We start from the raw sequence: 138,171 nt of genomic DNA on the forward strand, positions 1-138,171 counted from the left end.
CCTGCTGGCATGAATCCACTGAGGTTGTCCGTCTGTGAGGATGCTGGTTCTTCGTCACTGCCAGTACAGTCTGGGGGCTGGAACACGCGCGGCCTCCCAGAGAGTCCTTGGTTTTAGTGGCTTCTCCAACATGCGTCTCCTTGTCTCCACTGGTGGAACTGTGGAGGGGAAAGGCTGAGAGAGACAAACTTTCTGATAGTTATTATTCAGTTTTTCTACCAGGTTGTGAACATCAGTGGACAATGCAATATACATCACCTTCTACTAGCGGTGCCCCTTTGGAAGCTGACCATGGTGTTGGAAATAATCTTATTTCAAATGGAAATAATTTGGTTACTGCAGATTGAGTCATTCTAATCTCACACAGGACTTGAGTAAGTAATTTGACCCAGGTCATTAAAGTTTTAGCACACTTTTGAATTACTTCTGATGTAAATGAAGGTCCTCTATCACTGTTAATCTGGTGAGGTATTCCGAATCTGGGTATTATTTCATTGCTCAACTTTTGATAGACTACTTCTGCAGTTTCTTTTGAGGTTGGATAAGCTTCTACTCATTTACTAAATTGATCCACTATTACCAGTAAGTACTTGATGCTTCCTTGCGCTGGCATATGTGTGAAATCAATTTGTAATGTATGAAATGGAAAATCTGGTTGTGGTAAATGCTGATGTTTTGCTTTTGAGCTACCTACATTAGTTCGCGCACATGTTAGACAGGTTGCTAATATGCTTTTTACTGCATGTGATGTTTTCTCAATTACAAATCTTGATTTTATTGCCCCTATTACCCCTCTTTGTCCGACATGACTCACACAGTGAAAATGTCGGGCAAGGACTGGCATCAGGGAATATGGGAGGGCAATCAAACCCTTAAGATTTTGTATAGGCCATCTCTGTCATCTAAGGTACAGTCATTATTCTCCCAATAGGTGTAATCACATGCAGAGGCTTGCTCTTGTATCAATTTTAAATCAACATTTGTTTCGAAATAGTCTGGGAGTGTAACAAGTGGCAGCTGTAGGGGCACAGATAATACTTCCTGCGGCGGTGGGAGCTGTGATGCAGCTGCAGCCTTGGCTGTCACGTCTGCTAAAGCATTACCTGTTGCTTCGTCTGTGCCAGCTGTACTGTGTCCATTCGTTTTTACAACTGCAACGGCCGATGGCAGCTGTATAGCCTGAAAAAGTCTTTGAACAAAATCAGAATTTGGCAATTTATTTTCCATCAGCAGATCTAAATCCTCTCTGTCTCCACAATGTGCCAAAGTCATGCACAACGCCAAATGCATAGCGGCTGTCTGCGTAAATTGTCACATGCTTATCCAAATGTAGCTCACAGGCGCGTATTAAAGCCATGAGCTCTGCTTTTTGTGCTGAGTGAAATGGTAATGAGTGAGCCTCTAGTATGATGTCAGGCACTGTTACCACTGAATAGCCACAAAGAAATGAGTTGTCATTCGGCCTTGAACAGGACCCGTCCACATAAACCGTGGCTGAGTCTGAGATAGGTGTTTGCTCTAAATCTGGACGTGGTGCTGTGGATTCCTGTATACGTGTCATGCAGTCATGAACGTCAAGCCTGTCTGAGCCATCCTGTCGGTCAGAAGAACACAGCATAGGATCAATAAATGTGCTGGCGAATCAGGTGTGCTGCTCGCTTTTATAGTGAGATTTGCATATGTTGTTTAGTTATGTTTGCTACAATGGTCGTGACCTGGTGATTGGTGTGTAGAATAGTGTCATGTGAGAGTGTGAGCTTCTCGCAGTCCCTTATCATGATAGAGCAAGCTGCTACTGCCCTCAGGCAGGCCGGCATTCCCTGAACAATTCAGGCAGCACCTTTGAGTGGCGGAGGTCAGCACTCCCTGTAATGCATTGAAAGAGGCAGTCATTTCTGTGGACCACAGTATTCGAGGAGGCTTGTCTTTTTTACAACAGTCACGCAGAATGTGGTCATGAAAAGAACAGTCTGGTATCCACTGTCTGCAATAGTTCACCATGCCTAGGAAGGACAACATTTCCTTCTGTGTAGTGGGACGAGGGACAGAGGTCACAGCTTTGACCCTGTCTGCAGTCATGGAACGTTTTCCGTGAGACAGTGTGAATCCCAAATATTGAACAGAAGTCTGACAGTACTGCATTTTCTTTGCTGATGCTTTGTGGCCAGTCTTTTGGAGGTGCTGGAGAAGCATGTGTGTAGCAGTTTGACATAGTTTTTCACTTTCAGCACAGAGGAGGAGGTCATCCACATGTGGATCAGGGTGCAGCCCTGGAGGAGTGAAGCACCATTGAGAAAGCAGCAGAGCTGTCTATCATGCCTTGGGGCAAACGAGTCCAAGTGTACTGCTGATTTCTATGTGTGAATGCAAATAACGGCTGTGTGTCTTCATGAGAAAAAGGAGCGGAGCATAAATCCACCACGGTAAAATGTGTATGCAATGCATGTCAATATGCTGTGAACATCTAAAACGAGAGGTGGCAGAGGAATGTTGACTGCATTAATTTGCCTTAAGTCTTGTATGAAACGCCATACGCCAGGTTTGTTAGGCTTTGGCACAGGATTGACAGGAGTGTGGGCTTTATTGCTCCTGTAGTCAATAAATCTCCTATGATGACATCTAGGGCTGCGGCTTTTTCCGTGGAAATGGGATGCTGCTTGACATATACTGCTTGTTGTGTTTTAATAGGTGTACGTGATAAAGTGTACCGTCAATAAATCCTATATCATTCTCACTTTTTGACCATAATGTCATATTCTGGTATTCAGCTGGCAACATAAGTGCAGAAATAGTACAGTGGATAGGATAGGTTAGATCTATGTGACGACATATTTCGTAACCTATGTCTGAGTTATGTAACAAAATCACTGTTTGACCTTCACTTGTGTGAGCAGTTATCATGTTGTTGAACAGTGTGAGAGAAACAAAAGTGTGGCTCCCAGTCATGGGATTACCTGTTAGTGGCGTCTGTACACGTTTTTTTTTTTTTTGGCACAGTGTGTGACATAGAGTACCGGACAAAAAGGATGTTGAGTTCATTCTCTGCTGAGGGTCCAGCTGACACAGAGGATGTTCCTTCTCCATCATGTCGGTACATAGGGCAGAGAAAACATAAGCTGTTATCAGTGTCAGCAAACATTTCACCCTTTATGTTAAATGAAATACACAAATTCATTTTTGCTTTGGGTGTCTGCGGCTGCTGGAAAACTGAGCTAAATTTGCACCTCTAGCTTGTCCAACAGTGCATAAAGCGTTTTATGAATACTAGGATAGATTCATCAGGCTTCTGTTTACACATAGTTACTGCATTTAAGTCAATTTTGTCTCTGGACATTGTTAGCAGGAATTTCTTTAGATTCTTAAAGAAATTGGTGATTTTGTCATTATTTACCCTCCTTTCGTCCATAGCGGTAACATTTGATGCATCACGTCGCGGCATTCTATCATATATTTTCTACAGGACTTTTTAAGCAGACTACTTTTCTTATCACAAATGATATTCAACATTTCTACTGACCTGTTTTCTGGCGATAATCGTTCGGGATAAGGCTCCGAAAAGAAATTAGAATGCATTGAACTTCTTAAGTTGTAAACAAAGTCAGTCACATAAGCACTCCCGCATGTTCTGGATACGTGATCATGGACGTCTTCACCGATTCGCGGACGTAGGTTACACGTAACCGGAAATGGGAGTTATACTGAGCCGTTATTTGAGACTTTATTTTGTATTTTATTAATTTTTGGTTTTACAGGTACTTTAGATTTTTTATCGGACCTGTCTGTGGTCTTTGAATTATTCTGACCCATGTTCAGTGATTTCCAGAGGGGTTTACACGCTAGGAGGATTTAGGTTAGTATTTTCGCTGCGGCACAGCTGAGGTCACTTTAAATTTATTGCTAGCAATTTTTTGTTTGTGTGAGCAACTCTCACTTAGCGAGCAACTTCTCGCTTAACGAGCAACTTCTCGTAAAACAACAGGCAACTTCCTGTGTTCTTTCTGCTTTTAATTTACTGCTTTTAACCCTTGTATGGTAATCGGGTCTGTGAGACCCGTTTTCAGTTTTCTTTCGTTTTTTTTTTTTAACAAAATTAAATTTAATTATTTACTAGCTTTCTGTGAGTGAGCAACTTCTCACTTTTTGACGTACGTTTCAAGATAACAGGCAACTCCCTGTGTCACTCTTTGGTGAGCAACTTCTCACTTAACGAGAAGTATTTAAGACAACAGGCAACTTTCTGTGTCACTTTTCTAAGTGAGCAACTTCTCACTTTTTAACGTACGTTTAATTAAACAATTAATTATTATTATTTCTTAAACAAAATTAAAATATTCAAGACAACAGGCAACTTCCTGTGTCCACCAACACCACACAAGGGTTAATTTACTTTATTCGGGGACTGAGGAAGTCGTCAGTGTATCTCTCTGGATCACTAAGTGAAACTTCGTCAGCATATCCCGTTTCTTTATGGATCAATCACTGAGAGAGGTATAATAGGTCTTTATATAAATATGAAAGACGCATATTTACCTTCTGTCAGGAATCCCACTTCTGACACCAAAATTGAAGGAAATTGCCATCCCGGGTTTCCTCCGTGGCGTGAGCGATAAGCAGAGTTTTGTCCTTTCCTTCTAAGATTCCTAATTATTTAAAGTAACACTCAGGTATGCCGTTCAGCTGGGTTAGTTACAGCACCGGGAGCAGCTTGGGAGAACAAGAAAACAGAGACTGCTTTAGGTTGCCTTCCCAATCGACTCAAAGGTTTATTTGATACACAGCAGTTTATATAGATGAAAAAAAAGGTTCGTGTGTCAGCTTTCCCAGTTCAAACCGGTACAGACTAAATAAGGAAACGTCTTCCTGCCTTCTGAGCAAAGTATCCCTTGTGTAGTTTATCAGTTCAGCTATAATTTATGATCATCCCAGCAAAATACACTCCTAGACATAAAATACAGAGTTCTTTCATTAGTGAATTCTGAAACAAACCACCTAGCCTTTAACGAGCCTTTTCCAGGAGATAAAGAAAAAGGGAGGATGGGAGTAAGGAAGTGGTCTCATCTCTGTGGTGTTTTCGACCTTGGGGTACCAGCTTGTGAGTCCTACATATTAATTCTTGGGTCACAGAGAAAGAGAAAAACAACTAGTAGATCGGCCTTATTGAGTAACAGTTTTCCTGTATAAAACAATATCCTGTAAATGCTTACCATGGTACTAAAATACCTAACACGTGGCATGTTTGGAGGGTATAGCCAGTGTGTCTTGTGTAGTTAGTGTGTTTTTGTTTTGTGTGTCAAAACAATGAGGCCACTACTGAATGTCACTGTTGCTCCTCCATCTTGTGGTGGACAAACTATTATGTGAAGTGGCACAGATTTTTTGAGTGGTATTTTCATGTCTCACCTGACTGTTACTATAATTTTAGTCACAGTTTTAAATAGTTCTACGAAAAAGGCCTGAGGCATTGGCTCAGATTCTGCTTTATCTAAAACATATCAGTGGGATTAAGGTAGGTCCTCGAAGTATTGCTTTCACTGCCTGCCTATATCCTCATTTGAAGTCAGCCGCACCCCATCTGCACTGTACATCGTGTAAGAAGTTTATGGTTTCCCAGAATTCCTTTGATATTAGTCCCAAAGTCTTTTTCCATTGCCTCACTGAACTCCTCCCATACCCAAGTGTTTGCTTCAGCCAATGCCCAAGCCCCACTTCATTCAGTTCCCCAGTACCTATCAGCTGCTTCTGAATTCCCACAAGCTAACCAAGCCCAGTAGAAGTCCTTCAGCTGCCCACATAGCAGACAGGTCTGGCCCGGATCTGGTGTCAGGCGAGTGCTGCTGGCTGACTTCTGGCATGGTAAGTTTTACCTGCTCACCCTTACTAGTCTTCCTTCTGTGATTCTCTAATGTTATTTTTCATCGAGAAAATTCACAAAATACACCAAGACCTGGTTTCCGATGTTCCATTTAGCTCTTCCTTTGTAATTCATCTCCCATCACACTGTTTTTCTGCTTTCCAGTTCCCCTCGGTTCAGATCTCATCTGTAAGTCAAAACCTTCTACTTGTCAGCTAGACCCCATTCCTACAGCTTTGGTTAAGGCATGTCTACCTTCTTTGCTTCCCCTCATATCTGCTATCATCTATTCTTCACTTACCACTGGAACTGTTCCTGCTTCCCTGAAAGTTGCTGCCATCACCCCAATATTGAAAAAAAAAAAAAAAAACCTGGTCTAGATCCCAATAATTTTGAGAATTTTTGGCCTATTTCCAATCTACCATTCCTTTCAAAAATTCTTGAGAAAATAGTTGCCCTACAATGCCATACAGCCATTCATACAGATTAATAATAATCTGTATGAACAGTTCCAGTCTGGTTTTTGCCCCTCCACTGAAACAGCACTTATAAAAATAACCAATGATCTTTTTATGGCAGCTGACTCCAGTTTACTTTCCATTCCTATTCTCCTCGATCTGAGTGCTGCTTTCGACACTATTTCTCACTCTGTTCTTCTCAGTAGGCTAGCCTCCATCGGTCTCTCCCATACTCCACTAGCCTGGTTTAAATCATACCTGTCTGATCGCACTCAGTTTATTCAACTCAAATCCTTTACTTCTCAGCCCTTCCTCTGACCACTGGCGTGCTCCAGGGATCTGTCCTGGAGCCCCTTCTTTTCATCATCTACCTTCTTCCACTTGGACACATTTTCCATGGTTGCTGTTTCTAAAAATATTATTCCACAATTTCCTAATTATTTTGACAGCAAAAAATTCAAATGCTGTGAGAATCACATATTCATTTAGAAATGTTTGTAAAGGCAGAATGCATGACTAGTTGTTTGCTGAAAACACTTGAATTTAAAAATTAAGTGGCGTGACCTGATACTTGTGTTCAAATCGTACTCTTTGGCGCTGCTGTACTGGGCCCTGGTCCGGATGGGCTTGGGCCCCCTTTCCCTAGCGGGTTGCAGAGTATGGGGGTGCCTACTGGGGTCAGCGGGGGAGCTGGCCCCAGGGAGGGGTCACTTGCCCCTCCCTTCCTTCCCTCCCCATCTCCAGCTGACTCCCTCTTCCCGCTCAACCACAATCACCCACACATGCAGGGCCTTGGGGTAAGGTTGTGTCACCAGGGTGCAGGGGAGGCATCCCCCCCTCTGTCCCCTTCTGGCTGCTTGTGCCTCAATTTTATCTCACAACTTAGACATTCACATTACTCACACTCTCATAACACATACATATAGGATCAGGGGGGTGGGCATGCTACACGCACTCCAAAAGACCATCAGGGTGTACAACCTCACCCCTGGCGTTGTTGCCCACCTCCCAATTTTAAATACACGTAGACATTGAGGGCTAGCAGGAGGGGCTATGTGCTTACCTGCTGCTCTCTGGCAGGTAGCTCCATGCCCTCCTGGGTTTTAAAGGCACCTTAGAACACACATGCATCAACACTACATATGAGCGGGCGGAGGGAGGTTTGGAGTCTTCTCTCACCCCCGTTCTCTGCGACCTGCTGGAGCGGGGGGCCAGGAGGAGGAGTTGGCCGTCCGACTGGGGTCTGGAATGTGGGGCCTCCCTGCTGCTGCGGAGTCGGGGCGGTCTGCTTCTCCCCACCCCAGGAAAAAGGGTAACACCACCTGGGTCTGGGTGCAGTTTCCCCCTCCAGGGGCAAGGGTACCTAGACCCGGGGCTTAGAGTACGCCTGGGGAGTGTGATCGTGTGTACAGTGTTTCTCTATGTCTGTCTCCACGTTGGGTGAGTTTTGAGTAATTGCATATGAGAGCATGAGGGGGGAATGGATGTTTGTATCTGTGTGTGCCTGTATGTCTGCTGAGTGAGCCCTCATCTGGGACTCTCCTGAGCTCTTTCTGGGACAGTGGCGCGGCTGCCCCTCTGTTGGTCTTCCTTGGTCTCTTGTGTTCTGGGGGCCTCTGGATGTCTGGAGTCTTGATCTCCTCCATACCTGCTTCATGCCCTGGAGGACGGGGCTGTGGCCCCCCCACACCCTCTAGCAGATCATTACATGAAGGAACCTTTTAAAAACAAGCGCGTTCATGCTCACAGGTGTACACACGGGTGCTCACACACACAAACAACACCCTTTTTGGCTCCTACCTCAAAGCACACTGTGCGCTGTCGATCTTACGTGCTGCACAATAATGTTTAATATTTAGTATTTACAGTCATAATGTTGTTTATTCTATTGCTCTCGTTTTCTTCTGCTTCTTTTAAAAATTAAAAAAAGTATCTACTGTTATCTATTATTAGCTAGTTTATTGTGATGGAGTTGTTTTTATTATGTTGCTCTTTGTTGTCTGTTTTCTCATCTCCATACAGGTGATCCAGGTGTTTTGTTTGTTTTTCCTCTTTTTTTCTTCCCCCCTTTCTCACCATCTCTTCTCTGCTCAATTTTTGTTTTTCTCCCTCTCTTTCTTTCATTCTTCATTCATCCCCCAGTCATGTCTGTCCCGTCTTTAAAAAACGAAAATAAAATAAATACATAATCATAATAAAGGTCAATCAAATGGACCAATATGGCAAGGCCATGATGATCCACTTGGTAAAGTAAATCCAGTTGGCAGTTGTGCAGACAGGTTGTGATATTTTACAACAAGGCATGTCAATACTAAATGTGTGTTTTGTCTAACCAAATCACATTCAAATGACTTACATTCTTAAGTATGCTTCAGTGGTTATGTAAATGTTTTATCTCATGACCAAGAACAGCAGTATTTATGACTGACAAAACTGACAATAACATCTGTGGGGGGAAAAAAAGTTAAGTTGGATATTTGTTTCATTGAGCACTTTTTCATAAGAGCACATGTATTCCTGACCATGTAGCAGTTTTCAGTGTTGTAAACAGGATGGTAGCAAGGTGTTTAGCAATGTTATAAGTGGCTGAGTTTATGCTACTGACTATGGGTCTGAGTGGGACAGCTTCCTTGTGGATTTTAGGAAGTCCGTAAATGCAGGGTATGGCATCCCCTGGGTAAAGGCGGTGATATGTAAGGCAGTCAATAATTTTGTCCTTTTCAAAGTCTTGAAGGCAAGCTATAACTTTCTTTTTGTAGCTGCTTGTGGGGTCTCGCTTTAAGGCTTCATAGGTATTGTTGTCACTGAGGAGAGTAGTGATCTTTGTATGGTGATCTGTAGTGTTTAGGACCACGGTGCATCTTCCCTTATCAGCTGGTAAAACAGTGATGTTGTGGTCTTTGCTCAGGGAAGCGACGGCCTTCTTTTCCTGTATTGTGAGGTTGGATGGATCCAACCTCCCAATACCTCACAATACAGGAAAAGAAGGCTGTCGCTTCATTCTTTCTCCCTGTCCTATCCCCCAGTCATGTCTGTCCTGTCTTTAAAAAATGAAAATAAAATAAATACATAATCATAATAAAGGTCAATCAAATGGACCAATATGGCAAGGCCATGATGATCCACTTGGTAAAGTAAATCCAGTTGGCAGTTGTGCAGACAGGTTGTGATATTTTACAACAAGGCATGTCAATACTAAATGTGTGTTTTGTCTAACCAAATCACATTCAAATGACTTACATTCTTAAGTATGCTTCAGTGGTTATGTAAATGTTTTATCTCATGACCAAGAACAGCAGTATTTATGACTGACAAAACTGACAATAACATCTGTGGGGGAAAAAAAGTTAAGTTGGATATTTGTTTCATTGAGCACTTTTTCATAAGAGCACATGTATTCCTGACCATGTAGCAGTTTTCAGTGTTGTAAACACTGCAAGATCGATGTGGTTTTTAGTATACTTACCTAAATTATACCTGCCATTCTTTCATTTAGACACTATAGGTAAGTGTAGCAACTGACAATTTTGGGGAGTTGAGCAGAACAGTTAATGAATTTTCTCCCCACTGCTACAAAGTGTTTGCTCATAAGGCGCTGCATGATAATTGAGTATTCTAATATTGCATTGTATACAATTCATATTTTCATTTTTAAAAACCCTAAAAACAACAGTCAAGCCTGCCTTTTAATTGTGGGGTGATCAATTAGATTTTGTCTTAGCACCTGAATATTCAGGATGTTACATATAAGGAGAATTAAATTCTGAATTCAAGCCAATGAAGATAAGTTGATATGAAAGCAACATCATCCTTCACGCTTGTCTCTGTCAATAATCCCACATCCATGTTTTGGTTCAGCCAAAGGTTTTTTAGGGAGCTTTCAGGGGCACCTGATAATGAGCAACTGCAGTAATCCAGCCTAGATGTAACAAACACATGGATTACATTTTAAGTTTTCACTTTGACCTCAAGAGCTGCATAGCCTTTTAAGATGATAAAGTCATGAGACTTTGTTGAACCATCTTATAGGGATGGGTATATCTATAAGGTTACATTTTTAGAAGTAGCACACTCCACTTTATCATGTTGGCTCTCTTCTGAGCTTTAGAAGAAGGCATGTTCAAGTGAAACTTTTGTGTAACCAAATCACATTCAAATGGCGTAGGTTGTTAAGCTCATTTTTTTTCATATAAATTTGCTTTCCGTAAAACCAACAAGATTTACTTCTGGTTAATTAAACAGATACATAGTACACAATTAAATATCCAAAGTAAAGATGCCATAACTCATAACTTTATTACAAATTAATTATTATTTTTTTCTTGTCTTCAGTTTGATTCATAACATTAAAGAAGGCACTACGTATCTTTACATATAGTGCCATGAAAAAAATATTTGCCTCCTTTCTGACAACTTAGTTGTTTGCATATTTGTCATGCTTAAATGTGTTAGATCATCAAAAGAATTTTGATATTATACCCAATATTTATCCATTTATGGCCCAAGGGAAGCCAAACTGATTTGTTGTAGACCTTGAGTTAATGATACAAGTGTATGGATTCCTGTTACCTGCTTTTTTGATTGTAATATCTACGATCTTAGTCAATGCAACAGAACTATGGATAAACTAAAATGTGCTATCTTTCATTCTTATCTTTAAAGGAATCTTTTTAGAAAATAATTAATAATAATAATTAAAAGACAAACTGCCAACTCTTGAGCCACGATCGCCCTTTAATTGAACTGTAGTTACAAGGTTTCGCTTTTGAAGTAGTGTAGAAGGTCTGTTCCCTGACATTTGAAAGAGATCAATTTGTCAGAACTACAAGCACACCAGGAATATTTGAAAGATGACCAGCAGGTGTCACACTCTGTCCTAGTGATGTGCGCATCATGAACAAATTGTTCAGTACTCGAAAATCACTTTACTGAAGCCCAACTGACTCACTGACTCATCCCTGTTGCTAATTTCATTAGTAGAAATATATCTAGCTTATAATTAAAATTAATATTATTTAATTAACTTTATTTTAATAAAGTTTTATTTTATCTAATCTAATCTAATAACTTTAATCTCAGCCAAACCAATTTCCTCACAAACAAACAAAACACTGAAAAAAGCCAAACAATAACATTTTTAGGTTGTCTAAGTGACTTCTATATCACATTTAACCTGAGTAGCGAATGTCCACGGTTATCTGAAAATGATTTGCCGGGAGTTGTGCCGTTCTCTGCGGCTCTAGTGAACCCTCGACCTCTCGGCTAGCTATTGAGCTGGAGGGTAACAGACGTCTCAGAAAACTGTGAATTATGGGATATGGTGGGCCACGAAGGACACACCCAACCCATCCTTCAAATTCGGGGAAAAGGAGGACACATTTGTCGGCTGCAGTCAGAGGAGTCTATGAATTTGGACATTCTTCGGCGCATCACTGTAAATGGCCTGTATTTATATAGCGCTTTACTAGTCCCTAAGGACCCCAAAGCGCTTTACATATCCAGTCATCCACACACACATTCACACACTGGTGATGGCAAGCTACATTGTAGCCACAGCCACCCTGAGGCGCACTGACAGAGGCGAGGCTGCCGGACACTGGCGCCACCGGGCCCTCTGACCACCACCAGTTGGCAACGGGTGAAGTGTCTTGCCCAAGGACACAACGACCGAGACTGTCCAAGCCGGGGGTTGGAACCAGCAACCTTCCGATTACACGGCAAACTCCCAACTCTTGAGCCACGATCGCCCCACTGTGACGTAATCGGTCTACAAATGCGTCCTCAGGATGTAGCCCATGAATTTGGACACCCTCACTCACTCACCCCTCTCTCCTAGTTCACAGCTTCTTCTTCTTCTTCTTGGTTGGCAACGTTAAGGCGCATTACCGCCCCCTGGCTTACAGCTCAATGGACATTTAGATGAGAAAATATATATTTGACACATTTGAGGAAAATACTAATACAATAAAATAAAATAAAAATAAATAAAATAAATGTTCTTTTTTGCTCTATAAAAATAGTTGCTTTTCTTTTTCAATCATTCATCTTAGCAGTAGGATATACATGAAAAGAGAAAATACATTTTTTGCACTTTCTGGTCAACGGACTCAGTGACTCAAATGACTCAAAAAACCCGATTCACTTTGGTGGATGACTCATTCAAACTTGACTCAGTGAAAAGAATTGAATTTACCATCACTACTCTGTCCGCTACCTCATCAATTGTGGTGAGGTGTGAAAACCGGAAGAGAAATGTGAATATGTTGACAGGAACAACAGCTTCAACTGCTGCAACAGCTGCTCATATAGTGACTAATCTCCAACTAAATTTAATGTAATAATAATGTAAATTTTACATAACGTGGCAACATTTTTGCACTAAATGTGTGTATGCGTTGAAACCACTGTACAGGGAGTGCAGAATTATTAGGCAAGTTGTATTTTTGAGGAATAATTTTATTATTGAACAACAACCATGTTCTCAATGAACCCAAAAAAGTCATTAATATCAAAGCTGAATGTTTTTGGAAGTAGTTTTTAGTTTGTTTTTAGTTTTAGCTATTTTAGGGGGATATCTGTGTGTGCAGGTGACTATTACTGTGCATAATTATTAGGCAACTTAACAAAAAACAATTTGGTAGAGTGGATTGGAGCCAGGTGATGTTGTGGTGAGGATCATCCCCGTAAGTATTTTGTAACCTGGGTTGTCGGTGTTGTCTGCCGTGACGCATCAAGGTCCATACACCTATTGTATGTGTCAAGTTAATTTTTTTTAACAAATAATCGTTTTTTTAAGAAAAAGGTTATCAGTTGAATTTCAAATAAAAATAGTTTTTTAAAACTTTTCTGAATTCTATAGTATTTATGCATAAATTTGTTTGTCTGTGCCTTGTTTAAATAATTACAGCTACTTTATTAAGTTGAACAAAAACAACTGATGTCACCGAGTCAATGCGTTTCTCGCCATTATAATGGTGAGAAACGCATGTATACATGCACTTGCAATGGGTTATAAGCAAACTTTCTCGACTAAAGAAAAACACTTCTTCATTTTGTGAATAATTAGAAGCGTTAATTGAGACTAACATAAATCTGCTTCCTCAGTCAAGGTATAAATAAGATAAGATAAGATAAGATAACCTTTATTAGTCCCACACGTGGGAAATTTGTTTTGTCACAGCAGGAAGTGGACAGTGCAAAAGTTATGACGCAAAAATTAGAATACAATAAGAATAAATACAGTACACAGCTGTACAGAATAGAATAAAATAATATACTATATACAGTAGAATAAAATAGAATAAAAATATACAATAAGATAAAAATAGAATACGAATGCTATATACAACTGAGTAAAAATACAACGATGCCAAAAAAGATTATTGCACTTAGTGTTATTGCACATGTGTGGATGTGTGTGTTTGTTCAGTTAAAGTCTTTGTTGTGGAGTCTGACAGCAGTGGGGAGGAAAGACCTGCGAAATCTCTCCGTCCCACACCGTGGGTGCCGCAGTCTCCCACTGAAGGAGCTGCTCAGTGCTGTCACAGTCTGCTGCATGGGGTGGGAGACGTTGTCCAACAGGGATGACAGCTTAGCCGCCATTCTCCTGTCACTCACCACCTCCACTGGGTCCAGAGGGCATCCTAGAACAGAGCTGGCCCTTCGGATCACCCTGTTCAGTCTCTTCCTGTCCCCAGCAGAGATGCTGCCGCCCCAGCAGACCACACCATAAAAGATAGCAGAAGCCACCACAGAGTCATAGAAGGTCTTCAGGAGTGGGCCCTCCACCCCAAACGACCTGAGTCTCCGCAGCAGGTACAGCCTGCTCTGCCCTTTCCTGTAGAGGGCGTCTGAGTTATGAGTCCAGTCCAGTCTGTTGTTCAGATGAACACCAAGGTACCTGTAGCTGTCCACAGCCTCAATGTCCATACCTTGGATGTTCAGTGGTTGCAGTGGAGAATGCTTGTGCCTGCGGAAGTCTACCACCAGCTCCTTGGTTTTACTGGCGTTGATCTGGAGGTAGTTCAGCTGGCACCAGTCCACAAAGTCTTGAGTCAGTCCTCTGTACTCCTTGTCGTCCCCATCAGTGATGAGGCCGACTATTGCAGAGTCATCAGAGAACTTCTGCAGGAAGCACTGGGTGGAATTGTGGGAGAAGTCTGCAGTGTAGATGGTGAAGAGGAACGGAGCCAGAACCGTTCCCTGTGGGGCCCCCGTACTGCAGACGACCCTGTCCGACACACAGCCCTGAGTCCTCACATACTGTGGTCGGTCGGTGAGGTAGTCCAAAATCCAGGTAGTGAGGTGATGGTCCACTCCAGAGTTCTCCAGCTTGTCCTTCAGAACCGAGGGAAGAATAGTGTTGAAGGCACTGGAGAAATCAAAGAACATGATTCTCACAGTGCTTCCAGCGGTCTCCAGGTGAGCGAGGGAACGATGTAGGAGGTGAATGACGGCATCATCCGCTCCAATGCCAGGCTGGTAGGCAAACTGAAGTGGGTCCAGTGATGAGCTTGTTAGGCGCCGAAGCTGAGCCAGGACCAACCGGAAGGAAATTACAAGGAAGGAAATTTTTGTTTACACAATGCTTGTACCCACTTACTCCTAATCAAAGGTGCTATATCCAAGCTTATATATGCACAAGGGGTCTAGTAGAGTGCATGTTTGGTGTTTGAAAGAGTCATTTTCAGTGCCTTTGGAATACACTTTGATTCATGCCAAGAAGATGCCTTCAATTCCAACAAACCACAGACAAGGACTTGAACATGTCATGGTCAAATTACTGCATTCTACTCTGTATTTGTGTCTGGTATATTAAAGAATCTTTCATCAGGTAAATTTTAAAGTTCAGTATTTCAAAGCAGGAGTTATGAAGAATCATACTGGCATTAGGACTGTAACAATATGTACTTACAAACTTAAAGTTTTTTAATTATGCTAGAATACTGGAAGACAATCAACTTTTAGTGTTTTCCCCATATTAATTATTCTGAAATAGAGACGGTGACCCTAACTGTACAGAAGCACTAAACAACTGACAATCTAACAGACATCATTGGCCTGAGCTGTCATGCACAGTGAGTCTGATCCTTTGCTGTGAGAGTATAACAAGCATGTTTCTGGTCAGATTGGAAGAAATAATATCACAGTGTTGATCGTTTTTTCCAATATTCCTTCTCTTTTACAACATGAACTGTGATCAAAGCTACTTATGTTCACAGCATGTAATAATACTGACAGTCCAGGGCATTGTGGTCTGTTGAGCTAGGGTTAGGGTTAGCAATTCAGACATATGTTATCAATATTAAACGTCTCTGACGTGGGCAACTGTCCACAGTGTTGGGAAATCCATACCAGGCTGGAACGAGTCAAGGTAGGTGAGCATCCACGAGAAGACACAGCAGATGCATCCTACTGACAGGACCAGGAGACTCCAGAAACCGAGCATCTTCTCTTCAGTGCCATCCTCTCCGGTCACCCTCTCTGCCCGCAGCTCTTTGAGTATGGGGTGGAGAAGGGCGCAGAGAAACCCTTATTACTAATTTGTATTATAATTCAATTTTCATGGAATATTCATATTCAGTATCGGTCCTTTTATATTATAACCACGTATCCACCCAGGCTCATGGTGGGGCAGGGCTCTGTCCTGGGATGCTTGAGTACAAGGTAATGTAGACCTGGCCAGGTATCCAGTCTGTCAGAATTGTTTTCAATATTTGGTTCAAAAACATGAGTGACAACAAAAATCCAACTAGGATTCTTGCATATGATGAATGAAGTCTGTCTTTGACTGTATTGTCCAGCTGATCATTCATGACATAACATGGCAACAATGTGTGACCCGTGGTCAGTACCTATTTAAAATAGGACAGAGCCGTAGGCGCACAGTCAGTTTAAAAAGTTACATTTTTAATACAAAATAAAAGAAACAGTGTAACAGCAGCACCTAAAAACAATTAAAAACGTTACCTTATTTAAAAAACGATAAGACTATACGATTGCCCGTGAGGCAGGACAAGCGCTGCGGAGAACAGTTTAAAAACAAATCAACATAGCACACAGGTTAAAAATGGACGGCAACTCACACACGACCCCAAATGGGTAAAACACTATAGAAAAAAAAGGCAAATCTTTGGTGCCGTCTTCACTCGGGCCCCCCGCGGTGCATGCAAGAGCGGGGAGACAAAAAGAGATTTGTTTTCCCTGCAGCGCCTTCACCGCCTGCGAATCAATATCTGCGGTGCCTACTGATACAGAAAAAGTAAAACAAAAAAAACCAAAACCATCGACAGCCGCAGCAGTCAGTCTGTCGGCTTACACCAATTTAAAACAAATTAAAACCCACTGATGTGTCGGGTCCTTTGCCCGCAGCCAGAAATCCACCTGGCAAAGCAGCAGTTCGGTACTCTGTGAATAAAAGGCAGGAGATCACTAGCTGGACAATAAAACACAGGAATATTCCTCCACTGAATTGGTTTTGTTACCTGTCCACAAGTTCGTGTCACACCCTAATAAATGTGGGTCAGTGGCGATGAAGTCCACTATACCGTTCTCACGGGAGCAATGTTTCCCACCTACAAGGGTGCAAATAACTGTAAACCTCTGCCAACAGCCAGAGCTCAAGTGGTACATTTTTGTGTAACCTACCGTTCTAACAGAAGTTTAGGGGAGGACGCGTATCAGACTTTCATAGTTAAGAAACACCAACGTGCCCAACTCGGACCACGCACTCACAGCTTCAGGTTTGCAAAGGAATACCCAATTGCCCACACCTGCGCTTATGAAAGGAGCGAAGACCAGCTCCGCCCACCAGGGGCGGTCCCAAGTCTCCAGGTCTCACCTGTCACAAATGTAAAAAATTAAACAGCAACAGTCTAAACGTAAAGTGCATTCTAAACTCCTTATATGCAAAGAGTCATTCAGGACTGTAAAACGTGAACTACAGAACCCATAGTATTCATCATTCATCTCTGGTTGCTTCATTTTTCTATCCTATATCAGATACTTTAAGGTTAGGTTAGGTAAAGTTGCATTCTCATGGTGAGGCAAAGTGCTTTATGTGTGTGTGTGCGCGTGTCATGAACGGCTATAAAAGGCCTATAATTAAAGAACAAAGCGGGGTTTGAGTTCGAGTTGCGGCAGACTGTCACTACTTGTAAATGGAACGCAGCCTTCCTACGGCGGACAGCTAATAACAGGAATCGGACGCGGTCCACCCAAGTCCACAGCAACCACCATAGACCGCCTAGCATGACCTTAAAAACATATTCTGTCTTCATAACTATCAAAAACATGAAATGAGGGGGGTGTGGTTATGGCGCTGAACTAGGCACACGTATTTTTGTGAGCTCCTGGCGATATTTTAGTAAGTTCCTGAAAACTGTCCTTTAACTGCGTGAACAGTGATAACTATTGCTTGTAACGAGTTATTATCATATATAAACATACACTCCAGCTGTAGTCATAAATTGGACACCCCTTGTCAACTTTGAAGTTTTTCAAGAATTACCGTCTTTGGAAAATGGCAGGTAATAACAAAGCAAACTTTTTTAAGGGAGCTACCACAAGGAAGAAGCAAGCTAGCATTAGCCTCGCTCCGGAGCCGCCCGAAAATACACCTGCATCTGATGCCGCCTCTCCAGCAGTAGTTGAGGAAGGCATGGGGAGCGAGAGCAAAAAGGACATTTTTGAGGAAATTAAGAAAATGAATGCTACTCTTCAGGTCGTAGCAAAAGATGTCACCACTATTAAAGAAGCCACTAAAGAACTAAAAGATTCGGTGGAAGATATAAAAGTGAGGTTAGGAGAGGCGGAACAACGTATCTCAGACATGGAAGATGCCAGCGTGCTTACCGAGGCAAAAGTGGGCAAATTCCAGAAAAGGATGGAGGCGTTGTGGTCATGAGTGGAGGACCTTGAAAACCGTAGTAGGAGAAACAATGTACGGATTATTGGACTTAAAGAAGGTGTGGAGACACCTGGGAACGTGGACAAATATGTGACGGAGATTCTGGCCAAAGCACTTGAGCTTTCTGGAAGTGAATTTGAAATTGAACGTGCGCATTGTTCCCCTGTACCAATGCCGGAATCTAACGAGCCTCCCAGGGTGATACATGTCCGCTTTCTACGTTCATCTGCTAGGGAGAAAGTACTACGGGTGGCCAGAGAGAAGCGTGGAGTCGATTGGCAAGGCGCCAAGCTTTCCTTCTTTGAAGATGTTACAAGAGAGCTGGCGGAGAAGAGGAAGGCATTCAACCCGGTGAAGAAGCGACTCCGAGAGCTACAAGTGAAGCATAGGCTGATGTATCCTGCAACACTCATTTTTACGTGGAACGGACAGAAGAAAGCATTCAAAGACGGAAAGGAGGCCGAGAAATTCCTGCAGGAGTCGACTTAGAGGAGTGCGGGACATGATGTAACAGATCGGAGAAGTGTATGTGAATTTTAAAATAAGGTAACAAATAAATAATGGGCACAACGGGGCTGCGGCGGCGGTGCTGCTGTCGGACGATTAGCGTGTCTCAGTTTAGTGTCTCAAGCTAAAGTTAGTTAGGCTTGGGTAGGAGGGGAGGGAGGGGGGGCTTAGCAACGTTGTTTTGGGTTGCTATGCAAAGAAGGGTGTCCGTTTTGTTCAGGTTTGTTTTTGTTTTTTTTTAATGACAGTTACTTACCTTCAGGTATGAAGTATTTAGGAATATTATTAAAACCCAAACTGGAGGATATTATGCTTTCAAATATGGAACCTCTCCTCCTAAAGATAAAAACAAATCTGGATAAATGGGGTAAATTGAATCTTACACTATGGGGTAAAATTAATGTGATTAAAATCATGGTGGCCCCACAGTTCAATTATGTTTCCATGAAGAATTCCTTTACACATATTTAGTCAATTTGAGAAGTTAATTAAGATAAGATAAGATAAGATAGAACTTTATTAATCCCTCGGGTGGGTTCCTCTGGGAAATTCGATTTCCAAAAAAAGCACAGCAACGACCGAAGTTACAGTTACATTATTATTATTAAAGATATTTTAAAATCAGAATCAGAAAGGGTTTTATTGCCAAATGTTGAGCAGGTTTACAACATTAGGAAATTGCTGTGGTGCTTCAGTGCAAACATACTGTCATAAATTACGCTTAAATAGACTTGAAAAAATAAAAATAAGAATAAGAATTAAAGTGCTAAGTAGATAGATATATACATGAGTGCAGGTGGTGATCAGTGCCAAACATGGAATGATGCAGTGAACACAGCGTAGGGTCATGTGTTAGTGGTGGGAACAGTCATACGGTTATTGTTCATGTGTCCAACAGCAGAGGGGAAGAAACTGTTCTTATGGCGAGAAATTCTGGTCCGAATGGACCGGAGCCTCCTGCCTGAGGGGAGCAGGTCAAACAGACTGTGTCCAGGGTGAGAAGGGTCAGCTGAGATCCGAGCTGCACGCCCCAGTGTCCTGGAGGTGTACAGGTCCTGCAGAGATGGGAGTCTGCAGCCAATCACCTTCTCAGCAGAGCGCACAACACGCTGCAGTCTCTGTTTGTGCCTGATAGTGGCTCCAGCATACCACACGGTGATGGAGGAGGTGAGGATGGACTCGATGATTGCAGTGTAGAATTGCATCATCGTCCGTGTTGGCAGGTTGAATTTCTTCAGCTGCCTCAGGAAGTACATCCTCTGCTGGGCTTTCTTAATGACGGAGGTGATGGTGGGCTCCCACTTCAGGTCCTGGGTGATGGTGGTACCCAGGAAGCGGAATGAGTCCACAGAGGTGATGGGGGTGTCAGTCAGAATGATGGGGGGGAGTGGGGCTGTGTGCTTCCTGAAGTCCACAATAATCTCCACTGTCTTCTGGGCATTCAGCACCAGGTTGTTGTGGCTGCACCAGGACACCAGATGTTCAACCTCCCTCCTGTATGTCTGTGAAGGTTCTCAGTCATCCAGGTCATCGTAGTCAAAGGAGCTTGCAAAGAAAAGCGTCTGGACTTCTTTAAGTTGCTTGAAGACGTTTCACCTCTCATCCGAGAAGTTTCTTCAGTTCTAAGGTCAAATGGTGGAGAGTCCCAGATATAAACCTAGTGGGAGTGACCCCCACAGAGGGACAAAAGGACCCCCTGATGATCCTCTAATCACCTGGGCCAAGGTGTGAAATTGGGTGTGGGACCCAATCAGCCAGAGTTTCGGGTGTGTTCATTGTGAAACCTGGCCCCACCTTATCATGCGAATTCCTGAGGTCAGATGGCCCAGGATGTGAGTGGGCGTTAAGGCGTCTGGGAAGGGATCTCAAAAACTGGATTATAGATGGCAGAGAGTTGGTGTGGTAAACCCCCGCCTCTGTTCAAAGATGGTCGCTCACAGTGGACATAGATGTCCACTGTGAGCGACTTTGCAAGCTCCTTTGACTCCCTCCTGTAGGCAGACTCATCCCCGTCCGAGATGAGTCCAATAACGGTGGTGTCATCTGCAAACTTGATTAGCTTGACAGACTGGTGGGTGGAGGTGCAGCAGTTGGTATACAGGGAGAAGAGCAGAGGAGACAGAACACAGCCCTGAGGGGAGCCGGTGCTGATGGTCCGGGAGTCCGAGACATTCTTTCCCAGCCTCACATGCTGCTTCCTGTCCGTCAGGAAGTCAGTGATCCACCGGCAGATGGGATCAGGCACATTCATCTGGGAAAGCTTGCCTTGGAGATGGTCTGGAAGGATGGTGTTGAAGGCAGAGCTGAAGTCCACAAACAGGATCCTGGCGTAGGTTCCTGGGGAGTCCAGATGCTGCAGGATGAAGTGTAGGGCCATGTTGATGGCGTCATCTACAGACCTGTTGGCTCTGTATGCAAACTGCAGGGGGTCCAGGAGGGGGGCCGTGAGGGTCTTGAGATAGGAGAGAACCAGGCGCTCAAATGACTTCATGACCACAGATGTCAGAGCCACAGGTCTGTAGTCATTTAGTCCAGTGATCCTGGGTTTCTTGGGGACAGGGATTGTGGTAGAGGACTTGAAGCAGGCAGGCACATGACATGCCTGCAGTGAGGAGTTGAAAATGCCAGAAAACTCTGGGGCCAGCTCGTTTGCACAGTGTCTGAGGGTGGCAGGAGACACACCGTCTGGGCCGGGAGCTTTTCGAGCATTCAGACTCTTAAACTGCTTCCTCACATCTGCTTCATGAATATGAAGAGTTGTGGTGGGAGGAGGTGGTGTGAAATCCTCTTTTGTGTGGGGTGAGGAGGGGGGTGTTGTAGGTGAACAGTTTGAAGGTGGTGATGGCTCTATGGAGGGGGGAGAGGTGAGGGAATGAGTGTCCAAAGTGCCTCTATTGTTGGGGCCGTTGGAGGTGTGAAGGCTGCCTGATGGCTCGTCAAAACGGCAGTAAAAGTCGTTGAGGGTGTTGGCCAAGAGCAAGTCATCAGTGGAGTGGGGGGTTTTAGGCTTGTAGTTGGTGATATTCCTAAAACCTTTCCACACAGAGGCCGAGTCATTGTCTGAGATCTGCTGCTGCATCTTCTCAGAGTGCTGATGTTTAGCAATGTCCACTTCTTTAGTGAACCTGTACTTGGCCTCTCTGTAGCAGTCCCTGTCTCCGCTTCTGAACGCCTTTCTCTTTTCCAGCCACAGCTTTTTGAGTTTAGGAGTAAACCAGGGTTTGTTGTTGTTATAACTCACCCTGGTGTGTGATGGCACAATGCTGTCCTCACAGAAGTGGATATAGGAGGTGACAGTGTCCGTAAACTCGTCCAAGCTGTTAGAAGCAGCCTTCATTGTGTCCCAGTCTGTAGACTCCAAACACGTGCGAAGCTCCTCCACAGCCTCGTTGCTCCACAGTTTTTTGGTCCTCACGACAGGTTTGGAGAGCTTCAGCCTCTGTCTGTACGCGGGGATTAGGTGGATCATGACGTGGTCAGAAAGTCCGAGTGAAGCGCGGGGCACCGTGCGATAGGCCCCGCTGATCGTGCTGTAACAGTGGTCTAATGTCCTCTCCTCTCTGGTCGGGCATTTAATATACTGCTTGTATTTGGGAAGTTCATGGCTCAGATTGGCTTTGTTAAAGTCCCCAAGAGCAATAACGAGAGAGTCCGGGAATGTCCGCTCCATGTGCAGTATCTGCTCCGCGAGTGCGCACTGAGCTGCCTGCACATCCATGGCGGGATGTAAACAGCGGCCAGGATGAATGAAGCAAACTCCCGCGGAGAATAAAACGGTTTGCAGTGAATAAAAAGGTATTCCAGAGAGGAAGAGCAGTGCTGAGCAATCACTGTTACATCTGTGCACCAGCCACTATTAATGTAGAAGCAGACACCTCCACCTTTGGTCTTACCAGAGAGAGAGGCCTGCCGGTCCGTGCGCAGCAGATGAAAGCCCTCCAGCTTGAGCGCGCAGTCCAGGATGTCCTCACAGAGCCACGACTCGGTAAAACATAAGACACAGGAGGAGGCAAAGTCTCTGTTCATGCTTCTCATCAGGGCCAGCTCGTCTATCTTATTCCTGAGTGAGCGTACATTGGAAAGGAAGATCCCAGGAAGAGCAGTTCGCAGTCCGCGTCTCCTCAGACGCACGAGTGCGCCGGCTCGCTTTCCTCTCTTTCGGCATCTCACTTTCCTGATCAGAGTCTGCAGTAAATCTGCTGCAGATGCGACAAATATTGGAAGTAAATCCACAGGTGTTGTAGTCCTGTAGTTAAGAAGCTCTTCTCTGGTGTAAGAATATCCAGAGGAGTGCCCAGACACAGAAGTTATGCACAAAAACAAAACAGAAGTAACGCACTGAAGCACCAGGGCATCCATACGCGGCGCCATGTTGGATGTGTAATCGGGGAGATGCTACACTCTCTCCTGAAGCTATTCGATCAATTTGGCAGTTTCTCTGGGTTCAAAGTGAACCAAGAAAAATCATCCATTCTGTTTTTAAATATGAACGACAGGTTGAAACCAGTTGTATCCCACCCATTTGTGAATGCCGCAGAGGGATTTAAATATTTAGGCATCAGAGTAACCCCAACGATAAGCAATCTTAGTTCAGCCAATTATGAGCCCTTGGTCAAAGGGTTGTCGGATGAGATCACTAGATTAATATCATTGCCTCTTTCTTTACTGGGAAGAATAAACATAGTAAAAATGACTAAATTCCTAAATACCTAAATTCCTATATATCTTTCAGTCAATTCCGCTGGCCCCTCCTCCTTCTTTTTTTTCCAAGACCAGAAAGCTTCTTTCTAATTTCATCTGGAACAATAGGAAGCCAAGACTCAGACTCTCCCTCTTGTATTTACCATATGATAGGGGAGGACTACAATTTCCAAATTTAAAATGGTACTATTGGGCTGCTCAGCTGAGGACCACTATGTTTTGGTTTTCAAACGATATTTCCCTTCCCTGGTTAGCAACTGAAAGAATGTCCTCAAAGGGTCTGTCGTTAAATAGCTATTTATACTCAGCACCCTTCAAAACTTTAAAGAGAATTACTACTAATCCCTTTGTAAAAAAAACACTGTTGTTGTTTGGCATGAAGTACAAAAATGTTGAATGACTCTCCTGGGTTGTCCTGTTTCTCCCCAATTTGGGGTAATGAACTCTTTGCCCCGGCTAAGAATGACATGGGCTTTAAAGCTTGGCTGAACAAGGGCATTGCGAAACTACAGGACGTATATGAGGAATATTCTCTAATGCCATTCAGTGAATTAAGGGCAAAGTTTGATTTACCGCAGAAACACTTTTTTAAGTATCTACAACTTAGAAGTTTTATTCTGGCACACTTAAACAATGCAGTGCATCAACCCCCACTCTCCATCCTAGAAACTCATGTTACAAAAAACTGTTTTAGTAAAAGACTGGTGTCCCAGTTTTATAGCATGTTAGTTGAAAACCATAAGGACAACTCTGATAGTAAAAGACGGGAGTGGATTAGTGACTTACAAGAAGATATTTCATATACTGAATGGGGTAAAATATGTTCAAAAACACACACTCAAACCATTAACACTCATTTGGGGATGATACAATTTAATTGGATAATGCGAACATACATATCCCCTGTACAATGAAATTAATTTGATCCTAATATAATTGATCTGCACGGTGGCACGGTGGTTAGCACTGTTGCCGCACAGCAAGAAGGTCCTGAGTTCAATTCCAAAATCAGGCTGGGGTCTTTCTGTGTGGAGTTTACATGTTTTGCGTGGGTTCTCTCCGGGTACTCCGGCTTCCTCCCACCGTCCAAAGACATATGCAGCTTGTGGGGATAGGTTAATTGGATAATCCAAATTGCCACTAGCTGTAAATATGTAAGTGCGAATGGTTGTCTGTCCCTGTGTGTTAGCCCTGCGACAGACTGGCGACCTGTCCAGGGTGTACCCCGCCTCTCGCCCTATGACAGCTGGGATAGTCTCCAGCACCCCCCCGCGACCCTGAAAAGGATAAGCGGAAGTGAATGGATGGATGGATAATTGATCTATGCTATAAGTGTAATAGACATCAGGGTACACTATACCACTGCCTGTGGAAATGTGAAGAGATCCAAAAATTTTGGAGCTCTGTGTTAAAATATATCTCTCAGATCACACCTTCTCCTGTACCGCTTTGCCCTAAGTTATGCATTTTAGGCTTGTATCCAGATGACTGCACTCTGGTCGATCTTTGTTTGCTACAGGCCAAACGCTGTATTGCCTTATGCTGGAAGAATGTTGGTTGCCCCTCTTTTAACCACTGGTTAAATAACTTAACATCGAGTTTAGCTCTTGATAAACTGACCTATATTGTTAGAAAGAAGGCTTCTGAATTTTACAACATCTGGAAGATATTTTTGGATCTACCGAGGAATGGGGATGTGTGTGTGTGTGGGGGGGGGGGGGGGGGGGGGGGGGGAGTGAATAATGTCTGACTTGCTGTTGGGAATGTACTGTGTAACCTATATTATGATTTTTTTTTTAAATTGTATTTATTTGTATGGTTTGCTATCTTAATTTATTTAATCATGCATTTATTTGGAATCTTTTAGGATTAACACTTCAATTATCGTTCTTACTATTAATATTATTATTATTATCATTATTATTATTAGTGTTGTTATTATTATTATTTTAATGACTGCCATACGTTCATTTTATGTTGGTGTTGATACTGTTGAAAAAACAAATAAACATACGTTTAAAAAAACAAAAAAACAAAACAAAACATGAAATGATTTGCAAAGTGTGAAAGTGTTACAGCTGCAGAGAGCTATGGCGGTATCTTTGGAAGCTGTTTACATAGCTAATAATATACGATGTAACCATGGAGACAGTCAGTCACGTGAGCTAGCGGTGAGTGTTTACTACGGTAAATAAGGTGATTGCGTGCACAGCGTCCACACACTGCAGAGAGTAAAGACATTACTTCAATATTGTTTTATATTGATATATATTTGCCTTCTGTTGACCATCACCTCAGGTTCACCATCACAGTTTCAGCATACAGATGCACACTGTGTAAATATGAACACATTCAAAAACTCATGTCTCAGAAATAAGCACAGCTGTTCATGTTTGTCATTAGTTTCATTTGTAAGTGATCAAAGTAGAAAACAGAACTGATGTTCAAGAACAAACCGTAGCTGCACTAATATTACAGATCTCCATTGTTGTGGTGAACAGACATGTTGCTTTTAAAAATACATGCAGTGTGTGACTGTTCACTGAGACCATGAACGCCACTTCGCTGAAGCATTCTTATTCTTCTTCTTCTTGCCATTAAATTGGAAGCAGAAGGAGCACGAGCTGATTTGATCTACTGAAAGGAAAAAACAGAACATCTGAGCTGAAACCAGTCAGCTGAAATCATTAAGACAGGAACAAATTCAATGCAGTGTCTCAAGTGGCTTAGCCTGTTACAACTGTTGATACAAGCTAAATACGGTTAACACACAGTGTCAGGGAGCTCCAGTGTGGGAACTAGTGGCTTTAGGTTTGTAGTCATTTAACTTTCATCCATTCATTCATTTAATTCAGGAGGAAGAAATGCCAGGTTGGTGCAGGCATTTGGTCCCATGCTGTCTTTAACTAAATGACTAAATGATTTTATGGCTGGGCTGTATGTGGGGTTATATCATGTTATTTGGGCAGGAGTACCTGTCCCCTGTTAGACTTAGAAAGTTTCTCCATAAGTAGAGCTTCTAACTCTTCTAGCACATCTGTGGCTGACAGCTTTTTGGTGGCTCTTTTTACCCCACACTGGTTGTGAGTGTGTAAATAGCCCCACTAGTTCTTTTGGGTTGCAGTTAACTAGGGAGGAAGAGGTGGGTCTGCCATGACTAGATGAATAACAATTATCTGGGATACATAAATTTCATAATGCATGCATATATCTCTATCAATTAAACCTGGCCTGAGGGCTGCCGTTTTTTACATTCAGTTATTTCTCTTAGAAATGTTGAATCTAAATAATGAATGTGTTACAGTTAAAGTGAAACACTGGTCATTGTAAATGGCTCATTGGGACACAGAAACCTTTAAATTAAACCTGATATCGAGTGTCAAACAATATCAAAGCTGTAAAAGATGTTTACAGTCAGAATTTATAAAACTATGATTGTAAATAAATTCAAACAAGTGAGCTTTTCTCTTTGTGCTGAATATCAACACTGTGATTTCTTAGACTGTAAGCTTTACTTTAGCACAACCAGTTGTAGAAGCCGACACTCCAAATGTCTTTGATAACAAGAAAAAAATACCTTTTCAGTCCACGGCCTGAAGTTCTTCTCCGACATCTTCTGCCATCAGCTTTGTCTGCTGGTTTGAAGACAATAAACCACAAAAAATATGATTTAGTCACTTTGTCTGCGTCATGCAGCTCGAATGTGTCGTGTAACGATGATGTTGAATAGCCGTCGTTATCCCTCTGCTGTGTCAGTAGGATTGTACTGTACAGCATCTCATTGATATGTGAGGAATGCTAATGTAACACGATAACAGACTTACATCATTAAAACATAAAGGACAGTAGATATTTAGATATTTTTATATTTATATTACATTTTATAGCTGGCGGATATTACTAAATAGATAGAATTTACTAAATAGCTGGATGAAGATGAAAAATATGTCTATAATAACAAATGACCATGAGAGCCAGTAGAATTAATTCAACTGGACACTCAAAAGACGTCCTTAAATGCTCTTTAAGTGGCAGAACAGATGAACAAACAGTTAATTGCTTACTTGAGATGAAATCTGCTCAGCTACTTTGAAAACAGCTTCTAACTGGTTCCTCCTTTAACAGGATGACTGCTCAGGGGTAAGGCCATCATGCAATCCAGCAACCTTTATGGTTCTGCTTTGATTCAACAGGAGCTATTAGGGAAACCTTCCAGCGCCTCCTGTGAAAGACACAGGCATAAACACACAAACATTTATTAACATGTTCCACTGTCTCCCAGTTTGATTTTCTCATCCTGTGGACAACAACATACAGGGATGCAGGTTTATTGTTAACTTTTGTAAGGTTTATTTACTGAACATATCCAGCTGCAGCTCCACTGTGATCCTGAACTGGATAAGCACTTAAGAAAATGTGTCAATAAATGGACGTACATCAACTTACTATATTTATCCAAACAGACGGGACCAATAATGCTTCACTGAGTTAGAGACTTTAACGTCTCTTCTATGTAAGAATGTCTCGTGCTGATATACCTGCAAACTTGACAACAAAGGTTTTTCAGACTGCATGTAGCTGTCCTCTATGTCAGCTCACACATTTACATTCATGTCACACTTATTTCTGCTTTCCCATTTTATAATTATTACTTACAATTTGATTAGATACCTTGAGTTTGTAAATGATCAGATTACATAATTGGAATACAATGTATCCAATTCAGGATTGCGGGAGGATGAAGCCTATCCCAGCTGATACAGGACAGAGACAGGCTGCCACTTTATTGCAGGGCTAACACAATATGTGTAACAGAAAATCCACTTAAATGTTTGATATTTCTTATAATAATCATAATTATGACTATTATTTAAAGGTTTCTTTATAAATACATTTTGATTTTTTTATAACACCTAAAATATAAACCTGAGCTGTTTCAGATTCTGACCTCTGACCTCAGTGACCTGGCTCTGTCCTCACTGCAGCTCCCTCTTGGAAGTACGTCTGCTTCTTGTCTTCCCTCAGTGTTGACCGCCTGCCCTTGATATCACGTACTGTAACTGAGGAACAAAAAAGGACAAACACTTGCCTTCATTTAAAAGTACATTCATACAGAGATAATCTATGGACACACACTAGTTCACCCTTTGGGAGAAATCAGTTCCTGTGAAACATTTCTGTAAATGAACATCATGTGGAGAATGAATGAAATGAGTTCTTCAGGTGACTCAACAGTCCCACACTGACAAATGTCACTGTTAGTGATCCTCCATCTGGATGGATGATAACAACCTTCTGAACAATCTAGCAGGAGATGGCCCATATCTATGGGACTGATTTGTGCTAATAACGCCCATTGTATGGACTGATAACAGCCGAAGCGGGTGAATAAAGTCACCCAGTCGCTAGCTGTGCCATTACCCAGCATACATCACTCCCTCCATAAATGCAATAAACGATACAAAAGTATCGTTCTACCTGTTTTTCAGGTAGTTGTTTACATTATATAATTTATTGTGTTCAGTATTGTCACTACAATGTGATTTCGGAAATATATAAATATACAGACAACAGGCTCTACCACGGCAATCTCTTGTCGTCAATAAGCAACGTTTAGGGAGCTCTATAGTATTCAATGAGAGGACCCTGCACATCAATTCTCGACGCGAGGGGGGTACCCTGTGCGTCGATAAGTGAAGCAGAGGGAGCCTGACTATGCGTCACACGTTTGACGAGTTGGGAGTGAGAACGTGTTGGATAAAGCCATAAATATGTGTGTCTGAGTCTTCTATCAAAAGTTACAGCTATTTATATGAAGTTGTACAAAAATGCTTTATTTCGTCAAGACAGTGCGTTTCTCACTAATACATGCATTTGAATGGGGAACTCGCCCGAAACAAAGTATAGGTTTTCATTATGTGAATAACTTGAAAATCTTAGCTCAAACAGCTGCAAAACCGGGGACAACAGGACAACAGGGGACTGTGATGCCAGCTTCTACAATCCACATTACACCAGGGACAGTGCTTCCTGTGAGGCCATCTTCACCACACCAGGGCCTCTGCTGCTTGTTGATGCCATCCACATTACACCAGGGTGTGTGTTGCTGACCAATACCATCCATATTTCGCCAGGGCCAGTGTTGTTAGATGAGGCCATCCACATTACAACAGGGCCTGTGCTACTGGCTGAGACCAACTACATTTCACCAGGGTGCATGTTGCCAGCTGAGGCCATCTACATTTCACCAGGGCCTGTGTTCATGGCTGAGGCCAACAACATTTCGCCAGGGCCTTTGTTGCTGGCTGATCCCATCCACAATACACAAATGCCTGTGCTACTTGCGATGCCATCCACATTACACCAGGGCCAGTGCTCCCTGTGAGGCCATCTTCACCACACCAGGGCCTGTGCTGTTGGCTGAGGCCATCCACATTACACCAGGGCCTTTGCTGCTGTCTGAGGCCATCCACATTACACCAGGGACTGTGATGCTGGCTTCTACCATCCACATCACATGCTGCTCTATAGACAATCCCACTCTCAGCAATCCTGCTCATGCTGGTCACTTTACTTTATCTCACTCAAGGTCACTTTCACTCACATTGTAAACTGTAAAGCTGCTATGTTGGCCATCTGAAACACTTCAAAGCCACTTTAAATCATGATTGTAAATTTTAAAATGTCATTTACCCTTTACCTCAAAGTGTATACAATTCTATTCTTGTTCTTGCTCTTACTGTATTTGTTGTTGTTCTTTTGCACTGAATGTAACTGGAGCCTCGTCATCTTGTCTCTCTATATACTGTACTGTGTATAGCAGGGATGACAATAAAGTTTCCTTTGACTTTGACAATGTCAATGTTTTATTGCACGTGATAAAATTTACTGTGACAGAAAGTTGACAGTTAAAACACTGTTTGCACTTTCAGTGTAACATGTGGTAATGTCCTCCCAACAAAGCAGAGGACCTGCAAAAAACGAGTCATTTGTGTTACATCTCAGTGTCCACTCTCTTCCCGGCAGGACAAAAATACACTGGAGTGACAGCGTTGCAGAAAAGACATTTTCCAGAGGAGGTGACGAAATCTTGACATATTCAGGACCAGAGATGGAAAAAAGTAATCGGATTACAGTAACGCGTTACAAGTAACGCATTACTGTAATCCGATTACTTTTTTCAAGTAACGAGTAAAGTAAGGGATTACTATTGCAAAAACGGTAATTAGATTACCGTTACTTTCCCGTAGGAACGCTGCGTTACTGCGTTACTAAAACCGTGATTTTTTTGCGAGAATGTCTCATGACAGTGACAATAGCAAGTGCGACGTTTGTGACAACAGCTGTGTGCAGATCAACAATGGATCACATATCGAGTGCGGGAGAGAGTATGAGCGTGCAGCGTTTAAAGCGTGGAAGTACTGACCTTACTTTGAGTTTGATTCCATAAAAAGTGACAAAAACATTAGTGTCTGTTGTGCGTGGGAAGAAAACTTCTTTTTACAGCGAAAAAAACCTCCTAAACTTCCAAGCAAGCACCGAGTGCGCTATGACGTAATGGGAAACTCACAGAGAAACTCGCGGATTCTTCCACTGACCGCTGCGGCACACCTGCACCAGGATAATCCTCCGCCTACCCTACTCCCTCTTTACAGGTGAAAATAGAGCAAAAAGACCGCTAGTCTTTGACTTTATTTATTTTCTGCTGTGTTTTACTTGCATCTATTTGAAAGACTGTGTGTAAACACACAAAAAATATATATTTTATGTGCTGGAATGTGCAGAAAATAGGTTTAAATGTTAAACAAATTTCTTCCAGTCAGAGAATGTTGCATATAATTAAATGTTTGCTTGATGCATAAAGTTAAAAGATTAAAAGTAATAAAACAAGTTTTAAAAAGAGACTTTTCATCTGATTACATTTTGTATGATGGATTATGTAGAAAAGGTAGAATTGGGCTGAAAGATCTATCGCTTTATCACCTATTCAGGTTGTAAATCGTGTTTTTAAATAGTAACTAAGTAACTAAGTAATTAATTACTTTTGAAAATAAGTAATCAGTAAAGTAACGGGATTACTTTTTTGGGGAAGCAATCAGTAATTAGTTACTGATTACTTTTTTCAAGTAACTTGACCAACACCAAAGAGAGTGAACATGAAAGCAGCATGCAGCTGTAGCTGGGGTATGGATAGAATTAAACCCAGAATTTTTTTCTTATTCTTATTTTATTAAATTATATTTTTATGTATGTACATGTTTAGAATTAATGTAATTATTTGGTAAAATATGTTTAAATGTTTTGTATTATGAAGTAAAAAAAAGTTTTTTGATTGTGTTTATTTTGTTTTATTTTGATCTTGAACAAACTTGGTGGCTGTAGGGCAAATTTTATTGGATGGTGAAAATGATTGGCTTTTATCAGTTTATTCTTTCCTGTATTCGTGGCTGTTTGGTTTGGAGCTCGGTTTTACTTTGGTGGTTCGGACCGGAAGTGGTTTCTTTTCCTGAGTATTTTGACGCTCGGATGAGTCTGTGAGGGAGGCACAGTTGAAGAACGCTGGCAGTGTCGAGGGTCACAGGAATGTATAGTAAACACAGGCAGAAAAATACTCACACATCCCCGGCACAGTGTGGACGTGTGCTCGCTCTTCTTTGTTTCTTGGTGCTGAACGGCGCAGTGGAAGGAGCCCCCAGACACGGAGAGCGAGGTAAGAGTACCGCCGAAGAAACTTCTTGTGCTTAACAGTTGCTGTTGACCCGCAAAAGCGCCTGCCTCTGTGAGAAGGCTTTAGTTTAAGCAAGAAACATGTCACTTTGACACACAGAAGACCGTATTTTTGGTCTGTGTGATGACGTTTCAGTGAAAAAAGATGTTATCAAAGCTGTTATTAACGGCCAACACATGACCTGCAGACCTTTGCTGGGTGTCCTGTACTCAAGAGTACGCCACTGACTGCAGCAGCAGTGCGATATCTGTTAGATGTGATGTTACTGTGATGTTAATGGGGGAGGGGGCTCTTCTACTGAAATCTACCAAAGACTCGCCATGTTTAGGAAATCAGAGGCCAGATGTGTTCCAGGCGTTATGCTGGGCAGACACTGTGCGATTTTTTTTCAGTCGCGCGATTCAGCTCCTGCTCAAACTGCACGATTGACTCGCAGGAGTTCGTAGATCACGGCACAGGGTCTCACACTATACGACCCGATGCTCTGATGCGACCTGAGTGCTCAAACTGTGCGTCCATAAAATGAAGGTTATAACAGAAATTCTGTCGCTCGCTCTCTCTCTCTGTCTTTCACTCACACAGACACACCACCACCATCAACTTTGTTAAATTGCTAATGAAAAACATTGATCAGGCAGCTGTGATTGAGCAGGAGTGTAGATCCAACTATTTTCATGGTTGTTGTGGTCGTGATAATTTTGTGAGGCCACATCGAAAAGGCTCGGGTGAGCTTGCCATAGTTCTACAAGTTGTGCCTCCATCGCTTGTGTCCAGATCACACGCCGCACTGCCGTGCTGCGCCGTCTTTTTCGCTGACATTTGTGTTTGCGCGTGCGCAGTGTGAGAAGCTGCGACGACACCCTCGCGACCAAGCGATTGATGATCGCACGACTCAAAAATCGGCTCAAATGGGCCAAAAAATCGCACAGTGTAAGCCCAGCATTAACGAGTTATTGTGAGCAGGCCAGATTCTAACTGTGGCATCGTCTGCGTCTCCCCAACACGGCGAGGGAATTTATCCATGACCTCTTTTACAAGTGTGTTAAGTTTGTTACAACTCAGTAATGTCTTTAGGGGAACTCGCATGTGTGAGTTCAGTATGAGGCCGGTCCATCTTCGTGCGCTGCCCATAAAAGGCAGGCTCAGAGAGTCGCTGGAGGATAGGCAGACTGATGCAGCCCAGAGCCAACAGGCTGGCTCCCACACTGGATTTATGTATGATTAAGGATGATATGAGAGAAGAAACGGCTAATTTATTGGTAAATAAATCAATGATGATGATGATATGATGCATCCACTGTTACTACTAATTTTAGAAGTAACAATAGTAACTGAAATAAAATTATTAATGATGATGATAACAATCATGAATGATAAGTTATTAATACAGTGTAGCTGCCACGTTTGTAAAGTGGTATGGGAGTGGTTGAGTTAGTGGTATTTCGTTAAGTAACCGGGTGATTCAGTCTTTGATGTCTGAGTTTTTTCTTTCTTTTTTGTGTGGTGTAAATGTGGCATTTACATTACTGTGGCAAGTTTAGATTCTTCACCTGCAACTGATTATAAGTGATAAAGTGTCAATCTAAAGAACATGTAAAGTCACCGGTCTAAGTGCCTTTAATCAGTTCTTGCGTGCTGCTTACAGCTCTCATCCCTGCATATGTCTTCTGTTTGGAATTCTGTTCTGCAGGACAGTCACCCACTTCCTCTCTAACTCTGGTGCCCTCTCAGACCCTCACTTATTCTCTCATGAATTTTGAATTACTTTTCACAGAGTTAACATCACAGGTACAGAGATATCATATCATATCTGTCATATCACGGATCTGAGAGAAGAAGGGAAGGAGCTATATGAAAATGATTTGTGATGTTGCAGAGCTGGATGACTGCACTTCTGTTCTGTAAGTGCTGATTTATGACTAAAAATCTTAAATCCTGTAACAAATCACTAAAAGCTCACTTAAAAATATCTTAATTGGCTCCCCTGTGGGCTCTGAAAGGGAAACTCCAGCAAATACATATAACCGGTAGGAAAATCCTAACATCTATCAGCATGTCTACAGGTAATACAAATAAAGAAACAAAAAGAACAAAACAACAACATGCAGGTCATAAAGAACTAGATTTCCATACTGGATCAGATTTACTGGATAGAAGAGGAATGAATGTTAACAGAAGCAAGACAGAATACTTATGTTTGTGCATGCAAGGGAAATGGTTGTAAAAGTGAACACCAAAGGAGTGGAGAGAGTGAAGTTAGATGTTCAAATATCTGGGTCAACCATTTAAAGCAACAGAGAGGTGAAAAAGAAAGTGCAGGCAGAGTTGAGTGGGTGGAGACGAGTGCCAGTGTTGATTGGTGAGAGAAGGGTAACAGCAAGAATGAAAGGGATTTAAAAGAACCTACCCACCACTTTAATCACACATTGTTTTAACATATGGTATAGAAACTGAACATTTAGAATAGAATAGAATTGAACTTTATTGTCATTGCACATGTCACAGGTACAAGGCAACAAAATGCAGTTTGCATCCATCCAGAAGTGCTTTAGCCATGATATAGATATATTACAAATATATTAGGGGTGTGTATTGGCAAGAATCTGGCGATACAATATCTGTCATAATACAGGGGAGACGATACGATATATTGCGATACTAAAAGCCAGGCGATATTTGTGTTTAGGACTGAATTTAATTAGGAAAACTCACAGTAAACAGTCCAAACTGTTAAATGCTTGACATGAGCCATCTAAAACAAAAACACTCTCTCTAAGTTCAAAATGAATGGAGAAATTAACATCTGCCTTATGAGAAGTCATGTTAAATAAACAAACAAAAACTACTTTACTGAAATATCAACTATTTCTTTAACATGAAAAAAGGTAAACAATGTAACACTGAGGTCTTACTTACTAAGTACTATGATTGTAAAAAACGAAAACAAAGCACTTTTTATGTGACCTTAACATAAACAAATATAAATCAAAAATGAAACTGCTTGAAGAATCCAAGTAAACATTAACAAACAATGTAAAGTGCTATTAAAATTAAGTGTTAATAAAATAAAGTACAGCTCTGCAATGTCCATCAATGGAACACTTTTAGTAAAAGCTGAAAAGGGGAATTTACTCATTCAAATAAGTGCTTATGAGACTCAACCAAAATACCAAGCATTCTCAAATCTGAGATTTTACATGTTATAGTGTTTTCTCAGTGCTTATTTTTCAATTTCCAGATTTTTGTGCAGGAATACAAGCTGGTCGACATGGTCAGCTCTCAGGACACTTCTCTGTGCATTTACCATGTCTCCTGCAGAGGAGAAAACTCTCTCTGCAGAGACACTTGTTCCAGGAATGCATAGGAAACTCCTTGCTACTTTGGATAGTTGAGGGTATTCCTGTTCATGGTCCTTCCACCAACTGAGAGGATTTCCTGTGAGAGGCAAAGGGGTCTCATCTCTATACCTCTTGATCTCAGCTGCAGCAACATCATGTTCTGATTTTGGTGCAGTATTGTCACAAACATAGCTCCAAGCAAGTCCACCAATGCACATGAGGTCCTCTGTCTCTTTAGAGGTGGCAGAGGGATCGAGTCAAAGCTGTTTTTGTTATGTGGGTGATAATCCTCCTCTGTGGTATTCTCTTCCTCCACTTGTTTGTCAGACTCCTTATTCTTTTGCTCCTTAAAAACATTAAATTAAAATAGTATTAATGTCACAAAGTCAAAATTTAAAACCAAGATTCACCCTGTTCTGCTCTAATATCTGATGACAAATGTCATCAATATACTTTTTTTTTTAAACTTTATTCACTTTCTTATAAATTCAGTTGAATTTTTCCAAGTAAATTCATTCATTTATTTACTTCCTTTTCCCCCCCTTCTTTATCACAGCCACCACAGTGTCCAACAGTCTGGAATAGGTCTCACTGGCCTCTGCTTCAGACAGGAAGGGCAGGTCCTTAAACCGAGGATCAACAGTTGATGCCATCCATAGTGTCTCCCTCTCATTTACATATCTCTTTCCCAGATCTTCTGCTATGGCAGTCTTAATGTCCCTTACTGTCGGTGTATCATCAACACTTTCTTGTGCACCCATCACAAGCTTGGCATGAAGAGGAGCAATGATGGACAGGGTTGGCATGCTCCCCTCTCTCACCAGGGTGGCGTCCTTCATAGGCTTGAGTGCCCTGACAACTTCTTCTGCACATATGATGTCAGACTCACTTAATGTGAAAATTTCTTTTTCACTCTTCCTAACTTCTGCAGAAAGCAGAGCCGCACAGATGGCTGGTTGCTGTTCTAAAAATCGATCTATCATATCATAGGAGCTGTTCCATCTTGTAATTACGTCCGTGATCAATCTGTGAGCTGGTAGCTGAAGGAGGCACTGTTTCTGCTTCAACTGATTGCTGGCTGTGGTGCTGCGCCTAAAAAAGGCTGTTACACGTCGGATCCTCCCGAGAAGTCGCACCACGGATTGTATTTTCATTGCTTTCTGTGAGGTGAGATTCAGACTGTGTGCAAAACATTGTATGTGCGTTATGCCTGCAAGTCTAGCCGTGAGAGCCATGTTTGGTGCATTATCGGTAACAACAACAACAAGGTCCTTTGCGTTCAATCCCCATTCAGCCACAGCGTCAGTTAGTAACGCTGCAATGTGTTCACCTGTGTGACTGTCATGCATGGCTCGGGTTTGTAGTACATGAGACTGAAGGTTCCACTGGTCCGTTATGTGATGAGCTGTAACAGTTACGTACGATTCAGTGGCTCTCGAAGTCCAAGAATCGCATGTCAAAGCAACTGTCTCTGCCGAGCTGAGAGAGTCCAGCACTGTCGCTTTGACTTCTTGGTACAACTTTGGCAGAGCGATGTCCGTGATGTGTTGTCGGGAAGGAACGGTGTAACGGGGCTCCAGCGTTTTAATCCTATTACGAAATCCTTTATTCTCCACAACACTCAGAGGGCGCATGTCTTTGCAAATAAAAACAAGTACTGACTGCGTTATTTTTGTTGCACGAGTTGAAGTTGCTGGTAGTTTCAAAAAGTTAACTTCTTCAATTGTCCGTTGAGCGAGATCACCTCATTTCGTTTTAAAATTAGCATTTGACGCTACATCGCTATGGTGTCTACACACGTGTGTTCGTAAATTTGTGGTGTTACCCGAATATTTGACTCTATTTGTCATAAATCCAAAATAAGTCCACACATCAGCTTTGAAAGCTGCTGGGGCCGGCTGTATCCTCTCCTCTTCGGTCATCAGTTAGCTAGCACAATTGGCCACTCATCCACTGTTCTACTTCGTTGGTTTTTGGCAAACTAGACGCTTCTACAGTTATCGCGAGACCTCATTTTTCCGTAACGTAAAGGCGGTAAAAACGGCAAACAAGTGGCCGGAGTTTGAATTGCAACATACAAAAGAAATACACAGTAAATGCATGTAATTTTTCAATTAAAAAATCGATAACACTGATTTTGAATATCGATTCAGTATCATTACACGAAATATCGCGATATTTTAATGTATCGATATTTTCCTACATCCCTAAAATATATATTAGCAATAATATAGATATGTAAGTATATTACAGAAATGGGTCTATTATGGTATGTTATAATGTACACGGTATGAAGGTATGTTATGAATATGCTATAACTATAAGTATGTACAGGCTGTAGTGAGTACAAGCTATGTACAGGCTATGAACAGGATATAAATATGAAAAACTATACAGAATATGAGATGTACAGCTATACATAAATGTGAACTATGCAAGTAATAAACAGTTGTAGAATTAAAAATTATTGTATTTTACAGAATGATTATTTATACAGAATTATACAGTAGTGCAGTTAAGATAAGTGAGATATGTGGATAATTTCTACAGAGGCTATATAAAGTGCTAGTGGTTGAGATTGGTGGTTCAGACCATGTTATTATTGTGTCCGATACAGTTGTCCGTTGTGTGTGTGTGTGTGTGTGTGTGTGTGTGTGTGTGTGTGTGTCCAGTCCATGTGTTTAATGTGGGTCAGATGTCAGGAGGCAGAGTTCAGGAGTCTGGCAGCTGTGGGGAAGAAGCTGTTCCGGTACCTGGTGGTCTTAGTCCGGAGGCTCCTGTAGCGCCTCCCAGAAGGCAGGAGGGTGAAGAGTCCATGTGTTGGGTGACTGGGGTCTTTGATGATTTAACAGTGTTTCCTGAAAACCTTCTCTTTAAAGCCATAAAGCCTTTGAATGAAAACAAACGCTGTTGTGACAGTGATGTACAGTCTTGTGGTATTATTTCTATACATTTTACGTCAGATAAAAACTTTGGTTGTAAGCTTCAGATAATTATTTAATAAAAGCGAGACATTTTAAATGAGAATAAGAAAGTATTTCCTTGTGCCCACCTCTCCCTGTTAATTCCCTACCTGGCCCCTGGCAAAACTTTGCTAGATCCGCACCTGCACAGTTACCAGCTGTCAGTGTAAAAAAGGATCCTGGTGTTATTTGTCTCTCAGAAACTTCCCTTCAACTCATTCATGTCACCTAAAAGGTAAACCTGTTTCTCCATCACCTGTTCAGCTCTGATGATTCAGTAAGGACATCTCCTGGTTTCATCTTCATGTTTCCCTCTCACCAGATAACCAAATGATATCATGACCAGCAGTTTTACAGCTGTGGCTCCAGCAAACATCAGCTGATACTAGAAATTAATATTAAATAAATTCTAACAACAGCTGATCAAGCTTAAACGTGCTGCTGTTGCTGTTGTCCGGTGATTTCCTCTTTCTGGCGCAAAGTGGGCGATAAACAAACAAGAGAGACAGAACTTGCTCCAGAAAAACCGATCAGCTGATCATTGATCGGTTTCATGATTGAAGTAGCAACAGGAGAGGAGGGGGACAGAATGAGAGAAGAAGAGGCAGCTGTGCAGCGTAAAGACAGAATAACTCCAGCTTTGTGTCTTTTTCCATTCTAGCTGAAGTCCGGGACAAACTGTTCCTTTTCACCTCAATACGAAGCGCGTAATATTTTCTCTGAATGCGGGACGATTCCGTCTTTTTACAGGACGGTTGGCAACTCTACTAACTAACCTTATGAATAAAATAAAGTTCGCTCCAACAATTCTGATGAAAACTCCGTCATGCTAGCTAGTACGCAGTACGAGTTATTGTAACTGACTGTAAAAAGTCAGCACAACGAAAATAAACTCCACCTAAACTTGGTTTATATCTGACCCAGATAGACTGCAGGTCATAACTTCTTACCTGAAGTTCAATTCACCTGACACTCGGACCCGTGCTGCCTCGGGTCTCTCCTCCTCCTGCCTCCCCTCTCCCTCATCCACCTGCTGGCCTCCACCACTTGCTAATGTTACTGAATCTGTGGAAGCTCCGCCATAGCCACCACCAAACAAATGAGTTGTTTTTACACACCGGCCAGCATCTGGCCAATCCACCACCTCTCATTGTTTATACCGTTACAAAAAAAGAAAAAAAAAATCGGCCCACCGAGTTTGTCCGATGGCCAGTCCAGCTATGGTCATGCCATCACGCGTGCTTGCTCATAGGGGTCATATGTTTGTTGGGGTTTTCTGTTTCTTTATATTATTGTAGGGTTTTTATCTTACAACAACAGTTACCTTGAGATAGGGCTGCTCAATTAATCGAATTTTAATCACGATTACGATCTGGGCTTTCAACGATCATTAAAAATGACTGAGCCGATTATTAGCCCCTCCCTCATTTATCCGCGACACCTTATAAACCGGTCCTGGCGCAAAAAAGGTTGGAGACCGCTGATTAAGAGGACCCGAGGGAAGCTCGGAAAGCTAAGCAGAAGTTATTTGGAGAGGAGAGTGACTGCCGTTGGTTGAAAAGAGAGGTAAAAAAAACTTCAGTGGTGTTGCACACTATTTTATATTATTTTTTTAAAGTCATTGTTAACCCTTTAAAGCCGTCAAAGCAGCACGCTCCATTTTGTGTAACTATTTTTAAATCCCTGTAGAACCGGAACTGCGTAAGCTAGCGCAATAATTTGTTTTGCATATGAAACCGGAGGAGTTGTACTTACATCTTATGCCATCAGCTTGTCCTCGGTCACGGTTTCCTTCCACATAAAGCTTTGCAAAAATTGCATAAAAAGCGCTTGCAGGAACAAAAACATAATATTCCAGAAAGACGTTTTGCAGATCCGATCAGCTGTTCGTAACACTCCCCACAGTGAAACAGACGTCTGCGGGAACTATTGCATGTCCGCCATTTCCTGGCCGAAACCGGAAGTGACGTCATCTTCGCGGAAAATGTAGTTTTTTTTAACTTGTAGGCCTTAAAAGCCTATACTGGTCATGTTTGACTTTTCTGAATAGTTTCTGTGATGCTTAACTCAAATTGCACTGCTGGAAATAGCTTATTTTGATGCACCTGCTGTTTTTGCATCATAGGATTGTTTTTTGGTTTTTCCTGTAGTATATAAAAATTGGTGTATCTCCAAAATAAAACTATGAAGACACTCAAAATAAATTTCCTGTTGATGTAAACTATTTTTTGCAACTTTTTTGTATTTAAAGTTTTGAGGGATCTTAAATTTCTCCAAGTAGAAATATATGTAAAAAAACCAAAAACGATTTTCAATTTTCTTGTAGTTTATTGCACTTTTTTGCAATTAATGTAGTTACTATGGACTTAATGCATACATATTATTAAAATATGGGCTATAACAGTTGTATAGCAACTTGAAATGCTCCCACAAATGGCACTACAACATGTAAAAAAAATAATATAAGCTCTGGCGGACTTGGTCCTATGGTAGGTCTTAAAGGGTTAAATAAATATCGTCAAATAATCGAGATCTCAATTTCAGTGAAAATAATCGTGATTATCATTTTTGCCATAATCGAGCAGCCCTACCTTGAGATACCTATTGTTCTGATTTGTCGGTAATAAAAATGGAATAAATAATTGAATTCCTGCATCTTTTCCCCATTTTCCTGGCTTTGGTGTTTCATACAGCTTCGTGATTACTTCATTTGGGGGTGCAGTTAAAGGCTGAGCTCAGATTGATAAAAATGCTTGATTATGTTGTTGACAAAGCTTTAAAGGCTGTAACCTTCCAATTCTGGTTATAGTATTCCCGTATTTGGGAAAAGTCCTGTTCCAGATTATCTGTCTCTGTGTTTGGAAACTATCTAGTACTCCCTTTACATAGTTTCAGTTGTAAGGCCTTTTTTAAATTAGGAGGAAATTTTGTGTAATTCACTTTCAATGCGGTTTTGTTTATATAGAACCAAATCACAGCATCAGTCGCCTCAAGGCACTTTACATTGTAAGGTCGACACTACAATAATACCTACAGAGAAAAACCCAACAATCATATGACCCCCAATTAGCAAGCACTTTGTTGACAGTGGGAAGGAAAAACTCCCTTTTAACAGGAAGAGACCTGCAGAAACAGGCTCAGGGAGGATCTGCCATCCGCCACGACCAGTTGGGGTGAGAGAAGGAAGACAGGATAAAAGACATGCTGTGGAAGAGAGACAGATATTAATAACATAAAAAGAATAATATAAAATACATAGTAAAAAAAAAAAATTATACTGGGTTTAAAAGCCAAACCCAAAAGGTAGGTCTTTAGAGCAGATTTAAGAGAGCCAGAGATTAATAACAAGTATGACTCAATGAAGAGAGGTCTATTAACAAACATTCTTTAATAATTACATTTTTTAGTAAGGAATGTGACTTTCTTTAGCTAAGAAACACAATTCCAGAATAACAAATATATTTTTCTGCAACATATCTGAATAACAAAAAAGCTTAACTTAAGAAATGTTAAACATGACATATTTCACGCAGTAAACATTAAAATTTTTACATTTTCAAAGCAATGAGTAACATATTCATACATGATGTATGTGATCATGTCATGTGATTCAACAAAGTGAAGTTAACTCTGAACTTTGGTTAACAAACAGAATTCCTCTGAAACTTCCTCAAACCAATGAGCACCATATTTCCTGCATGCTGTATGCACTCATGTTTTCCAAAACATTTTTTGTACTACTTAGCTGTGTTGTTTTTGAAAAAGTTGTTGTATCTCATTAATGTAAGTCTCTCAAAGCATTCACTTGACAGTCTGTTCCTTCTGGGTGTAAGCACAAGATTGCCGAGGCTAAAAAGCCTTTCGGCTGGTGCGCTTGATGGTGTGGCTGTGTTGTACCTCAGTGAAATTGCCTTAATCCTGGGAAATTGGCGAAGAACACCCAGCTCAGACCCAGCAGATTTCAAATATTCCATCACCTCTGTTTCAGCAGAGTAGGTACAGTCGTCCTCCTCAAATGAAAAAAAGTCATCAGTGGAGTTAGCAGGGTTCTTGTGATCTTGAGCAGGTTGTTGGTCTTCAAGAGACAACCCACGGCACTCTGTAGTAAGCATTGCCCTAACCATGTCTTTTTTCTCTTCTTCTCTGATCTAGCGTAGCTTAAATTTAGGCAAAGTGACTGCAGCCAGGAGAGCTTCTTTATTGTCCATCATTGAGGAAAAGCGCACCTTGATCGCCTATGAGAAAAAAATACATCAGACACTTCACATAAGAGCATGATAAATAAAACAAAAATTTATTTTAGGGTAAGGGTATATATAGATTACCTTAACAATGATATCAGGGAGGGATGCTATCAGCTTAAGCTCGTCCTGCAGTGCCAGCATCCTGGACATCCAAAATAGCAGTTCTCTTCTCCTTGCAATATGTCTAGTGCAACAGTGAGTGGCTTCAACACGATACAATACTCCTTTAGGAACAGATACTCCCGATCAGTGAAGCATTTGACTCCAAACTGAGTGCAGACCGTATTTAATTCAGCAAGGGGAATGTCAGTGATCCTGGACAGAGCGTCGTGAAATGAATTCCATCGTGTTGAAACAGGCACTATGAGTTTTTTCTTGAAAAAATTATCTACCAACTCTGAAGCAACAGAAGAACGGTTTGCTTTTGTCCACATTGCAGAACACTTTGAAGCCGAATGTACTTGCTCGATTTCATTGCCGATGACATCATATGTGTGTCTCCCTCGAACTCTTTTACATGCTAGCGCTGCATGTCCTCGTACAAAAGTAGAAGGAGCAATCCAGTGTGCCGTCATTCCGAGAAAACTTTTGTTATGGCTGGTCCAAATGTCAGCAGTCGTGGAAATATATTCCAAACTCTCGAATGTCTCTTTAAGCTCCATTTCCATGTCAGCATAACACTTAAGTAGAAAACGTTTTTCGATCATGCAGTGCTGCTTTTTTGCCACACACAGGTATTGTGTTTAATATGCACCTAAAAGACGGAGACTCTACAGTACGCAGCGGTAGCATCTCTTCCACAATCATTTTCTTAAGCTCACCTTCAGACACTTTCTGTGCTGCTGAAGTGAAATCAAGTTTCGTCTGCTTAGCAGTAGTTGCCGCGGTGTTATCCATGGATGATGAACAAGAATCACTCAGAAGGCTTTATCTGTGCTGCCGTGTCAGGTGCTTCAGCAGATTACTCGTGCTATTGACTGCGGCCGATAATTTTTTCTCCCCAGGACATTACCGTAATGTTCTTGTCTGCTTGTTTTAGAAAAGTGAAGTGACGGGAATATTTCCATTTCATAAAACAGGCCCCCGCTTCAGCCGAGTCCGACATCTTCCGCTGTAGGATACGACTATGCGGCAAACTGGCGTGAAATGACGTACAGCTGCACTACAGTGATGTTAAAGCGGCAGAGTTTATTTTTACCTTTAGAAGATAAATTATTGAAATTAAATAATGATTTTCAGCGAGTTCAGTTATTTTACAATGTAACGCAAGTACATTGCGTTACATTGTAACGCAAACTTCACATTTACCTAATGACTGACACTATCACCACTATTGGGCAGAGAGGTCAGTTTCATGATGATTCATATGCAAATTGTCATGACCATCGATCAGTGGTTATTGATCAATGACCATGAGTACCGTTCACAGAGAGTAATCAGTAATTAGTTACTGATTACTTTTTTCAAGTAACTTGACCAACACTGGTCCTGAGTCTGCTGGCTCAGTGTTTTGTGTTTCTTTATGCTTTTGTTTATTCTGAGTATGTATTCTGTTATGATTTGCCATTTGTTAGGTTTCTGTTCTGTGCCTGCCCTGGCCCCACTTCTGTGTTCTGTCTGTCTATGGTGTCACTCTGTCTGTTTAGTTCACTGCCTTGTCTGGTTCTCTGTGTCTGAGTTTCCTGTTTTATTCTGAAGGTCCCCGTCTCATGTGAGTGTGTTCTGTTTTCGAAGCTTTTCAACACAGTCCTCTCTGGTGACATCTGGTGGCCAAAAATATGAAGAGCAGCTTGAATCCACAAAATAAAACCAACTGCTTCGTTAAGATTGCTCACTCTACAGAGTGGAATTCTGTCTGATATTGGGCCACCGTTGTGTTGCTTTAAACGTGTATTTTTTGGGATGACAAAAATGTTATTTATTTCTTTAATAAATAATTTTGACCAGTAAACTTTCCTTGTTTAAACATGCATCATGGTGTGGTCTTTCTTTGCTTGTGACGTCTTGATGTTGGTAAATACAATCATTGAAAAATACCACGTTACATATAATAATATACAACACATTATGGAGTATGCTTCTGCTGTGAGGTCCCGCCTCCATGTACTTATGCAGTTAATCGCTAGATGGTTATTTTTATAAATAATATTACATTAGGGAAATTTCCCTATAATTTTAATAAATTTCCCTTTTTTGACACGCACCGGAGCGTCAGCTTCAAGCGGGCCATCACTATTATTTAGTTTTCCCAGTTTAGGTTTCTTTAGTCATTTGTCATTCCTCACTGCCTCTTCCATCACCCTATTACTTGTAAATAAACGTCACTTGCATTATCAGTTAACTGCCTGCATTTTGGGTCCTTTTCCCTCCAACACAACACGGCCTCGCCTCGACAGCCGTGACACTGTCACCTGACCTCAAACAATAAAACAGAATACTGAAGTTTGTCTTATTCAACTTTCCTAAATTAGAAAGGAATGATATCTTTTATGCAGTCTGACTGCTATTTTTTTTCTTAGAGATGTAGTGATGCTACACTGTCAGCAAGCTGACCCAGTCTATGTAAGAAATCCCACATTATATTAATCTCCCTAATTCTTTTGTGTCTCCAAGGACTGCAGCAGGGAAGGACCGTGATGGTGGAATGGATTTCTCCAAGTCAAACGAAGAGGCATACAGAACCTGCCACAAAGGTCAGATATATATATATATATATATATATATATATATATATATATATATATATATATATATATATATTACCGTACACCCTGCCCTATATGAGACAACTGTTGTTGTCATTTGACACCATATTAATAAATTTAAAGGGAAAGGGAAAATATCTCATTAACCTTTCACTTACCTTTTATTTATTGTCACTAAGCTCCATGGCAGCTTAAAATGAGGCTAAAAAAGTGGTATAATAATTGGTCTGTTGTCCATGGCCAGTCATTTAACTGTTTATTATTAGGCCAGTTTATGTGGCTGGTAACTACTGTAGAATGAAAGTCCATGTCTTAGTCCAGCCTCATATTGCTAATTATAGATCAGTTTGTAGTTGTACGTGGTAAGTATGTCTGTTGCTGGACTCCGCCACAGGTGGGATCCAATGTATGAAGATGAAACAAAAAGTCCCAAAACATTATCTATACTTATGTCCAAATATATGTACATAATGACTGCACAATTGCTTGGTATCTGTACTTGTACCTGATTTTTGACTTTGAATATTTAAGCATGGCCATGGATGTTAGTGGCAGCAATGTTGTTGTTGTTTTTTTTTTTTTAAACCACCTCTGTCATTAAGGACATCTGTTATCATGATGGGATGCTTTCCTCTGTGGATTCTTTATTCACTTGAAAGCTTTTACTGCCTTCATCGCCAGCCGACACATTGTTTCAACCTCCACAACCTTTACTGTTTCAGATGGACACAAACATACTAAAAGATACACATTCAGGTGGGAGAATGAAGCCACTAAAGTTTTAAACTCATCTGCTCATCTTGTTTGCCTGAAATTGGTAGTTTGGAAACGGTTTTCAGTGACTTGCTGTACTCAATCTCTGTTTGGCCTGATGGTACCTTGATGCCAACCAAGGAGGAAAAAATTATTGTAAAAAAATTGTTAATTTACAGTTTGTCCTACTCTTATTAGCATCAGCTGTATTTAGTCCACACCTCTTAGAAATAAATAGAATAGATCCGTCACTGTTACAAGAACAACAAAACACAGTATGGCATCTCTTCATTAGCTGCGTGTAGATTTTTACATTAAAAATCCTTTAAAATAAACAAACCAAAAAAAGTTATATATATATAAAATAAATAAAATATAAGAAGCAATGTCATCAGTGGTAGTACACATTGAGTAAGAGGTAGGAATGTTGCAAAACTGTAAACGCTGGCAGCAAAACGTGAACACAACTTCAACACAGCTGTCATCTTTACACACAGCAACTCACAATTGAAAACACGTTTCTAATGGTGTGTTCAACCCCTTTGAACGAAACTGCAAGAGTTAAAGATCTACAATATCAGTATGTGCAAGTGTAACCTACACATACTTTCAGCAGCGACTCTTTGAGTACAATTCTATGTCCGTAGGCCTACTGTTTGTATTCTAGATTGTTACAGATGGTACTCTTGCAGTACTGTAGACTATACTGTAATGCACATATATCTGGAGTGCATATACTGTAAATACACTATTTCACAAGTCTCTTTCTGCATCACTTACACACACTTATTTTTATAGAGAGTGTATTACATAGAAAATCTATGGATTACATAGAAAAGCCCCATGAATATATTTTCCATAGATGAAGTAGGGTTCAATCTGGCAAAAAGGAGGTGGAGAGGCAGGAACATAACTGGTCAATGTCCCTGGCCAAATCCCTCACCAACGTACTGGCAATTGTACCCTTTGTGCATTTTACACACCGGCCTGGGGGCGCTGGAGTGCAACACAAGAAAAATAATAAAAAGAAGTAAATCACACAGCGACAGTTTTACAATGACTAGTCGTTTTATTAACTTGACAGGTAGCGAGCGTCAGGGCGGGCATGGCCAAAACAACAAACAAAACACACTGGAAATGAATCAGAACTAACTTACCTATAGTGAATCAACCCCAAAAGAAAATACAAACCTCTAACCCAGGGGTGCCCAATCCCGGTCCTCAAGAGCTACCGTCCTGCAGCTTTTAGATGCATCCTTGTTCCCACACACCTGAATCAAATGAATGGCTTGTTATGAGGCCTTTGCCAAACATGATGGCATGCTGAAGAGATCAAACCATTTGATTCAGCTGTGTTGGAGTAGGGATGCATCTAAAAGCTGCAGGATAGTAGCTCTCGAGGACCGGGATTGGGCACCCCTGCTCTAACCTGTCTCCCTACCCGAAACAGGAGAAAAAGGTTGTAAAAGAAACGGCTTCCCACCCCTACAGCTACCATGTCCAGATACGACTCTCTAAACTGTTTTTACTGCAGCCCAGCTCTGTCACACGCCACGAAGGGCCCCAAACTCACTGGAAACAGGAAGTAGTAGGAGGGGCTGGCGGCCCAGTCAGGTCCCAATTTGTAGCTGGCCTCATTCCCTCTTCCACCAATGGTCAGCCTCCACCTGGAAACTTACATAACAGACATCACAGAGTACAAACAATGCCCCCCGCATGGTGTGGCAAGTAACAGCACCACACGGCAACAATGACCTGGATCATAACATGCAGCTATAGGTAACTGGGGTGGGAAGCATATTGCATTACAAGCATGTTGATTGTGATGTGGATGAGGTGCTCTGGCAGACTGAAAGAGAAGAGAGGATGCAGCAAAGTTGTTTTTTTTTTTGTTTTTTTTTTACTGTAACTCTATGCAGTAGGTTCCTCTGTTGTATATGCAGACCACGGTATGCAGTGATGGGAGTACAAATAACGAGTACAAGTAAGTTACAAGTAATGCCGTTACTTTTTTCACTAACGGGTAATCTAACTAATTACAATTCCTATCGTTACAACGCCGTTACAGTTACTAACAAGAAAATGCGGTCCATTACTAATTTTTAAACAAACAGACGGTTGAAGCTGTGTTCAACTTACCGCATCTTATATCGGTTGTACGGAAGTAGCTGACTACGTAAGTAATCTGGACTCTACAGCTTTAAGCAGCTGCGCACGCTCCCAAGGACGGTAATCATGATCACTGTCTAGCACAACACCTGGAGCTCAGGGGGCAAAACTGAGCTCCAGGTGTTGTGCTAGACAGTGCTGGCATGAGTGCTTCGGCTCGACATCAGTAGCATCAAAGAACTTATGCACACAGGGACTATTCGGCACATCATATGGACATCTACCAAAGAGCAGCCTGACAAAAGTGGGGATATCAGCACTTGGACTGCTAAGAGCCCTGAGAGAAGGGGAATGGCAGCTAGAAAGCTGAAAGGACTAATGACAAAAAATAAAAAATTAACACTCATAAAAATGTTTCTTTTAAACACTAGTTTGGAATGTTAAATTATGTTTATGTTATATTGTTCAAAAAGAAAAAAAAATTGTTCTAATCTGTTTTCCTTTCCTTAAAAGAAAAAGGGAAGATGTTAAGATGTATCTGTCCCACTGCGCAAGTGTCCGGTGAAGGGGGGCATGGCTACACGCAGGCGGGAAGGGGAAGTAGGAGTTTTTGGAGTGTCAGTTTTTTCTTGTGTGAAGGAACGAAAGAAGGCAACCATTAAAGTTGGAGTTAACATACCAGTTGTGTGATTATTGGACTAACACGTTTACTGTCTAGGACAGCGCAGCGAGCACTCTCTGCTTATGAGTAAAAAAAAACAAAACAGGGGAAGTTTTAGGAGTGACGGAGGGAGAGAGCAGAAAAAGAAGGAGAGCAAGTTTTGCGATGTGAGAGATTTGTGACGTTTAGCGTGTTTGAGTGTGTAGTTAATGTGTTGTCTTGTGTAGTTAGTGTGTAGTGTTGTGAATAGTTTTGTGTTGTGTGTCAGAACAATGAGGCGAATGCTGTCTCCAGGTAGAAACAGGAGTGATACACCTGCTGCTGTCAGACCTGCAGGTATCAGGCTGTGATGTCTCCTTTATAGTGGACAGAAATAAATTTTTTGGAGTGGCGCAAATAATTTGTGTGGCATCTTATTGAAGAACAGCTGATTGTTCTGTAAATAGTTTGAAATGGTTATTTAAAAAATCAAGGTAAAAGGTAAATGGATGCAAATAACTTTGTTGTTTGCAAAACTTGTGCATAGGATTTTAAAATTGACAATTTATATTTGCATTTTAAGTTATGAAATATGATTCATTAAACATGTTTGTGGTTGTTACAGTAAAAAATATAACCTTTTCCACTCTGATTTTATGTTTTTTGTCTGATTTTAGATCAATTGCGTTAATACAGTATATCAAAATGAAAACATGACTGTAAATTCAGACACGTGAGGTTGTGCTGAAAAGGATGATACCAAACAAGGCAAAGGAAATAGTTTTTAAAGGTGAAATGTGGAGGAAACATCAAAAGTAGTTAAAAATGGCCAATTATACCCTGGACCCCAGAGGGTTAAACGTTTTCTTCAAAGTAACGCAATAGTTACTTTTTAAGTAATTAATTACTTTTCAAGTAATTAATTACTTTTCAAGTAATTAATTACTTTTAGAATCTTGTAACTCAGTTACTAACTCAGTTACTTTTTTTGAAGAAGTAACTAGTAACTAGAATTAATTACTTTTCAAAGTAACTTGGCCAACACTGATGGTATGCGCAACTTTGTTTTGGTTGGGATGAACACTGTACATTGTTTTTGTGGGAGAATACAGTAAAAATATATTTGGTACCATGTATTTGTGAGTTTTGTATACAAACATTCTGTAATCTTTTACAATGCACTCATGTAGGCCTATGTACTGTCTGTAGTAAGTGTTACACTGAACATAAAAAGGCTTACAGTAAGTCAATATGATGACTTTATTTTGCAGGTGAATTGAAGGGTTTTGCCCATTGTGTGTGTGTTTTTTGATTTGTGTTGAATTCTGACAATATGCTTTTGGAAAATGTGTGTAAACAATTAGGAAAAACTGTAATGCTCATGATTATGCAAAGGGGAAACCCAAGTGAACAATAAAATTATGCATGAAATTATAAGTCAGGCTCACGTAACCAGCATACTAACGAGTGGCCAATGCTAACATAGAAGATGTGGGTACAGGTGAGATCTATGTAAATGACATATTCCAAGACATAGCAGGTCTGTTGCATTTGAAGCAGTTTACTCCTCACATGTGGAGTGATAAAATTCCTAATGACACATTTCCAGTTAAATGTCCTCCACCGCATGTTTTTAGTAGCCACACAAAAGCCTACCAAACTCTTTCTCATCAGTCATACGTCCCTGGTGTGAACCCATCGTCCTTGGAAATCCCCCTTATTAATGTTTGAGCATTAATATTTAAGTTGTTTAGCAAGAGAATATAGTGACACAGGGTCTAGTTTACTCCTGAGTGAGGTGTTCAGATTCCCCTCCCCGACTATAGTTGGAATTTTATCCATCCATCCATTCGCTTCCGCTTATCCTTTTCAGGGTCAGAGGGGGCGCTGGAGCCTATCCCAGCTGTCATAGAGTGAGAGGCGGGGTACCATCCTGGACAGGTCGCCAGCCTGTCGTGGGGCCAACACACAGAGGCTGACAACCATTTGTGCTCGCATTTACTCCCACATTCACACCTGTGGGCAATTTGGATTAATCAATTAACTTATCTAAGTATATTTAGGGCTTTGGAGCGTGATGTCACGGGGGTGGGCGTGGAAAGGATTTTGGCCTGATGTGCCATTTTCCGGGTCCAAAGTGCAAGCGAAAAAAGAGCGAAGGCACACACAACAGCCATGGTTCGTATTTGCTGTATTGGCTGCACAGTTCGATCGCATGACCGGCAAGAGAATAAGCTTGAAAATGGTTTATCTTTTCACTCTTTCCCAACCTGGAAGCAACATGAGGCAGCTCGTGTATCGATGTTACCAAACGAAGGCGTCTAGTCTGGATAGCAGCTGTGAGACGAGTTGATATCCAGTTCTCTTCTATCTCCAAATATCTGGTGGTGTGCTCCAGACATTTTCATTCCGGTAAGTTCTAACTATGTTCATATCACTCTTTATAGCCTATTAGTTTTATTTTCAATGCACTCTGAGGTCACAGCAAATTAGAACAAACATCCTAATGAGTGATTTTGCAGAACTACCCTCTATTTATAGAGTTGCTAATTATTTGGCATTATTGCAGCAAACCAGCCTATGACAAGGATGACATTGTGACTGGGTTCCAGCGCTACACAAGGGACCTGCTTCAAACATACCACCATGCCAATCAGATTACTTCTTCATGTGAGGGTGAAGAGGTGACCCTCCTGGATAAGATGGTGAAGGTTTGCTGCGTTTGGTGAACAGTGTGGTAGTAAAACCAGGGGAAAATGAAACTTGCTCCTGTTAAATATTCTTAAGTCTTTTGCTGTATAAATGGTGGTATTTTTTCAAAAGATACAGTAAATAAAGTGCTGGTAGTGGGTGACATCATGTAAACACTGTCATGATTTTGTGTAAACATTTTGTCATTTGTAAACTATAAATGACATGGATTCTACACTGTTACTGATGTGATGTTCTATAAAGTGGTTTTAATTTTTTTTAAAAAAGAGGCAAAAATTAGTTTGTTTCTTTATTCCACTTTTGAACAGTGGTACTCAGTCGGGACATATTTGGTAAATGCAAATTATTTACACGGCAGTGCACTTCAGGCATAAATCTAGACCCCTAGATAAAACATTATTGGTCATTCCCACGACCCACAGCTTTACCGTGTTCCAGCAAAGTATCCAGTAGCAGTGACAACTCCTCCACAGTAGCAGGTGGGATTTTTCTGTTTTGAGGACGGCTCCTTTTACCTTTCAATATGGATGGTCTGTTTATGTTTTGATCAAGAGCCTTTTTTGGGCAGCTGAAGAGGAGAAGTATTATGGCCAACCTCTGGTCATATTACCCAGCAAAACCCAGTATGCATGTTCATCTGTAACAGTCCTTGTGCCACGGATCCGCACTGTTGCTTCTACATTAAACAGAAGAACAGTGACGTGGGTGCAGGTCTCCGCGACTCCGGCCATACAGCTGCAGTGGGCGGCTTCAACCTTCCCTGTGGTGCTCACAGTGACCCATGACTGCAATGCTGGTTCATTCAGTCTTTGAAAGTTGTCATGTATTTAATATATATTCTTAATGCTTATTTGCTGGTTATATTGTTTTATGTATAGGCCTTTATAAACCAGGCCCAGAGGTGACAAAGAACTAGGTCGCAGGCTGACAGGAAACTGCATGCTTTTGCAGAGCATATGAGGTGCAGACAGAAAGTGAAACTAAGCAGAGTGTTTGATTGAAACTTAAAGTGTGCGTGACGTCTAGAGAAAGTATATAACAATCAAGCTGTCTGCTGCTGCTTTAGACTTGAGCTGGTGTCTCTGTGTGCTTAGTCTCCTTTTCCGGAAATGTAAAATAAAGATCATTTTTTGAGTTAGACCACTTTGAGCCATGAGTTTTTCTTCGCCGCCAAAAGTGGGAGTGCAGGACCTGAAACACACGCAAAGTTCATTTAAAGACAAGAACTATGAGCCAAGGCCGACACAAATGTGTTTTATCTACTTTATCATAACTGTAACAAAGTGTTTAGAAAGTTAGCACATACATGTAATTTTTCATTTCTTTATGTGTCCATCTATAGAACGCTGCATGTTATAGTGTAAATATGCCTGTTATCTCTCAGAAACCTGCCTGCAGAAAATGAACCTAAAGTATGTAATGCAAGGATGTAATCACTTTCAAGATGGCGAAAGCATAAAGTGACAATTATGAATCACTTAATATGATAAGGAGATTCTGCAGGTCATTAATCAATGTATAAAACTAAAATAAAATGTATTTTTGTGACACAGGATACAAACATGGAAGCAAGATGTATAATTAGAATTATTTATAATAAATATGAATAAATCATTGCCATTTCTTTAACCATAAAGAAAAATTAAATCCTCCAGGACAATGTTACATCAATGCACAGAACTCACTATGTTTTCCATCTAACAGAGCCTCCACATGTTCTCACTGTAATTTCCCCCTCATGAGTGAATTTATGCTGCACTAATTTGAATGTTCGGGGGAAAATCAAATGCATTTCACTCGCAGTACTCAAGCTGACTTACCTTTGTTTGAATGACGACTTGTACACGCTGACTCCACAGACAAGGTACGAAATATGTCAGGCTATGCCAATAGCGGTTGGTCTTCAGGGTTTCTACTCCATGGCCGTATTTCATACTGGTCCACATTTTCTGCAAGTACTGCCGCTTCACCTCTGGACGCAATTGGTCTCTATATAGTTGATTCTCTTTTGAGCTGCTTTTAAGTATCTTTCTTGTATTCGTCGTTCCAACACAGTGTGTTTGTTTTGATTGTGGACCCGGAAAATGGCGCCGCGCTCCCACAATGCATTGCGGTGTCAACTCCAAAGGCCTATAGTTCCAAGAAGATGGAGAAAATGCCAGGTCAGCTGAGGAGATATATGGTCTCCTCAGCTGAACTGGAAAAAATGTTCATGCATTTGTGTCATCGCGTTTAGATTATTGTAATGCCCTGTTTACCAGCTTGGACAAATCATCTCTCTCGCCTCCAAGCCATACAAAATGCTTGGAGGCAAGGCTACTAACATGTTCTAGCAATCAGAGATGTTTTTTCATTCATATAGCACTATTGTAATCATACTGACCACTATAAACTTCAGGCACTTTATCTACCTCTAATTCATAGTAGATTTAAAATCACAAGTTAACCCAATAGGCATGGCTTTGAATAGTGAAAAGAAGCCAAAGCACCTGGAGCTAACCCAGTTTTCATCATGACCTTACAGGAGGAATATCCAGTCAGAGGAAAGATCTTGCTCTCGTCCAGTGACCTCCAGCTGGTGCTACAAGTGGAACATAATCAGTAAGTTCTCATGTCAGCCTAATCTCTCATATATCCTTCTGTGCCTCTGATGTTATTGGTACACAGTGCTATCTGGTTGACTGCTGTCCATTTGTTGTCTAGCTGTTTTATTTATTTATTTTTTTGCTTGCCTTTGGTTTATTATCTGAATAATTAGACGGCTAAGATTTAATGGGCCTGTTAGTGGTCTTTTGCTCTGATGACTCTAGATCTTGGTAAACACAAATGAATTCTACTCCAGAGGTCCAGCAATATCAGCTGTCACCAGTGCCTCTAGTTACCTTTACTTCTGGTTGCTCAGGTGTCTTTGACTTAGCCAGAAAGAAGTCAACCTGGAGCCAGCTAGGGTTACCTTTTCTGTGCTCAACACACACTGCCTCACCAGCACTCATTTTTCCTTGTGACTTGCCGTCACTCCATCACACCCTCTGTCAGTCTGGTGCTGATGCACACTAAAATCAAATCAAATCAATTTATTTATATAGCACTTTTCACAGGATAAAAACCACAAAGTGCTTCACAGTAATATAAAACAGAAATACATAAAATACATTAATAATAAAACACACAGCACAAATCTAATTAAAAGTAGTCTTAATACCAAATAATAACTAGAAAAGGTTGCATTTCCTGTGAAAATGCAGTGTGAATGCTGTGTATAAATATTTTTATTTATCAAAAGTACTACAAAATAGCAGAAATACTATTATCTAGCAGAAATACTATAACATAGCAGAAGTACTATGATTTGTCACAAATACTACCATTTAGCACAAATACTATAATTTAAAACAAATACAGTGGAACCCCGACTTAAAAAATTAATTTGTTCCAGAGGGTCTTTTGTAAGTCAAAATTTTCGTAAGTCGAAGCACCTTTTTCCATCGCCTTTTGAGTGAGATGATGCTGGCTGAAGATGAGGTTCTTGGTGGAGGAGGAGTGGCAGTTTTCTATTTTATCTATTTCGTAACGTGGACATTTTGCCATACCACGGGCAGAAATTTCCTACCCTCAAACAAATGTAAGTCATGGCCAAACGGTAATAGGTAAGAAAAAAATTGTTGACTCATGAGCGTCAGGAGTGTCTGAAGATATATTGACACAAGCCTCATGTCTTAACTTCGTTTCGTTAAGGAGACATGACAATTAGAAAATGTGTCTCATTGGAGAATTCCAGCGCTGATTTTGAACAAAGTGTCCATTGAGTTTCTATGGAGAGTTTTCAGACTTTGTGCTGCTCTGAGGAGATTTTCCAAAAATCTCTAACTCCCACAACAATGATAGTGACATTTTCTGAAAGCCATAGAAAATACCTATGTTTTGATGTGAAATTGGTGAGGGTACAGAAAAAAAACATGGCTCAGCCCAGCAAGCAAAGCTGGTGATCACACTGATAATGTTGTCCCATTCAGTAAAATGGGCCAAAAATGACATAAAAAGCTTAATATCTGAAAAAGTATAAAAGTTATGTGCACCAAAAGATACAGCACGCTTCACCTCTTTTTAGCACAATTTTCAGCCTCTTCTGCTCTTTTCAGCACAATTTTCAGGTTCTGTCTGTCTACTCTGTCTTTGCTGCACAGCTGCCTCTTCTCTCATTCTCTCCCTCTCTCTCGCCTGTTGCTACTAAAATCATGAAACTAATCAGTGATCAGCTGATCGGCTTTTCTCTCTTGTTTGTTTATCGCCCACTTTGCGCCAGAAAGAGGAAACCAGCGGATGTCGCGCTAAACAACAGCAGCACGTTTAAGCTTGATCAGCTGTTGTTAGAATTTATTTGATATTCATTTCTAGTATCAGCTGATGTTTGCTGGAGCCACAGCTGTAAAAGCTGTTGAACATTATGTCAGTTTGGATATCCTAGTGAGAGGGAAACGTGAAGATGAAACCAGGAGATGTCCTTACTGAATAATCAGAGCTGAACAGGTGATGGAGAAACAGGTTTACCTTTTAGGTGACATAAATGAGTTGAAGGGAAGTTATGAACTGTTTCTGAGAGACAAATAACACCAGGATCCTTTTTTAGGTAGCTGACAGCTGGTAACTGTGCAGGGGCGGGTCTAGCAAAATCTTTGCCAGGGGCCAGGTAGAGCATTTACAGGACAAGGGGGGCGCAAAGAAATAATTTTCTTTCTTATTCTCATTTAAAATATCTAGCTTTTATTAAATGATTATGTGGATCGGATCTTTCAACCAAAGTTTTTATAATAATGTACGAAATTGACTGTAGATCATTGTCAGTCAATCAGAACGCTGTGTAAAAATAACAAAAAACAAAAAGGTGCATGCAAAACATTTCTTTACTCCCAAGAAAATCAATCTGCTACACTGTTTACTTTAAACCACTCCAAATTTAAATGGTAAATTCTAAATTGTGCCTTGTCTTTATCCCCTGAGACTTAAGCATATATTTATTTTCTTACTTCTTTTATTTCTATTTATTAGTTTTTTGGCTGTGATGTACCTGCAGCCTCGTCCTCTCGTCTCTCTGTATGCTGCGCTGCATATAGGAGAGATCAAAATACAGTTTACTATGATTAGCGCCTTGACCTGAATTTTAAAAATATTTGGCAAAAAGCACTATGCTGCTAAAAAAGGAAAAATAAATATTTGCAAAATATCTGGATAAATATTTATTTTACGTGTTTGATGTGTGTGGCGGGGCGTGGTCTGCAGTGCTGCTGCAGGGGAGGCGGACCCACCTGAGCGGCATCTGCAATCACGCCTCTCCGGCTTAGAGACTCTCAGCTGTTGTGTTGGTGTGTCGGGCTGTGTGGGTCAATAAAGAAATGCTACAAAGCGTGTTCATGCAAACATCGCCATGTCTGCCGTGGTACAATGGGACTTCTGCTCCTGAACCTGTGCGCACAGCATCTGCAAATCGGGGCTGTACGAAGTCACTTCATCTTTACGCAAGACTGTAAGCTGTCATCTGTGAGGAGCGAGCGGTGTTTGTTTTTACCGTAGTTCATGGTGGAGAATAGCTGCTCTGCTGCGTTTTGCTCCCTGTAGCCGTATGAATGGCAAACTGCACTCATTGGCAGCGGCATAGGCACACTTAAAATTTCTTCTGAAATTTTCGCTCTCTAGTTTTTTGTCACATTTCCAACCCACTTCCTTTATCCAGTCTTGTGACCGGCAAAAGTGACCCAAAATGGGCACTCTAGGTGTAGTTACTGTTTGTTTGTGTATTTTTAAGTCGTTTTAAACCTTGTGATCAACAAAAAGTAAGAGTAAAACAAGAACTTACTGCATTGCAGTCAGGGCAGGAGCAGGAGCTTCGCTCATGCACGATTTATTTGCAGTTTGGACCTATAGGTGTGAGCATCTCCTGCTCTGACAGCAGCTCGGGTGGACTTCTGCGTGAGGACTATCTGCCACCTGTGAGCCCAACTGACAGTAAGAGCGATACTTGCTTCCACGTCAAAAAGTCGTCATAAGTCTCCCGATAAGACCAGAAAAAGTCGCCAGATTTGTCGCTAGTCGCTTTTTAGAAAAAAGTTACTAAGGGGGTTTGAAAACTCGCTAAATATAGCGACAAAGTCGCTAAGTTGTCAACACTGCGGCACTGTCTGCCGACTTGCAGTTTTAAGGCTCAGGGAAACGAGCCCGCCAGCACTCTCTAGCGGCTGCGACCACTGGCGATAAGGAAAGGCTGCTTTTCATAGAGGACTCGCTTGGGGAGATGTCTTCTGGTTGACGCCAGCTCCCAGAAGAGCCTCGGGAACTCTCGTGTGATCTTTGGATACCTTCAGAATGGATTATTATTTAAACTGAAAAATTCTGTTAGATTTCCCACTTACCACTACAGGGAGCCCAAGTACCACCAGTGGTACGTGTATCACAGTTTGAGAACCAATGATCTAGACATAAAATTAAAGTCTTGATAACTCTAAAATCTGAACACAGAAAATAATTGGCTAGGACCTGTAGATCTGCCTTAGCAGTGATTGAATGTAATGGATAAGTGGCTGGATATCTGGCTGCTTTACACATTACAATCAATAAATACAGAGAACCAGATTTTAAAGGGGGAAGAGGACCCATACAGTCTATTCTAGATGAGAGTACTCTTAAAAAAGGTGTTTGACTTCACTGAGAATGCTTGTCTAGCACAGCACAGAAAGTCTAAGATCAGGCAACAAAGGAGGTTTGAATTACAGGGTGGGCCATTTATATGAATACACCGTAATAACATGGGAATGGTTGGTGATATTAAAGTCCTGTTTGTGGCACATTAGTATATGTGAGGGGGCAAACTCGTCAAGATGGGTGGTGACCATGGTGGCCATTTAGAAGTCGGCCATCTTGGTTACAACTTTTGTTTTTTAAATAGGAAGAGGGCCATGTGACACATCAAACTTATTGGTAATGTCACAAGAAAAACAATGGTGTGCTTGGTTTCAACGTAACTTTATTCTTATGCACCCTTACAAACTCCAGCTACTGCAGCATCTTAACGAGGATGACCCAGATCGGTGCACAGAATTTGCAGAATGGGCAAAACAAAAATTGGAACAGGACCCTCAGTTCATGCAGAAGATTGTGTTCAGTGATGAGGCAAACTTTTATGTGAATGGTGAAGTTAACAAACAAAACCACCGCTATTGGTCTGACACTAACCCACATTGGATGGATCCCTCCAAGACTGTTGGAACAACAAAAGTGATGGTTTGGTGTGGTATATGGGGTACAACGATAGTGGGCCCATTCTTCATCAATGGAAACCTCAAGGCCACTGGATATTTGAAATTGCTACATGATGATGTGTTTCCCTCTTTGTGCACTGAAGCTTGCACGTTCCCTGAGTTTTTCCAGCAAGATGGTGCACCACCACATTATGGGTGCCAGGTCCGAGCATTCCTAGATGAACAGTTTCCTGGAAAGTCGATTGGTCGTCGTGGACCAGTTGAATGGCCCCCAAGGTCTCCAGATCTGACCCCCTTAGACTTTTATCTTTGGGGTAATCTGAAGGCAATTGTCTATGGTGTGAAGATACGAGATGTGTAGCACCTGAAACTATGGATACTGGATGCCTGTGCTGGCATTTCTCCTGCGGTGTTGCTATCAGTTTGTGAAGAGTGGGAGAAGAGGGTTGCATTGACAATCCAACACAATGGGCAGCACATTGAACACATTTTATAAGTGGTGAGAAACTCACCACCCATCTTGAGGGGTTTGTCCCCTCACATATACTAGTGCCACAAACAGGACTTTAATATCACCAACCATTCCCATTTTATTATGGTGTATCCATATAAATGGCCCACCCTGTACTATGTCTTCTAATGATACTGCCTAGGGGAAGTATGTATAATGTAAACAGAATTGGTCCTAGCACTGAACCCCGTGGAACGCCATAATTGACCTTAGTGTGTGAAGAGGACTCTCTATTTACATGTACAAATTGGAGTCTATTAGATAGATATGATACAAACCACTGCAGCGCACTACCTGTAATACCTACAACATGTTCTAATCGCTCTAATAGGATATTATGGTCGACAGTATCGAACGCTGCACTAAGGTCTAGCAGGACAAGCACAGAGAAGAGTCCACTGTCAGAGGTCATAAGAAGATCATTTGTAACCTTCACTAAAGCTGTTTCTGTGCTGTGATGAGCTCTGAAACCTGACTGAAACTCTTCAAATAAACCATTCCTCTGCAGATGATCTGTTAGCTGTTTGAAACTACTCTTTCAATGATTTTTGATATGAAAGGAAGGTTGGAGATTGGCCTATAATTAGCTAAGACTGCTGGGTCTAGAAATGCTTTTTGAGTAAAGGTTTAACTACAGCCAGCTTGAAGGCCTGTGGTACATAGCCGATTATTAGAGATAGGTTGATCATATTTAAGATCGAAGAATTAATTAATGGCAGGACTTCTTTGAGCAGTTTTGTAGGAATGGGGTCTAAAAGACACGTTGATGGTTTGGAGGAAGTAATTATAGAAGTTAACTCAGAAAGATCAGTTGGAGAAAAAGAGTCTAACTTAACATCAATGGTACTAAGAGTAGCTGTAGATAATATTACATCTGTGGGATGATTATTGGTAATTTTTTCTCTAATGATAAAAATTTTATTTGTGAAGAAGTTCATGAAGTCATTACTAGTTAACGTTAAAGGGATGGTTGGCTCAACAGAGCTCTGACTTTTTGTCAGCCTGGCTACAGTGCTGAAGAGAAACCTGGGGTTGTTCTTATTTTCTTCAATCAGTGATGAATAAGATAAGATAACCTTTATTAGTCCCACACGTGGGAAATTTGTTTTGTCACAGCAGGAAGTGGACAGTGCAAAAGTTATGAAGCAAAAATTAGAATATAATAAGAATAAATACAGTACACAACTGTACAGAATAGAATAAAATACTATATACAGTAGAATAAAATAGAATAAAATATACAATAGGATAAAAATAGAATACAAATGCTGTATACAACTGAGTAAAAATACGATGCCAGAAAAGAGTATTGCACTTAGTGTTATTGGACATGTGTGGATGTGTGTGTTTGATCGGTTGAAGTCTTGAAGTTGGAGTCTGACAGCAGTGGGGAGGAAAGACCTGCAAAATCTCTCTGTCCCACACCGTGGGTGCCGCAGCCACTGAAGGAGCTGCTCATTGCTGTCACATTCTCCTGCATGGGGTGGGAGATGTTGTCCAACAGGGATGACAGCTTAGCCACCATTCTCCTGTCACTCACCACCTCCACTGGGTCCAGAGGGCATCCTAGAACAGAGCTGGCCCTTCTGATCAGCCTGTTCAGTCTCTTCCTATCCCCGGCAGAGATGCTGCCATCCCAGCAGACCACACCGTAAAAGATGGCTGAGGCCACCACAGAGTCATAGAAGGTCTTTAGAATAGTAAGATGTTCTGGCTTTGCAGAGGGCTTTCTTATAAAGCAAAAAAAGGCTAAATGATGATCCTCTAAATTTGTGACACACCATTTCTTCTCCAGCTTACGGGTTATCTGCTTTAGGCTATGCGTTTGAGAATTATACCACGGAGTCAGGTACATCTGTTTTGAGGCCTTAGTTTTCACAGGAGCTACAGTATCCAGAGTCGTACGTAGTGAGGAGGTAAAATTATTAACAAGATAATCGACCTCCGTTGGAGTAGCGTTCAGATAGCTGCTCTGCTCTATGTTGGTACAGGTCATTGAAGATGATAACAGTGAGTGGATTATATTCTTAAACTTAGTTACAGCGCTTTCAGAAAGACATCTACTGTGATAAAGTCTACTCTCCACTGCTGTGTATTCAGTTATTGTAAATGTAAATGTTATCAGGAAATGATCAGACAGGAGAGGGTTTTCAGGAAACACTGTTAATGTTACGTTTCTATTTCATATGTTAACACAGTGGTTAACCTGTAGATCCTATTTTTCTAGGCCCCCCTTTTGTTTTACAAGACAAATGTCCGTCCCCCCGCACACACACGCACACACAAACACGTCCTCCAACCACACACATCCATATTTTTCTCCATTGTGGTTTATTTCACACCTCAAACATTTAGCATTTAGTAGACAATTAAGTAAATACAAGTAAAAAGGAATAAATTACAGGTAGTAAGAAAATAAACTACTAACTTGTTTAGGCTACATTCACACCTACACGGGTATTTTTGAAAACGCAGCTGTTTCGTCCACACGTAAATGAATTGCAGAATGGCAGATAGTCAGATTAACAGTATTTTGTCTCTATCTTCAGGTTTTACACGCTTACATACACACACCCAGTTACTGTCCCTCCATTTAGAAAGGCAGAGGCGTCATGATGTAATTATTTTATGTGTAGTTGTTTTTTTTCCTGTGTAATAATATTCAACATTGCTATCTATACATTTTTCGAAAAATGCCTCTCTGTGGAAATTGGTTTAAAAACACAAAAAACTGTTTGTCCGTGATTTGAATCGAGGGAACAAATCGTGGCAGGATCAGCCTGATATTATTTGTATCCCACTGTAACTTTACTGTATAAAGAGCTAACGTCTCCAAAATGTCAGGAGTAGTTGGTCATTACAACAAGTGTTTGTGAACTAAAAATCAAGAATGTGGGATCCTGTTTGTCCGTGATTTGAAGAGCCCAGCGTGTGATCCCGACGAAGGGAAAAGCAATTCTGCAGGGGAGACCTACCTTGGCACTTGTGCAGGTGAAACCAAAGGGAAGATATGCTTCACCATATTTTCTAGTCTTTGACTTAGAATGAAGTTGGTTTGGAAATATACTCAGCGATGCTTCATCTCCTGCTTTGTGTTTGTGTGGGAGCCCCGTCAAAAACCTGTCAATTATGCTATTATTTACTTGTATGTTATTTAATTTTTTTTCCCCTTTTCATACTGCGCCTCCCCTGCAATGGCTCTGTGCCCCCCCTAGGGGGCGGGCTCCACACTTTGGGAAGGTCAGAGTTAACACAAGATCTAGAGTGTGATTAAAGTGGTGGGTGGGTTCTATTACAGTTTGAGAGAAGCCAATTGAGTCTAATAACAGATTAAATGCCATGTTGAGGCTGTCATTTTTAGCATCTACATGGATTAAAATCACCCATAATAATTATTTTATCTGAGCTTAGCACTAAATCAGATAAAAAGTCTGAGAAATCAGACAGAAACTCTGTGTAAAGCCCAGGTGGACGATAGATGGCATTGGTGGGGACGGATGATTCAACCACCGAACCCTGCCCTGTTTCTTTTTTTCCACCCTTTTTATGTTTTCTTCTTGATAAAAAAAAGAAGAGAAATATACTTGCCTACATATGCTATTCTACAAGCTTTTAAACCATTAAAAATTACAATTAGTAATTTATAGTTGTATATGTGAATTATATAATGTTAAATTACTATTAAACAAATGACTGACTAAGTATTTTAGGCTTTAGTTTACTTCAGCCATATTCCATATAAATCAGATATCATACAAAAGTAAAAATAGCTTCAAATGAAGTCATAACAATAAAAGAATATGACTTTAAGGACTTAACAACATTACTTCAGCTATAGTACACCAACATCTCTGATACATTAGCACTAAGGGAACACTGAATGACCCGGTGGTTTTTGTCCATAAAACTACTCATCTAAGATTACCATAAAGTAAAAGATCTCTCAGCAACATTATGCAACATTTTAGGCACTATTGCCCCTATCAAATCAGTGAGCTGGGATGTTTTCTTCTAAACATGAACTACTGTTACAGCAACAGACATGGACTACTGGTGCCCCACACAACAACTCAATGTCCACTATGTGAAGGAGTCAAAGACATGCCTGCTCCTCTCGTTAATCTGTAGCACCAAAACATCAGTCAGGTACCAGTTACCTTGCCTCTTCACCTCTGTCCGAGCTACAACATGGCAGAGCTGCCTCTGTCACCTGATAAATAACAGTGAGACATTCCACATACATGCAGTCACACATGTGCTTCAGATACAGTAATGAACCAATAGGTCATCATCCAATTTCACGTGTGATCTTGTATCATCATTACTCTCTAAGCTTTGTGCTGGTTCTTCTGTCATCTGACAAATAGGACATACATGACAATAAGAATAAAATGGGTAACTGCTTCAGTGTTTCTGTCAATTTGTGCAGATCTTGCCTCATCTGTAATGTTTGTAGGGTGAGTGCATTTTTAAAACAATTTGTGCAAACTGCACTACAAGGTGGAATATTTGCAAAATCATGCCTACCTCATGATATTTTGTCTCAAAAATTAACCCTATGAATATGTCAGTGCCATTAGGATGAAATTATTGTGTCACCAACATTTTAACATTAGACATATAATTTTAACAGCCTCTGTAAACTGGCTTGCTCAAGGCTGCCGTTTTCTCTGACAGTTTCAATCAAAATTAGAAATGCTACTCTGAGACTGAGATAACTAATAGTGCTGCCTGTGGTGCAGTCAGTTTCCAAAACACGTTATTCATTGTTACAATTTTAGACTGTGGGCCAAAGCCTAGCATAGCCTGTAACGTTATTATGACGGAGACATTTTATGAGTGAACTTGACTTTAAATGACTTAGAGGTTTCTTTGAAAAGTGCTTTCTTATATCCAAGTTCTTCCTTTTTGTGGCATCCTCCTCTCCTCCTTGGAGGGCCTTGCAGCGCAGGCTTGCCGCTGCTAAAACTAAACAGAGCTCCCTGAGAGGCACAGCCAATCACATTGGCCATATTTGTCACATGAGGTAGGACTCCAGTAGCGAACGTAATTTAACTCTTTCTGCACCGCTAGGTGAATGAGATGTTGACAGATCTTTTTTTTTCTTTCTATCGGGTTTGTTTTTCTTTACTCAAAGAGATCAAATTATTGGTGGGGACAATTCAATAATCGTTGGATATTGGTAGGGACATGTCCCTTCCGTCCATGCCAAATCTACGCCCTTGGATGATAACAAATAAGACTGGTTTCTGAGTTTTACAGCTGGGGTGGACAATGTTAAGCATCAGGCTTTCAAATTAATTAAAAGTCTGTCTTGGTCTTTCATTAATTAATAGGCTGGTGTGAAAAATTGCTGCCACACCGCCCTCTCGGCCTGTGCTTCGAGATTTCTGGTAGTTAGAATGACTAGGGGTTTTTTGATTCATTTAAACTGACATACTCATCCTGCTGCAACCAGGTTTCTGTAAGGCAGAGTAAATCGATTTGCTGATCAATTATTAAGTCATGTACTAACAGAGACTTGGAGGAGAGAGACCTAATATTTAATAATACACATTTCACTGTTTTACTCTTTGGTTCAGATGTGGATACTTTATTGTTCTTTCTTTGTGATTTTTTTTATGTTTAAGTTGTTTGTTGCTGGTTTTTAGTTTGTTTTTTGTCTGTTTAGGAGCTGACACAGTCTCAGTGGAGATGGGTTTTTTGGGGGAGTAGCAGGAGGAGAGAAGCTGCAGAAAGGCGTGTAAGACTGCAACTCTGCTTCCTGGTCCCAACTCTGGATAGTCATATTTTGGGGTTTTTAATAAATTTGTCCATATTTCTAGAAATGAGAGCTGCTCCATCCAAAGTGGGATGGATGCCGTCTCTCCTAACAAGACTCGGTTGCCTACAGAAGGTTTGCCAATTATCTATGAAGCCCACATCGTTTTCTGGACACCACTCAGACAGCCAGAAATTTAAGGAGAACATGCTGCTAAACATGTCACTCCTGGTCTGATTGGGGAGGGCACCAGAGAAAACTACAGAGTCCAACATTGTTTTGACAAAGTTACATACGATTCAATATTGATTTTAGTGACCTCCGATTGGCGTAACCGGGTGTCATTACTGCCGACGTGAATTATGATTTTACTGAATTTACGTTTACCCTTAGCCAGCAGTTTTAAATTTCCCTCAATGTCGCCTGCTCTGGCCCCTGGAAGACAATTGACTATGGTTGCCGGTGTCTCTAGCTTCACATGTCTGAGAACAGAATCACCAATTACCAGAGTTTGACCCCCGGCGGGTGTGTCGCCGAGTGGGGAAAAACGGTTAGACACATGAACGGGTTGGTGGTGTACCTGGGGCTTCTGTTTAAGACTATGCTTCCTCCTCACCGTCACCCAGCCACCCTCTTTCCCCAGCTGCTTGGGGTCTGCCGGGGAACAGCTAGCGGGGCCTACACTATCTTCGGCTGCAGCAGCTACAGGGGCCTGGCTAGCTACAGGTGAATGAAGCCGAGTCTCTAATTCAGTAATCCTGGCCTCCAGAGCTGCAAATATGCTACATTTGTTACAGATATCATTACTGCTAAAGGAGGCCGAGGAGTAACTAAACATCTGACACAATGAGCAGGAAAGTGCAGGAGGGACAGGTGAAGTAGCCATGGTGCTAGTGAGTCGGCTACGAGCTAAGCTAAGCTAGCGAAACAGTACAGACACAGCGAGTGAATACGTTGGCTATAAATTAGGTAGTGACTACACAGAAACTGTGCTTCGGATGAAACGTGAAAATTATACTATGAAAAATGAATGTATATAAAAGTTTTTAATTAAATTGCTAAGCAGATAAGCTACTCAAAAACACCACTGTGTTTGAGCAGGAACAGGAAGTGATACTCTACCGCAGAGAGAGCGAACACCAAGTGACAGTGCTACCAAGAGTTAGGAGCGATCCTTTTCAGTTTTTTCTTTCATCATCTCCAACTCTCTTTGCTGTTTAAATCTCTCATGGTTCAGCTGTAATGAAAATTCTTTCTGCTATTCAAATGTTAAGTTTGTGATTGCTGATACAAGTGTGTTTGGTAAAACCTTACCTTTAGTTCAAACCAAAATCCTTGCAGTGTTTTAATAGTTAAAACATTGAAATCCTGCCTCCAAGTATGGTTCCTGCAGGAAGACTGTGTGGATAGGGTCAATTCAGTAAAAATCTTTCACCAACCTTGACTTATCAAAGGATTATTAGCGAGTTCATTTAACTACATGTGTCTCAGATTTTGTGTGTCACTATCATTTTCTGTAGCACAGTTATGTGCTTTGGTCTCCTAAAATCCCCTGCTATATTCCAGTGTCTCATTCACATTCTTTTTGTACACATTGTTTTGTTGGTATAAACAATTATCAATTTTCACATATAAAGAGTGAAAAAAAGTTTATGACAAGAAAGTATTCTGTGTGATCTTGGCTTCAGGTTGTGTTTGATTTGCTGTCTGCCACTGATGCTGACACTTGCATTCAAAAGGGATTTTAAAAAATTAGGTATTTTATAATTACTTACACTTTCCTCTGTTTCTCTTTCTCTCCCCCCCCCCCCCCTCCCCCCCTCTCTCTCAGTGAGCTTTTGGGTCAAGACTTTACAGAGACATACTACACAGAGGATGGGAAACCTGTTACTCTTACTAATCACAATTACTCTGTAAGTATAAAGAAACAAGAAGGGGTAGATGCCTAAGAAAATTTCAGTTATATTATCAATCTATTCAGGCTAACTCATCTTAAAGAATTTCCTGATTGTAACATAAACTCAATTTATGTGCTCTAAACTTGGGTCTCTGTTTGTGAAGTTCATTGTTCCAAAAAGCAGGCAGATCAGTTCCCTCTCTTCATAGAATGATTCTTTTAACCCAGATTTTTGAGATAAAACTATATAAACAAACAGACTCTGGTAATGGTGCTAAAGTACTGAAACTTGTTTACTTCCTAATGCTAGCTGTTTCTATTTGAAGGGCAGTCTGAGATTATAGGAGAGCGAGAGGGTGAGATCACTTTACTTTGGTATGTTTGAATTTGTGTATTTTTAGATTTGACAATGCACGCACTGCTTCCCTTGGACCAGCTGGCGAGCACTGTGAGGGTCATGTTCTTTACTTTTCCAGCGCGTTCAGTACCACCAGGCTGACCCTCCTGGGTGATAAGCTGAGAGTGATGTGGGTGGATGCCTTTCTTGTTTCCTGGATTGTTGATTGTCTGTGATGACACAGTGTACCGGGCTGTGGTTGACTTCTTTGTCACGTGGTGCAAGCAGAATCATCTGCAGGTCAGCGTGACAAAGACCAAAAAAATGATTGTGGACTGTAACCTCTGGTACAATCCAGGGGGTCATTGTGGAGGACTATAAATAGCTCGGAGTACACATAGATAATAAACTGGAGTGGGTTAAAAATACCACTGCATTCTCAAGGAAGGGCCAGAGTCAACTCTATTTTCTGAGGTGGCTGAGAGGGTTCGACTTGGACAAAAAATTGGCCTGGGCATTTTGACTAGAGATTAGCTCACCAGGTATTATAGGAAAAGCCATGAAGCCTAATAAACTTAGACCTACACCATCCTCCCTATTCTGGTATTCTAACCCGTACTTAGTGGAAACCAAAAGACTGCTTTGTTAAGTTAAGCTCCTGAACTATCTATAGGGTGGGCCATTTATATGGATACACCATAATAAAATGGGAATGGTTGGTGATATCAAAGTCCTGTTTGTGGCACATTAGTATATGTGAGGGGGCAAAACCCTCAAGATGGGTGGTGACCATGGTGGCCATTTAGAAGTTGGCCATCTTGGATACAACTTTAGTTTTTTTCAATTGGAAGAGGGCCATGTGACACATCAAACTTATTGGTAATGTCACAAGAAAAACAATGGTGTGCTTTGCTTCCATGTCTGTGTTGTCCTCCCTCTGACTTGTCTGTTTTACAAATGTGTCTGCAGCTGCCTTCACAGTTGCGAAGTACCTGGCGATACTTTTGAGGCTATCTTGTGTGGCGGTCATCATATGATGGGCAGAGAAAATGTCTATCCCATTTGACTGGAGGTACTTCAACAGAAGAGTTGTATGCTCAAACACTCTAAGAAATCTGTGCTGTTAACACAGTTTCATGCTTCAAGAGACACTCTTTAAAGCCTTGTGCTTTGGCATAAACAGCTGGCTTTTCTTTTTCCCTCTTTTTAATCTTCCAGCGTGAGCACTGCATCAACAAAGAGGGCATCATCATCTGGTTTTCCAAAATGTCCACAAAGATTTTTTGGAGGGCATCATGCTTGGCGCACCACCATGTCTCACCTATTGGATTGAAGCATCTGTGTCTTGTCTCTTCTTGGGTTTGTTTCTCCTACAGATTAACCCTGTGATAGGACTCCTTGAACACTGTACTGCTCCGTTAGAGCTGGGCGATAGAACGATAACGATATGTATTGCGAAATAACTTTTTCTCGATAGAAAAGTTAAACTATTGCGATAGGCCTCATCTCTCTTGTCCTCTTAAAAAAAAAAAAAAAGAACAGCCAATCCAAATTAAGTAGCGCAGAGCCGAACCAATCACAGCCGCAGCGTCACGTCACGTGACTTGTTACGTACAGCACAAGTGCCAAGCCGCACATGTCAGGGCTCTGTGTGCGGGCAGGCAGAGATGAGGATCCAAATGCAGGACTCGAACACGGAATTGAAACTCAAAAACCTCAGCTTTATTGCTGGCAGGAAAACAAACATGAAGTGATGATGGAACACTGAGACCAAGGACACACAGGCATAATCTGATGGTACGACGCGACACCGAGCATGGGAAAACACAGGGCTTATATACACAGGGTAGTAACGGGGGAATCGGCAACAGGAGGGAGACACAGCTGGGAGAGATCAGGGCTAACGAGACAGGGGGAACAAAGCTGCACACACTAACATCAGACAGGAACAAGAACCTTCAAAGTAAAACAGGAAACAAAACACACTTTACTAAGACACAGACTAGACAGAGACAGACTTGACACTGACCAAAGGCTACTAAATGATAATCATAATCACAACAGTATCAGATCATAAATCATAATATGGAAAAACACCAAGAACCAGAGAAACAAAGGAAAATCCATGATGCAAAAGCACCAAAACATAATGAACTCAAAATACTGGGTCCAACGGACCCAGAACCGTGACAGCACATGTGTATTTGTTTGGGAAGCATATATATATATATATATATATATTAGGGGTGCAATGATACTCGTATCGATATTGAACCGTTCGATACAGTGCTGTCGGTTCGCTATGCATATGTATCGAACAATACAACATTTTTAATTGATTAACTTTTCTTCTGACGATGCTGTCTGTGTTGAGCGTGGGTGGTGGATCTGCGTTCGACTACTCCGCCTTGGCTGCACTGTCGAGCGCAGATCCATTGAGCGCAGGGCAAGCTAACAAGACAGAAGCTAAGCTCGTTGCAACATGGCAAATTGAACCTCCCCCACCCTCATTCAGATCTGGCCTTTGGGACTATTTTGGTCTTCATGTGAAGCATGACCCTGAAGGTAAGCATCTCAGGGACAAAAGTAAAACAATATGTCGGATGTGCCACGCAATGCTCAATTACATGGGTGGGAACTACTGCGTTAGCGCAGTTTGCTCGTTAACACGCACGAGGCGATACGCCGTAGCTCGTTAACAGAGATTTGCCGTGTTGTGGCGTTAACGTCACGGGTGGGAACAAAATGAATATGACTGCACATTTACGCCGACATCATCCTAGTGTAAAGACAGGTGGAAGCAGACAAAAACAACAAGCACGCATGCTACAAACTTTACCCGAGTCATTTAGACAGCCGTTAGCATGTGATTCTCCTTATGGGGACCTGATATGTTTAATATGCTGCTGAGAATATAGCCCAGAAGAAGTGTATAGTATAGCTTTTATTTTGGAAAGAGACATTTCTCTGTAATAAACTCTCTTTTCCAAAGATGAGTGATGTCTCGATTAGATTGACTTATTATTTTATCCCTTTGTTGTTTCAGCAACATTAAATTTAAAAACTGTACGTTTGAGTTAAAATATATATTTATTATTTTAATAAATGACAAATTAAAAAAGCATGAACATTTTTTTGTATCGAAAACATATCGACTCTGGTGTCACAGTTCGATATTTTTTCGATACAAAAAAAATGCGCTAACGCACTAGTTCCCACCAATATAATTGAGCATTGCGTGGCACATCCGACATAGTGTTTTACTTTTGTCCATGACGCGCTTACCTTCAGGGTCATACGTCACATGAAAACCAAAATAGTTCCAAACGCCAGATCTGAATGGGGGAGGGGGGGGGGGGGGTGTTTCAATTTGCCATGTTGCAAGGAGAGCTTAACTTCGGTCTCCTAGCTTGCCCTGTGCTCAGTGAATCTGCGTTCTACTACTCCGCCTAGGCTGTACTGTCGAGCGCAGATCCACTGAGCGCTCAACACAGACAGCATCGTCAGAAGGAAAGTTGATAAAATTAATTAAAAATTTTGTATTGTTCGATACATATGTGTACCGAACCAAAAGCACTGTATCGAACGGTTCAATATCGATACGAGTATTGTTGCACCCCTAATATATATATATATATATATATATATATATATATATCTGTCATGCTAGCTACTACACAGTACGAGTCATTGTAACTGACTGTAAAACGTAACGTTAGCACAGCGAAAATAAAATACACCTAAGCTTGGTTTATATCTGACCCAGATTGGCTGCAGTTCATAACTTCTTACCTGAAGTTCAGTTCCCCTGCCCCTCTGCCCAGCGACCTTGGGTCTCTCCTCCTCCTGCCTTCCCTTTCCCTCATCTACCTCTTGGCCTCCACCACTTACTAATGTTACTGAATCTGTGGAAGCTCCGCCATAGCCACCACCTGCCTGAAGGGCTTGTTTCTTATTGGCCCTTATTTTTTCCGCACCTCCTTTTCACTTTTTGTTCACCATTTTCTTGTCTTTGTCTGTGATAAGATTGCTTTCAGAGCCGTTGCCCGAGCAAGGGGGGGGGTTGTAATTGTGCCAGCCCAGAGTCGATCATGACCAATTAGCCAATCCACCACCTTTCATTTTTTTAAACCGTTACAACCCCCCCCCCCCCCCCCCCAAAAAAAAACAAAAAAACAAAACAAAACAAAACAAAAAACAAAACAAAAAACATCGGCCCATAACAACAAAAAATCACCAATGGCCCACCAGGAAAATGCCCGATGGCCAGTCCAGCTGTGCTGGGGTCCATTAATATCTATCAGACAATGCTCAGGAGATTTCTTTATGAGTCTGTTGTGGCCAGTGCCATCCTCTATGCTGTTGCATGCTGGGGCGGCAGGTTGACGGTCTCAGATGCCAATAGACTCAGTAAACTAATTCACAAGGCCAAGAATGTTGTTGGGACAGAGCTGGACTCCCTTAAGGTGATGTTGGAGAGGTGGATGTTGTCTAAGACAAGGACAATGCTGGACAAAACCTCCCACCCACTTCATGATATGCAGGACAGTCATAGGAGAACGTTCAGTGAGAGACAAAGGCTACGTTCACACTGCAGGTCTTAATGCTCAATTCAGATTGTTTTGATCAAATCTGACTTTTTTTGTCTGCTTGTTCACACTACAAATAAAATGTGACCGCAAACGCGCTCTAGTGTGAATCCTCAAAGCGGCCCACATGCCCAAAAGAAGACATCACACACAACACGCTCTGTTTAGACCCAGACCAAACAGTATTGTTTGACTGATGGCCCTTAATATAAAGACTTGTTGCGGACTTTACGTTTCCCAATTTTGCTTTAAGTTATAAAGTTATTTTGTTATTTACATATGGCCTACTACTATACTACTACTACTATCCTTATTGCTGTTTTAGAGGAGCGGTGCTGTTGGGTCTAAACTCAGACCCCGCTGTATCCAGGACTTATTCCCATGAAAGAAAAACAAGGCAACAGTGTTCGATCGATTTCTTGCGCAAGGGAGGCCCTTCCATCTGTGACCAGCACGTCGAAATGACCACAATGGTGGCCCTCCTCTCGCTGCCTTTTATTGACAAACTTCAAACAATAGTTTACAAAACACCTCCCCCTGCAACCCCGTTTGGTTACATAGACAAGGACTGTATGTAAATGTTAGAGATGGCACGATACCACTTTTTTATGTCCGATACCGATACCGATATCATAAATTTGGATATCTGCCGATACCGATATGAATCCGATATAGTGTTTTTTAATCAACAAAACTGTTTTTTAAAATATCTTGCTGCATTTTGCAAGTCTGCAAGTTCATACTCAAGTTTAAAACAACAACTACACTAAAGCTATTCTGTTATACCTGTATACAAAAAAATATTTCATAGTTCAGCAATACTGATCAATCTAATAAACTTAGACCTACACCATCCTCCCTATTCTGGTATTTTAAAGAGTACTTAGCGTAAATATTAAGCAACCTAACTAATAGGGTTCCAACTCCCAGCAACAACAAAAAGAAATAAATAAAAAATAAGGAACCACCCCTCACGCTCCACCTCATGATGCTTAATCGACGTAATCAACCTTAATTTGATGCAGTGTGAAAAAAAATGCACAGAAATCAATTATTTTTCAAGAAATATTAAATAGATTCAACATCTTTCTTCAACAAAATTGCAGACTGCACAGATGGTACCTTCCCAAAGTAAAAAGTACTATAGCATACTAGGGTATATATTAGACTTAATAGTCACTATATACAGTAATTGACTTCTATTCATTTTACATCAAATTAAAACTTTGGGTGTCAGATAATTATTTATTAAAAGCTCGACATTTTAAATGAGAATAAGAAAGAAAAGTATGTCTTTGTGCCCCCTTTTCCCTGTTCATGCCCTATCGGCCCCCCTGGCTAAACTTTGCTAGATCCGCCCCTGCACAGTTACCAGCGTCAGCTACGTAGAAAAAGATCCTGGTGTAGAAAGAAATATTAAATAAATTCTAACAACAGCTTATCAAGCTTAAACGTTCTGCTGTTGTTCAGCCGCTGGTTTCCTCTTTCTGGTGCAAAGTGGGCCAAAAACAAACAAGAGACACGGACTCGCGACAGAAAAGCCGATCAGCTGATCATTTAAGCAGTTTCACGATTGAAGTAGCAGCCGGAGAGCGAGAGGCAGTCGCTTGTTAAGCTTAACGTGGGAATGCTTTACAAACATTCAGAGATGGACTTACACACTTGCTTTACTTCTCTCGGGGATAACTTTGTCGGAGATGAAATGCCAGGTTGCTAGCGAATCTCCACATGCTATCCAGACCACCGACAGGTCCGGCATGCCACAGCTGCTCTATCACATGATGCATACTGCTCCGACTGCTAACGTTCTGAGGTGAGTTACGGCGTGTTGCAAGTTTTGCGAGGTGCTTTCGTGATATTTAATGGATCGGATTACATTTTTTATTTTTCTCCGATATCCGATCCAGTAATTTAGGTCAGTATCGGACCGATACCGATACGTAATATCGGATCGGTCCATCTCTAGTAAATGTATACACTGTGTGTGTGTGTGTGTGTGTGTGTGTGTGTGTGTGTGTGTGTGTGTGTGTTAGACCTCCTGCTGACCAAAGGGTCGTAAACCCAGGAAGCTTACATCAAAAGAAACAGATCTTTCAGATAGGATGTACAGTGGGGCAAAAAAGTATTTAGTCAGCCACCGATTGTGCAAGTTCCCCCACTTAAAATGATGACAGAGGTCAGTAATTCGCACCAGAGGTACACTTCAACTGTGAGAGACAGAATGTGAAAAAAAAATCCATGAATTCACATGGTAGGATTTGTAAAGAATTTATTCGTAAATCAGGGTGGAAAATAAGTATTTGGTCACCTCAAACAAGGAAAATCTCTGGCTCTCACAGACCTGTAACGTCTTCTGTAAGAAGCTTTTCTGTCCCCCACTCGTTACCTGTATGAATGGCACCTGTTTGAACTCATCATCTGTATAAAAGACACCTGTCCACAGCCTCAAACAGTCAGACTCCAAACTCCGCCATGGCCAAGACCAAAGAGCTTTCGAAGGACACCAGGAAAAGTATTGTAGACCTGCACCAGACTGGGAAGAGTGAATCTACAATAGGCAAGCAGCTTGGTGTGAAAAAATCAACTGTGGGAGCAATCATCAGAAAATGGAAGACATACAAGACCACTGATAATCTCCCTCGACCTGGGGCTCCACGCAAGATCTCATCCCGTGGGGTCAAAATGATCATGAGAACGGTGAGCAAAGATCCCAGAACCACACGGGGGGACCTGGTGAATGACCTGCAGAGAGCTGGGACCAAAGTAACAAAGGTCACCATCAGTAACACACCACAACGGCAGGGAATCAAATCCTGCAGTGCCAGACGTGTTCCGCTGCTGAAGCCAGTGCATGTCCAGGCCCGTCTGAAGTTTGCCAGAGAGCACATGGATGATACAGCAGAGGATTGGGAGAATGTCATGTGGTCAGATGAAACCAAAGTAGAACTTTTTGGTATAAACTCAACTCGTCGTGTTTGGAGGAAGAAGAATACTGAGTTGCATTCACCTACTGTGAAGCATGGGGGTGGAAACATCATGCTATGGGGCTGTTTTTCTGCCAAGGGGACAGGACGACTGATCCGTGTTAAGGACAGAATGAATGGGGCCATGTATCGTGAGATTTTGAGCCAAAACCTCCTTCCATCAGTGAGAACTTTGAAGATGAAACGAGGCTGGGTCTTCCAACATGACAATGATCCAAAACACACCGCCCGGGCAACAAAGGAGTGGCTCCGTAAGAAGCATTTGAAAGTCCTGGAGTGGCCTAGCCAGTCTCCAGACCTCAACCCCATAGAAAATCTGTGGCAGGAGTTGAAAGTCCGTGTTGCTCGGCGACAGCCCCAAAACATCACTGCTCTCGAGAAGATCTGCATGGAGGAATGGGCCAAAATACCAGCTACTGTGTGTGCAAACCTGGTAAAGACCTATAGTAAACGTTTGACCTCTGTTATTGCCAACAAAGGTTATGTTACAAAGTATTGAGTTGTATTTTTGTTATTGACCAAATACTTATTTTCCACCCTGATTTACGAATAAATTCTTTACAAATCCTACCATGTGGATTCATGGATTTTTTTTTCACATTCTGTCTCTCACAGTTGAAGTGTACCTCTGGTGCAAATTACTGACCTCTGTCATCATTTTAAGTGGGGGAACTTGCACAATCGGTGGCTGACTAAATACTTTTTTGCCCCACTGTATCTACAATAAAACCTCCCCCAGCACAGAGTGGCTGGAGAGGTGGTCAGAATCAAAGAGATGGCTTTGATCCTACTGCTTAAACTAAGACTATACAAATTTAAGAAACACAATGGCAACATTCAACAATTAAACTTAACAGGTGCTTCAAAGGATAGCTGCAGATTTCTGTCAGAATCTGCAGATTATACAGTACAAATAAAATGTTCACGTTTCTCCAGCGCTGTCTTCCCAGCAGTTTCACTAACATCTACACGGGATGGCCAGGAAGCATTCACAATGTCTTCTCGGGCGCTGATAATTGCCGTCTGTCAGTTGTGACATGGCCATTCAAACAGCAGTCGCTTTCTAAAACATCAGATGTGTATCGGATTCAGTACCACATACGAAAGTGACCCAGGTCGGATTTGAAAATATCGGATTTGTGCTGTTCACACTGTCATACCATGATCACTATCATACCATGGGTCACATAGGGTCAAAAAAGTCGGATTTGATGCGCTTTCGCCTGCAGTGTGAACGTAGCCTAAGATCACCCAAATGCACCACTAAATGACACATGAAATCATTCCTGCCTGTGGATATCAATGCTAACTCTAACCCTGTACAACTCCTCCACCTAATGCACAGTGCAGTAGTTACACCCTATTGCATATGCTCTACAGGGAAAATAACAAGCTTATAGTTTAGAGTAAAATGTCAATCATATATTCACCTCTGTAATATTCTTGATATTAATTATTTAGCTATTTATATATATTTGAGCTATTTGTTATATTTTGTAAACTTTGTAATATATTGGTATCATTTATTTTAGTTCAGTCTTTTCCTGATATTGTCTTGGAGCAACTGTAACCACATAATTCACTTGGTGATTAATAAAATATTCTGATTCTGATTACTTGTCCTGATGGAAAACCACTGCCATGTCCTCAAACCAGAGATGCCAGTGTGAAACTAGTCAAGGTTAGGATTGTGAATACAAAGCCAAGGGTCCCCGAGAATTAGAGGTGTCAGCAGGGCTTAGTTTTTAACACTTCTTGGCCCACCCTAAAGCTCTTCTTTGTAGTAATTCCACCAGGCAGGCCATTCTTATGCTGTCAGAAATACAACTGTGCTGTTGAAACACAGGGAAACACTGAAAATCCACTACTAGTCTCTATTAGGACTGGGCGATATGACCCAAAAATCATATCTTGATATTCTTTAACTGGATGGCAACATATGATATATATCTCGATATTTTTTTAAAGCCATAAAGTAAGAATAAAAAGAGGGTTCTTAGTCAAAGCTGTGTCTATAAGATGTTAAACTGTGTGTCTTTTTCATAACAGTGACATGGTTGTATTTTCCTTAACTGAACGAGTCGTCAGTCATTTTTGCACAATGGGAGGAGGTGCTGTCGCGTCGTCCATGTTTTCTACAGTCATTGGTAAAGACAAACGAGGCCCTGGTTGATGTGACTTCCTTGTTACGTGATTTGAATTGTTGAAAAGATGCAGGAAATACAGGAAATGTTTCGCATGATCTGGATCCGAGTTTAATGTAAATTAATAAAACACACCCTCCCAACTTGCCAAATGTCAGTTATGTCCAAGTCAGACAAGGACTTCCTGTAATTTTTGTGGACATATATAAATCAATATGTATTTATTTAAGTGTGTGTGTGTGTGTGTGTGTATTTCAATTGTCTAAGTATATATCTTTCCAAATGTGCTATTGGTATTAAATTCTCACCAGATGTAAGTAAAAAAAACCCATACATCCACACATACAAAAAAACCCCCCAAAAAACCATAGATATCTGTAAAAATGTGTAATAGTAGGAAATGACAGAAAAAGTATTGAACACATTAAAGGGAAATCAACATAAACCAGACATAACCAGAGGGAAAACTGTTCCGGTTGATGGAAAACACTGGGGAAAACTGTGGCGTCACAAGAACAGTTTTTTTACGAGAATGGGAGCAAACACTTGCTCAGGTGAGGAATTGCTACTCTTAATCCACTGCTGTGAGACCTGCCTTCCTGAACAGACAGAAAGAAGGATGGTTGCGGACAGGAGCTGGCTGGCAGTGGTGAGGATGGAAGCTGGTGAAAGGTACCCTTAACTGTACTGGTAATATGTCCATATACAGGACATGGGCGAGGTTGCAATGGAATGGGCGAGGTTGCAAATTTTCTGAGTTAAAGGAAACGAACAAACCTAAAATCAATCATACAGAACAATACAGAAATAGAACAATATGGGAATCAGGAAAAATCATAACCACAAGGAAAACAAATTATATTTATAGAAACTACAAGCATAAATGACTTCTCAAAACTCAAAACAGTGAAGACTTAAAAGACTTCTCTGATGTTGTGCAGCCAGATGCAACCAAGTGAAAGGAGGAGCTGTTCAACTTTGTCTATGGTGACATCCTGAATAACATCCAGAAGTCTCTCTAACAAAAGTAATCTAATCTCCAACAGGTCAATCCATCACACCGAAGAAACAATTCTGTATTTTTGTAGAGCTTTTTTGCTAATGAAAGATGGAGATAATGTTTCTAAATCTTTTCTCTTTCAGGATCATTGCTTTTACCATGGCCATGTAAGAAAACATCCAGATTCCTGGGTTGCACTCCGCACATGCTCAGGATTCAGGTACTGTCCCTACCTCATGATTAATTGTTGTTACACTGTATCAAGTGTTATTAGGTGAACATAAACAAACATTAATCTATCTTTTTTTCATTTATCTGGTGCCACGTCACTGGTGTTATATATGTGTTATACAAGCTATCGCCAGTAGTGGTCACCATGTAATGTGTGTGTATCTTCCTGAGGTATAATGAATAAAAAGAAGAAGCCTGAATGTAAACAGCTAACGTGTTTATCTGTCTGGCTCTGTATAACTCCTGCTTAGTTAATGACACAAACAGGGGAAAACATAACAGCGGGGATAACCTCCACCTTTAGGCGTGCTGGCATACTATCCGCCACCTGATCCAACTCACCACCTGGTTGGGATCAGCTGACAGTTCAGCTCTTTTCTTCATCTGTGTCCAGAACTTATGGGTATAGATCCGATGATACAATTACAAAAGCAATCGTGTATTCCACAAATAGGAATGCACATTGTATTGCCTATTGCTGCACCTGTAAGAGACAGAAAAAGCAAAACAAAACAAATGTACAGCACACAAAAAAATACAGAGATACATAAATCTACAATATTCCTATAGTGTGTGTGTGTGTCTGTGAGAGGGAGAGAGTGAGTGAGTGTGAGAATGCCTGTGTCTTTGTGACAAATGTACTTGATAATGAGGGTGAGAAGCTGCAGCAATGCCCTGCAGAAACCTGGGGCAGACAGAGATAAAACCAGTACAACCACGCTATCCGCAGCTTCCAAGAGTACCAAAGGCCACCACTAGCACCCCAGGGCCACATCTCAAGACCGTCAAGCAGCACCCACCCCAGTCCTCCACCACCACCAACTGAGGTAGATGCACAGGCCAAACAGCAACCGCAGCTCTCCAGCCCTCAGGAAGACCGCCAGTCACCTGCAGCCCAGGAGACCACCACCATCCACCTCCAATTCAAATAGGGAAACGAGACTACAGCAGATCACCCCCACTAAGTAATGGAATTGATCAGTGGGAACCAGAGAGAGATAAATTCATCCAGTTGGTGTTTTGAGGAGACAGACATTTTCTCCAGACCAATGTGGTCAAGAACTAAATCTTTATATTGAACACATAAGCATCAGGCTTTTCTTGGTGATGCATAAGGAAGTAAGGAGTACACATGATGTATTTGCTTCCATATCTAGTTCACTTATGTTAACTATGTTATGTTGCACAGTGAGGTTGAGATATAGCAACTAAACCACGTGGTTAGGTCTTCACATATCTTCTGCAAGAACTGTTGGACAGGCATGCAGAACCATATAGCATGCACATAGCTCTCAACAGAGTTGTCTTTGCAATAGGTGCATATGTTCGATTGTGTAAGACCCATTGGGAACAACCTTTGTCCCGTGTAGTGTGTTCTATAGAGATTATTGTGTAAGTTGTAAGTTGGGGCATTTAGTCATTTTTAAACAATAGCTTATAGCATTTTTGATCACTGTTTGGGCAGGTATTTAAAACATTTTGTTACCCAAGTAGGTATTTCTTGATTCAGTTGACCAGGATTGAATGTTTCTTCTATGATGGATTTCAGTTGATGATATTCAAGAATGTCACATTTGCTCAGTCTATGTTTTGATAGTTCTTCAAATGAAATGAATTTTCCATCTTGTATAACATGTTCTAGATTTTTTAAATCCCTTTCTCATACCATGATAAAAAACTTAGTATACCCTTTTTCTGATAAACAACTGGATTGTTCCAAAAGGGTGTTAGTTTACATGGAATAAGCGAAGACTTAGTTGTTTTTAGGAATTCCCACCAGGCTGTCAGAGAAGTGTTTATGTTGAGGCTTTTAAAGTAGTTATGCTGCTTAATACTGGAGATGAGGAAAGGCAGATTACAGATTTTTGCTTTTGCACAGAATGCTTCTTCTAGGTCCAGTGAATGATTGTCTAATAATTTTATTTTTCAATTTTTCAAATTATTTTATTTATACAGCACCAAATCACAACAACAGTTGCTTTAAGGTACTTTATATTGTAAGGTAGACCCTACAATAACTCATACAGAGAAAAACTGCCTTCTGCGATGACCCGTTGGGGTGAGAGAAGGAAGACAGGATAAAGACATGCTGTGGAAAAGAGCCAGAGCATAACTAAGGGAGGATTCAGGGTCACCTGATCCAGCCCTAATTATATGCTTTAGCAAAAAGGAAAGTTTGAAGCCTAATCTTAAAAGTAGAGAGTGTCTGTCTCCTGAATCCAATGTGGAAGCTGATTCCACAGAAGAGGGGCCTGAAAACTGGAGGCTCTCCCTCCCATTCTACTTTTAAATACTCTAGAAACAACAAGTAACCCTGCAGTGTGAGACCAAAGTGCCCTAATGGGGTGATTTGGTACTATAAGGCAGCTGTTCCCAACCCCCGGGCCAAGGACCGATACCGGTCCATGAGTCGTTTGGTACCAGGCCGCAAAAGTTGAGGCTCGAGTGTGAAATATATGGTTTTCAGGGTTTTTATCGTTAACTTGGTTTCCCTGGGTCTTTCCCATGTTGTAATTGTGTGTCTTATTTTGAAAGAAATATTTGCATGTTACCATAGCAACCAGAGAGCATTAAAGGGCAAGAAGAGGATGTTACTCTCAATGTTGTTGCCGCATTTCAGGAGGACGCTGCTAACGGAGTTACACAATTACACAGTGATTTCGCGGTTATTATTATATTTACAAAATACCACAGTTTTTGTCTTGGTCGTATCATTTTATTTTGTTGTAATTATCCGTGACACCTTAAACGGCGGTCCGTGAAAATATTGTCTGATGTTAAATCTGTCCGTGGCACAAAAAAGGTTGGGGACTGCTGCTATAAGGTCATTAGCCCTTTAAACCCAAACCTGCAGGACACCGGCCCTCGAGGCCTGGAGTTGGACACCCTTGCTAAAAAGGGGTTAGGGTTTAAAGGGTTAAGATAAGATGGGGACTGATTATTCAGGACCTTGTATGTGAGGAGCAGGATTTTGAATTCAGTTCTGGATTTAACAGGGAGCCAATGAAGAGAAGCCAATATAGGAAAAATCTGCTTTTTCTAGCCTCTGTCAGTACTCCTGCTGCAACATTTTGCATCAACTGAAGGCTTTTCAGGGAGTTTTTAGGAAATCCTGATAATAATGAATTACAGTAGTCCAACATAGACTTAATAAATGCATGAACTAGTTTTTAGCGTCACTCTGAGACAGGATATTTCTAATTTTAGAGATTTTGCACAAGTGAAAGAAAGTAGTCCTGCATATTTGTTTAATATGTGCATTGAAGGACATGTCCTGGTCAAAAATGACTCCAAGGTTCCTCACAGTGTTACTGGAGGCCAAGGTAATGCCATCAAGAGTAAGAATCTGGTTAGATACCATAGTTCTAAGATTAATAATAAGCTTAGTTTAATCATTTTGAAACGTATATCAATCTTTTGGATTGGATGTAGTGATAAATGTCTGTATTTTAATGTCTGAGTTGGCTGGAAGTTTCACTCACATGTAACTGCTTCACTTCTTGCATGCATTACCTGGCTACAAGCACAAGTTAACTGAGTAGGCTAGTAGCAGGTCAAATTAGCTTAGCCTTAAGAACGATGATGCATCTCCTTTTGTTTGCTGGTAGTATGGTGATGCTTTAGTCTTTAGTCTTTAGTCTGGGATGTGATATCCTTCTTTTCCTAAATGGCAAGATTGGAGGGAGGTCTGAAGAGAGCCACAGATACTTCATCCTAATTTGTTCTGCTTCATGCCGTACTAGTTTATTAATCCTTATTCCCGTGGCTGTTATATGAGCAGCTGTTGTGAAGATATGGCAAATAAAATCCTTTTGGCTACAACAGGGGTCGGCAACCTTTCTGATGATGAGTGCCATCTAAAATATTCTCAAAAGCAAATGTGCTATGTCAACCGTTGCATAAACAATAAATTTAATAACGCTGCATATCAACAGTTAAACACTACATAGAGCAACTTTATTGAACTATATTTTTTGACACATGTTGGCAAAGTGCAGATCAGCTATTTTCAAAAAACACGTTTTTATACATAACAAGAACACCAAAGGAAGCATACAACAGAAAATGCAAATGCTATTTAAGGTCTCATCACAACAGTGACATGAAAAAATAAACTGGGCCTATATGACATTGGTTAATACAGGGATGTACATGTTAATGTGAATCCTGCCCCTGCTTTGCATTTGCCGGTTGTGTTATCTGGGGATCACATTTTGTAACTCACACAGGTCTTCAGCAGTCAGACTGCTATGGGAGGCAAAACAAGTCTGTATTTTTTGTCTATCTTTGTGCTTCAATTCAAACTGCAACACTTTTTCCCCCTTTTACACAGAGGGCTGATATCACTGAATTCTAGTGACACCTACTACCTGGAGCCAATCAGCAGTGTAGATCCAGTCTACCACTCACTGTTGAGTACCATGAAGCTGCCAATTAAGGGTGGAAGCTGCTACCACACGCGTCACACCACACAGCCCAACCTTTTCTCTAATTTGCTCTCATCATTTCATTCAAGGGTGAGTCTTCCAGAAATCAGTGGTACACCTTTTCTAAACCAAATTGGGTTGATTAAGTCAAAAATTACATTAGGTTTATATAGACAGATCTGGAACAGAGAAAAATAATGAATTACTCCCCCAAAAGGGAGAAAGCACAACCAGAATATGTGTAGCCACCTCAAACAGGATTTAAACCAGAAACCTTCTCTCTGTGAGCGAATTTCTAAACCACTCCACCACCATTCAGTCTATTTTGTAGCTTTCATGTCTGTGTCAAAGCACTTTCTCTAAAGGTACCACTGGCGTCTATGTTCTCTTGCTAAAAGTATTTACTTACCTGCCTTCACACACGAATTACTTGAGTGACATCTCATTCTTAATCCATAGGGTCTAATAAAACGTTGGCCATCCCTTTGCAGCTATAACAGATTCAGTTCTTCTAGGAAAGCTTTTTACGAGGTTTAGGGGTGTGACACTGATGTTAGACAATAAGACCTAATTTATTTCAAAGATGTTTCATTGGACTAAGGCCAGGACTCACTGCAGGCAAGTCAAGTTTGTTTGTTTGTGATGCAACAACAAAGAAAAGAAAAAACACAATCAAACAAAGCATAAGGAAAACAGGAATATTTTAAATGTAATTCTTCCCTCAAATTGTATCCCACATTCCTTTTAGAAAACAGATTTATAATATTGTCAGGAAGGTTGTATATTGCTTAATACATAATTTGTTCAGTGTAAAAATGAACCAGAAACCAAGAAACTCATGATCTTTTTCTATTTCCACACCATCTTTGTGAATCTGTGCTTATGAGTTAATTTGAAAATTCCCAAATAACATGATTTTAGTTTTGCTTAGATTCAATCATATTTTGTTCTTGTCAAACCATGTTGTCTTTTTGTACATTTCTAAAGCTACCATGGAGGTGCTGTGTAGCAGTCAGAGGTAGGACTTAAATACAGGACTCCAATGAAACGGTTCAACTGAGAGAGGCAGCTTTTATTTGCTGTGGAAAACTTTAAATGGAACACGGAGACGAGTCACTAATACGAGAAATGTGGAATGCAGAGACCACACCCCTGCCTCACACCCCCACTGCCCAATAAGGCCGGGGCTCTGGGTCTCTTCCACAGTGTATGTTATGTTTAGCTTTGTCGTCCTCCTGTCAGCCCCAACAGGGCAGTTGGCAGCCTTCAACTGCTTGATCATAGGGGGTTAACTGTTGACTGTTGTTGCTATTTCATATAATATAATATAATATAATATAATATAATATAATATAATATAATCATATAAATACAATTGATTGATTCAATATTTTGTTTTTGTTTACTGCTTTAAAGGATCTCTTTTAGTGCTGAACAGTTATATCTTCATCCAGTGTTTTTCCCCATAGTTCACTGTCTAAATATGTATAATATTTCATGTCAAGTCTGTGACAGCCTTTTTACACCTTTTCTGCACATTCGTCCACTCTAATGGACTGACAAGTATGTGTCTCTTAACATTTTAGGTATTCCCTATCTCCTATCTTTGTTTGAGAGTGTTTTAGCCCATCAGTTTATGTTACTGTATTTATAAACATGTTGCTCCTTCCTTCTTCTCTTTAATGGCAGGTTAAAAGGAATACCTTGGGTACGACTAAGTACATCGAACTGTACATTGTGGCGGATAATACATTGGTAAGATGACTCATCACCTGCCTTATTCATGCCCAAGCCGATTATTCCTGTGCAACTACAGGAATAATCTACTACTACATTTGTCTGCTAAGATCAAACTCACACAGCAGGATGGACACTCAGTTACATACTAAACAATTATGTAATTCAAGATAATATGACTCTTTTATATGGACAATTCTAAGCTTATCTAGTAGTTGTACTGAGGCAAAAGTAAGTGGAGTTAGTATTTGTCTGCTTAATGTGGGGATAGATTTAGGTTGAATTGCCAGGTGGACGGACTTTCAAATGGTTGTTCTGCAGTAATTAAATACTATGTCTCAATTGAAGTACACTTTGGGCTCCTGCCACATTTAAGGCGACTGGAACACAATTCATTAAAAAATACTGACAGTATTCTCGCCAGTATTCTTCTTGATGTTTATTAAAGGGAAAAACACATTTTAGTTGTAAACCACCATCAGCATTACTAAGATCCAGCAGTGTATACAATGTTCAGAGATTCTAAGTTGGGCAAAGTGTTATAAAATATATTTACCAATAAGAAGACTGAAGTCCTCTCCCACTCTAATTGGTATCAGTCGGGATTAATTGTTTCTAAAATGTTTTACATTTTCCCCTCATGGCTAACATTCATTTATGTAATCGTGCAGTTTCAACGGCAGAATCAAGATTATGAAAAGACTAAGGCGAGGATAATGGAAATTGCTAATTATGTGGATAAGGTAAGGATGAGGGCTTCTGCTGTTCACTCCTGTTCTCCAGAGAACAGACAGTTTGATTCAACAAGCTATTGTTGCTGGGTCCACATATATTTCCTTGTCATGTATTAGTTATCTACTTTGAGATAACTTTTATGTTCTAAATCCGTAGTGATTGAAAACACACAAATACAGTACTTAATATGACTTCACCTGTCAGTAGTTTTAATATTGTGACAGTCACTAGTAATAGTTGTTGTTGTTTTTTTTTATTTGCCATTTGGAAAAATGTAGAAAAATAATATCTGTTGTGTCTATGTTCAGTTCTACAGGGCTCTGAACATCCGTGTGCCTCTCATTGGTCTGGAGGTTTGGACTAAAAGAGATCAGTGCATCATCACCGAGGAGCCAAATGCAACCCTTTGGTCCTTCCTCCAATGGAGACAGAAGCTAAAATCACGCAAGAAGCATGACAATGCCCAGTTGCTTACGTAAGAAACATACCACAGCACTGAGCCAACACCAGACATGTAGAAAACAAAATCATGTTGTTTACATCGGGTCTTTCACCTCTGTCTGAAGCATTTTTGTATTTCAAGCAGGAACTTTAAATCATTTTCATACCTGTTGGAATCAAAATAATATTTTTCTTGTCAGTTCACAGCTACCTTTTCAGTGATCAGTTGGAAACAGAGTGGATATGCCGACTGTGGTTTTTCATTAAAAAAATAGTTATACTATACAGTCAAGGGAAAAATAATGTGTCAAGTATACCCAGTGATTTAACAGTGTGTAAAACCAGTAGCAAGTAGTAACTTGCAGTAATCACTTTCTGAATGACTCTCACATCATTGTGAAGAAATGTTTTACAGTTACTCAGGAAGATTGTGACATTTTGTTAACATACCACTGAATGCCAAAAATTCAGCTTCTATCGAGGTGACTACATTTTCTCAAAAATAATTAATGAAATGATTAGCAGCACCTGGCTGTTACTTATCCTTTAAATTCCTGTGTACTCAGTTTTACACATATATGCCTCTGCATAAGGTCCTGTGAAAACATATTTTCATGACTTTAGTATACAAATTCAGTATGGCTTCATTGCTGTCTGCGGAATAAATGCTAAATTTATTTTATGAATCCATTCAAGTGGTTTACATAATAGACATTTGTTCACTTTTTCATATTCTTAGTGACTTTACATGGACTTGCATGACAGAAAATGTGACCTTTTTTTCATTGACAAGAAGTTTAAAAAAAATATTATTTGTTAAAGGTCTATGAAAGAATGTGTGACTTTCTTTTGTCAAATAAGTCAAGAATTGGGGTGGCTGTGAAACTGATTAGGCTCCAACGTTTATCTTTTGTTTATCTGAAACTGGGTCACAGTGTCAGCAGACTAAGTGGAGTATTTCCAGCAAGCCTTTACAGTGTTGTGATACAATACTGCAATGGCAGGAAGTAATATCTCTTATTTCAACCACCTACAAATTATATTTTTAGTATTCTTAGAATTTACTGCTCCTATCACAAGACGACAAAACAAAAAAACAAGAGGAGAAAAACAACATCCAGGACTCAGACTCTGTAGAGGCTCTCTCAGTGAGGCCTGTGATTAAAATCACTGTTATTCTTCATTTTTAATTCAACATATTTATTGTTTATGTATTTTATTTATATTCAACATGCCAGTATTGAGCAATTGAGCCAAGCCAACTTTATTTATAAAGCACTTTAAAAACAGGGAGTACTGACCAAAGTGCTGAACATAATTCAGTTCAATTCAATTTTATTTATACACAACAACAGCAGCCTCAAGGTTCAAGAGAAGTAAGCCAGGATAAAAGAAATGCTGTGGAAGAGAGCCAAAAGATTAATAAAATATAAGTACTATAAATAAAATACATAGTAAAAAAAACCAGTAAAATTATAGAACATCAATATCAAAATGAACATTCTAGACTGGGTTTAAAAGCCAAACCGAAAAGGTCGGTCTTTAGACCAGATTAGAAAACACAAGCAAAACTTTAATCATGATGGAGAGGTGATGGCATCTCTGACCATGTTCAGTCTAATAAATCAGGGAAGTTGAGCAGGTGCAGGTTCAGCAGCATGTCTGAATGTAATACATTTAATTATTACATTTTTGTTGTTAAGCATTTTCACAGCGACTCTAAAGTGGCCTGCCGTCTGTCACTGCCATTTGTGTTTGTGTTTGTGCTGTTTCTGGCACTTGTTACTCAAATTGTAAAATCAATAATATTGGATCACCATTCACGGGGGAAACGCAGTGGTAAGCTGGAAAGTGGACATCTTCGTCTGCTTATGGATTGGCTCATCGCCTCTTTCCTTCCCGGTCTACACCTGGTAGGTACCTGCTGCCGGACCCAAAGAGCTATTCCGGCTGTCACAGCCCCGTTGCTTGGCACCAGAGAAAGCACCAGGTGATCCAGGAGAGAAGGACAATTGCTGCCTAAGCATCATAACATTGGTGTAACCTTGGTGTAACACTCCCACTTTCCCATGTGGTTACTTGGGAAAATGAATTACCCATCCATGCATTATACTGTGAAAGCATCCGATGTAACAGGATTGATCTGTAATTGTTTCACTGAATATCAAGCTCAGGAGAATTGTATTAAATCAGTTGCGCTCAACCTCTGTGATGTTTAGACCTGGGCTGATAATTAGCACAGTGCCATGTGTCTCTGCACTCACCATTGTATGATGAGCCTCTGGCAGTTGGTTAATATATAAACTAATAAATGCTTATAAAACAAACAAAAGATTTTGCTTCCAATAGAGCAAAAAACTCAAAATAGTAGCAGGAGCAGCACAAATGTTAATTAGAAAAATGTAGACTCTGTGATTAGATGTGCTGATACATTAGGATCTGTTTTGTTTTCATTATTCAGTCAGAGCTTGATTCTGTTTTAGCATGCCAAGAGACCAACTGCATTCAGTGCATCCACTGTGGACCCCGAAGTGAACAGGAAGAAGGTTGAGGTTAAGTCATAATTCACTCTGTTTCTCGTGTTTTTTCTCTGTGTGAAAGGGGTGTGACATTCAAGGGGACAACTATCGGCATGGCACCACTGGAGGGGATGTGCAGCCTGGAAAACTCTGGAGGCATCAATGTGGTATGTGGAAATACATTTCTACTTTTCTTTCCTTCTTCCTCCTCTTTTTCTCTGTCTTCACGTCATGTAATTTTTTCCTGCTCGCTTCACTGTCTGTTTTTGGGCATGGAGAGTATCCACTGAAATATCACTGACCATCTTATTTGTATTATCAGATGGTCAATGATCCAGGTTAAAAGCCCACTAATTAACAGGCTTATATAAACAGGTAAATTACAAATCCAGAGGGTTTTTTTTCTAATTTTTAGCTTTTTCATTTTCTTATAATAATTCACAGCTGACATCATTCTGCTTTCTAGCAACAGCTGAATTCAAAAGAAAAACTTGCTGTACTGCTCAGATAGCGAGACAGCCGCTGCTCCTAGAGAAGCCTTTAGTATCTGACTCAAAATAAATGTTGTTGATGTACCCCACATATTATTGGGATCACTGCAGTCTGAAATAATGGAATAAAAATCCCAAAAAAGTTTATTCTGTTCACCTGGACGTAGCGTTTTAAGTGGGAGAAACATTTTGTCACTCATCGAAGTGATGATAAATGAGCCGCTCAGTCTCAGCTGACTGCAGGTTTCCCTAACCTTTTAAACCATACATACTGACTGAAACTAGTACAACTGGCAAAAAATGGGCTATGAGGTCAGTTTCTTCATTAATATGCAAATTGTCATGACCATTTCCGTACCTGGTTGACTGAGCATCCATTTAGACACTAGAAAAATAATTTTATTTTGTTTATCAAGCTATTGTTAATGGGACATGGACATGCCCACGAATTGAGGCATGTGTAAACCGTGTGTAAATCGTATGTGCGTGTTATGCCTGTTGATGTCTACATTATTTTCTGACATGAAATTTTGAGACAGGAGAAAGTACTGGAGATGGTTCTTTGGTATTAACGAACTGTAATATAGAAGTTTTAAAAAAAATCAAGAGCTCTGTGTGTTGCGAGTCTTCTAGGCTTAGCACCCCTCTGGCCATGCTGGAAACACACTCACTCATTTTGTTACTTTAATAAAGATATAATTTAATGTATGTTAAAAGTAACAAATTCATTCTTTAAACATGTCAGTTTGAAAAGTTAACAATCAAAAAAATAATATATCACTGAAAAAGGAACACAAAGTTAGACAATCAGTCAAACAAATACAAATTTATAACCAGGAGTTTTGAGATACAACATACAAATCCACAGTTCAACTTTTAACTTAGATGCACTAAAATCATTTTAATAGACTTAACAATAACCATAATAACCTGGCCCAACCATGAAGTCAGCTTACTTTGACACACCCATATTAAATTAGTTTGAACATATTGTTGATAGACTGCATCACATAAGTGACAGCTCCTTTTGTTATTCCTCTACAGGACCACTCAGAGCTGTCCATTGGTGCTGCAGCCACCATGGCCCACGAGATTGGCCACAACTTTGGGATGAGCCATGACCATGACAGCTGCTGTGTGGAGGCCACTGCCGATCAAGGAGGCTGTGTGATGGCCGCTGCCACCGGGTTAGCCACGAGCTCTGCACAGGACTAAAGAAACATCCTAGTCACCCTCAGATGTTGTTACTAACACCTTGATTTCAACTCAAGTCAATTTTATTTATATAGCACCACAACAGCAATTCCCTCAAGCTTCCTTATAAAGACCCTACAATAATATAGTAAACATGACAAGGACGTGGCAACAACGAAAGGAAAAAACCTTTTAACAGGAAGAAATGTTTTATAGAACGAAGCAGCCATAACACACTGACACATTACATTACTTGACACATGAAAAACAGTTCTAGCTGCTGAAATACTAGCATGGCTGTTTAACAAACTATTCCCTTGATAATTTTTTATTAGATTTTTATATTTTGCCTTTGAATTTGTTTTTCTTGTGTTGTCCTGTAAATAGGTACTACAAATCTGAATGAAGGAAAACAAGTATTTGTGTGAAAGACTTTGTTCCTTGATAAACATGATAAACAACTTAGTTCAATAAAAATTACAATATAACAAACTGACATAATACAATACAATATCAGACAGAAAGCGTAGAATCAAAATATCATGTAAGCTTTTCACGGTTTACAATAAGTAGCAGTGGCTATAGTGGAGCTAAACTGAAACCTAAGGATTGCTTTCCTCCAGCACTGTCTAAGACAGGGGTCTCAAACCCGCGGCCCGGGGACCATTTGCAGCCCACGTCACCCCTACTTGCAGCCCGCATATTGAGGTGAAGAAATATATATATATACACTCAACAAAAATATAAACGCAACACCTTTGTTTTTGCTCCCATTCCCCATGGGATGGACGTAGAGACCTAAAATTCATTCCAGATACACAATATAACCATCCCTCCCAAACAGTGGTCACAAATCAGTCCAAATGTGTGGTAGTGGGCACATCTGCTATATTGAGATAATCCATCCCACCTCACAGGTGTGCCACATCAGGATGCTGATCTGACATCATGAGTAGTGCACAGGTGTACCTCAGACTGCCCACAACAAAAGGCCACCCTGGAATGTGCAGTTTTTTGCGCTATTGGGGGTCTGGGGACCCAGAACCGGTCAGTATCTGGTGTGACCACCATTTGCCTCATGCAGTGCAACACATCGTCGCATGGAGTCTATCAGATTGTCAATTGTGGCCTGTGGAATGTTGGTCCACTCCACTTCAATGGCTGTGCGAGGTTGTTGGATATTCGTGGGAACTGGTACACGCTGTCGTATACGCCGGTCAAGCACATCCCGAACATGCTCAATGGGTGACATGTCCGGTGAGTATGCTGGCCATGCAAGAACTGGGACATTCTCAGCTGCCAACTGCCCTGAACAATGTGAACCATGATTCATCCGTGAAGCGCACACCTCTCCAACGTGCCAGACGCCATCGAATGTGAGCATTTGCCCACACAAGTCTGTTACGGCGACGAGCTGGAGTCAGGTGAAGACCCCGATGAGGACGATGGGCATGCAGTTGAGCGTCCCTGAGACGGTTTCTGACAGTTTGTGCAGAAATTGTTTGGTTGTGCAAACCAATTGTTCCAGCAGCTGTCTGGGTGGCTGGTCTCAGACGATCTTGGAGGTGAACCTGCTGGATGTGGAGGTCCTGGGCTGGTGTGGTTACACGAGGTCTGCGGTTGTGAGGCCGGTTGGATGTGCTGCCATATTCTCTGAAACGCCTGTGGAGACGGCTTATGGTTGAGAAATGAACATTCAATGCACGGGCGACAGATCTGGTTGACATTCCTGCTGTCAGCATGCCAATTGCACGCTCCCTCATTGCTTGTGGCATCTGTGGCATTTTGCTGTGAGACAAAACTGCACATTCCAGGGTGGCCTTTTGTTGTGGGCAGTCTGAGGTACACCTGTGCACTACTCATGATGTCAGATCAGCATCCTGATGTGGCACACCTGTGAGGTGGGATGGATTATCTCAATATAGCAGATGTGCCCACTACCACACATTTGGACTGATTTGTGACCACTGTTTGGGAGGGATGGTTATATTGTGTATCTGGAATGAATTTTAGGTCTCTACGTCCATCCCATGGGGAATGGGAGCAGTAACAAAGGTGTTGCGTTTATATTTTTGTTGAGTGTATATATATATATATATATATATATATATATATATATATATATATATCCAGCAGATCCCGGGAATAACATCGGAGATCTCTGTCCAGAAGAGCGCAGTCCTGGGAACAGCTAAGATACTGCGCAGGACCCTCAAGCTCCCAGGCCTCTGGTAGAGGACCCGAGCTTGAAGGATAAACCGCCCGCAGGGGCGTGCTGGGTGTTTTTTTTATATATATATATATATATTATTTAAAAAAAATGATTTAACATGAAGGCAATATGAGCAGTGTTACAGGCATAGCCCTTTGTGACAGTGTATGGACAGTGTAGTCCGTGCTGCAAGGAGAATGTGTGGGACTGCCCCTCCCTTTGTGTGTGTGTGTGTGAGTGCGAGGCACGGAGGAAAAGGAGAGTTGAAAAGTACAAGTTGCTACTGGTGAGAAACAGAAGATGAAAGCATGTAAATATAATAATAACCACTGCAAGTGTAGAGTGCCTGACGAGCCCAGTTGTAAGTAAACTGTTAAGACTCGTCTATACACGGTTTGTGTTTTCCAATAACGTTCAGTCATAGGTTTTTTTGTCATATTTAAAATAAACAAAAACACTAAATTTTTGGAAATATTTGTGGACTTTCCCTCTGATGAGATGACAGTGCCAGCAGTGGCCCCCAGCTCCTCTGAGTTTGAGATCCCTGGTCTGTCAGCTTATACACGTGACTAGTTTACAAAGGAAGTGGCTTAAAAGTCTAGGCAATAGCTGAGAAGGCCACGGGATTAAGATAAGTGCAGAACTGTTCTAGAGTCAGTGCATCTTCTTTATATATCACCTTGATGATTATGATGACCATGGATTTAGCCTCTAGATGAGCATCTATGTTGAGAAGAGGGAGGTAGCTGAATAGTACTTGGAAGGTGTTTTGCCCATGCACGCTTTTTCCTTCTTTTTTTCTTACACCCATGTCCAAGATTACTGTGGTAGTCGTACATTCAATATTAATGGTTTCTGTGATGGGAGCAGGGATGGTAAAGAGCCATGTTTAAGCCTAACTGCAAAATATATTAAAATACTTCATCATTCACAGCTTCACCTTGGTTTTTTTATCTTTGAAAAAAAAATAGTTCAAGTTATACAAAGCAGTAACACACAGCTCATTCAGAACCTGTGACCTCTGTCTCTCACATGCTCTCTCTCTCCCTCTGCTAATTGCTAATGACTTAAATAGTATATCAGTCAAAATACTTACAGATTGAATAATTGTAAAATGTACAAATGCATGCATAACATTGATATTTTTTTACTTTCTGTTCAATGTTAATAATATGATAATGTCCCTGTCCAGGCACCCATTCCCTCGAGTCTTCAGTTACTGCAGCAAACGCGATTTGGACCGCTATTTCCAGAAGGGAGGGGGCATGTGCTTATATAACATTCCCAACATGAACGATCTGGTGGGGGGCAAGAAGTGTGGCAACGGCTTTGTGGAGGACGGAGAAGAGTGTGATTGTGGAGAACCAGATGTGAGGACAAGTATTCAATTTGAACTTATATTAACTTTCCCTACCAGATAAAAGGATAAATAAAGCAGAGGTGGGAAACTCCAGGCCTCAAGGGCTGGTGTCCTGTAGGTTGCAGATATATCACCCTGGGTCAATACACCTGCATCGAATGATTTGTTCATTACCAGGCCTCTGGAGAACTTCATGACAAGTGGGGAGGTCATTTAGCCATTTGAATCAGCTGTGTTGGACCAAGGACGCATCTAAAACCTGCAGGACACAGGCCTGACCCCTGCAATAAAGTAATGCATTATGTTTAATTCTCGTAAGTTAAAAAACTTTTTTGATGCTCATTTACTTTTTGTAACAGCTTTAAACCTTGGTTATGATTTACTTGTCCTATTATTAAATTATTTTGCAGACAATTGTCAGCTGATTTTCACACAAAACTTAGCTGAAGAGAAAATATCCAACTTTTGACAAAACCATCTCATCATCATGTCCATTCTGTAGTTTTTTCAGCTTTTAAAAACAGATGAAATGCTATGCTATGTTGTTATAGATAATCGGATTTTTAATTGTCATACCACTGTGCAGAGTTCTCATCTTTGTCGAATGTAGGTTTAAATAGAAGAGAAAAGCCAGAGTATTCTTATTATGAAAGTAATGACTTCACATCACTGCATTTCAGATGCATTTATTTACTGTATTGTTTAAAAAAATTAAACAGCACTTTTTTGAGACTGTGATACGACGCCCACTGCGGTGGCTGTACCTCAGGAGGTAGAGCAGATCATCTACTAATCAGAAGGTTGGTGGGTTAGGTTATCCCTAACCCTAAAGTTGGCATGCCTTAGGCATGAGGTTAACCCCAAGTCTGTTTCCGATGCATCCATTGGAGTAAGGAGTAATGTTAGATAGAAAGCACTTCTGCATAGAAATAGTGCTTGTGCCCATTGTGATTCAGCATACAAGCCTTTGTTAGGGAGTATGGATGTACTGCGATCACTGTTGTTTTCTACTGGTGCCAAAAGCGGTGGTCCACTGACAGTCTTGAAAGAAAATAAGGAGACTTCACACACACTTCTATACTTATTCACCACTATGCTAGTACTAATGCAGCTAGTTCATGTTATTTACACCAAATATTGATCCCGTCATCTGAATGTCAAAGTGGAAATCAAGACTCGAGTCCTGATTTCGGTGAGTGGATTAAAAGTGCGTTTTTAAGCCTTCCTTATGTGCAGATAAGATAAGATAAGAAGAACTTTATTTATCCCGAGGGAAATTCTTTTGTCATACACATTGCAGTCACACATTGCTCAACAATTTTGGAGCCGCAACTGCGAAGGCCTGTCCCCTCGAGTATCCATTATGTCTTTAGAACAAGGAAAAGCATTTGGTCTGCTGACCTGAGAGAACGAGGCAGAACAAGGCAGCAGCTCAGACAGATACTCTGAACAGAGAAGTATGTGTGTGTGTGTGCGTGTGTGTGCGCGTGTGTGTGTGTGTGTGTGTGTGTGTAGTTGCTTTTGCTTATTGGTTAAATATAGTTCTTTTTACATAACTGAGCTTACTCTGTAAAAAAGGTGATTAAACATAACCTTCAAATCATTTATGAAGTCCGTTTTATTCGAATCATTAAAGTTAAAGCAGAGGTTATTATTTTATTATTATTGTTTTTCGTTATATACGCTTCAGTGTTTAAACCTTGATATTGTATGTTATTGTATGATTGTCAACAGGAATGTGAAAACGACTGCTGCAATCCCAATAACTGTACCTTGAAGGAGGCGGTCCAGTGTGCCCATGGAATGTGCTGCGAGGGGTGCAAAGTAAGAGAAAGCCGAGAAAGACAAAGCTGATTCTGATGCGTCGGGTCTGTGTTTACATCTTTGTGTGGAATCCGTGTACCTGCTCTCATCTGCTGTTTGGTTGTTGTTGAAATGGTTTTGTGAGCTTTAATCTGAGAATCTGGCGTTTATCAGAATCAGAATCAGAATCAGAATGGGGTTTATTGCCAAATGTTGAGCAGGTTTACAACATTAGGAAATTGCTGCGGTGCTTCAGTGCAAACATGCTGTCATAAATAGCACTTAAATAGACATGGAAAAAAATAAAAGTAGGGATAAGAATTAAAAGTGCTACGTGGAAAGATATGTGCATGAGATATACATGAGATATATACATGAGAATAAGAATTAAGAGTGCTATGTTGAAAGATATATACATGAGTGCAGGTGGTGATCAGTGCCAAACATAGAATGATGCAGTGACACAGCGTAGGGTCATGTGTTAGTGGCGGGTACAGTCATATGGTTATTGTTCATGTGTCCAACAGCAGAGGGGAAGAAACTGTTCTTATGGCGAGAGGTTCTGGTGCGAATGGACCGGAGCCTCCTGCCTGAGGGGAGCAGGTCAAACAGACTGTGTCCAGGGTGAGAAGGGTCAGCTGAGATCCGAGCTGCACGCCGCAATGTCCTGGAGGTGTACAGGTCCTGCAAAGATGGGAGTCTGCAGCCAATCACCTTCTCAGCAGAGCGCACAACACGCTGCAGTCTCTGTTTGTCCCTGATAGTGGCTCCAGCGTACCACACGGTGATGGAGGAGGTGAGGATGGACTCGATGATTGCAGTGTAGAACTGCATCATCGTCCGTGTTGGCAGGTTGAATTTCTTCAGCTGCCTCAGGAAGTACATCCTCTGCTGGGCTTTCTTTCTTGTTTATGGCAAAACACAGTTATATTTAAAAGTTGATTCTGGATTTAATGAATTGATATCGCTTTATTCAAGCTACTCACCTCCCACTTCCACCTGCACTTTCAACTGGACCACGGCCAATCAGAGAGGTCCCGCCCCTGACTATCTCTGATTGGTTTAGTCCACGATAGGGGCATGATGTGTGTCTGTTGTTGACCACAGGGAAGGTTGCAGATTTTTTTTTTTTTTTTTTTTGCTACCTGAACAGTTGGTCGCACAGGTGCAACCAAATATTTCTTTTTTAGTCGCACCACTGAAAAATTTGGTCGCACTCTAGAGCCCTGTATTTGTTGTCTTGTGAGTATAATGGTTAACACACTCGCCTTACAAGTGAAGGATTAGTGTTGCAAGATAATCTCGTGTACTCCAAGTGCAGGTCCCGAGGTTGGATAAATGGTAGGGCTGTGTCAGGGGATGTGGGTTAAAAATCAGGTCCAAATCAGATGTGCTGGTCCATCCATTGTGGCAACAATTTGTTTGTTCTCCTTTATACGTTTGCATTTTAAACCTAATGGTTTTACTTAAAAACTCTTTTAATACTGTTTTTAGTTTTTCTTCTCATTTAGACTAAAGAGTATTTCATATAAACATTGGTTCAAATAACTATTTGTAATGTGTAAGTGTGCTTTTAGATTTAAACCACCTCCAGGATTTTGTTTTTTACATCAACAATGAACACACAAAGATATTTTCTAGAAAAAAGCTTTCATAAACCTTCTGTATATTGCCTACCCCTATGGTGATGGGAGGTAGAGCTGTCATTTGCTTGGGAAAATCTGTTTGCTTTGGGAAAATTCTAGTTAAACGCATCAGAAATCAAATTTGAAGTATTTGTAGGCAGATATTTACACTTTAATCCTTATATGTAGAAGGCTTCAGTGTGCATCATTTTGCTAAGTATCACTAAACTAAAGATGCTTCTCCTTGTCTTGTGCTCCTTTCCTCCTTCCTCACCCTCTGTTCCCTACGCATGTCAGTTGAAGCAGGCGGGTACCATGTGCCGGCGCCCAGCAGGAGCATGTGACCTTCCAGAATACTGCACTGGGGCTTCTCCTTACTGCCCTGCCAACGTTTACCTGCTGGATGGCTCCTCTTGTCAATACGGAATGGCCTACTGCTACAATGGCATGTGCCTCACCCATGAACAGCAGTGCTTGCAGCTCTGGGGCTACGGTAATGAAAATGGTTTTACATGCACTTCATCACCTCCCTCAATATGACATTAATTTACTGCACATGCCTATAAACCACTAAGTCTTTGTTGAAGGTCAGTATTTAATAAAACTACAAATGAAATGTCTATACTGTCAGCTTACCAAGGTTAGTTAGTTGACATTGTATTCCAACTTATGTTTCCTAAAAGTGATGTCTTCAATTTCTTGTAACTCTTCCGTCTAGTCATCCAAACATCTGTGTTCTCTTCTCAGGAAGTTTAGTACATAGTAAATAGCCTGGTACTTGGAAAGGTCTATCCTTACTTTCACAAAGCACTCAAAGCACCAAACATTCACATATCCTTACATTTCTAATGTTACTCAACTTTTGATGTAGTGACTTTTGCCTTTGGGGTATTTTGGGAAAATAGAGTTAATTGGGTATGATATGTTTCCAGGAGCTCAACCGGCCCATGATGTCTGCTTTGAAGATGTCAATGCAGCAGGAAATGATTTTGGAAATTGTGGGAAAGATGAATATGGCACCTATGTGAAGTGTAAGAAAAGGTAAGTGAAGCTTCACATATCAGGTATCACCGCATGTGTTAAATAGCATCAGCTATTTACCGTAGGGTTATCCACACTGATAACAGATACAACTAATATTGGAAATGCTTTTGTTGAACATATCTTTACAGTACTATACTTTGACACATCATGGAGCCACACAGCTTTCAAATGTAGTGTAACAGTTTATTTTTAGTGTGTCAAAGAGTCTGATGGCAGCAGAAGGAACAACCTGCTGTAACGTTTCCTCAGACAGCCTTTCGTCCTGGGAGCTCAGCCACATAGCTTCCTGGTCGGCAACTCGACGCCTTTGGATAGCTTTCCAGCTGTTCCTGCACACACACACACACACACACACACACACACACACACACACACACACACCCTCTCTGGTCCTCAGCATCACTACAAAAAGAGAGAGCGTTCGTTAGTGAAATCCCCTCCACCTGGCCCTCAGCTTCCCTGTTCCCTGCTGCAGCACGCCTCCACTGCAGCAGAGCCAGGGACCACACCCCTGCCACCCACCCCCACCACCTGACTGAGGCTGGGGCTAGATCCTGCCGAACCTACTCCCCCACCGGGAGGAAATCGGCCACGACCATCTGCCTTCCCGACCTGTGGACCACCTTGAACTTAAATGGGTGCAAAGCCAGATATGAGGGTAGAAACAGAGTTATGATGAATATTAAGATAAATATTAAAATAAATAGATGAATATAGCAATATAGGTAAAAACATGTGGGCAAATATGTCATGGTGTACAAAAGTGATGGGGTGCATCAAAGTGTCATTAATACTGTTCCACATGTGTGGATCTGTGGATGAGTTAAAGAGTCTGATGGCAGCAGAAGGAACGAACTCCTGTGATGTTCCTGCGAGACTGCGAGGTTGAAGGAACCTGTTGCCGAAACTGCTCTTCAGATTGTCAGGTGTGTTATCAAGGGGGTGGGAGTCATTGTCCATGACTGCCAGCATTCTGTCACTGATCACCTCCTCCTCATGCCAACAACAGTCGGATAAAACATATAGAGCAGGCTGCTGCATACATTGAAGGAGCTGAACCTTCGTAAAACCCTTTTTGTAGGCAGCTCCGTGTCCAATCCAATAATGGCCGTGTCATCAGAGGCTTTCTGGAGGAGACAAGTTTTTGTGATGTACTTGAAGTTGGCCGAGTAGATGGTGAAGAGGAAAGGGGACAGAACAGTTGATTGGGATGCTCCTATTTTGCTGTTAAGACTCTCTGACACACAGCTCTGCAGTCTCACAAACTGTCGTCTGCCTCTCAGGTAGTCGGTGATCCACTGGACCAGTGGAGCCTCCGCCTGCATGTTCTCCAACTTCTCTCAGCAGCCCTGCCTGGATCGTATTAAAGGCACTAGAGAAGTCGAAGAACATTATCCGAACTGTGGTGTTGGGTCTGTCGGGGGAGGAATACCCTCTCTGCAGCAGATGTATCACTGCATCATCCACCCCTAAGTGGGGCTGGTATGCAAAGTGCAGAGGGTCTTGCTCACAAGGAGTCTGAGGTGTTCCAGGATAAGCTCTCTGTAACTTTCATAACATGAGAGGTTAGTGTTACAGGCCTGTAGTCATTTATTGCCCTGGATGATTTTCTTAGGCACTGGGACCACTCGTGATGTTTTCCATAGCACTGGGACTCTCTGGAGGTGCATACTCAGGTTGTATAGGTGATGAATTATTCCACACAGCTGGCTAGCACAGGCCTTCAGCATATAGTAGTATATAGAGCAGTTACTTTAGACTCTAAGACCAGATTGACCAACCTGTGCGCCTCCTGGATTGATTACAAGAAAGCCTATGACATAATGCCCCACACATGGATACTAGATTGCATTGAACTTTACAAGGTCAACAGGATCCTTGGACTCTTTAAGAAAGCTGCTGATCTCAAACCTGCACAGCATCTGCTTTAAACACTAAATGTAGTTAAAGATCTTCACTTGTATGTTGATCTGTAATTATTAGAGATGGACCGATCCGATATTACGTATGGGTATCGGTCCGATACTGACGTGAATTACTGGATCGGATATCGGAGGGAAATAAAAAATGTAATCCGATCCATTAAATATCAAAAAAGCACCTCACAAAACTTGCGACATGGCGTAACTCGGCTCATAACCGTAGCACGTGGCAGCAGTGTGCCTCACGTGATAGAGCGGCTGTGTGTTTTTGTAGCCTCGTTACCAATGCGGCATTTCATCTCCGAGGAAGTTATCCCAGAGAGAAGTAAAGCAAATGTGTAAGTTCATCTCTGAATGTTTGTAAAGCATTCCGGCGTTAAGCTTAATAACGATATATGGAGCGACTGCCTCTTCTTGCTGCTACTTCAATCATGAAACTGATCAATGATCAGCTGATCGGCTTTTCTGTCGCGAGTCCGTCTCTCTTGTTTGTTTTTGGCCCACTTCGCACCAGAAAGAGGAAACCAGCGGCTGAACAACAGCAGAACGTTTGACCTTGATAAGCTGTTGTTAGAATTTATTTAATATTACTTTCTACACCAGGATCCTTTTCTAGCTGACAGCTGGTAACTGTGCAGGGGCGGATCTAGCAAAGTTTAGCCAGGAGGGCCGATAGGGCATGAACAGGGAAAAGGGGGCACAAAGACATACTTTTCTTTCTTATTCTCATTTAAAATGTCTAGCTTTTAATAAATAATTATCTGAATCTTACACCCAAAGTTTTAATCTGATGTAAAATGTATAGAAGTCCATTACTGTATATAGTAACTATTAAGTCTAATATACCCTAGTAAGCTATAGTACTTTTTCCTTTGGGAAGATACCATCTGTGCAGTCTGCAAATCTGTTGAAGAAAGATGTTGAATCTATTTAATTATTCTTGAAAAATAATTGATTTCTGTGCATTTTTTTCACACTGCATCAAATTAAAGTTGATTACGTCGATTAAGCATCATGAGGTGGAGCGTGAGGGGTGGTTCCCTATTTTGTTTTTTGTTTTTTTGCTGGGAGTTTGCAACCCTATTCGTTAGGTTGCTTACTCTTTAAAATACCAGAATAGGGAGGATGGTGCAGGTTTAAGTTTATTAGATTGATCAGTGTTGCTGAACTATGAAATATTTTGGGTGCAGTGTATTTTTTGCATACAGGTATAACAGAATAGCTTTAGTGTTTTTTTTTTGTTTGTTTGTTTTTACTTGAGTATGAACTTATACAAAAAGCAGCAAGATATTAAAAAACTGTTTTATTGATTAAAACACACTATATCGGATTCATATCGGTATCGGCAGATATCCAAATTTGTGATATCGGTATCGGACATAAAAAAATGGTATCGTGCCATCTCTAGTAATTATTTCACACTATGTTTTGCTAATAGTGTGTTATTTACCACAAGTGTTCAAAGTCATTCTGTGTAATCAGAGAGCATGCATAACTTATTCAATGCCATGTGCTAACAATAGGAGCAATAAGCTACATAGATGATGTTTCCTTTCCATGCTTGGATAACATGTTCTGCCATTTGTTAGATTAGAAAGTAAACAATATTGCACATGGTGGAGCTTATTCTTTGGGTTAACTCGTCTATGAACATTATACACTTTCAATACGTAGATATCCACATCATCATAAATTTACAGTGATGAGCAAGTAAAGTTAATCACAAGTACCACTATATCATTTTTTTTCAATCCCTCGAGGACATATTCATTCATTTATTCATAGGTTGTGTCTTAATCTTTATTCCAAGTTGTCACATTTAGTTTATAACCATGTCCTTTGGTGAAAGACTCTGAGCCTTTCCTCATTTGTTGCTAAAAGAAACTAGTTCTCACCACTACTTCCACTATATTTACTTTTTTATCCAGGGCTAGTTTTAATCCCATGTACAGAGCTATTCGTCCTACCATATGGCATCTCCCCTACCATTATATCTCAAGCAGTGGATAATTGATGTATTTTTGAACCCAACTGCGCTACTGTGGCTGTTCATCAACATTCAGAGGTTATTTGAAATGGTTTCTCAGAGGTTAAATGACTGGCCATTGAAAAATTAAGTCTTATGTGCTTGTATCTTTGTTTAGCGATGCCAAGTGTGGGAAGATTCAGTGCCACAGTGCTGCCACAAAGCCAAAAGGCACCAATGCTGTGTCAATTGACACTACCATCAAGACTGGAGGAACAGAGGTGAAATGTCGTGGCACATACGTCTACAGCACCCAGGATGGCCAGGGTGACCTGCCTGACCCGGGTCTTGTCATGACCGGCACCAAGTGCGGAGAGGGCAAGGTGGGTTCAGACCAAGCTGGAATTTTGTGGTCAGGCAAATGTTGATTGAAAACATGAAAACTTGATACTTACTGCATGTTGAAGTTGCCCTGTGGCTGGGGCCCTATCCAGATCAGTCAAATGTGGCATGCATGGAGCAGACATCAACGGATCACTGGGTCATGGTCTGTGGTGTTGCTATTGAGGTGCCAAGCATGCACCCACTTGTCACCACCTAGAGTACCAGAAGCCCAAAACAATAGCAGGATAAGTTGTTTAGTATAACCACAAAAGATTTGGCAAACCACATACTCACCTCTATTCCTTAATACATAGATGTATTTTCCTTAAGAATATGGCAACATTCAAGAAGAAATAAACAGGCTTTCCAACGGTAGAAGATTCATTGCCAAGAAGCATTGTTAGAACAAGGAAACAAGTGTAAATTGCCATATATTTATCAGTTTTAATATAACCTCCTGCCAAATATAAAGTTAAATGTTTAGAGCCAGTTAGTCTGGCCCCAAGTGGTCTACACGTTGACTAATATGGCTTTAATGTCACTTACATCTCTTTGATGTTGGCTTCTGAATTGAACTGAATTAAATATTTTGTAATTTCGAGATTACACTTTATACCCAGATATAATATAACGGTATTAGGTAATAAATAATTTATTAAATGTTTTAAATGAAATTAACGAGCATTTAAATCATTATTGAAATATTTAATTAATGAATTCCATTTTTTATTAATTAATAAAATTGTAATTAATTAGTAAGTAGCATATTTAATTCATCATTTTGTCATTCCTGGCTCCCTTATAGGCCTAAGTTAACAGACTCATTCAGATGTGGTCTGAATGTAACTGAAACTTCAAGGAAAGTTTGATATCTCTGACTCTTTAAGTATAAGCTGTTTGTGGTTTTTATTTACTGTGTAAAGGAGCATGGTTTATAGTTGTCACCTGTTCCCTTTGTCAAAATTTACTGATCTAATATAATGCACTGATCATTCGATCAATGCATATTATTGATCTAATAAAAAGGGCTACTGGGGGTTAAGGAGGCCTGTTTGTGTATCTTGTTTATTTGGCACTTTGTCGAATGGAATATAAAGTTGTAAGTAAATTCCCCACATACACCCTACAAAATAAGAGCTGAATTATGTGTGAGATACAAATGGATGAAAATGTACCCATCTGCAAATTGTCTTTCTGTATATATTGCTTTCTCTCTATAGTATCCCCACAAGAGTTAGGCCAAGGAGCCCCTTTAAACTCTGCGTGTACCTGCTCTGTAATCGTTATGTAATCTTTGTCCTTCTGTTGCCAAAGGTGTGCAGAGACCGCAGATGCCAAAATGCCTCTTTTACTGAGTTAGAGACTTGCCTTGCACGCTGTCACAACAATGGGGTAAGCATACAGACACACACACCAATATAAATGTATATATACACAATAATCACACAGAGTCACACAACAAAACATGGTGTCAAAACAGATGCTTACTCTGGATGGCATTACCTTGGCCTCCAGTAACACTGTAAGAAGTCTTGGAGTCAATTTTGATTGTCCTTCAGTGTGCATATGAAACACTGTCTTCTTCCATGTGTGGAACATCTTAAAACTAAAAACATCCTGATGCTGAAAAACTAGTTCCTGCACTTCCAATAATTCATTATTATCATGCACTCCTAAAAGCTCCCTGAAAAGCCTTCAGTTTGATTAAAAAATGCTGCAGCGAGAGTACTGACAGGGTCTAGAGAGAGAGACTATATTTCACCCATACTGGCCCCCTGTTAAATTCAGTAAGATTAAAAATTCTTCTCCTGACATACAAGGTCTTGAATTGTCAAGCCCCATCTTATCCTTGAGACCTCAAGTACTATATCACCCCAATACAGTACTTCTCTCAGAGACCACTTGTTTACTTGTTGTTCCTAGGATATTTAAAAGTACAATAGAATGGGAGGCAGCACCTTCAGTCTTTACAGGACGGAGGCAACGGAGCACCAGGGAGGAGGTCTATGGCACAGTCATAGGGCCTGTGCAGAGGAAGAAATAATGTTTTATCTTTATTAAAAACCTCATGTAAGTCATGATGTGCTAGTGGCACAGAGGATAAATCAGGCTTAGGCTCGGGTTCTGTCTGGGGACTATTTAAAGCAGGGGGCAGAGCTGATTTTAAATAGTGAGCCAGGCAAAACAAACTCCAGCTCTTCACTCGCCCTTTTGACCAGTCAGTATGTCTTGCTAACCAAGGAGTCTTGGAAACAGAAAAGGTGACAAAGGTGACAGATTCCCTGTGATTGCCAGAGACTAGGTCCAAGTGGACAGGTTCTGTCTGGTGTGTTATGGTTGCATAATGAAGGTGTTTGATAGATTTTGTTAGCGAGCCTAGAGGTGAATTGAGTCCAGAGGGCAGGCAAATAGGTGACTGCAAGGTAGCTTAGTCCAGACTTGTCAAAAACAAAATCATTTGGAGGCCAAGTTGCCAGTGATTAGCAGACAATCTGGCAGAGAATGGAGGCTGGAGCTGGTATTTGTGTACCCGTGCTTGATTGTAGCTTGGTGTGTCTTGACCAGGGCAAAGTTTTTCCAATGCCCAGTTTTACACATATGTTATGAGAATAACCCTAGTTGGCACAGCCTAGTTTGTGTTTTGAACTGCTCAGCAGCTTTTTCGAAGTGGATCCTGTCTCACCTGACAGAGTCTATTATATCAGGATTGAATTAGTATTTGAAACAATATGAGTAACAAGAAAATGCAAGCATAGAGTCTCCTTTAATCTCTTTCTTCCCCGCTGTCAGTGAAAATATTAGAAATTAGCTGAAGTCAGGAATATTTAAAATATTCAATATGCAGTTTTTTCTCCAGTATGAAAATTTCATAGTGTTGAGATAAATGCGCATATAAATAAATACAAGCACACAATGCCTTAATGCATTGACTAATACACCTCCAGGTAGTCACAAATATCCAAGCATGCACACAATCACACACACAGACATGTATACAAAGGGAGAGAAAGGGGTCAGAGACCAACTTAAGACATTTCTTTTGTGTGTATAATATTCAGGTGTGTAACAGCAATGGGAACTGCCACTGTAATCAAGGCTGGGCACCACCCTTCTGTGAGAAGCCAGGACTTGGTGGCAGTGTGGACAGTGGGCCGGTTCAGTATGGCAGTGAGTATACAACATAAACCTATGCCTTAAAGAAAATGTTTTTTCACCTTCAATATATTTGAACATTTTTGGTGTGCTGGATGGTAAAAAGCATTATCGCCATGATCCTGCAACACTGGGTGTTTCATCTCTGTTTGCTGTTTCCTTTCTTGATGGCTTCCTCTTATGTGCAGGGGTTGAGGGTAGCCTCCTTGAATGTGAATGGGTGCAGGGATGCAAATAAGAAGTAATCAAGCAGAAGAGACTAGATATAGTCTTCAAGAAACACATACTGACAGTACAAATGAAGTAGACGGGTCTGTGGTGGGGTAGCAGTTTTTTAGCCATGGGACAAATTTTAGCACAGGTGTTGCTATTTTATTTTCTCCTTCTCTAAATGCAAATATTACTTTCAGCATGGAGTAAAGCGCAGAGCTGAAATAGACGTTTTTATTTTTACTTTGATTAATGTCTATGCACCAAACTTAGGGTCTGAGCGTAAGGTTTTGTTTTTAAACATTAAAAGAGAAATTAAGAGGTGCTGATCAAGGGGACTGTGTTGTATTGGGTGGGGACTGGAATTGTTGTCTTGATTTTACTTTGGATGGGACTGGGGAGGACCTGCATCTTCAGTCGTCTTCTGATGATTCTGGTGATTTTAATTCCCTTACTCAATAGTGGGAAGTAGGAAAGGCCCAGATTTGTGTGTTTTGCAGCAGCAATATGGTTTTAATTTGACAGCCAATATCAAGAGAACTCTGCAGGAGTTAAAGAAGAGATAAAACATAAAAAGAATGTCTCTGGTTCACAGTTAGATCAGCAGAATAATGACTGTTGTAATGTAATGACTGTTTAAATTCTAAAAGACAAGAGCTTGATCATTTTCAATATGAGAGAGCTAAAGGAGCTTTGGTTCGAGCATGCTTCACCAGACTCCAGGACATGGACGCCTCAACCTTTTCTTTAATTTGGGGAAGTCTGTAGCCCAGAGAAAACAAATGGTGTGTCTTCGTCTTTCGAATGAAAATGTGATCACAGATCCAGCTGAGATGAGAAGGCATGCGGTGGACTTTTACACAGACTTGTTCAGGGCAGATAGCAGCGATGTAGACTCTGCTTCAGAACTTCTGCAGGGGCTTCCTCAACTCGGTCCAGAGGATCGGGACATCTTAAGCATGGATATAACTTTGAATGAGCCGTCTGCTGCCGTATCTCAGATGGCTTCAGGCAAAGCTCCAGGAATAGATGGTTTCCCGTCAGACTTTTTTAAGCACTTCTGGAGTCTTCTGGGTCTGGACCTTCTAGAAGTGTTTAAGGAATGTTTTAAAGAAGGGAAACTTCCAGCTTCCTGTAGGCATGCAGTTATTTCTCTCATACCAAAAAAGGGAGATTGAACCCTTCTTAAAAACTGGAGACGAGTGGCCCTGGTACAGATTATAAGATACTTTCCAAGGTCCTATCAGATAGACTGGTCATTTAACTGTTGACTGGTGTGGATCAATCTTATTGTATTCCAGATAGGTCTATGATAGATAATTTATTTTTAATGAGAGATGTATTTGACATATGTAAACTACACTATACTAGAGTTGGCTTTTGACCGTGTAGACCATGCTTTTCTTTTTTCCACCCAGAAGACCTTTGTTGTTGGGCAGGGGTTCCAGACATGGGTGAAGCTGTGGTATAGCGACACTTGCTGTGTTGTGAAGGTGGGAGGAGGGTTGAGTTGCCCTGTGCCAGTTAGGAGAGAGATTAGGCAGGGTTGCGCTATCTCAGCCAGCTCTATAGCATTGCTATTTAGCCTTTTCTGTGCAGGTTGAGGAACAAGCTGAGGGGTTTCTCTTTGCCAGATCTGCCTCAGAGCCCTCCTGTTATTGTGTCAGCATACGCTGATGATGTTAATGTTTTATATGAAAAAGCTTCTTCAGCCAGGGTTAATTGGGAGAAGAGTGAGGTGTGTTTAGTGGGGCAGTGGAGTTTGGCATGTATTACTAGACTCCCTGGGAATCTTTGATGGGGTTAAAGGGCTATTAAAACTCTTGGGTTTTACTTGGGGAGTGATGACTTTCGCACAGACTCCTGACCCCAGACCTGGGATGTGGCTTTTTGAAGAGCCGCTGTTTTTTAATGACTTTTTTCCAAGTACTGTGTTTTCTACTGCCACTATAAGGAGCAAGTTTGTGGAGACTGGTATTATCAAACTGGGCCATCTCACAAGGATGTCAATGGGAACTCTTGGGTGTGTCACAGGCCTCCAGAGTGCTGGGAAGGATTGTGGAGGAAACTTGGCAATCCCTGTCGGCATCACTGGGAGAGTTTACTGGAAACTGTGTCCTAGCTGATCAATGGGCTGATGACAGCGGATATGTTTTTCTCTCCTTGATGGTCTTTAAGGAGCAGCCTGAGGGGAGCCTACTTCTCTCCCTGAGAACATCAGTGCTAGATAGTTTCAGCTCTTGTGGAAAGAAGCAGCTATATTACAGCTGTGTTACCTGCAGGTGGAGGGTCCATATAAGCCTCCTGTTGAAAAACGGATGGCTGACCTCCAGTGGAGGATTATACATTGAGCAATAGCCACAAACAGACACAGAGCCCACCTGGATCCAAGCACTGGGGAGGGATGTCCTTTCTGTTCACAAAGGGAGACGCTGGAGCACTTAGTGGTTCATACAGTGGAGCACTGTAACAAAAAATAATTTCCCCCAGGGATCAATAAAGTATTCTGATTCTGATTCTGATTCTGATTGTCTGCGGCTAGTGGGTTTATTTTCTTTGTTGCAGGAGTGGGTGGAATCTCTGCAGGAGAAATTCTCTGTACCCTTGTTTGTCTTTGGTCCTAAGTATTCAGTGAAGAAAGGACGGACTCTGGTTCGGATTAATTTTTTGTTTGGTACATCCAAGCTGGCAATATAGAAGACTAGGAAGAACCAGAAGTTAGGTCAGGGTTGGACTGATGCTGTGCATAGTTTAAAGGGATTGTTCAATTTCAACTCAGTTTTATTTATACAGCACCAAATCACAACAAAAGTCGCCTCAAGGCGCTTTATATTGCAAAGTAGATACCCAACAATCATATGACCCCCTATGAGCAAGCACTTTGGCGACAGTGGGAAGGAAAAACTCGCTTTTAACAGGAAGAAACCTCTGGCAGAACCAGGCTCAGGGAGGGGCAGGGCCATCTGCTGCGACTGGTTGGGGTGAGAGAAGGAAAACGGGATAAAAATTGTTGGCATTGCGTCTGACAGTACAGCATGATTTTAACTCTCTGACTAAAGATCGGGACTCCTTTACAACTATGTGGGGGATTGGACAGGTTTTGTGTTCGATAGGAGCAGATGGGACATTTGTCCTTCATTTTTAAGTATGTGTGTGTGAGTTTGGTTGGGGTTAGTAAATGGTTAGTGCATATTGATGTTGCTGATGATGTAGTAGCAACTTTGTGTTAGGTTTGACTTTTTCGTGGTTTTTCTTTTTAATGTGGTGTAAATAAAGTTGTGTTAAAAGTCAAAGTCTCTCTCTCTCCCTTTCTCTTTCTCTGTCATGTCCATTTCTTTTTTCTATTCCTCCTCCTTTTTCTCCTCTTTCACAAGCCTGGGCTTTACCCGCTGCCTGCTACAGCTTAATACTCACTCTGAAAATAAACAAAACATAACTTTATAGTTAACATTGTTTTTCCCTCTGACTCGCTGACAGGCTCAGAATGTTCGATCACTAGAAGTAAACAGAAAATTTTGACATGGATGGCCCTTTTTCCTTGATACTTGCTGATCTAAATTAAAGTGTTTCAATTGCCATATAAATATACTAGTAAACACATTAGTGTGTATGTATATATGTGTTTGTGTATGTCAACAGGTCAGGTGGGGCTGGTGGCTGGACTGTTGTTTGCCTTCTTGGTGGTTTTACCTGCAGTGCTGCTGGTCTTCTACTGCCACAGGATCAAGACGTCTTATTACCATAAGTGGCTTTCCCAAAGAAAAAAGAACACATGCAAGAAGTACTGTCTGTCTTTCACTGTTTGTCTGTTTCTTAACACTACATTTTCTTGATACAACAAAAAGAGGAAAGCCTAGAATTTAAAAAAGTAGCATTTTCATTTTGGGGTCTAGCAAGTAAAACTATATAATATGCACTGATGTATTATGATGCTCAAAACTGAAAAATAATGTACATTTTAGAATGACAGAAAAATGCCTTTTTTCAGGGAACACAAAACGGGTTAACAATTTAAAGCAGTTCTGCAGCAGTGGAGGTTGATTGAGCGTTAAAAGCTGGTACTACTAATTCCTACAGGTGTTCGCAACTTTTCTGGATTACTTCCAACCCCCTCTGTCTGCATAAAAGTAGTGTTGGAACACACTGTGGTTTCTTTCACCATCAAAAGGCACTCAGAAGCAAACTGACAGGAAGAGATCTGCAGACCCAAAACCACAAATGAATCAGAGGACAAGTTTCTGAGAGTTAACAGCTTGCGTAATAGGTTGCTCACAGGAAAACAGCTTCAAGTACACTTTAACAGTGGTCTTCAAGCTGTAGGTTTCACAGGACGAGTTGCGGCAAGAAAGCCATTGCTAAGGCGTCAGAATAAGACAAAGAGGCTTGCCTCAGCCATGAAACACTGCAATTAGACTACTGAAGACCAGAGTATAATGGGCTAATGAATCAAAATTTGTAGTCTTCGATTCATCATACAGGATCTTTGTACACCGTCGAGTAGGGTGATTCCACAGTGTGTGGCATCAACTGTCAAACATGGAGGAGGAAGTGTGATGGTCTGGGCTGTTTTGCTGATCCAGGGTCAATGACTTGTACAGAATGAGAGGCAAAATGGTGCCAGTAAACCATTTTAATATGATTTGTTGATTGGTTCGCCTCTGTCTTTGTAACAGACCATAGTGCTGCCCCCTCCATTGGCGTACTTATCAATCGCTAATGTCTCACTTGTAAGCTGAAGGTTGTCAGTGTGATACAGCATGGGGCATTTTTAAGAATGAGGTTTTTTTTCTCTCTTTTTGTTTCTCAGTACAAACAGTAAAGGTATCACAAACACAAACACAAACAGAAATTCCATAGACTGGTTAGAACAAATTATTTCTAAGATGGTAGCTTAGTCAAAGAACCATCTCACTCAGTTAGACTTGTCTAATCACTGGATGGAAGCATTTGTTTAATTTCATTTCCACTAACATCAGCTGGATAAGAAGCTTCATGTTCCGTTCTAGTTTTCTTATCTCTCAATTTGGGCCATAAAACCAGAATGTCAGAATGAGCGAAGTGATGAAGCTGTACATCTTCCATGCAACAGGCTCTTGTTTATTTTTTTGTCTTTCTGTGCTCAGGATGGAGGGATCAGCAGATAAGCGAAAGAATGGCCATCTTAATCCTGCCTTTCACCTGAAAGTTGTAGGACCAATCAACACAGTTAATGGCCACAAGGGGGTGAGTGATATGTGTGTTTCTAGTGTGTTACAAAATAAAGCAAAAGAAAGGGAAGGAGGAAATGGGAGTAGGGTGATGACTGTTTTTCTGTGAATGAATAACTGAGTGTCCATGAGGTTAACCTTCATATTGAATTAAATATTCAGTTTGTCAAATTATTGTTTAAGCATCCTATGTCTTAATATCAGCCTGAAGTTAACATTTTAATATCTGACTTATAAGATACAAAATGCACACATGTACTGCACACATAACAAATTGGTATCTCAGAGTTTTTACCCCTCAGCCATAAATGGCCGATGGAGTTTTGGCATCACCCTGTCAGGTTGGTGGATGAACAGGCGGCATGAACACCCAAGTTTGTGAATGTGGTAACTTGAGAATGAGGTGGTATAAGAGTTTCAAATAGGAAAGTGGAGAAGGAGACTCCCTTACTGATACAGAGTGAGTAGAAGATTGATGATGAAAGCTTCCACTGCATGGATTTCATTTTTTTATGTTTTATGTTGCTTTTATCTAGCTTTAATTTCTCTTAGGAAATACTAACACAAAAATGTATACAAAAAAATACTTTAAAATGGTGAAATGATAAAATTACATGAGAGATGTGAAGAAGAACGTCAAAGGTGAGTAGATAAAGAGGACAGTGGCATTATTCATCACCGAAAGAGATGGAGCTACAAAGAACATTTCAAAAAGGACTGCTTTAATGAAAAAGAAGCAAGAAAATAAAAATGAAAATAATTATTTTTCAAACGTGTGTTTGGTTTGTTACTAAAATGACTACATTTTTTTTAATGTTGCAAACTTTTCAATTTCTTTCCAATAATACCAGTAGTGACTAAAAACAAAAGGAGTTTTTACCTCTGAAAGGCTAAAAACATTAGCATGGAGTGTATAAATTAAACCAAAGAGTCATAAGCCAAATATCAATTACATATAGGGCACCAGTGAGTGCATAAAACAATATATAAATAAAAATAATATGCAAAAAAAAAGCAGCTAGTAAATTATAAGATTAAAAAACCTCCTGAATCATGGGACAAATTTTGCAGCAGAATGGTAGATATCATTTAGTGATCCAAATTTTAATTTAAGATTATTGGATTTATGTTTCCAGAGTGTTTCTAGGACTACGAATTAACAAGTGGCAGTAGACAGAAATAAAAATATCAATTGAGAATATAAGTCTAAGATTTTGAGAAAAAAAGTTCAACTTTGGTTTTTCTGTGCTTTGCTATTCAGGGCACATCAAAGTACAGACAATGTTAATACAATCAAAATCGCCAAATAAAACTATTTTTGGCTTGTTTTCCCAATAATACATAGAATTAATATTACCTGAGAAAGAAGAAGGTACAGATGCGTGTACTTTCATGGAGAAGTTTATAGCGGACATTTTTAACCCCCCCCCCCCCCCCCCCCCCTGTCCTTGAGAGAGCACAAAGGATAACCACAAGTCAAAGTTCTATTGCAAACCGATCGAGAACTTTCATAATTAAGTGCTTAAGTTACAGAGATCGTGGAAGGCAGAGAAAATGTTGACATGTGAAAATATGCGTCCTATAAGCTTAGTAATAATAAAATTCTCTGTAAAATTCTCTCCAAAAGATTAGAAAATGTTTTTCCAGTTATTATAGGAGATGATCAAAATGGATTTGTTAAATATAAGCAGGGTTTTCATAATGTAAGACGAGTCCTCAACATTCTTCATAATCAAAGTGAACAGGAAGATACAGCCATTCCCTCGCTCAAAGCGGAGAAGGATTTTGATCGAATCGAACAGCCATATCTCTTTGATGTCATTGTTAGATTTGGGTTTGGTAAATCATTTTTGCATTGGATCAAACTACTGCACTGTCATTCTGTTCCTCAGGTTATGACTAATGAGATAATTTCGGAACCATTTGAGATTAAAAGAGGGTGTCTGCAGGGTTCACCATTATCTCCACTTTTATTCCTTTTAGCTATTGAACCTTTGGGAATAGGTGTTAGAACCAGTGGACAAATACAAGGTGTTACGATTGGTAGAAAGGAGCATAGAATCGCTTTATTTGATGATGATGTCATATTATTTTTAAAGCAACTAAAATTTTCTGTGCCTGCAGTAAAGGATTTAATAGACCGGTTTGGGGCCTTCTCAGGGTAGAAAATAAATGTAACAAAATCATCATTAATGGTACTTAAACAAGAATATAGTCAAAACGTAAGTCAGAATATAACTGGCTTTACTGTTAATTCTGAATTCACTTATCTAGGCATTAAAATAGTTCCTTCACTAAAAGATGTGGCCCTACTTAACTATAATACAATTCTACAGAAAGTTTCCAACTATCTGGAGCGTTGTATAAGTTTACCATTATCTATTATTGGAAGGATAAGTGTTCTTAAAATGAATGTATTACCTAAACCAGGTGTCGGCAACCTGCGGCTCTTTAGTCCTTATACTGCGGCTCCGCGTGGTTTGGGAAAATAAGTTAGAAGTATTTAGCTGAAGTGTATTTTCTTTATGTTAGTTCTTTTTAACTTGTAGTTCTAAATTGGAAGATTATTGTGATATTGAAATATAAACATAAAATTATATTCTATTATTTTTTCATAGCTCAAAATTAGTCACACTCATGGAAGCCGGTATACCCGCAGAAACGCCGTGCATTTATCGAGACTTTCAACCACAGAGAGGCCAATTATGGATCTTCGGATCCACATTATGTCAGCAGCTGTTCTCCACCGTGAACTATGTTAAAGACAAACACCGTTCACGCCTGACAGATGACAGCTTACAGTCCTGCGTAAACTGACTTCGTACATTTGCAGACGCTGTCTGCAGAGGATCAGGAGCAGAAGTCCCATTGTAAACATATCACAGCAGACCCGACGATGTTTGCATGAACACGCTTTTCAGCATCTCTATACTGACCACTTTTCACACACGGTTGCTGTACGCATGCAGCCGGCTGTAGCTTTTCAGCTCACAGCTGACATACACCACCAACAACACAACAGCACAGATAGCGCAGACGTAAAGGCAGCAAGGCGTGATTGCCGTTGTGTCGCTCAGGTGCGTCCGCCTCCCCTGCAGCGGCGCCGCAGACCACGCCCCGCCGCACACATTAACCAGGGAAAATACATATTTAGGCAGAATTTTGCAAATATCTATTTTTCATTTTTTAGCAGCATAGTGTCTTTTTTTTCCAATTATTTTTTAAAAGTCAGCTCAAGGCTCCAACAGCCCAAAGGCAATATAAGGGTGGCGGCTCACAACAGTTTTTGTTTGCTACACGGATCATTTTAGTTCAGCTGGGTGTCTTTTTTCTTTTGTTATATTTCTTTAAGAGTTCAAAATGTGTTAATTACATAAATAAAATGTAATTTTCTCTGTAGCACTTCATGGATTTCATAAGCAGCACACCTTAGTTGTTCACACAAAGCATAAAGGTAAAAAACAATATATAAAGTGTTATCTTCATTTTAGATGTTAAAAAGTATTTGCGGCTCCCAGTGTTTTCTTTTGCATGGAAACTGGGTGTAAAAGGTTGCAGACCCCTGACCTAAACTCTTGTATATGTTTCAGACTGAATTGTTTACCAAAGTAGCATGATTAATCAGAGAGTTTATTTGGAACAAGAAGCGTCCCCGCATTCGCTTGTCTTTGTTGTATCTTCCCTTCGATACAGGGGGGTTGAAATGCCCCAATTTTTACTGGTACTATCTGGCTATTCAACTAAGGACAATAATGTGTTATTTTTCATCCCAAAATATCCCTTCTTGGGTGGGGATGGAAGCAAATTCTCTTAAAATTCCATTAAACTTGTACTTATACTCTGCACAGCCAAAACAATTAAAGAAAGAAACAAATAATCCTATAGTCTGAAATATGATTGAAGTTTGATTTACAATAAAAGAAATGGTGAATATTAAGAACAATCTCTCTCAGTTTAGTCCTATTTGGGGAAATGCTTTATTTGTACCAGGAAAATGATCTTTTCTGTGATGGAATAATGGTTTCATTTGAGGATTTAGTCTCAAAATTTCAAATTCCAACAAAACATTTCTTTAAGTATTTACAGATTAGAAGCTTCATTTCTTCCATGCATGTTCCCCAGTTAACTAATTTAGAGGCGTTAATGGTGAAAAAATGTTGTAACAAAGACTTAATTTCAACATTTTATAACTGGATTGTCTCTGCCTCTCCAGAAACATCAGCTTCTCAGTTAGAAATGATCTAAATATTAATATTTCTGAGGAGACATGAAGTCAATTTGCTTAAAATCACAAAATCGGTTAATAGTAACCTAAAGCTATTACAAAACAACTGGATCATGCAGACATATGTAACACTGGTGAAATTGAATAAATATAACAACAAAATTCCAAATACATGCTTTCCACTGTATATGGGAATGCAGAATTGTCCGCGCATTTTGGCAGGAAGTGATAACCAAAATAAACCAAATTTTAACTACAAAGAATGCTTTAGATGCAGAAATGTTGCTACTACATATGTATCCTAAAAATCTTAAACTAAGAGCCCATCAAATTAAGTTTATGGATTATTGTACATTACAGGCAAAACGTATAATTGCATTAAACTGGAAAAAATCAGATCCTCCTGCTATTGGTGCTTGGATAAATTCTTTGGCACAATGTATGGCAATTGAAAGGATAACATATTTTCTTAAATACAAGTTAACATATTTTGATGATATTTGGAAGCCATTTAAAAACTTTATAAAAGAAGCAAATATCAGACAACTCCTGCAGGAGTGTCGATGAGGTGAAAATTGTTTTGTTTGTGCTAGCTATTTCTATTTTGTTTTTTGTTTTTTTCCTTCTTTTTGTTTCCTTCAATTGTATAAATGCCACATATTGTACTAATGTATGTATACTTCATGTGTTTTTATTTGATGTAGGTTTGGGAGAGAGCAGGGATGGGAGGTGAGGGGGTAAAAGTGTTCTTACTACTGCGGCATATTACTGTGAAAACAAATCTTTGTATGCTGTTGCAAAACCAATAAAAATATTGTAAAAAAAAAAGAAAAAAAGAATTAATATTACCATTATCATGAAAGTCATGAATTTAATCTGCACGCTTTACTTGATGATATCTCATTATGTAGCAAATGCCTCTGACAGAAACATGTCCAGGGGCCCATTGGTACACACATACAAGCTCATTCTCTAACCTCTGCTGGCTTTGAAATGGAATTTACATCGATCACTTATCATCATCAAACAAGCAAAAACGTCTCTGTGTTGACTTATTTTGCATAAAAGTGTTTTCACAGATCCTAGTTAATCTCTTAATAGTTTTATTTATAACTGTAGGTCTAAAGAAAAAGCAAAGAACCAAAAAATGTCATGAATTAATGTGAAGTCTATTATCTCACTGTTGTTTTATGAATAAGATTCTCCTATTGGTAAAGTATGCATTCTTTCTCTTCATGACCAAAGTAGGAAATGAATGCCCATATGAGTTCTTCTCTCTGTGAAATGATTTGAAGCTGTTTTTCTGTTAGGTTTGTTAACATTTGTTAACATAAATGCCTTGAAGTGACTGTTGTTGTGATTTGGTGCTATATATATATATATATATATATATATATATATATATATATATATATATATATGGGATTTAACTGAATTTCTTGTAATTGTAGATTTCTCACACCAGCAAAGAGGTCCCATCTCTTAGACCAGGCCCAAATGGCACCCACCCAGTCAACATAGTGCGACCTCTGAGACCTGCCTCATTTGCCAAGGGTGGTCCACGGACTCTTCCAACTGGCAAGCATCCAGTAGCACCACCCAAATCCCCATCAACACCTCAGAGACTGAGCCCGCCACAGAAACCTCTACCCCTTACTCCAGCACGATCTCCCCTGGTAAGGCCCTTTATAGAGTGTAAGGAAAAAGTCAGGGCATATAAACTCAAAATAGTCTACAGAGGACAGGAGCTTTAGACAAGCAAAAATGCAAAATTACCTAGACAAGGGAAGGTATCCTAGACAGATGCCCAAATCACCTCAATTGCCTCCTTTGATATGGAGGAGCAGCAGCTGTTTTCTGTAACCTTCTCAAATGACTGAATTCTTCACCCTCTCTCTAAGGGAGTGTCTAATCAACCTTTGGAGAGAGCTAATTTCTACCGCATGTATCTGCAATCTCAATAAAAACTCCGGCAATGGAAGGAGCGGTGGGCTCTGTGCTTCATGACTGGTGTATTAACAGTAAAATTGTAGACCCTTACTGCTCACTGGACTTAAACGCTTTGTCTATTCAGTACAGGCCTTTTTCTCGACCTCGGAAGCTAACAGTAGCAATAATTACCATTGTTTAGCAGAGAGAGCACCCAGAGGGCATCCATGTTGTTGCTTGCGACTTTAATATGTTTGAAATCTGATAATACCTCCCACCCACTCCACGACGCGCCGGCTAGTCACAGGAGCACATTCAGTGGGACACTGAGATTCCAAAAAAGCACCACTGAACGAAACAGGAAATCATTACATCGTTACACCCTTTATTGCACACGCTCTTTTCTGCTCAGTAATATTCTTGTAAACATTCTTGAATATTTATTTATAATCACCTCCGTCAATTCTTGATTCCTTATTATTGAGTGATTTGTATATGTTGTGCTATTTCTTAAATTTGTAAAGCTGTAACATATTGTATTATATTGTTAAATAGTTTAGTCTGTTACTGTTTTACTATATTGAAGCAACTGTAACCCACATAAAGTAAAAATTCCCCTCTCGCTCCTGCGGGCGGTCTGTCCTTCAAGCTTGGGTCCTCTACCTGAGGCCTGGGAGCTCGATGGTCATACATATGTATGTATATGAGAGAGAGAAGATCTTAGTGCTGTTTTAAGTGCAAGAGCTAATAGTGCTGCATTAAAGCATATTAGAAGAACAAAAATATACTTTATATAATGTTTACCTTTAGTCAGTAATTTTTTTGATTTATAAGTGGATATAAGCTACCAACCTCCAAAAACATTTTGCATGTCACTGTTCAGTAATGTACATAAAGCTAATATCTTTCTTTTAGTTGGTGTCTGAGCTGCAGCCCACACCCAAATTCCCTCCTCAGAGGCCTCTCCCCTTGAGCCCTACCAGAGCAGTCTCCCCCCAAGTGAGTCCAGTCCCGACCTCACTCTCCAAAGCCCCTCCAGGCCTACTGGTCATGATGCCCTCAGCAGCAGGACCGAAACCTGTGGGCAAAGTCTCTGCCATCCCACCTTTGAGAGCTATCAGGTGGGTTAACACAATGATTCTGCAGAGTCACGTACAGTGGGGAAAATAATTATTTGTTCATTTCTGTATATACAGGCCACTTATAAGTGAGCAAACTTACAATCAGTGGCTCAGTCTCTAATTTGTATCCAGTTTTATTTTATTGGAAAGACTGAATGTCAAAAAAAGTCTCTCTCTCGATTCAGAGATGGTCTTTCCCTTTTCACGTAAATGGCCGCTTAACAGCATACACTTAGTTTTACACTTGCGTACACTTGTTAAGTGCAGGAGGATTGCCAGGATTTATACATCGGGGAAACCAAACAACCTCTGGGTAAAACACAGAAGAGCCACCTCGTCAGGCCAGGACTCTGCAGTCTATTTACACCTACAGGCCAGTGGACACTCTTTCAATGATGAGTATGTAACATCCTGGACAGGGAGGAACGCTGGTTTGAGGGCGGAGTCAAGGAGGGCATTTACGTGAAAAGGGAAAGACCATCTCTGAATCCAGGAGGGGGCCTAAGGGTACATCTGTCACCATCTTACATGCTGTGATGGCAGCCATTCCCCAACTCTCTGTAAATGGTACTCATGGCCATTGATCAGTGGGTTTTGGTCAGTGGTTGTTGATCAATGGTCATGAGAATCTGCATGATTAAGATTAAGGAACTGACCTCCCAGCCCATTGTCCCTTCAGTGAGCTGGTTTCAGTCATTATGCAAATGTACTGTTTATAAGGTTTGGGGAAACCTGCAGTCAGCTGAGACTGAAGAAGTCACTTGGATGATGACGAAACGTTTCTCCCACAAAACGCTACGTCCAGATGAACAGAATCAACTTTTGGAGATTTACTTTCCTGGATGATTGAGAATGGATCAAGTAGAAGATAAAGAAATCTTAAATAGAAATGTGACTGCTGACATGTATTTGGGTGTGGGTGGGGTGGTATTACAAATGGGATAAAGTGGCAGGATTGAGCAGCAGTGCAGACTGAGCAGTACACGATTTTAGAGTGGCAGTTAGTACAGTAATGCACGGAGTAAAGGTTTTTATTTTTATTTAAATACTAATAAAAATTAATTTAAAGATCATCAGTTATACCACAATCTTTGTTTTTCTCTGCTCTTTTCAGACCGGTTCCAGGCACCAAATTAAACACAGCTTCACATCCAGCATGAAAATGATCTTCTTCTGGCCTCTCCTCTCTGTTTTGAGGTGGCAGTAGCTGACAGCCTATTTGCACTAAAGAGACTTTGGCTGTTGAACCACAGAGATCTCACAGAAGTTAGAGGAGAACAAAACACAAAACTGAAAATGGAGAGACAGAGGAGCAAACTAACTTAACCACAATGATTAAGTGGTCAAGTGGTTGTGCAAATAGGCCTTGCAGACTAACACAAGTGTAATTGTTGGGGGATGGTCAAATTTACCCAGTTAATTTTTAGGGTTTTGTTTTGTTTTTGCTAATGTTCGTCTATAAAAATGCATTTTGTACTGACTTATGTTTTGTTTACAGTTTGTTTCGTGTCACGTGGTATGATTTATTATATCCACCAAAGAGATCTCGTCATTCCTGAGTAGGGATGGGTACCCGTATCACATAAACGGTAATAACCAGACCGAAAAGCAGCGCACATTTCGGTGCTTTATTTCGGTGCTTTCTTTTCCTGAGATGTCATACACTTTAGATTCTAGCCAATCATTTTACGTTTCCGAGGATAGTAGGCGAGCCCAGGTACGTATGTTCTTTTAGAGCAGAGCTACAGATTAAAAACGCCCAAGGCGAAGCGGTCAAAGTCTGGCTGTACTTCACAGCAAAAGATGCAAACTCAGCAGCCTGCAACAAGTGCTTTAAGGTGATACTGTGCAAAGGAGGTAACACCTCGAATCTGATGAAACACCTGGCAACGCATAGCGTTTTTTTAAAAGCAGAGAAATGCACCGTATTTGATAGCTTGCTGCAAGACCTCACACCGTGCACATCTACTGCGGGTGTGGTGTCTGTTATCGGTCCCGGAGTTAGCAACATCCCCCAAGAACCCGAAGAGTAGAGTCCTGGCCCCTAGCCCTGCCAGTGTAGCAGAAATGATGAGGATGATGATGCAGCAGCAGCCGTTCTTCTCTGCGTGAGTAGCTTATTGTTGTTCGTGTGTAATTTACGTTGAGTAGGCTAACCACGTTATTACATTAATGCATGTAAGGTGAACTAGAAAACACCGTCGTAGTTACATGAGGCTGTCTTCTTGTTTGATGGCAGATACTCCCTTCACCCTGGCCAAAAAGGCTAAAATGACCAAAGAAAAAGTGGAAAACAGTTAAACATGAGAGGTTTTTGGACAAAGTTGGTGTTTTTTTCCCCCCATTGATTAAGCACTGGTTCCAGCCAAGAGTGATAGCATAAATCCCCTATAGCTGCAGAAAAGGCTAACATTGTTATCTTTTTACAAAAAAACAGCTGAACATGAGAAGTTTGTGTTCTTCATTCTTTAAGCACCGGTTTGAGCAACGTTTAAGCACCGGCACCGTTTCAAAACTATCAGTTTGGTACTGGTATTGGATAAAACCTAAACGATACCCATCCCTATTCCTGAGGTGTCCTGAAAGCTTGAAAATAAGTTGAAAAATAGTTTACTATGAGTCACCTCATCTATACTTCTAGGTTTTCTAATTTATTCTATCATAAGAGCAATGTTTGAGGTCTAAATTCAGAAATACTGGCACATGAGTTGATAGAAAAGCTAATGACACAGCAGCTTTTTATCAACACTGTTTACATGCTGGAGGGGTAGATGAGGCCTGCAGGACACACATGGGTGGTTTTTCTTGATTTAAATTTGTTTTCCTATCATAAAATTACATAAAATATTTTTTACAAAACTATCAAGGTTTATTTTTCTCCATTTTTTTTTTACTTTCATGAATCTAAAATAAAGATTTTGTGGAAATATTACAAAGGATTTTTCTCTCTTTTGTCTGCTTGTAAGATCTGTTTCACGAATTCCCATGGCCCTCAAACTTATGCAGAGACAAAATCTACTTCTGTTTCAGCCTAATCCAAATATAGTGTAGATGGCTTTTATACTACCCCTATCTGTATATAATCTGCTCCTATTGCACTTAGTTCTCTTGCACTTCTGATTAGATGCAAATTGTATTTCGTTACCCTGTATTTATACATGTGTAATGACAATAAAGTTGAATCCTAATCCTAAAGATCAGAGCTTAGTAAACAGGAAAGTTGGTTGTTTTCCTATTGTGGTAGACTGTTAACACTGAGGTCTTTTGTCACATCCTGAGATGTGTAACCATGCCAAAGTTCAACAAAAGAAAATACAATGTAGTGTTTCTCATGTTTACACATTTCCCATTGGATCAGGTAATTATTATAAACTGCTGATGGCAGTCAGGTGTCATTTAGGCTTAGCAGCAGAAGAGGACATAGCAAGATGACATATTTATAACCACTGCTGTCAAAGCTTTATTTCAGGAAAAGTTAATAGAATCCCATTGAAAAAGTGTATGAATACAGAGTTTTATATCTTAGGGTAAGGTCTTTGGCTAGTCCATTGAGCTCCAGTCTTTTGAGAAGTATTAGTAGTAGGGTCTACTTAAAAAGAAAATGGATAGAAAAATATAGTTATAAGACAATATCAAGGACAGGATTATGAAGATGTCAGCGTTTGAGTTGAAGAGCATCATAGGCATAGCAACACAGAATGTTAGAATAGTGATGAAGAAAAGATGTGGGTTTGAATCTCAGGTTACTATGAATAAAAATTAAAATCAATCAAAAATTTCAAAGTTAAATCAAAAGTAATTTATATTATTTCAGACTTTCTTTCAAATCAAGTTCAGAGTACCAGTGACATTAGCTTTGAGGAAAAAACAGTTGAAGTTGAATGTATCTATTGCAGTGAGTCTGCCAATTTGGTAGAGTGGATTGCAGCCAGGTGATGTTGTGGTGAGGATCATCCCCGTAAGTATTTTGTAACCTGGGTTGTCGGTGTTGTCTGCCGTGACGCATCAAGGTCCATCCACCTATTGTATGTGTCAAGTTAATTTTTTTTTTAACAAATAATCGTTTTTGAATTTCAAATAAAAATAGTTTTTTAAACTTTCTGAATTCTATAGTATTTATCTTTATTAAATTGAACAAAAACAACTGATGTCACCGAGTCAATGCGTTTCTCGCCATTATAATGGTGAGAAACGCATGTATACATGCACTTGCAATGGGTTATAAGCAAACTTTCTCGACTAAAGAAAAACACTTCTTCATTTTGTGAATAATTAGAAGCGTTAATTGAGACTAACATAAATCTGCTTCCTCAGTCAAGGTATAAATGAGTACAAGGAAGGAAATTTTTGTTTACACAATGCTTGTACCCACTTACTCCTAATCAAAGGTGCTATATCCAAGCTTATATATGCACAAGGGGTCTAGTAGAGTGCATGTTTGGTGTTTGAAAGAGTCATTTTCAGTGCCTTTGGAATATACTTTGATTCATGCCGAGAAGATGCCTTCAATTCCAACAAACCACAGACAAGGACTTGAACATGTCATGGTCAAATTACTGCATTCTACTCTGTATTTTTTTTATTCATTGCTGGTATATTGAGACTGATGCATCTCACATTTTCATTTCTAATTCTACTTGGAGTATCTTCTTTTTCATTTCATGCTCCTCCTTTAGATACTTCAACTTGTGTTAATGAAATTCAATAGCCAGCTTTTCATTCATCGTAAGTCTTCTGTTCGAGCAGTGCTGGCACACATCATAGCTTCTGAGGAAGCTATGCCTTGCAACTCTGCAGTTCTGTCCATTTCACTTCCACCTACACACAAGAACAGTTCATATGATCAAATGAACACATTAAACGAGACACCTGTTGATGAAAAACAATAATCTGAAATGAGAGAATAGCTAAATCAATGCACTAATATACTCAAATCAGGTGTGCTTGATCCCTCATCTGAACTGGCTCTCTGTCCTGGTCGTTGTGTCCCTGGGCAAGACACTTTACCCTACTTGCCTACTGGTGTTGGCCAGAGGGGCCGATGGCGCGATATGGCAGCCTCGCTTCTGTCAGTCTGCCCCAGGGCAGCTGTGGCTACAACCGTAGCTGCCTCCACCAGTGTATGAATGTGAGAGTGAATGAATAGTGGTATTGTAAAGCGCTTTGGGTGCCTTGAAAAGCGCTATATAAATCCAATCCATTATTATTATTATTATTAACTGTCTAGATGGCCATTATAGGATATGTTCGCCAAAGGTTGTTGGTTCTCTATTATTCCTGTCAGCAATTCACTCAACTGCTCAGTGTCCTTATTTGCAGGTCCTTCAGCAGTCTTAAACCTCTCTCTTCAGGTTTCTGCAACAGTCTTTTTTAGATTTTTTTTTATATTCGTCCACAAAACTTGTATAACATAAAATATGAAATGAAAACCCTTTAACATCACATAACAGTAACAGAAGTAGGGCCGCTAACACGGTCACATAAAGTTAACAATCCTTACCTAAAGTTGGTGAATTACCCTGTAAAAATTTGTTCATTGCACTGAACTCATTACAGATGGATTGCCATGAAAAAGAAACTGATTCATCTCTGATAATATTTAATATTATGATCAGTCTGTCATAATGTTGAAATCAGCTGGAGATGCACTGATTACAACTCCTTTTTCAAAAAAAGCTGGGGCACAGTAAAATGGAGATAAAAACCAAATGCAATTCACAGTGAACAACACATCATGAAGCTTTAATTAGAAGCAAAACCCAGACTGTAGAATGTAATCCAGTCTGATTTCAGAATCCCTTTTCTATTTGGAGTAACCATGTTCAGACCTCATGTGATCCTATAGCTAAAATTTGTTCAGATTAATTCTGGCGAACTCAGACTTAAACTCTAAAGAAAGTCTTTGTGGCAACAAGAACAGGAATATTTTCAAACAGGTATGCACAGGTGAGCTCAGCTGTAATTAATGGCAAGTATTCTGCATGGGTGTGGGTGTGCGTGGCTCATATTTAATTTACATTTCATTTCACTACATTTCACTGTGTGTCGCTACATTTCACTGTGTGTTATACTTGTATAACTATGCATGTGACAAATAAAGAACCTTGAAACCTTGAACCTGAACATAAGACCACACTCCAAATAAAATAAAGATGGCAACCCATTTCCATGTAGATTCCTTTAATGTTATAGTTTTTTCTGAAACGTTTGAAAACAAGGCCCTGATGAACAAAGCAGAGCCAACTAAATAATAAAACAGCTTTATATGGCATAGTTTGGTGGTGGACTATCAAAATAAATGAATCATAAATAATAAATAGCTGGACTGAAGAATGTCTTCCACAAGGAGGCTGAACAAAATAACAGCTGTAAAATGATCACCTGGCAAAAAAAGCAGTTAGAATAAAACCTGTGTACACAAATTACTTCATTTAGCCTCCAGATGATATTACTGGTTTATCCTCATGTAAGACAAGCACAGTAACTCTTTGCTTTATTTTTAGCAACCTCTAAAACCACATTCTTTAGCTACTCTTTTTTTTCCAGAGTTATTTGGGTGTCTAAGTGAAAACATGGGGCAGTGGTAACAAGATTGTTCATAAATTTTGTGTTAATCCTGATTCTTTTGGTTAACAGCTGCTTGATATCTGTCTTCTTTTTCATTACATTCATTCATTTCATGTCTTTGGGAATGTAAGCCTGGCTGCATCATAGTATTTCACATGTAGCTCTTGGCAGCCGTGTGGTCAGCTAGCTCCAGTTGGCTACACATAATTCAGCTAATTTGAACCTCAATCAAGCATACGAGAACCTAAACCATGTGTTTCACACAGTGCCATGACTGAAAGGAAACCATCACAATAAGGCAAAATTGCCTGCCACACTCCAGCCAGATCAAAGCCTTGTGGTTTTGCCATCCATAAGGTTTATTTTCTCCTATCATTCCCAATGAGCACTGATGGGCATTTTTAAAGTGAGATAGCAGCTTGATGTGTTGCCTTATAGCTTAGTTACAGCTCTTTTTCCCATAAGCGGGATGCTAATGCCCATAAGTGAAAGCAAATGTGAATTCCAAGAGAATCCAGGGTTTAAGTGTTCCCATGGCCCACAGGAGGGGAAATTTTGCAGAGAAAATAAGAATCTGATTTTCTATACTCTCAGCTGTAGCTCGAGATACTCGAGATGCCATCACCTGCGTTTTATGGTGAGAAATCAATTTGAGCTTAGCCAGGTAAATTCTGTTCCCATGGGTACAATCTGCCTGTAGACATAAATGACTGTGAATGAGCCAGTATCATAAACTGAAACTGACCTCACCTTCTTCACATTTATGGGGATTAAGAATCAAAAGAACCATGCTCATATCAGCATAAGCTGTGTACACAAATGCTGCTGTAAAAATTGAGTTAGTCTGAGGTCACAAGTTGGCGCTTGCAGAGAGAGGGGGATGTGCAAAGCAACCTGGCAGCCTTTCTTGGGGGAAGCCCTATTTTGATCCCTCAGATTGTACCAGATCCATGCATCTGGTTAACAGAGGATCTTCTAGGAAGTGGTGTACTTCGAGGTCATTTTTTGTTATTAAAATAGTTAAGTGGCTCATAAAAGTTTGATCAATCATATACTGGCAAAGCTTGCAATCAGCTCAAGTCAGTCGTAAGACTTCCAACTGTTTCCATGGGTGCCAAGCAACAGATGTATAAGAAAATATTGCTGTAAAGGTTGTATGTATGTGTGTTCACTTCATATAAATAGCTGCATTCTTCGTTTTTCTTCGATCCCAACTTCTTGTACAGTACACTCTAAGTGATGAGGGAGAGATTTTTTAAGGACTCCACAAAAGCAATTCACTTTTTACTCACCTGTAAAAGCCAAAATTACTGTATTTTCTATAAATAACTATACCCAGAAGCTGCCTTTCAGTTTCTAAACATGAAAAACATACACAAGGTTTTCAAATTACAAACGTAGTTGTTAGCAGAATAAACAAAATCAGGATATAGTAAAATGCAAGTAAAACAGAACTTGAAATGTTGTGTCTAGGGCTTTTATTTTGTTTATTTGTCTCACATTCAGTTTGGTTTGTGCTCAACCAGATATCATCTAAGAATAAGGGAACAAATGCTATTATCTTAAAGTTCACACTGGCTATGCTTATAAAAAACAACACACATCTACTTGCACATCTGTTTCCACAGTACCTTAGTGCTACAATCAACAACACAATAGAACTATGTTTTATTTTATTTGTCTGTCACCAAACATATATGGCAACTGTCTAGTGAAATTTGTTTTCTACTCTAAGTGAAACGTCAATCTATAAGAAAAATCTGACAACAGGTCAAGCATGCAACAGAATCTAGAAAAATAAACATTCTTTAAATGCCCTTGTCACTTACATGAGGTCTTGGTTTTGTCTGGGCATAGCAGTAGTGTTTGAACAACTGATCTTTTAATTGTTCTCTCGAGGAACTCTGAAAATGTCCATCTGCATTTTGTTCATACAGTATTTTCTGGAGTCAAGTTAAAACTACCTGGAATTAGAATGTCTGACAGCACAATCCTGTAAGAGTAAGCATTAATCCCTGAGTAAATATAACTTAAGGCATTCACAAACGTGGTATGTAATGTGCTACTCTTCTACTCTCTTCTCAACTTTGTGTTCTTTGATTTTTTTTCCCATCTTTTTTTACCGAGATGGTTGGTGAACAAGTTATTATACATCTCATCCTCTTCCTGCTGCTCCCTCATGTCTTTGTGCCAGGGTCCCCACACCCCACCGTTGTACTGAGGATTAGAACGCAGGTCTTTAGTTGGGTAGCACACCGGCACAGCAGTCTTGTTGTACTGAGCTAGCCGCATTAGCATCTTCTTTACTATATGCGGGTAGCGCTGAGACAAGTCCACTCTCTCATAGGGGTCCGCTGTAATGTTGAACAGCCAGATGGACTTACCTCGGTCCCAGCGGACACGTTCATTATGCAAGCGAGTGGTTAGCCGCTGATTCAAAAAAGTTTGTGGGGGCACCCAGTCACTGTAACCAGGCACACCTGTTAGTAGCTTCCAGTGGCCAACTCGGAGTGCAGCCTGAATAGCTGTGTTCCATAGGCCGTACCCAGCCTTCCACGATCCATTTTTGGCTTTGATGTAAATTGGGTCAATATTATGGAGAATGTCATGACGAGGTGATGGGCGGCCTTCACTAATAGTTTCCCAGACGTCATACCCATCCAGATTCAGATCTTCATCTAAAGTTCCCTCACCTAGGGTTACCAGTGTAGGGAACCAGTCAGTAATATGGATCAAAGATCGACATTTTGTTCCTTTGTTCATTAACAAGGGACTGTGAACAAAGCCCACTGCCTTGATCCCCCCTTCCCAGTATGTGGCCTTACTACCCCTCAAGGGCCAGTTACTTCCTCCTGCTAAAGGCTGGCCCCCATTGTCAGAAGAGTACACTATAACTGTGTTGTCATAATAACCATAGTGTTTTAGTGCTAATGTGAGGTTATGAATGGCTTCATCCAGGCAGGAAACCATGGCAGCATATTTACGACGGTACGGGTTTGGGATGCCCTTGTATCGCTCGAGGTAGCGAGCAGGAACTTGCAGTGGGGAATGAACCGCCTGGTAAGCCAAGTACAGAAACAAAGGTTGCTTACGAGGGTTGTGATTTGCTAAAATACTGACAGCCTTTTGTGTAAACATCACAGTGGAGTACAAGCCGCGGTCCTGTTCCCAAGCTGCTTCTTCCCCTTCATACAGATCATAGCCACACATGCTAGGGCCTTGGCATTTGTAATGACTGTAGTAGTCCCCACTTCCTAGCAGGGAGCCAAAGAACGTGTCAAAGCCACGCTGGGTAGGAAGGCATCCACGTTTGTAGAAGCCCAGGTGCCACTTCCCTACCATGTGGGTGGAGTAGCCTGCGTTCTTTAGCTTCTGGGGCAGAGTGATATTTTCCAGGGGTAGGCAGTTGGGCTGAGCAGCTCGGATGACAGAATGCTGAAGGCCTGTGTGGATCTGATATCTAAAGGAAAAAAGAAAAAAGAGATAAATTGTCATATATACATATATACAGTAGCCCTACACACCCCAATAGGGTGACTTTTCACAGAGAGGATCTCTGTACTGAAAATTTTACACCAATATGTTATTATCCAAAGCAGAAGAGGGCTTATAGGCCTGCAAGGGCAGGGTAATGTTGAGAAGTCCAGTGAAAAGAAGTTGATGGGTAATGGGAGGCAAAAATAACAGACCAAAGACCAGACAGTAAACTATGATTTGTAGCAAAGGGTGACCTGCAGCCAACTTGGCAGCAGGTCACCCTGTACTTCATCTGATAAATGAAGAACAGATACTATACTAAATGCAAATATAAACTCCTAATTTTGGTGTGCAAGGGAATTCATTTTTTTTAGATGGGTGATTTATTTGACTTTTAATGCTACTTTGCAAAAACTTGGACCTGCAGGAGTTTTATAGAATCGTTTATGAGTTCTAACTCAAAACACAGATTTTCCACGTGCAGAACTTCCAAGAATGTCCCAGTCATATGCCTCCACACAATCAGTTACTCAACAATTGAAAACATCACAACAGAGGAGGCTTGACATAAGTTTCCAAAGTGACATAAACACTTTCTTTATATACTTAAAAAATAAGTGAAAACACAAAGTGTTATTGTAATATGTCCTATAAATTATTATATCTGAATTCCCTTAGTATGCTACACTCCACCTTAAATGAAAGCAGTTTGCTTCATAATTGCTTCATTCCAGTATACTTCAATAATGTACACTCAGCAGACAATGGCTTAAATAGTAATCACTTATTATTGCTATGTAGTTTCAGTAAGTTTGTACTTCTCTTCTCAGGTACATAAATAGCAGAGCTGTTGAATAGGTTCCCAGCTTCAAGTTCTTCAGAACCCCCAGATCTCTAAGAATCTGTCCTGGTCAACTAACACCTCCAGCCTGGTCAAGAAGACCCATCGGTGCCTCTTCTTCTTGAGGACATTGAAGAAGAACAACTGACATACTGGGTAATGTCTACCGCTGTGCGATAGAGAGCATTGAGAGCATGTCACAGTCTGGTATGGTAATTGCTCTGTCGCTGACCACAAAGCACTCCGGCAGGTGGTGAAAACTGCCTAACACATCACAGTGACTCCACTTTCCTGCCATTGAGGATGTCTACAAGAAGAGATGTCTATGCCGAGCACGCATCATTCTCAGGGATTCCTCTCATCCTGCCAATGAAGTCTTCCAGCTCCTCCCCTCTAGAAGGCGCTACAGGACCTCACAGACTAAAACCAGCAGGATTAGGAACAGCTTCTTCCCAACTGCTGTCACCCTACTGAACTCAGTCCCCACTGAACCTTTCCATTCACACTCAACTTAACCCGTCTACACTGCTCCTCCCCCCTATCCCTCCCAATGACCACAATCATGACTGTCATTTATTCTAATCATTCACCGTATGCTCACACTGGTTACTGCTATAGTTTTAGGACACTGGCATAGCATAGTCTCTGTCATAGTGCGTACACTGTTCACTATTATAGTCTGTTCAGATCGCTAGGCTTTCACTACTGTAGATGTCTTGATGCATGCTCAATCATCCAGGTAAGTAAATCTCCAAAAGCGATTCTGTTCATTTGGCCGTAGCGTCACAATTAACCTTAACAAGCAACATGCAACTAACCATAACATGTCTTTAATATGATTGTGACGGAACTCACAATCATATTAATTGTGACGGAACTGGAAGTGGATTTGAAGAGGTGACAGTACAAACCACTGCACTACTCTACCAGTCCAAGTGAATATTTGTAGCAAATTGATTGGGATGAAGGGATTTCTGGGATATGGTTGGACGAAAAAATGGTACTTCCCTGCAAGCATAAAATACCAGACCTTTTCGTATAAAAATGTACTTCTGGCTGGCTATAGCACAACTGGAACACAAACTATTACATGACCTACATGCAAAACTGGTGTGGTTCTAAAGAGAAATGTTAAATCAGATGTACAATGAAAAACTGACTTTGTATCTAACACCATTTAACTTGCGACACAGCATTCTGTGTATTATGTAGAACTGCTTTTCAAATTTGTCTGATCTTTTCATTTTATCATTAAACAAAAAGTTGTGCATATTGCATTGCATATGGGTGTAACCTTTCAGCCATTTGATCATAAGCACAGAGCTTTCTAGGCTGAGCACATGTGTGATGAATTGATGGGATTATAGCTGTTATACAGTTTCATGGAGCCAACAGCTGAAGTAAATACTCTTCAGATGCTAAGGATTTTGCTTAAGTGGAGAATATTTGTATGATTATTTCTCACCATCTCTGCTAACTTGTTCCTGGGAAATCCTAACCTACCTCATCACCAGTGTTTCAGTGCCAGCTGCAGCTGGCAGAATTATGCTTTTGGCCTTACACTGTGCTTTGCTAATTCAAAATGTGTTTTTGGCCCTTTTCCAAAACTACTGGGGACTGCAAATGCAATCTTTATAACATAGAAAATATTTTTGACTCATATCCAAAGCTGGTTCCCATGACTTTTGAAATTTCAAACTTTACAGGATAATAGTAAGGCCCATATCTGAATCTGATGTTTCTAGGCATTGCAAGTCTTTGAGGTGGATTTAAAACGAGACCATACCAGACCTTATTGTATAATATGGCAATGGGTCGACTTTCTTGTCAATTGGTGGTCTAGGCAGGTGAAGCACTGTAACTGTAACCCAGCTACATTCAGTGTTCAGCTGACTGCATAAGGTATGATTTATGCAACCACTGCCTTAAACAGTCCTTGTAATTTTTGTTATCTGTGACTTTTCAGATTTACTGCTTAGATGCCAAAATACAGTTACTTGCATTAATAAACAGAAAAATTTGTGGTTGAGTGTTATACTTTCTGACATCTCAGAGAAGTCCAGTGTACCAGTTTAAATTTGGGTATAAAATGTGAATTCATTTTGCTGCCTAATAAATAAAATATATTGTCACAAATTAATCTGAAGGTCAAAAAAAATAATAACAATAATAATAGCACTGTCATTATGCTCTTAAATAGCATATTGACAGTGCTATTGAAGTTTGATTAAAACCATGTTTCCTACTGCCATTGTATTGAGAAAATATAGGAATATATTGATTGATATGTGGTATTTCCCCAAAGTACAGTGGTATTTCTTTCATATATATATACATGTATGTATATATATATATATATATATATATATATATATATATATATATATATATATATATATATATATATATATATATATACACATGTATGTATACATACATGTATATATATTCAAAAGGCAGAAGGAGAAGAGTAATCTTTATTTAAATATATACATGTATATATATATATACATGTATATATATATATATATATATATATATATATATATATATATTGTTAAAAACTAACTGAGAACTTGGATCTAATACTCTAAATTATCTTCAATCTCTTTTAATTCTATTTAAATAAAGATTACTCTTCTCCTTCTGCCTTTTGAATCAGTCCCGATAGAACAAAAGAGAAAACTACAAAACAACAATGTCAAATGCATTTAGACATATACATGTGCGTTAAGACTTGACCCTAAAGAGCCCCAAAGCAGCTCCTGCAGGTTTGATGGTGTTCACATACCAAAAGGTTACAGCCGTGTAATTGGCATGTCATGCTAAGAGCAGCCTGGGCTCGCTCCACAAATCAGTAAAACCAGCTTGAGGTCTTGATGGAAAATGCTACAGAGGTAAAGACTTTCAAAGTATGTCTGTGTTGTTTCTTTTTGACATACACGAGGGTGAATATGATTTGACTTTATAGGTTTTGGAGCACCTGAAGGACATTTCTAGGTCTTTAGTGTTTATAAGGACTTAAATAATGACTGCAGTAACTACTGCTCTCTTGAGACCAGCAGGGCATAAGCCGAGGATCTAAAGCTTTGGGGGCTGGCTCTTTTATCTAGCCTGGACTCAAGCCTCACATAGCCAGAAAAATATTTCCAGCAAAGAGTGGCTCACTTCCAGTTCTTATCATGTACAGACAGCTGTTGTATTTGCCCAGGAAAATGCAAGTTCTGCTTTCAAACACAGCTATAATCATGCTATCTCTCTGGTTTATTTACACAACCACTAAGCCAAAACGCCAGCAAATCATACACGTCATTAAACTTGAATCACAGAGCCCTGACAATCGCTAAGGTCCCACATGGCAAGTGAATTGGTGACTCCTTCAACCACTGAGGTTGAGGAGGTTCCCGGACAGACTAGCTGCCCAAACTGGGAGCTTTTCCTAGTGTTTCTGCACAACTTTCTCATCAAACATGGCTCAAATAAGAAGCCTCAGCCTAATGATCTGCATTTAATCAAAGTCAGCCTCGAGTAGTTCATCTTACTTTGCTCTTCCTTATAGCAGCTTCTTTGTTAATTTCCTTGCTATCTCTGCAGTTCTATTGCTCCCTTGGCTTGGATTTTATGTTGTGTATCTTAGATTACTCTTGGAACTAACATTGCTGAGTCGTTCCATGCACTTGTACCATGCACTATCATAGATAACAGTCACATACTGAAAGTGTTAACTTGTGGCACTGACGATGTTTTAATATTGCCCATACGCTGTATATTTGCTCCAGACCAGTCGATCCCCAGTTATCATTTAACTTCCTTTGTTTGATTAACTTGAGCAAAGCTGTGATGGCTGGCAGTCCCTTGGGCAGTTTTGTTGGATTAAAAACATTCTGTCAACCTTGGCAGAATGTTTTTAATCCAGCGATACAGCCCAAGGGACGGCACACTTTCTGTAGAAATGTGAACATTAAATCAATAAATGCACCCATCTTTCCCTAGAAACAACTCCATTATCCTGCCCTTTTTACAAGTTTGCCTGGGTAGGTTATCTTGTCCAATTAGGACAACATCTCCTATATTCACCAGAGTAGGCGTAGGAGTTTCATACTTGTGACTAGATTTTACATCCATCAAGAAGTTTTTCCACCAGCAGTTCCACCCCCATCTTGGACCCATGTCCTCCTGGCTTTTGCTGGTCACCTGAGATGGCAGAAGAGAAATTAGTCTCCCACCAACCAGGAAATGAGAGGGTATAAGTAACTGGAGCTCTGACGCTTCACTGTATACAAAGAACAGAGGTCTGGGATTTAAAACTGCCTTTCCTCCTATCAGCGAACTCAGGGGATCCTATCCTATCAGGGGCGATCATGGCTTAAGAGTTGGGAGTTCGCCTTGTTCCTTGGGCAAGACACTTCACCCATTGCCTACTGGTGGTGGTCAGAAGGCCCGGTGGCGCCAGTGTCCGGCAGCCTCGCCTCTGTCAGTGCGCCCCAGGGTGGCTGTGGCTTGCCATCACCAGTGTGTGTGAATGTGTGTGGATGACTGGATGTGTAAAACCCTTTGGGGTCCTTAGGGACTAGTAAAGCGCTATACAAATACCATTTACCATTTAACTCCTCAAAGTTTAGTGAAGCCCTCCGTAGGACCCTCTTTAGACTTGTTTTATAGACCCCAAAAGTCTTTCCCACAAGCAGCCCCACAAAGCAGCATGCATGACAATAAATTTCTAGGTGATCCTGTTATCACTGAAAAATCTTGTAATCTCTGATTCTTTAATTGACTTCCAAAAACTTAAATCATAAAACTTGGTCTGCTCAAGCAAACGTTTTGGCATTGTCGCTCGGTAATGGAGATGTGACTTGCTATGCTAGTTTCACCTTCATTCACCTGCAACTCTAACAACATGACACTAACCATCTGCCCCTTAACAACCAGTACATCTCCCTCACTTGCAAAAGAGTATCTCTGACCCCATCACACAATACACTACTGAATAAGAAGCTGAGAGTATCTATTACTGGTAGGCAGTACCACTAGCTCAAACTAAAATCAGGATACTGCAGCCTGTCTCCCACTATCTGTGTTTATCTAATAATGGCTTCAAATCTTTGATTGTTGAGTCTCTCTTGACATCTTGCTCGTATTTCAGGTTTAAGATTTCCTTTGCTGAAATTATGTTCTTGGGTAACTTTCCTCTAAAAAACATCTGCCATGGTGAGCTACTCTGGAATTAGTGCTCCCTTTATTGTTTGACTACAGTGGGAATTGACCATGAGCCTTTTAACCCATAGTTATTCTCAGTACTGTTTTTAACCTTCTGTACTTCTCTAGGTCTAGCTGTGGTTCAGCTCATTCAGTGCTGGTAAGCTATACTGTAGCCTACAAGGTAGATCTTAGCTCAGAGTTCACCTCATCTTGAACACATCAATCCTTTTTAACTTCATCAGTGAAACATGTATTCCACCACAGCTTACTTTGAATAAGGTTCTGAACACTGTCATGTGGTGTTTAGCTCAGCAGGATTGCTTTTGCTAGCACAGTGTGACCACAGCTCTGGATTTGTGAAACTTTGTAATTGAGTCACAATGTTGAGGCAGCAGCACTGTCACTGGAATCCAGTGTTGGGGAGTAGCGGAATATATGTACCGGCATTATGGATTTAAAATACAAAATATGAGTAACTGTATTCTGTTACAGTTACCGTTTAAATGGGCGGTAATCAGAATACTTTATATTGTATTGTAATGCTCCTAAAACATCAGAATGATGCATCAAACACCACTCTTAATTTATCTCATAATGTGGCATGTAGTATTTCACAGTCAGGCTGTTTGCCAGTTGTCTCAGTGACACTTGATGCTGAAAGTGGTCCAAGCAATGTACATCCTAAACTGCTTTCAACAGCTATTAGTGATTTTGTTATTTTCTCAACCTTGCAACACACTACTTGCCATTAATAATTCACTCCTATTGATAATAAGAGTTCAGTGCCTTTTATTGTGAAACCAACAAGCTGCTCTGTCCTTTTCAACTCTTTGCTGTGTATTCACCACATTTTCCAGTGACACTCCCACATGAGCGGATGATCCGAAGTTGTGCCTCAGCAATGATAGCATTAGCTCTTTCACTATGCTCTCATGAACTATGCGTTTTTGGCTGCCTCCATCTGGCAAGCAATGACACCAAAGCATTTGTTCTGCTACTATCAGTACTCAAATGTACTTCTTTTTGATCGCAAACTAATTGATGATGTCAGGAGGTGAAACACTCAACTCTGCAGAATTTCACTATGTGTTAAGGCAGACATAACACTATGCCAGTTTTCTTGCTTCCTCTTTGTGAGCAGTCACAGAATGTTCTGGATAATATTCTCTTTCATGTTTGTACTTGCACAATATATCCAGTGTGATAAACTCCATTTGCTGTGTGTAGCTCTATGTATGCCCTTAGGGCGACTTTTTCACTGGGGTACTGAATTTTGTTTATTGGTTCTGAAGAGGTTCTGTTGGCGCTCTTGTTAATGTTCCAGTCAGATAGCTTCTCCCATTTACACAGTACATCACTGTTATGAATAACTGTTTTATACTGAGACCAGAATTCATGCCGCTAACTTGTTTTTCTATCAGCAACATAACTGATTGTTTGTCTGATGACCTGAGTGAACTTGAACTTGCATCACTACCCTGTACACTCGTAGATTTGCACGCCTTCTGAATTAATCTACTGGTGCAAGCTTGCCATGCAAGACTATGGTCGTGGTATCCCTGAATACTTGCAATCTCTACCTACAGATCATCCATTGGCATTATAACATCAGTGCCATGATCCATTAAACTTTCCTCCTTGGCTGACAAGACGGACAGCATTTTACAGTGATGTGGATTGTTCCCTGCTTTCTTCAAATCTATTCAATGTACTCGGCCACCTCTGCAGCTAGTGTAAGCTAGTGTTAGCTTCTTGTGTCATGCAGAAGTCAGGTTTCTAAACAGCTCTCGACAACTGTTAGAATTCAAAAGGCAAGAAGCAATCAGCTAAGTAAAGAGAAACAGCTGTCCATCATTACTTTAAGAACTGAAGGTCAGTCAGTGAGGAAAATTGCTAAAACTTTGAATGTGTCCCCAAGTGCAGTCACAAAAACCATCAAAAAGGGAAAGGGAAAGGAAAACCAAGAGTCACCTCTTCTGCTGAAGATAAATTCATCTGAGTCACCAGCCTCAGAAATCGCAAGTTAACTGCACCGCAGGTTAGAGCCAAGATAAATGCCACACAGAGTTCCAGTAGCAAACACATCTCTACATGTTCAGAGGAGACTGTGTGAATCAGACCTTTATGGTCAAACAGCTGCTAAGAAACCACAACTAAGGAAAAGCATCAAGCAGAAGAGATTTGTTTGAGCCAAAAAACACAATGGACATTATTGGTTCCACCTGCCATATCTTTGTGTGGCGCAGAAAAGGTGAACGAATGGTCACTGCATTCATGGTTTCCACTGTGAAGCATGGAGCAGGAGGTGTGGTGGTGTGGCGGTTCTTTGCTGGACCATCATTCATTTTTCAGCAGGACAATGACCCCAAACACACCTCCAGGCTGTATAAGGCCTATTTGACCGAGAAGGAGAGTGATGGAGAGCTGCGCCAGATGGCCTGGCCTCCACAGTCACCTGACCTAAACCCAATTGAGATGGTTTTGGATGAGATGGACCGCAAAGTGAAGGCAAAAGGGCCAACAAGTGCTCAGCATATCTAGGAACTCCTTCAAGACTGCTGGAAAACCATTTCAGGTGACGACCTCATGAAGCTCATTGAGAGAATGCCAAGAGTGAGCAAAGCAGTAATCAAAGGGGTGGCTCTCTTGAACAATCTAAAATCTAAAAAATGTTTTGAGTAATTTTTAACTTTTCTGTTTACTTTATAATTCTATATGTGTTCATTCATAGTTTTGATGCCTTCAGTGAGAATCTACAATGTAAATAGTCATAAAAATAAGGAAAAACCATTAAATGGTTGCCCAAACTTTTGACTGATAGTGTATAATGTGAGTATGGTGAACAAGAAGATGGTTCAGATGCAGCTGGTAGCCAAGGTAACCAGTCTAAACAACCTGTAAAAACTCAGTCAGGAGCTTAAGAAGGTCTTATGTTTTGGATTCAGTCCTTTAGTGACTTAAATTTGTCATGACAAGTCTCTCCAAGTATGCCAGTGAGACTTGAGACAATTTTGTTTTCTGAGCTTTTGTGAATATCCAGTTTACACAGACATGTAATGTTTTAGTCTCAACACAGGAAGAGATGCTTTTCTTTCACCCATATTCAACCTCATCATGCTTATCTCGCCATCAAACTGTTTAACTCCTCACTGGAGGGGAGAGGGAGGAGAAACAGGGGGACAAGGGAGGGCGGGAACAACTGAGTTGTAGGTACTTTTCTACACTGTGCAATATTTGCAATATTTGACTTTTGTTTTTTGTTTTGTCTTTTTTCTTATATTTGACTGTGCAATAATCGCTGTGCAATATACTCACTCAAATGAGCAATCCTATTTATCCATATTGTATATTCTGTATCTATATATGTGTATATATGGTGTATTTATGCTTATATCCTTACTCTCATTCCCCTTAATGTATCTGTAACATGCAACTTCTTTCGGTGCTTTGCTACTGGAAACTGAATTTCCCGGAGGAATCCACCCGAGGGATTAATAAAGTTTCATCTAATCTAATCTAATCTCTCTGTGACCACCTGCTCATTATCAGAAGCATGGAACCATAACTGAATCTACACCTAGATGGATCCTAAGGTCGCGGCTCCACTTGGTGATCAGAGCAGTGGGCAGCAGCCAGGGGTGCTACAGTTTTCTCATTATTGTCTTGGACACCCATCAATGTGATGCAAAACATTGTATAAACTCTTTTGTTAGCTCTTTTGGTTTGGGCCCAACAGGGCCTTCAAAGACAGCAATAGTTAGATCTGCAAATCAATGTTTAGGTGGAAAGTCTGAAAAAGTGTTATAGTTGAGTAGTAATGAAATTGTTACAATTCAAAGAAAGCATCAAACTACGTAATTGTTTGCCATATCCTTTTAATCTTCAAAGCTCTTCAAAGTTTGATTAATTTCCTGATGCTTAATTTCCTGCCTTGTGTCTTCTTTGTAAATTTAAAAATGTTTGGAAATAAAAGATTTATGGCATAATTTTTTTTTACTCTTACTGTAATCTTGTACTTGGAAGCGACTTACTTCACTTTAAAGTTAAGAAAAATGTAGAAT

General features: G+C 40.5%; 2 protein-coding genes and 3 long non-coding RNA genes across 8 annotated transcripts in view; 1 reads left to right on the forward strand and 4 right to left on the reverse strand.

Moving 5' to 3' along the window:
* Nucleotides 1-5,199, reverse strand: part of LOC309702058 — a 7,512-nt gene extending 2,313 nt beyond the window's left edge. Inside the window, exons 1-2 of the long non-coding RNA XR_014275354.1 lie at nt 4,531-5,199; nt 1-174 (exon numbers count right to left, since the gene is read on the reverse strand). The exon at nt 1-174 is cut by the window's left edge and continues 2,313 nt beyond it. This is a non-coding gene — a long non-coding RNA (uncharacterized lncRNA). The remainder of the gene's footprint in view (nt 175-4,530) is intronic.
* Nucleotides 751-3,620, reverse strand: LOC309702057. The gene is made up of 2 exons (XR_014275353.1): nt 3,518-3,620; nt 751-3,075 (listed from the first exon to the last, which is right to left on the reverse strand). It is a non-coding gene; the product is annotated as an uncharacterized lncRNA (long non-coding RNA).
* Nucleotides 5,200-25,888: 20,689 nt separating the features above from the next.
* Nucleotides 25,889-28,502, reverse strand: LOC309692675. Of its 2 annotated transcripts, none has more exons than XR_014272400.1 (4): nt 28,381-28,499; nt 27,490-27,647; nt 27,003-27,060; nt 25,889-26,062 (listed from the first exon to the last, which is right to left on the reverse strand). It is a non-coding gene; the product is annotated as an uncharacterized lncRNA (long non-coding RNA). The 2 variants fall into 2 exon arrangements; XR_014272401.1 differs by having other exon boundaries at nt 25,894-26,062; nt 28,374-28,502.
* Nucleotides 28,503-31,922: 3,420 nt separating this feature from the next.
* Nucleotides 31,923-121,221, forward strand: adam19a (ADAM metallopeptidase domain 19a). 3 transcript variants are annotated; one of them, XM_082511053.1, is made up of 23 exons: nt 31,923-32,135; nt 45,312-45,391; nt 54,142-54,218; nt 66,971-67,052; nt 78,234-78,310; nt 82,655-82,838; nt 84,438-84,503; nt 85,157-85,228; nt 85,529-85,695; nt 88,263-88,347; nt 89,716-89,858; nt 93,270-93,447; nt 95,172-95,261; nt 97,163-97,358; nt 97,798-97,906; nt 101,976-102,180; nt 103,496-103,573; nt 105,241-105,349; nt 109,184-109,325; nt 110,668-110,767; nt 116,428-116,652; nt 117,821-118,026; nt 119,141-121,221. In XM_082511053.1, the coding sequence occupies exons 1-23, from the start codon at nt 32,009-32,011 to the stop codon at nt 119,184-119,186; spliced, it is 2,844 nt and encodes a 947-aa protein (XP_082367179.1). In that variant the 5' UTR covers nt 31,923-32,008; the 3' UTR covers nt 119,187-121,221. The 3 variants fall into 3 exon arrangements, with proteins under 3 accessions (XP_082367179.1, XP_082367180.1, XP_082367181.1); XM_082511054.1 differs by lacking the exons at nt 31,923-32,135; nt 45,312-45,391; nt 54,142-54,218; nt 66,971-67,052 and adding exons at nt 68,359-68,445; nt 68,592-68,732; XM_082511055.1 differs by lacking the exons at nt 31,923-32,135; nt 45,312-45,391; nt 54,142-54,218; nt 66,971-67,052 and adding an exon at nt 75,612-78,117.
* Nucleotides 121,222-126,062: 4,841 nt separating this feature from the next.
* Nucleotides 126,063-138,171, reverse strand: part of arsj (arylsulfatase family, member J) — a 13,916-nt gene continuing 1,807 nt past the window's right edge. The window contains exon 2 of the mRNA XM_082520248.1: nt 126,063-128,053. Within this exon, the coding sequence (XP_082376374.1) occupies nt 126,664-128,053 (1,390 nt within the window). The 3' untranslated portion in view covers nt 126,063-126,663. The remainder of the gene's footprint in view (nt 128,054-138,171) is intronic.

Source organism: Aulonocara stuartgranti (genome assembly GCF_965226115.1).
Source record: "Aulonocara stuartgranti genome assembly, chromosome: 3".
Classification (NCBI taxonomy): domain Eukaryota; kingdom Metazoa; phylum Chordata; class Actinopteri; order Cichliformes; family Cichlidae; genus Aulonocara; species Aulonocara stuartgranti.

Bases quoted from the DNA above. Each gene is read 5' to 3' on its own strand.
- adam19a (XM_082511053.1), top strand. From the start codon at position 32,009: ATGTATAGTAAACACAGGCAGAAAAATACTCACACATCCCCGGCACAG. The intron at 78,311-82,654 runs GTACTGTCCCTA...CCTTTTACACAG, and splicing joins CGCACATGCTCAGGATTCAG to AGGGCTGATATCACTGAATT. The intron at 84,504-85,156 runs GTAAGATGACTC...GTAATCGTGCAG, and splicing joins TTGTGGCGGATAATACATTG to TTTCAACGGCAGAATCAAGA.